The 144,179-nt window shown below is 38.1% G+C and overlaps 1 non-coding gene across 1 annotated transcript; it reads left to right on the plus strand.

The window, feature by feature from the left end:
- Positions 1 to 52,527: 52,527 nt before the first annotated feature.
- On the plus strand, positions 52,528 to 52,656 carry LOC132528296 (small nucleolar RNA SNORA70). The gene has a single exon (XR_009543177.1). It is a non-coding gene; the product is annotated as a small nucleolar RNA SNORA70 (small nucleolar RNA).
- Positions 52,657 to 144,179: the final 91,523 nt, after the last annotated feature.

Consider the following 144,179-nt stretch of genomic DNA (forward strand, 5'->3'; position numbering starts at 1 on the left):
TGAAGTAATAAGCATTCCACTCAATTTTGGAAAATTTTGAGCTGTTGTAGTCTAATTCAGTTTTAAGGAAAGTAAGTTTGGGATTTCAAAACTTCCCTGTAATGGCCATTGATATTCTAAATTGCCTTTGGTCAGGTCTGTTCATTTAGTTAGAAATGTGCCTGAGGAAGGACTGTGGTTTTTAAACATAAAATTGTCCAGAGCAGCTGTATGTGTGTGTGTGTGAAGATTTAGATAACCAGGGTCCCATTTCTCAGAGGTTTTTCTCTGGAGTAAAAGAACAATTTTCAAACAACTCAAACAGCTCAAGCAACTCAATTCAAACTGCTTGTAGGCTAATCCCAGCTGGTTCTAAGGGGACAGCTTGGTCCTGGAGGAGCCACACCAAAGCCTTTTTTAGCCAGTTTCCCAAGAATATCCCTTCCAGAGGAATAGGCTGAAGGCTGAAAAACTGGCAGCTTCAGAGATGCAACCTCTGTTTCTGAAAAAATGGGCTGAAGACATTTTCAGCCAGCTTTGATTAAAACAGTCTAATCTCAAAATCAGACCAAAGTGTCAATTGAGTATTCACATACAGAACAAGGCCTTACTCAGAAGGACAAAGCCTTTAAGCAGATCCGGAATAAAACCTGGAGAGCTTCAAATGCAAAGAGAGTGTGATCTTGGATTCAGGAGAAAGAGGTACCTTCAAACTCCAAGGCTGGCGAGAAAAGCAGTGAGCTCAAGGAACTCAATTTGTGGGTAAAGCATTTGTTTGCTCACCAGCCCTGGAGCCTTCGGGGATCTTCTCTGGTTCCTGTAAGGGCCACCAAAATGTTGACCTGAAATAAATAGACTGCCAGATATTTCTCTAGCAAATGTGAGTTTATTTGGGATCAGTAGAGAATTACAGTTTGGAGTCTGCAACTATGGCGAGATATGTGCAAGTCCCTGCATGGCAAGGGACGGAGAACACTTTTATAGGGAGACAAAGGAAGTTGGGAGGGTTTTAAAAAACAGAGTCCATGGTTTTTCGTTGGCTGAGTCCTTGCCAGGAAAGAAGAGGAGCCTTTCTTCTTCCTGTTGGGTTCTGCTGTCATCACAGGGCATGAAAGCGCACCCTTCTGGTCTCCAGACTCTACTTAATTGAGGTTTCTGTTTATTAATTTTTTACAGTCCTGAATGTACTTATCTCCTTGTGGCATTCATTGTAAATCACACACACAGGCTTGTGGAGAAGAAGGAGTCCTATGCTAACCTCCAATAAAAGGCATTTGGCATGACAGTCAAGCACATGGGCAAAAGGCCAGAATGCCCAGGCTGTCAGCCCCACCAGTTACCAGCTGTGTGGCCATGGACACGTTATTAAACCTTCCTCAGCCTCAATTTTTCCCTTTTCTAAAATGGGGATAATAATAGTACCTACCTCATAGGATTGTTAGGATGATTATGATTATGTGAGTTAATAAATGTAAATAAAGCATTTAGAATGGTCTAGAAGAGAAGAGACGGTGGCTGCAGAAAGAGACAGAGAGGCAGACTTCTGTTTGTGTAAAGGTTAGTCCTGTAGCACCTTAGATTTTTAGAATTGCAAAGTGGTGAGAGAGCAGAAATCAGATTGCCAGGGGTGAGAGGAAATGGGGGGGGATAAGGAGTGAATGCAATTTTGGGAAAGGCAGAAGTGATCTGGACTCCTTTCTTAAAATTTCAGGGTTTCAAGAAAGATAGGGAGATAGTTATAGCTTCCGGAAACAGTACTATTCAGAGAAGGTTAGGACAGAAGAGGCCAGCTTGTTTGAAGGCGGAGGGTGGGTGAACAACCAAACAGAGGGAGATTTAAGAGGTTAGAAAAAAAGAATGAGTTTTAAATAATGATTTAAAAAAGATTTTTAGTTGCTTTTGTCTGAGAGGAATACATTTTCCTCTGCCTTTCTAGGTTCTTCTGACTATTCTAAGAATTAAATTGACATGAGACAGGTTAGCAGGAGAAAGGCAAACAAAAGTTTAATGACGTGGGTACATGGGAGACACCCAGGAAAACTTAGTAATTCACCAAAATGGCCAAAGCCCTCACCTTAAATACCCTCTTCAGCTAAAGACAAAAGAGGATGTTGTGGGTAGTGGTTTGGGACTTTAAAGGGGAGGAAGGCAATTCACATGGAGATGGAAAAGCAAATGTTTGGTAAAAAAATGTTTTCTGGGCCATGCAAAGACAATGGGACACAGAGTGGACTCTGCTCTTTAGGCCCTGCTGAGTTTCCTCCTCCCCACGGAGCCCATATTCTTTGCAGATACCTCTGGTGGTAGCTGTATTTAGGGAACAGGCCCTTTATCTAAATTCTTCAGGCAGCTAAGGGGAGTGTGAAAAGAAAGGCTTTCTGTGTAGTTTGTTTCCTAAAACTAATCAGCCTAAAATAATACTTATGCCAAAGAGACACATTTTGGGGTGGCAGATTTTGCTCCCCTACACTTTGTTTTCTGTTCAAAATTTTCAATATATATATTCTCAAACATACACAAGAGTAGAGTCAATCTATAATTCCCCAGGTACCCATCATCCAGCTTTGACAACTGTCAACATTTACAAAAATTTGTTTCATCTATTCCCCCCACACTGGAAAAAAAGTCGCCAAAGTCTTTTGAAACACATTGCAAGTAACATGTATCATTTCACTCATAATAATTTTGTATGTGTCTCTAAACTAATAAGGACCTTTGTTTTCACACCCATAACGCTATTATCAGACCTAAAAATTAACATCAATTTCTCACTGTCATCTAATACCCAGCCCCTATTTAATTGTCGTCAGTTGTCTCCAAGTGTCTTTTTATATACACCTTGTTTGCATCGGCATCAATGTAAGGTCTCTCCATTGCATTGGTAATTATTTCTTTTAAGCCTCTTTCAATTTCTAACATTCTTTCCCCCATAATCCTTTTCTCCCATGCGGTTTAAAAATGTGGAGCCATTTATATTGTAGAATGTCTCATATTCTGCATTTGACTGATTATTTTCTTCTTGTGTCATTTAGTTTGTTGAAAGGCGATACATGATGGTTGAGATTCTGAGATGAATCATTTTTCTCCCTCTAAGGTGGAAGAAAGAGAAAAAAAAAAGATTGAGATGAAGAGGAGAAAGCTGTGCATTTTGTGTTAAAGGGCTTCAGTCACGTTGGTAAAATGGAATGTGAACTTATTGTTAAGATAAAGATATGAGGGACTGTGGCTAGCAGTTTGAGGGCAAAAGTTTTGGAATAGAGTTTGAGGAATGTGACTGGGGATCAAATTGAGATGTAGTAAAGGCTTACCAAGGAATGATTAGAACTAAACTGGGGTTGATTAGCATTGCTTTATGTGAAAACAATCCACTTTTTTTTCTTGCCTTTATCCATTGCTGGCCAGTGACCTCCAGGTGTAGGATTTACTCAGGGTGGATAAGTGCCAAGGTGCGTACAGTTGAAGAATTGGAAACAGATTTGTAGGAATCAAGTGTGCAGCTGAACAAAAGGCTGAACTGGTTGAGCTAGGACGGATTTTGTGCTAATGATGTTGATAGATTATGACGAAGAAGGGATAATGGGCCAAAGAACTCAGTGGAAGACATGTAAAGATAAGAAATACGGTGGTTAGAAGGAGGGCTCACAGTCAGGGGAATATCTTCAAATGCCAGTGAAGTGCTGCAGCTCTGGGTAATTGATTTGAAACTGGAAGAAGAGAGTGTGAGCGGTCACAGGGTCTTCATCTCACTCCCACTTTGCTACTACTTCGCTGTGTGACCCAGGGACGGAAAATCCATACCACAAAAGGTTGTGGGGAGAATGAATGAGCTATTGTATGTATATAAAGCTTGGGGGGCTTAATAGGCTCTTACAAAACATCTATTGCTAGAATTGAGGTGGTCAAGGAAACATGAGGTCAGTGTGTCTTGCATACTAAAGAGATAAGCTGTTTGCTTAAGGATTTTGTCCATTAGAAAGTCATCAGTATTTTGTAGAGAAAGCCCATAAAAAATAATGAAGAACTCTAAATAATAATCATCAGTGCCAAATCAGGCAATTGGAGATACAATAAAGCTTAAAAAAAAAAGACTATTGTTTTCACACCTATCTTCAAACATACATACAGTGTGCCCATCCACACTGCATTCATACCTACAAACTCTCCATGTATTAGTGTGTTCCAGACAGATGATCATAATTTTGTAATCTCCTCCGATTTATGGCAATGCAATAAAAAATTAGGTATTCTGGCTGGGTGAACCAGATATTCATGAGTCTAATCAAGGCTGTTTTTAAGTAAAACACATTGAACCAAGCCTGTTTTCAGATTCCATTCTCCTATCTTTCACTATTCATAATCTAGCAGAAAATTCAGAAGAGCCTCTTTGAGGTAAAATGTCATTGAATACCCAGTCTATATGGGAGGCCAGAAGGAGTGCTATTTAAAATCACCTCTGATTAAGGTAAATAATGAACAGATCATCTCACAGAAAAGCTCATTTCTGGCTAATTCCTAGTTCTTAGGAAAGGGTTAATAGGGAAGGGTGAGGCAAATCCAACCATTTCCAGCTCAAGCATTTTTTTAAACATTGAAAGACTGATCTGCAAGTTTATGAATACAAATGTACCAGACAGTCATCTCCTAAGCTTCACAAATGGCCTTGGCTGCCACTAAGTGGGTGGGAAATGAATGGGGAAGAATGAGAAGGGTGCTGCTTTGTTTGTGTGGTACACAGTATTACCCTGATGAAAAATGCTGGCAAGCTTCCGCCTTTCAAGATGCTTGTGAGACTCTCCTGCCTGTGTTTTATCTTTGGGTGTTACCATGGCTACTGATGAAAGAAATGAAAACTCAAAGGTGGAGGGAAGTAGACAGATTAGTGGGTGGAAGAAACAGGGAAAACAATCTCACCAGCCAAGCATCTGGGAAGATTTATTGTTGAAGGTCTTGATTGCAGATCCCACTGCATATACTGTATATTCAAACATCCACTCTGAAGCCAATTATCTTTTTGAATAAAGCTCCGTAAAGGACTACACTAGAAATCAATTGACTTGCTCTTGTGCAACTTCCTTTTATTTCGTACTGGGGACTGTAAGAAAGTAAGGAATTTACCTTCGAACCTCAGCTCTGCACTTTCCAGCTATTTGGCTTTGGCCAAGGTATTTAACTTCTTGGAATTCCAGTTTACCTGTAAAATGCGTGTAACATACTAAACTCTTTGTGTTTTTAGAGACTAACGTGTGTACTATGATTGGTAAGGCCCACTTTGGGTTAGTTTTTATTCTGTTCCTTATAGAGTAAGAACTGGTTGTGACAACACAATCCGCTTGTCTGTTTTTTCCCAGTCTTCCTTCAGAGAAGTGCATATGTGGAATCTGTTTCACTAAAGTGATGTATTGGGTTGGCCAAAAAGTTCATTCGGGTTTTTCGTAACATCTTATGGAAAAACCCGAACTTTTTGGCCAACCCAGTATTATGGCTGATAAAAGCTAGTGAGTGAACAAACTATACCCCCAGCTTATCCATGGACAATTCTTACCCTCTGGCCAGGCCTAGCTGAGGAGCAAGGCATACTCTATCACCGCTGGCTGCAACATCCCTGCCTTAAAAAGTTGGGTATAAAGAACAGTTTTATAAATGGAGACATCTTTCCTTAGAACATATTTCCTGTTTCAATGCTCTATTTTCTTCTTTGATTAAAAGGAAATTGACAGTGGTATTTAACCTAGTTTCCCTTTAGCTGGTTCTGTCAAGTGGTTAGTTAATTTTATTAGCGACTTAAGTACATTAGGAAAATTATTTCTGTTTAAACTTATTGAAATAATTCCTTCATAGGGTGAAGGTTGCCTTTGAAATATAATGCTCAGCTTCCCCCATCTCAATTTTTTTAGGTTATAAATATGTGTTTTCATATACAGTACTAAGTTTTCATAAGGTACACAAACGAGCAGTGTCTAATACTTTGAGCATCTTGTTAAATTAGACACAGAATATAGTCCTCTGTATGGGGGATAGTTGTCCCTTATTTTAAACCTTGATAGTTATAGGTATCTTACACTTGTGGGCAAGTAATGTAAAATATTCTGGAGAGTAAGAAGAATGCATTCCATCTACATATGTTTTCCCCTTATATATGGTAGAAGTTGCTCTTCCCTTTTAATACCATCTACATAATTGCTGAATCTTACAGCTTATGACAGTGTTTTTTTAGATTTTGGGATGCAACCCATTAATGAGCCATGGAATCAATTTGGTGATTACAAGGACTATTTTTAAAAAGTGAAATGGAACAGGATAGAAAATATCAGAGTGCATTATATGTGCGAAGGTTAAGTACAAGTACTTCTTGACATTTTGCTTTGGTTATGTATTTACACTCTCACATGTGAATTGAGGTAAAAAAATTGATAGCCATTGACTACAGGGCTGTAGTCCAAGGCAAGTGGGGCTGAATAATGGAACCAGGCAAGGTTAGGATTTTATAACAAAATTTTCATCTCACTTAATGGTGTGAGAATCTGTGATACCCATAAAGTACAGCTATTCTCTTAGCATTGGAATATTTCTCAGAACTTTCCACATTCCTGTTGAATATGCTACCATTTGACTAGTCACTAAGTTTCAAAACATTAGGGTCCTTTTTTTCTCATCTCTCTGTCTCTCATTCTTGACCTCAAATCTGGGTAGTGATGATTCTACCCTACATTATCCATTACAGCTTTCCCCTGCTCTCTCCTTATTGCCCCACCCTGGTTTCTTACCACCTCCAAACTAATTTATGCTGCCCAATAAATTATCCTAAAATATGATTCCAAATGATCACTTCTATACTCAAAAACTTTCAGAGCTCTCCTGATACCTAGTCAATTCCAAACTCGTTTGCTGCTATTTAAGGGCCTCATGATCTAACACTAGCTTACCTTTCTAGTCTTCCTGAACTCCGGCCAACTGGAACTTCTTGTTGTTCTTCTATATATGTCCTACCCTCATCGGTATAACTTTTTTCACATGGTTATCTCTTCCTGGGCACATATTTTTCTTCTGTCATTTCCCCTTTTTACTCCCAATTCCTTATCTCTTAGTCAGGTTTATGCCCAAATGTTGCTTTTTTCTTGACTTGTTTCTCCAGGTTGAGCGCATCCTTCCCACCTTTAAACTCTTGTTGCATTTTACCTGTATCAGTCTTAGGATGTGTTTAGGATACTTTGACTTCAGTTATTCATATACGTGACTGCTCTGCCTTTAGAGGAAATCATTTTCTACCCCCCACCCCACACCTCCTATTTATCACAGGGTCTTACAAGTAGTAGTCACTTAATCCATACTTGCTGAGTAAGCTGTAAAATGACACCTTTCAAGAGTGTGTCTGTGGTCTAAAAGGGTTAAATCAGCTCCTAAAATTATCTCAGATAGTCCCAGAAATTGTTCCTTATAGTGTAAGAAGAATAATAAAAATCTGGGAAGAATTATTAATCCTTTTACCTGCTTTCAGACATCTCAAAACACTGGAAAAGGCTTGACATAGTGGTCCTTCCCAACCCATTCACTCGTATCATTAGCAGTCGGTCAGTGACACGACATCCTTAGGCATCATGATAATGTACAACCAGCCCAGCCAACAGCAGTGCCTGCTGCAAGATTTTAGTGTTGTTTCTGGTTTGAACCTTCTGTGTTTTGACTTTTTTGTTTTCAAAGTGTTGTTCCTGGATTGGCAGCATCAACATTACCTGGGAACTTGTTAGAAATGAAAATTCTCTGCCCAGTCCCAGACCTATTGATCACACGATCTGGCATGAGGCACAGAAATCTGTGTTTTGGCAAGTCCACCAAGGAATTCTGATGCATGCTAAACTTTGAGAACTTCTGATTTAGACCTCTTTCTTTTTCACACACCACCCTCTCCCCACTCTCTCTATACCATGTATTAGTTCTCAACACCATCACAACCTTGAAAAGAGCCCCGAGTCAACCATCTCTATGGGTGGTTATGCCTCAGTAAAAACAAAACAAAACAAAACAAAAACAAAAAATCCCCACCAACAACAGTATTGTAGCTATACTAAGAATAAGAAGAACCAAAATTTATGAACTAAAATTAGACAATAGCTAATTAACCTATTCTATCATCCATCAGAATTTTTAAAGTTACCAGAAAGCCTCTTCAAAATCTTCCTTATTAATGATCCTTCTTAAACCTTGCTTTCTTTATGCAATGCCATTCAAGATAAATTACTTCTTACTCAACATTTAAAAACATTTATTCCCTAGTTGTGTGACAGGATTCTGTTTTCCATTGCTAGTTTACAGAGTATCAGCAGCATTTTAAATTGGGCAGGCTTTTGTAGACTTGCTTAGGGGTCTAATTTGCAATTAATATCATTGTTACTACAGGGAAATGTAGTCTCAGTTCCAAAATCCAACTCACAAAGCATTGGAATGTGGCAGATTGGTGCATTGGTAACTTCCTGTGCTGGAAAGATATTGTGCCTTATGAAGTTCTTCAGTTCCTATTTCAGATATGAAAAATTGGCACCAAAGTATAAGTCTTTCACTGAGAATCTTGAGGAAGCATGGGTAGAGTTGAGTGAGGAATAGCCTATGACAGAATTTTTTTCCTTAGCGGCAGAGAGATGCTCACTAATTCTTGAATCCTTCCTCTGGAGGAATTTCACTCTTGGAGTTTCCCCCTTTATATAAATATAAATAAATAAATATATATATATCTAAAATATATTTATATATATTTTAGATATTATAAATATATATATTTTAACATTTTTATTGGAGTATAATTGCTTTACAATGGTGTGTTAGTTTCTGCCTTATAACAAAGTGAATCAGCTATACATCTACATATATCCCCATATCTCCTCCCTCTTGCGTTTCCTTCCCATCCTCCCTATCCCACCCCTCTAGGAGGTCACAAAGCACCGAGCTGATCTCCCTGTGCTATGAGGCTGCTTCCCACTAGGTAGCTGTTTTACATTTGATAGTATATATAAGAACATGCCACTCTCTCACTTCTTCCCAGCTTACCCTTCCCCCTCCCCATGTCCTCAAGTCCATTTTCTACCTCTGCATCTTTACTCCTATCTTGCCCCTAGGGTCTTCAGAACCATTTATGTTTTAGATTCCATGTATATATATTAGCATATGGTATTTGTTTTTCTCTTTCTGACTGACTTCACTCTGTATGACAGACTCTAGGTCCAGCCACCTCACTCCAAATAACTCAATTTCATTTCTTTTTATGGCTGAGTAATATTCCATTGTATATATGTGCTATATCTTCTTTATCCATTCATCTGTCGATGAACACTTAGGATGCTTCCATGTCCTGCCTATTGTAAATAGTGCTGCAATGCACATTGTAGTACATGACTCTTTTTGAATTCTGGTTTCCTCAGGGTATATGCCCAGTAGTGGGATTGCTGGGTCATATGGTAGTTCTATTTGTAGTTTTTTAAGGAACCTCCATACTGTTCTCCATAGTGGCTATATCAATTTACATTCCCACCAACAGTGCAAGAGGGTTCTCTTTTCTCCACACCCTTTCCAGCATTTATTGTTTTCAGACTTTTTGATGATGACCATTCTGACCGGTGTGAGGTGATACCTCATTGTAGTTTTGATTTGCATTACTCTAATGATTAGTGATGTTGAGCATCCTTTCATGTGTTTATTGGCAATCTGTGTATCTTCTTTGGAGAAATGTCTATTTAGGTCGTCTGCCCATTTTTGGATTGGGTTGTTTTTTTTTTTGATATTGAGCTGCATGAGCTGCTTATAAATTTTGGAGATTAATCCTTTGTCAGTTGCTTCACTTGCAAATATTTTCTCTCATTCTGGGGGTTGTCTTTTCGTCTTGTTTATGGTTTCCATTGCTGTGCAAAAGCTTTTAAGTTTCATTAGGTCCCATTTGTTTATTTTTGTGTTTATTTCCATTTCTCTAGGAGGTGGGTCAAAAAGGATCTTGCTGTAATTTATGTCATAGAGTGTTCTGCCTATGTTTTCCTCTAAGAGTTTTATAGTGTCTGGCCTTACATTTAGGTCTTTAATCCACTTTGAGTTTATTTTTGTGTGTGGTGTTAGGGAGTGTTCTATTTTCATTCTTTTACATGTAGCTGTCCAGTTTTCCCAGCACCACTTATTGAAGAGGCTGTCTTTTCTCCATTTTATATCCTTGCCTCCTTTGTCATAGATTAGTTGACCATAGGTGCATGCGTTTATCTCTGGGCTTTCTATCCTGTTCCATTGATCAATGTTTCTGTTTTTGTGCCAGTACCATACTGTCTTGATTACTGTAGCTTTGTAGTATAGCCTGAAGTCTGGGAGCCTGATTCCTCCAACTCCGTTTTTCTTTCTCAAGATTGCTTTGGCTATTCGGGGTCTTTTGTGTTTCCATACAAATTGTGAAATTTTTTGTTCTAGTTCTGGGAAAAATACCATTGGTAGTTTGATAGGCATTGCATTGAATCTGTAGATTGCTTTGGGTAGTATAGTCATTTTCACAATGTTGATTCTTCCAATCCAAGAATATGGTATATCTCTCCATCTGTTTGTATCATCTTTAATTTCTTTCATCAGTGTCTTATACTTTTCTGCACACAGGTCTTTTGTCTCCTTAGGTAGGTTTAGTCATAGCTATTTTATTCTTTTTGTTGCAGTGATAAATGGGAGTGTTTCCTTAATTTCTCTTTCAGATTTTTCATCATTAGTGTATAGGAATGCAAGAGATTTCTGTGCATTAATTTTGTATCCTGCTAGTTTACCAAATTTATTAATTAGTTCTAGTAGTTTTCTGGTAGGATCTTTAGTTTTCTGGTAGCATCTTTAGACATGTATAGTATCATGTCATCTGCAAACAGTGACAACTTTACTTCTTCTTTTCCGATTTGGATTCCTTTAATTTCTTTTTCTTCTCCGATTGCCATGGCTAAAACTTCCGAAACTTGTTGAATAATAGTGGTGAGAGTGGACAACCTTGTCTTGTTCCTGATCTTAGAGGAAATGGTTTCAGTTTTTCACCATTGAGAACGATGTTGGCTGTGGGTTTGTCACATATGGCCTTTATTATGTTGAGGTAAGTTCCCTCTGCGCCTACTTTCTGGAGGGTTTTTATACTAAATGGGTGTTGAATTTTGTCAAAAGCTTTTTCTGCATCTATTGAGATGATCATATGGTTTTTCTCCTTCAGTTGGTTAATATGGTTTATCACATTGATTGATTTGCGTATATTGAAGTATCCTTGTATTTCTTGATCATGGTGTATGATCCTTTTAATGTGCTGTTGGATTCTGTTTGCTAGTATTTTGTTGAGGATTTTTGCATGTATGTTCATCAGTGATATGGGCCTGTAGTTTTCTTTCTTTGTGACGTCTTTGTCTGGTTTTGGTATCAGGGTGATGATGGCCTCGTAGAATGAGTTTGGGTGTGTTCCTCCCTCTGCTATATTTTGGAAGAGTTTGAGAAGGATAGATGTTAGCTCTTCTCTAAATGTTTGATAGAATTCGCCTGTGAAGCCATCTGGTCCTGGGCTTTTGTTTGTTGGAAAATTTTTAATACAGTCTCAATTTCAGTGCTTGTGATTGGTCTGTTTACATTTTCTATTTCTCCCTGGTTCAGTCTCGGAAGGTTGTGCTTTTCTGAGAATTTGTCCATTTCTTCCAGGTTGTCCATTTTATTGGCATATAGTTGCTTGTAGTAATCTCTCATAATCCTTTGTATTTCTGCAGTGTCAGTTTTTATTTCTCCTTTTTCATTTCTAATTCTATTGATTGGAGTCTTCTCCCTTTTTTTCTCAATGAGTCTGGCTAATGGTTTATCAATTTTGTTTATCCTCTCAAAGAACCAGCTTGTAATTTTATTGATCTTTGCTATCGTTTCCTTCATTTCTTCTTCATTTATTTCTGACCTGATCTTTATAATTGCTTTCCTTCTGCTAACTTTGGGTTTTTTTGTTCTTCTTCCTCTAATTGCTAGGTGTAAGGTTATGTTGTTTATTTGAGATGTTTCTTGTTTCTTGAGGTAGGATTGTATTGCTATAAGCTTCCCTCTTAGAACTGCTTTTGCTGCATCCCATAGATTTTGGGTCATCGTGTTCTCATTGTCATTTGTTTCTAGGTATTTTTGATTTCCTCTTTGACTTCTTCATTGATCTTTGGTTATTTAGTAGCGTATTGTTTAGCCTCCACGTGTTTTTATTTTTTACATGTTTTTTCATGTAATTCATATCTAGTCTCCTAGCATTGTGGTCAGGAAAGATACTTGATACGATTTCAATTTTCTTAAATTTACCAAGGCTTGATTTGTGACCCAAGATATGATCTGTCCTGGAAAATGTTCCATGAGCACTTGAGACGAAAGTGTAATCTGTTGTTTTTGGATGAAATGTCTGATAAATATCAATGAAGTCCATCTTGTTTAATGTGTCATTTAAAGCTTGTGTCTCCTTGTTTATTTTCAGTTGGGATGATCTGTCCATTGGTGAAAGTGGGGTGTTAAAGTCCCCTAGTATGGTTGTGTTACTGTCGATTTCCCCCTTTATGGGTGTTAGCATTTGCTTTATGTATTGAGGTGCTCCTATGTTTGGTGCATAAATATTTACAATTGTTAAATCTTCTTCTTGGGTTGATCCCTTGATCATTATGTAGTGTCCTTCTTTGTCTCTTGTTAACAGTCTTTATGTTAAAGTCTATTTTGTCTGATATGAGAATTGCTACTCCAGTGTTCTTTTGATTTCCATTTGCATGGAATATCTTTTTCCATCCCCTCACTTTCAGTCTTTATGTGTCCCTCAGTCTGAAGTGGGTCTCTTGGAGACAGCATATATATGGTCTTTTTTTTTTTTATCCATTCAACCAGTCTATGTCTTTTGGTTGGAGCATTTAATCCATTTACTTTTAAGGTAGTTATCGATATGTATGTTCCTATTACCATTTTCTTAATTGTTTCGGTTTGTTATTGTAGGTCTTTTCCTTCTCTTGTCTTTCCTACCTAGAGAAGTTCCTTTAGCATTTGTTGTAAAGCTAGTTTGGTGGTGCTGAATCCTCTTAGCTTTTGCTTCTCTTTAAGGTTTTAATTTCTCCGTCGAATCTGAATGAGATCCTTGCTGGGTAGAGTAATCTTGGTTGTAGGTTTTCCGCTTTCATCACTTTAAATATGTCCTGCCACTCCCTTCTGGCTTGCAGAGTTTCTGCTGAAGATCAGCTGTTAACCTTATGGGGATTCCCTTGTGTGTTATTTGTTGCTTTTCCCCTGCTGCTTTCAACATATTTTCTTTATATTTAATTTTTGGATGGTTTGATTAATATGTGTCTTGGTGTGTTTCTCCTTGGATTTATCCTGTATGGGACTCTCTGCACTTCCTGGACCTGACTGAGTTTTCCTTTCCCATATTAGGGAAGTTTTCAACTATAATCTCTTCAAATATTTTCTCAGTCCCTTTCTTTTTTTCTTCTTCTGGAACCCCTATAATTCGAATGTTGGTGCGTTTAATGTTGTCCCAGATGTCTCTGAGACTGTCCTCAGTTCTTTTCATTCTTTTTTCTTTATTCTTCTCTGAGGTAGTTATTTCTGCTATTTTATCTTCCAGGTCACTTATCCGTTCTTCTGCCTCAGTTATTCTGCTATTCACTCCTTCTAGAGAATTTTTAATTTCATTTATTGTGTTGTTCATCATTGTTTCTTTGCTCTTTAGTTCTTCTAGGTCCTTGTTAAATGTTTCTTGTATTTTCTCCATTCTATTTCCAAGATTTTGGATCATCTTTGCTATCATTACTCTGAATTCTTTTTCAGGCAGACTGCCTATTTCCTCTTCATTTGTTTTGTCTGGTGGGTTTTTACCTTGCTCCTTCATCTGCTGTGTGTTTCTCTGTCTTCTCATTTTGCTTAACTTACTGTGTTTGAGATCTCCTTTTTGCAGCCTGCAGGTTTGTAGTTCCCGTTGTTTTTGGTGTCTGTCCCCAGTGGCTAAGGTTGGTTCAGTGGGCTGTGTAGGCTTCCTGGTGGAGGGGACTAGTGCCTGTGTTCTGGTGGATGAGGCTGGATCTTGTCTTTCTTGGGCAGGACTGTGTCCGGTGGTGTGTTTTGTGGTGTCTGTGACCTTATTATGATTTAGCAGCCTCTCTGCTAATGGGTGGGGTGATGTTCCTGTCTTGCTAGTTGTTTGGCATAGTGTGTCCAGCACTGTAGCTTGCTGGTCATTAGTGGAACTGGTTCTTAGTGTTGAGATGGAGATATCTGGGAGAATTTTCACCATTTGATATTATGTGGAGCCGGGAGGTGTCAGGTGGACCAATGTCCTGTACTCGGCTCTCCCATCTCAGCTGCACAGGCTTGACACCTGGCCAGAGCACGAAGACTCTGTCAGGCACACGGCTCAGAAGAAAAGGAGGAAAAAAAGAAAGAAAGAAAAAAATAAAGTAAAAGAAATTTTAAAAAGTTATTAAAATAAAAAAATTATTAAACAGAAAAAAATTAAAAATTAATAAAAAAAGAAAAAAAAGAAATAAAGAATGAAAGAAGAGGGCAACCAAACCCCCAAACAAGTCCACGAATGACAACAAGTGCTAAAAACTGTACTAAAAAAAAGAAAAATCAGACAGAGAGAATCCTAGGACAAATGGTAGAAGCAAAGCTATACAAACAAAATGAGACAAAGAAGCATACATATACACACTTACAAAAAGAGAACGACGAAAACAAAATATATCTTTTGGGAAGTCTGATGTCTTCTTCCAGCGTTCAGTAGGTGTTCTGTAGTAGTTGTTCCACCTGTAGATGTATTTCTGATGTATTTGTGGTGAGGAAGGTGATCTCCATCTCTTACTCCTCCGCCATCTTGAAGGTTTCTTCCCCCTTTATATTTCATCTTTTAATTTTATTTGTCAGGGTTGCTGACAGGGGTGATATTTTCAGGTCGTTTTACTTACTTTCACCTGAGGTTTTTAAAAGAGGGATAAAATGGGAAGGAAGTGGACATCAGAGGTAGAAGATGTGTTACCTTAGAGTCTTTGTACCTGTTCCCCCTGCTGGGAAGTCTTTTCCCTTGTCTTTTCTTGGCTGGGTCCTATTTCATCATTTTAGAGCCAGATTAAAAGTTGTCCTGTAGAAATGTCTTCCCTAACTACTTTATCTCAACTAGCTCTCACTTCCCATTTTATTTTCCTCATAACATTTATCTCTATCAAATAATTGTATTTGCTAACTTGTTTATTGTTTCTCTTCTACACTATAATGTAAACTTTATGAGCACAAGAACCTTGTCTATGTCATTTTCTGCCGCTTTTCTAGCATTTAGAATATGCCAGACCCATAGTAGATGATCAATAAGTATTTTTTAATGAATGGAATATAGAGTTGAGAAGAAATAGGAGGTTGTGTCCTGGAAGGGGCACTTTCTGACCTCAGAGACTTTAGGAAGGCAGTTCCATCACAGAGAAGTAACTTGGAGAACTGGCTTGAATTCTGTCTTGACATTGCTTTGCACTTTTGAACTTGTTTCCTTATCTGAGGATAATTATAGCTACTTTGCAAGGTTGTTTCCAGACTAGAAATAGCATATATAAGATGTTTAGTACAGTGCTAATATCAGCTACTAGTTGTTTGGCCTGAGGCGTCTAGCACTGGAGCTTGCAGGCGGCTGGGTGGAGCCGGGTCTTGGTGCCAGCTGATTAAGACCTCCCAGAGAGCTCACACCAATTAATAATATTCCTTGGGAGCTGAAGTTCTCTGTTAGTCCAGTGGCTTGGACTCAGCGTTCCCACCACAGGGACTCAAGCCTGAGCCCCGGCCTGTGAGGAGCTGCGAACTCCACGTCCTCCTACTCTGCCATCTTGACTCCCACACACACACTTTTAAACAAAAGACTGTAAATAATTCTTTTCTTTTTTCTATTCTCTTTTCTTTATTCATTTCTAAATCCATATCATGTTGGTGACTACTTGGTTTATCCACACAAGATGCAAACTGCAGAGACCTGCTCTTGCCTTTTTTGGTGTGTGCTCAGTCCAGCTTCACTTGCTCTTAGGGTACGGTGTGCAGAGACCTTGCACTTGGCAATTCAGACCAGAGTTCCTAGTGTGAAATGGCTGTGCCGACACCTCCAGCTATTGGCATTAAATGTTTGTTTCTTATTTCTTCTAAGACACAAACAAGTTGGACAAAGATGGCATTATCTGAATTTTTATCTTGAGGGTTGTAGGTGACATTCATTTATCATTCTGGTCCCATTTTTTAAAGAAATTTATTCGAAAATATCTCTTAACATGTGGTCTAGAAGTTGGTGATAGGATGTCAGAGTACTATAGTCTTACCCTATTCCCTTTACTATATCCAAACCAGGTTTGGGTATTCCAGAAGGCCTGTAAAAGTTCTGTTTTGTTTTATTTTTTAATGCAAAAGCTCTGCTTGAGTTAGATATAAATTTCATGACATGCATATACTGTATCTGGGCAACAAAAATGTTCCCCCATAGAACTGGTAATAGTCATGGCTCTAGAATTTCATTTTTAGGAGGAGTTTGGAACAATAATATGGTTGAAATTGAGGGCTAGGGGATTGTTTTGAAGTTCCATTTGCATAAGAAGCACATCATTTTTGTACTAAGATCTTCTTGATTGAGGGTAACAAGTCAAGAGTTGATAGATACTATGAGGGTAGATTAAAACCACCTGCTAAGCAACCCTTTGTCTCTACTCCTAGGAGTAGTCAGATCAACTTATTTGTTGCCTGTAAGAGAGCATGTGTTCTAATTACTCAAACAGAATAAGATATACAAGATCTTAAGTTCTCCATAATGCAGCTTAAATGCTACAGAGAGCAAGCATATAAAATGCTCCTAACTTAAATGCAACATTGGAATGCAGAATCACCGAGTGTGATTTTTCTTACTTAGGCAAATTTTATGATCTAGCCTAAGGAACAAGGGAAACCCCAAAGGCCTAACCTTTCTTTTTTCTTGTTTTTTTTTGGCTGTGCAGCGTGGCATGTGGGATCTTAGTTCCCTGACCGGGGATCAAACCCATGCCTCCTGTGGTGGAAGTGTGGAGTCTTAACCACTGGATGGTCAGGGAAATCTCAAGGCCTAATCTTTCTTTATGTTGATTTTGAAGATCTCATTCAAATGATCATAGTATTCAACTTATATATTGCTAAAATGGGAAAAAAATAGAACTTGCTTAACAACCTAAAATATATGTACATGTAAATAACTTCTTAATTTTAACTTTCTTGTAAATCAGTGAAGGTAAATAATGTTTGCTAGAGCAGAGTAGGTAAATCAAAACAATGCTGTCATGACAACAATCAGAAAAGTTGGGTAATATGTAAAAAAAAAAAATCTTCTAAAAAGGCACTGGAAGATTACCAAAGAGATATCAAGGCAAGATCTTGGAAGACAGAAATGCAGAGAAGTGAATCTAGTATTTTGGGCTCTTTTTAGTCTTGGGATATTTGCTAATCCAGAAGATTTAAGTGAAAGTCTGAGAAACACTTTTTTATAGCTTCATGGGGCTAACAGAATGTAACTTTTAGTTAAGAGCTTACAAAGAGCATTCTGGCAAACTCCCTATGGTTTGGAGTGGGAGCCTGATGGATCTGCCCCTTGGATTGAAAGAAAATCAGAGGTCAAACAGCTTTTGCATGTGCTGCAACCCAACTTCGAGTCACATAGGTGGTCCAGGAAAAATCACAGTCTTTAAAATTGTGATAAAGGCGATCCCAGCCTGCTAACACCCATAGGAATCTGGTAAGAGGAAATAAAAAACTTCTTAGGGAGGAACTTTGTATCCTTCTAATTATCAAAAGCAGAGTTATTTCTACAGGTAAATTTAAAACCACAATGACAAGCACTCAATAAAAAATAAAGAGCTATACAAGGAGATAAGACAATGTAATCCTTCAGACACAATAGACTATAGAAACAGACCCAGAGGTGTTGCAGATATCTGCATTAGAAGAGTCAACTATTAAAAACTTAACATATCAAATGTGTGAGATCTAATTAAATAAGTTCTTAGATATATATATGAAGCATAAATACACTTTTTAATAAAATAAAGGGCTTAGAATTAGAGAGCTAAGCATCTCTTTCAAAAAGCTAGAAAACAGGATTGTGACGAGTTGCAGCGGGAATAGGGGAGGATGGGGGGTGACAGCTGCTTCTTCTACATGCTAGGGAATGTAACTGAACCTGGATCCAAGGCAGGCTCTCCATATCAACCAGGCCTGGAGGACAAGACGCGGCTGGAGGACTGAGCAGACTGCAGAAGGCTGGCCACCTTGTGCCTTTGGATTGGAGACTTTAACCCATTTACATGTAAGCCATGTGGCTGACAGGGTCTTGGTGCTCCGGCCGGGTGTCAGGCCTGAGTCTCTGACGTGGGAGACCCGAGTTTAGGACATTGGACCACCAGAGACCTCCCGGCCCCAAGTAATATCACTCAGTGAGAGCTCTCCCAGGGATCTCCATCTCAATGCTAAGACCCAGCTCCACTAAACGACCAGCAAGCTCCAGTGCTGGACACCCCATGCCAAACAACTAGCAAGACAGGAATACAACCACACCCAATAGCAGAGGGGCTGCCTAAAATCATAATAAGTTCAAAGACACCCCAAGACGCACCACCGGACGTGGTCCTGCCCACCAGAAGGACAAGATCCAGCCTCATCCATCAGAACACAGGCACCAGTCCCCTCCACCAGGAAGCCTACACAAACCAATGAACCAACCTTACGTACTGGGGGCAGACACCAAAAACAATGAGAACTATGAACCAGCAGTCTGCGAAAAGGAGACCCCAGACACAGTAACTTAAGCACAATGAGAAGACAGAGAAATACACAGCAGCTGAAGGAGCAAAGTAGAAACCCACCAGACCAAACAAATGAAGAGGAAATAGGCAGTCTGCCTGAAAAAGAATTCAGAGTAATGATAAGATGATCCAAAATCTTGGAAATAGAATGGAGAAAATACAAGAAACATTTAACAAGGACCTAGAAGAACTAAACAAACACTGATGAACAACACAATAAATGAAATTAAAAATTCTCTAGAAGGAGTCAATAGCAGAATAACTGAGGCAGAAGAACGGATAAGTGACCTGGAAGACAAAATAGTGGAAATAACTACCGCAGAGCAGAATAAAGAAAAAGAATGAAAAGAATTGAGGACAGTCTCAGAGACCTCTGGGACAAAATTAAATGCACCAACATTCGAATTATAGGGGTCCCAGAAGAAGAAGAGAAAAAGAAAGGGACTGAGAAAATATTTGAAGACATTATAGTTGAAAACTTCCCTAATATGGGAAAGGAAATAGTTAATCAAGTCCAGGAAGCACAGAGAGTCCCATACAGGATAAATCCAAGGAGAAACAGGCCAAGACACATATTAATCAAGCTATCAAAAATTAAATACAAAGAAAAATACTAAAAGCTGCAAGGGAAAAACAACAAATAACATACAAGGGAATCCCCATAAGGTTAACAGCTGATCTTTCAGCAGAAACTCTGCAAGCCAGAAGGGAGTGGCAGGACATATTTAAAGTGATGAAAGCAGAAAACCTACAACCAAGATTACTCTGCCCAACAAGGATCTCATTCAGATTCGATGGAGAAATTAAAACCTTTACAGACAAGCAAAAGCTAAGAGAAGTCAGCACCACCAAACCAGCTTTGCAACAAATGCTAAAAGAACTTCTCTAGGCAGGAAACACAAGAGAAGGAAAATACCTACAATAACAAACTCAAAACAATTAAGAAAATGGTAATAGGAGCATACATATCGATAACTACCTTAAATGTAAATGGATTAAATGCTCCAACCAAAAGATATAGATTGGCTGAATGGTTACAAAAATAAGACCCATATATATGCTGTCTAAAAGAGACCCACTTGAGACCTAGGGACACATGCAGACTGAAAGTGAGAGGATGGAAAAGATATTCCATGCAAATGGTAATCAAAAGAACACTGGAGTAGCAATTCTCATATCAGACAAAATAGACTTTAAAATAAAGACTATTAGAAGAGAGAAAGAAGGACACTACATAATGATCAAGGGATCGATCCAAGAAGAAGATATAACAATTGTAAATATTTATGCACCCAACATAGGAGCACCTCAACACATAAGGCACATACTAACAACCATAAAAGGGGAGATCAACAGTAACACAGTAATAGTCGGGGGCTTTAACACCCCACTTTCACCAATGGACCGATCATCCAAAATTAAAATAAATAAGGAGACACAAGCTATAAATAATGCATTAAACAAGATGGACTTAATTAATATTTATCGGACATTCCATCCCAAAACAACAGAATACACTTTCTTCTCAAGTGCTCATGGAACATTCTGCAGGATAGATCATATCTTGGGTCACCAATCAAGCCTTAGTAAAATTAAGAAAATTGGAGTCATATCAAGTATCATTTCTGACCTCAATGCTATGGGACTAGATATCAATTACAGGAAAAATTCTGTAAAAAAATACAAACACATGGCGGCTAAACAATACGTTACTAAATAACCAATACGTAACTAAATAACTAAGTAAAGAAATAAGCAATATGTTACTAAATAACCAAGGGTTCAGTGAAGAAGTCAAAGAGGAAATCACAAAATACCTAGAAACAAATGACAATGAAAACACGATGACCCAAAACCTATGGGATGCAGCAAAAGCAGTTCTAAGAGGGAAGTTCATAGCGATACAATCCTACCTCAAGAAACAAGAAACATCTCAAATAAACAACCTGACCTTACCCCTAAAGCAATTAGAGGAAGAAGAACAAAAAACCCCCAGAGTTAGCAGAAGGAAAGCAATTATAAAGATCAGATCAGAAATAAATGAAAAAGAAATGAAGGAAACAATAGCAAAGATCAATAAAACTAAAGGCTGGTTCTTTGAATAGATAAACAAAATTGAAAACCATTAACCAGACTCATCAAGAAAAAAAGGGAGAAGACTCCAATCAACAGAATTAGAAATGAAAAAGAAGTAACAACTGACACTGCAGAAATACAAAGGATCATGAGAGATTACTACTAGCAACCATATGCCAATAAAATGGACAACCTGGAAGAAATGTACAAATTCTTAGAAAAGTGAAACCTTCCGAGACTGAACCAGGGAGAAATAGAAAATATAAACTGACCAGTCACAAGCACTGAACTTGAAACTGTGATTAAAAATCTTCCCATAAACAAAAGCCCAGGACCAGATGGCTTCACAGGCAAATTCTATCAAACATTTAGAGAAGAGCTAACACCTATCCTTCTCAAACTCTTCCAAAATACAGCAGAGGGAGGAACATTCCCAAACTCATTCTATGAGACCACCAACACCCTGATACCAAAACCAGAGAAAGATGTCACAAAGAAAGAAAACTACAGGCCAGTATCACTGATGAACATACATGCAAAAATCCTCAAGAAAATACTAGCAAAGAGAATGCAACAGCACATTAAAAGGATCATACACCATGATCAAGTGGGGTTTATCCCAGAAATGCAAGGATACTTCAATATACACAAATCAATCAATGTTATAAACCATATTAACCAACTGAAGGAGAAAAACCATATGATCATCTCAATAGATGCAGAAAAAGCTTTTGACAAAATTCAACACCCATTTAGTATAAAAACCCTCCAGAAAGTAGGCGTAGAGGGAACTTACCTCAATATAATAAAGGCCATATGTGACAAACCCACTGCCAACATCGTTCCTGAATGGTGAAAAACTGAAACTGTTATCTCTAAGATCAGGAACAAAACAGCGTTGTCCACTGTCACCACTCTTATTCAACATAGTTTTGGAAGTTTTAGGCACAGCAGTTAGAGAAGAAAAAGAAATAAAAGGAATACAAATTGGAAAAGAAGAAGTAAAACTGTCACTGTTTGCTGATGACATGATACATAGATGGCATGATACATAGAGAATCCTAAAGATGATACCAGAAAACTGCTAGAGCTAATCAATGAATTTGGTAAAGTAGCAGGATACAAAATTAATACACAGAAATTTTTTGCATTCCTACACACTAGTGATGAAAAATCTGAAAGAGAAATTAAGGAAACACTCCCATTTACCATTGCAATAAAAAGAATAAAAAACCTAGGAATAAACCTATCTAAGGAGACAAAAGGACCTATATGCAGAAAACTATAAGACACTGATGAAAGAAATTAAAGATGATACAAACAGATGGAGAGATATACTGTCTTCTTGGATTGGAAGAATCAACACTGTGAAAATGACTATACTACCCAAAGAAGTATACAGATTCAGTGCAATCCCTATCAAACCACCAATGGCATTTTTCACAGAACTAGGATAAAAGAATTTCACAATTTGTATAGAAACACAGAAGACCCCAAATAGCCAAAGCAATCTTGAGAAAGCACAATGGAGCTGGAGGAATCAGGCTTCCAGACTTCAGACTATACTACAAAGCTACAGTAATCAAGACAGTATGGTACTGGCACAAAAACAGAAACATTGATCAATGGAACAGGATAGAAAGCCCAGAGATAAACGCATGCACCTATGGTCAACTAATCTATGACAAAGGAGGCAAGGATATAAAATGGAGAAAAGACAGCCTCTTCAATAAGTGGTGCTGGGAAAACTGGACAGCTACATGTAAAAGAATGAAAATAGAACACTCCCTAACACCACACACAAAAATAAACTCAAAGTGGATTAAAGACCTAAATGTAAGGCCAGACACTATAAAACTCTTAGAGGAAAACATAGGGAGAACAGTCTATGACATAAATTACAGCAAGAGCCTTTTTGACCCACCTCTCAGAGAAATCGAAATAAAAACTAAACAAATGGGACCTAATGAAACTTAGAAGCTTTTGCACAGCAAAGGAAACCTTAAACAAGATGAAAAGACAACCCTCAGAATGGGAGAGAAGATTTGCAAACGAAGCAACTGACAAAGGATTATTTTCCAAAATATACAAGCAGCTCATGCAACTCAATATCAAAAATCAAATAACCCAATCCAAAAATGAGCAGAAGACCTAAATAGACATTTCTCCAAAGAAGGTATACAGATTACCAATAAACACATGAAAGGATGCTCAACATCACTAATCATTAGAGAAATGCAAGTCAAAACTTCAACGAGGTATCACCTCACACTGGTCAGCATGGCCATCATTCAAAAATTTACAAACAATAAATGCTGGAGAGGTTGTGGAGAAAAGGGAACCCTCTTGCACTGTTGGTGGGAGTATAAATTGATACAGCCACTATGGAGAACCCTATGGAGGTTCCTTAAAAAACTAAAAATAGAACTACTGTATGAGTCAGATATCCCACTACTGGGCATATACCCTGAGGAAACCAGAATTCGAAAAGAGTCATGTACTACAATGTGCATTGCAGCACTATTTACAATAGCCAGGACATGGAAGCATCCTAAATGTGCATTGACAGATGAATGGATAAAGAAGATGTGACACATATATTCAGGGGAATATTGCTCAGCCATAAAAAGAAACGAAATTGAATTATTTGTAGTGAGGTGGATGGACATAGAGTCTGTCACACACAGTGAAGTAAGTCAGAAAGAGAAAAACAAATACCATATGCTAACACATATATATGGAATATAGGAGGAAAATATGGTTCTGAAGAATCTAGGAGCAGCACAGAAATAAAGACACAGATGTAGAGAATGGAGTTGAGGACGCGGGGATGGGGAAGGGGAAGTTGGGACGAAGTGAGAGAGTGGTATGGACATATATACACTACCAAATGTAAAATCGATTGCTAGTGGGAAGAAGCTGCATAGCACAGGGAGATCAGCTCGGTGCTTTCTGTCTACCTAGAGGGTTGGGATAGGGAGGGTGGAAGGGAGATGCAAGAGGGAGGGCATATGGGGATATATGTATACGTAAAGCTGATTCACTTTGTTATACAGCAGATACTAACACACCATTGTAAGACAATTATAATCCAATAAAGATGTTAAAAAAAGTTAGAAAATATAGGAAAATAAACTCAACAAAAGTTGATGGAAGGAAATAAAATTGTAACAGTAGAAATTTAAAATGTGTAATACACACTAGAGATGATCAACAAGGCCAAAACTGGTTGTTTGATGGGACTAATAAAATTGATAAACTTCTAGTGAGACTGAGTTTAAAAAAAAGAGGAGAGAAAGGACACAGTAGAAATAACAAAGGGGACATTAGTACAAATCTTGATGTAATGATGATGTGAAGGTATGATCAATAACACATTATTTGTGCCAGTAAATTAAAAAATTTAAATCACATGGGCAAATACCTAGGGAATTTCAACTTTATAAAATATAAAGAAGCTGTGGAAAATTTGAAGTCTTCTAACTATTCAAGATATTGAATGTACAATTAAAAATGTTTCTACAAGGAATATTTTAGGTACTCATTGCTTTAAACATGAATTCTGTCAAATATTAACAGAAAATCCAGCAGAAATAAAGAAAAAGAGAAGCAGTCTCCAACTCATGAGAATGAATGAATCCAGCATCACTTTATCAATAAAACCGAGTAAGGGTATTATAAGAAAGGAATACTACTAGCAAACTTCACAAATATGGATGGAAATATCCTGAATAACACAGAGAACACCAAATATGATATAAAAATGATAATATATTATATAAAATAAAAGATGATAGTACATTAAGCTAAGCTTGTTTTATTCCCGGAATCCAAGGTTCATTTAATATTATTAACTCAGTGTAACTCACCGTATTAATAAAATAAAAGAAAAAACGTGCAGTTTATTAAATAGATGCAGAAAAGTGTATAATTAAATCCTGTTTGTGATAAATGTCTTGGCAATGTATCAATAAAGGGAAAGCTTTAATCTGATGAAGCGTGCCTAACAAGCCCTACAGCAAACATCATAATGGCAAGCTGTTGAAAACATTTCTTTGAATATGAAGCATAAGAAGATACCAGATATCACCACCTCTATTCAACATTTTACCTCAGAACATAGCTAGTGAAATAAATCATGAAAAAGAAATAGAAGTTGTAGGGATTAGGAAGGAAACTTTCTATATTGCAAAGAAGTAAAATAGTACCTTAAATTCTAAAAATAGCATAGTCCAGTGTAGATCGACAGTAACAGCGTTTGGGAAACTCTTCTCTACAAGTTACTCTGGGTTTCAGGCATCTTCCATCATAAGGATCTACCACCTTAAAGGGCCCATCTTTCTCTGCATGTACCTGACAGATGGAGAAAGAGAGTAGGATCACAGCTGGGAGGTCTTCATGGGCCAGATCTGAAATTGACCACATTCCATCGACTAGAAAACAATGACATCTAATTATAAGTGGGGAGGCTGGTAAATTTTGCCTAATTCTTTGGCCAGGAGGGAAAAAGCAGTTTTTACTGTGACTTCTGTTGGTAGTTTTATTATTAGATATATTACTTGTGGATATCAGGGAAAAAAAGTATTGCCCCTGTATGCTCAGAAGAAACAGAAACTTTATCCAGCTGACTATGTCTGTATCAATTCTTCCATAAGACTCTGGTTCTAATTCCAACAGTAGCTGAGTTTTCATGAGAAGATGAATTAATTTGTAGGCCAAGTTGTCTATTTTGGAAAGAAATGAAAGCTACTTTTGTGTGACAGTTACCGTGTATAGATTTTGTTTGTTGGACATTATTTCCACAGTGGCAAAGACATAGATAAATGTGTTGCTTTGTTTTGTTTTGTTTTGTTTTTTAATGTATTGAGAGCACATTTGCAGAGTGAAACCATATGCTATCTGTTCTTACCTCTGCTACTGAATGAATTAGCTTGTGACAGTGTTTCCTGAGCTAATGAGGCAAACATTTTCTTGGATGCAGCTGAAGAAGAAATCCTTATTACTGTCACTTCAAGGATAGGGAGAGCAGTGAGCATAACATTATCAAAATTTGCTTAAGCAACCAACATACTTAGGGAGATAAGTTTTTCAAGAATAACCATATTGAACAGTGAGGATGTAGAATTGTCACTTTGTGGTAGTAACTAGAAAAATTCATGATCAATTTAAAAAGCCTTATTATAACGAGAGGGAGAGAGACTTCCCTGGTGGCGCAGGGGTTAAGAATCCACCTGCCAGTGCAGGGGACATGGGTTCGAGCCCTGGTCCAGGAAGATCCCACATGCCTGGAGCAACTAATCCCATGCGCCACAACTAGTGAGCCTGCAGTCTAGAGCCCGCAAGCCACAACTAGTGAGCCTATGCGCCGAGAGCCCGTGCTCCCCAACGAGAAGCCACTGCAGTGAAGAGTAGGCCCTGCTCGCCACAACTAGAGAACGCCCGTGTGCAGCAACAAAGATCCAATTCAGCCAAAAATAAATAAATAAATAAATTTTAAAAAAATTTAAAAAAAGAAAGAATGCGAGGGAGAGAAGAAAATGATAAGATGTAGCACAATGAGAGAATCTATATAAAGCTTTGGAAGTAGGAGTTTATTTGTTTAATAGAATATTAGAGATTTTGGACCTATTATTTAATCTCTGGGTGTAGCTTATTTTTCTCATATTTGAAATGAAGGTGTTGGATGAAAAAAATCTATGTAATCCTTTCTAGTTTTAGCATTGCCTGATTCTAGGTCAGTGTTCCAGTTAGTAAAGTGACTCAGGAACAAAAATACATGGGATGTTGTGTTACTTATGAATAGATTGGTTCATTAAGGCTATAAGATTGGGGGATGGTAACTTATCACATCTACAAATCCTCTATTTGGTAATGAATCAGAATGTGGCAGTTTGCTCTGCTGGCACAGAGGTAAGAGTTCAGGGCCACGAAGCAACTGGTCAATACCTTAGAGAGAGGAAAAATCTCAGCGATGAGGGAAATATAGAAAAGGAGACCCCAAATCTGTTTACAACTTCCCTTTAAGTAGTCAACCAACTTTTAAGGTGCACTTGTAAGATGTGAGTCTCAAAGAGACCCAGCAGAAAATAGCAGCTAGGAGTCAGAAGATCTGAGTAGAGATTTGAGCAATAATTAGGTACTGAGAAAAAAATAGATTCAAGTTTGTGTCCCTCAAGATAAACATCTTGGTAAATCTTCTGGGCTTAATATTGGGACTACGGAGGCTCTAGAAGTAATAGCCACACTCCAAAAGCAAAGTGAATGTTTTAGGAGTGAGTGTTGCACTCCAGTAGTAAGGGGAAACTAAAGTAGCCCAGTGGTAATATAACCTAAAACAAAGGCTTGGCAGAATCAAACGATCTGCTCCTGTGCTACCTTCCTGTAAAACAAAATGAAACAGAACCAACTAGAACAAACAACAGCAAACAAGTGAATGAACAAAAACCCAACATATAAATGCAAAATTTTAACCCTTTTTGGAAGATTATATAACATCATCCAGATCCTGCACAGTATTTTATCCACAAGGTCAAGCAGCCAATACAAATTTATGAGGCATGTTAAAGTAACAGCCGGTGGCAGGGGAGGTGGGAAGGAAGGGGTGGAAAACAGATAACAGAAAAGACATATGGGTGGTAAAGTTATTGGAGGTATCAGATATGGTTAAAATAACTGAGTAATATGTTTAAGAATATGGAGGAAAAGATGAACAAAATAGATAAAAATATGGAGAATTTCAATAGAGAATTGGAATCCATTAAGAGAATCAATTAAATATTCCAGAACTGAAAAATAAAATATTTGTAGTTAAGAATTCGTCTGATGGGTGTAACAACAGACTGGAAACAGCAGAAGATAAGATTAGTGAATTGGAAGGTATGTTCCATCTAAACCCTAGTAGGTGTTTCTTTGTGGAAATTTACAAGCTAGTTCTGAAATATTTATGGAAATAGAAAGGCCATGGATAGCCATGACAATTTTGGAAGGACACCTCTAACAGACAGCAAAACTTATTACAAAGCTAGAGTAATTATTATTGTATATTGGTATAAAGAGAGATCTATATGTAATGGACACTTGATTTACTATAAAAGTGGCACTTCAGAGGAATGGGTAGAGGATGATCTTTCCATTGGATAGTGCCAGGCCAATTTGAAATTCACATGGAAAAGAAATGAAACTTTATCCTTAATGACATCATGGCAAAATCTAATACCATGTGGAAGGCATATGTAAATGTGAAATATAAAATAATAAAGAATTTAGAAAAAGAATAAGAGATTATTTTTATTACTTTGGGATAGACAAAGTTTTCTTAAACAGGAAACAAAATCACTAAAGAGAAAGATACATTAAAATTAAGAACTTCTTTTCACCAAAAGACACCATTAAGGGAGTGAAAAGGCAAGTCACAGACTGGGAGAAGAGATTTATGATACGAACAGGTGCAAAAGGTTTATATCAGAATACATAGAAAACTCCTACAAATCCATAAGGCAAGGTAATTGAAGAAAAAAATGTTTAGAGACTTGAACCAACACTTTACAAAGAGGCTGTCCAAAAGCCAAACAAACCTTTGTGCTCAACCGCAAATGAGAACGTGAATTAAATGTAAATTAAAGCTGGCAGAATACCATTGTTTATCCACTATAATGGTTATAATTTAGGAGTGTCACTTCTAAATATTGATACGAATGTAGAGTAATTGGAAGCCTCATCACTGTAGGTGAAATAAAATTGTGAAGTTACTTTGGATGAATCTTTGGTATCATACACGTTGAACATAAATATGCCCTATGACTCAGAAATTTTACTCCTGGCTTAGGATAATGGCAGTGTAGTAATATATAAGCACCCAGATATAAGACAGGAAGACGACCACAATTACAAGGATCACAAGTAACATTTGAAATCCACTCTACATTCAGGTCTTTAGTTCCCATATACCTAACCAAGAGATTAGACCTCATAATTTAGTTTGGTCACCCAAAGAGCTCAGCTGACTAACTGATTATCCCATTTTTCTTGAAGTGCTTCCCCAGGTATGAGTTACCTTCCAAACTCCATTTTGCTTAATGACTACATAATTAAAGGCAATTTTATTGTCTAGGAATATTCTAGCTCAGGTATTTATGTTGATTTTTTTTTTTGGTCTCTAAAATTTGAACTGTTTTGTTTGTTACTTGGGGCATAGTGAGAGATTAATTGCAGATCATATATCTTAATGTAGAGTTGGAATCTTTACAGGAACTGATGAAATTTGGTGTCTTGGATCCCTGTGGTGAGTAACTATATCAGACTTTTAATAATTCATTTTGAATACTTGAAAAGGCTGGATAAATGTGTCAAAGTCTAGGACACACTTCGGGTAAGAATGGGAAGGCTCTGTGATCGCACAAGAAGAATAATCATAAGGGTGCACATTGAGCAGACTGAGAGGTTGTTAGGAATCACTATTACATTTTAATTGGTTTCACCCTTGGTATAATTAAACATAAACATAATGTAATGGTTTCTGAATATATAGATTTTATGAGAAAATAATTGGATCATAGTTTGTATTATTAGTTCTGTGTCCCTTTCTACCCCTGACATTCTTTGAGTTTCTTTGAGATTCTATGACAAATGAATAGAAGCAGCTAATTATTGAGACTTAGGTCCAGTTAAGGCATGTTGATGTATTAAGGTTCATCCTAATAGTGGGACTTAGGGTCAAATGGCAAACTCAACAGTTGGAAAGATTGTCATCCATTCAGTTGTTTGATAATGGCAAATTAAGGAGTTTTAAAAGACAGAAAGGAAGTCTATCTAGAGAAGGGCAAAAAGGATTAGCCATTTTAATAATCCAGTAACTCAAACAAACCCAACGGAGAGAACATGGCCATCAGTGTCAGAAAAAGAGACAAAACGTAAGACTGGATATAAGTCCATTGACTTATTATGGATCTTGCTGCAAAAGTCTTAGAAAGAAGTAATGTACAGCTGATATCTTTATGATCTCCAGATTCTTGGGTTAGATGTCTACCTCCAGAAGCCTTTCACTTCTATTGGCTTTTTAGTAAGCTGAAGTGTTAGATCTTAAGTATACTTGTATTTCCAGTTGCAGGATCCTTAGCACATTTACCCATGGTGTATACCTTGGAATTCAAGAGCCACATTTGTGTTTATAAATATTCTGTATGGTCCTTTCCTAAGTGATGCTAAGTCTGCCCTTTATTGGTGTCTTTCCAATACATTCAATCTCCTGGAAGTATATCATGTATGTGTATGTCTAATGGGGTCTTTTTTTTTGAAATGTAACTTGTACTTTGCAAGCATATGTCTGTGTATATGACATTAATTTCAACAGTATGTGATATAATCATAATGTGACAATGTATAGTCTGTCAGTGGGTAAATATATTCAACATTCATAGGTTTTCTTGCAACAAATTTATAAGAACTCAAATGAGAATTTGTGAGAATTTATTTTATGTAAATTGTATATCATTAGGACTATGGGTAGAATTTAGGCTAAGTAGCTTAAATTTATCTGAAAATTTGGATTGTTTTGATTTAAAATACTATTAGTTTATTCCTTCCTTCCAGACCTTTTGGGGTGATATTCTGTTTTAGTATTCTGTTTGTAACTGCTTCAGTAGTTCATTTATAAGGTGGATTTCTCTATCACTAGTGAGCATTGAAAGTTCTCCCAAGTTATGAAAACATAATTCATAATCATTCTGTAAAAGTTAGAATATTAACCAATCTCACCAGACTATTTTAAGCTATTTCTAAGACATATATACATATATGTATTTTAAATAACCACAATAATTTGTTAATGGATACAGTGAGTAAAAGATATAAATTGTGACATCAAAAACATAATATGCAGGGATGGGAGTATATAAATGAAAAGCTTTTGTATACATTCAAAGTTAAAGTTATTAGCTTAAAATAGACTATTATAAATATAAGTTGATTTACATAAGCTGCATGGTAACTACAAAGCAAAAACCTATAGTAGATACACAAAAGAGAAAGAAATCTACACATGCCATTACAGAAAATCATCAAATCACAAAGTTAGAGAACAAGAGAAGAAGAAAGGAAAAAATAAATTACATATCTGCCAGAAAACAGTTAATAAAATGGGAATAGTATATCCATATCTATCGATAATTACTTTGAATGTAAATGTACAAAATTCTGTGATCAAAGTGGCTGAATGGATAAAAAACAAAACAAAACAAAAAACAAGACCCAACTGCATGCTGCATACAAGAGACTCACTTTAGCTTCAGCTTTAAGGAAATGGATAGACTGAAAGTACAGGGATGGAAAAAGATATACCAGGCAAATGGAAGGCAAAAGAAAGCAGGTGTAGCCAGTTATGTCAGACAAAGCAGACTTTTATCAAAGACAGTACAAAGCAGTGAAGAAGGTCATTATATAATGATAAAGAGATCAATTCATCAGGAGAAGACAACCTTTGTTAAAATTTGTGCACCCAGCATAGGCGCATCTATAGGCATATCTAAATATATAAAGCAAATGTTAACAGACCTGAAGGGAGAAATGGACAGCAACATAATAGTAGGTGATTTCAAAACTCCACTCTAAACCATGGATAGATCATCCAGATAGAAAATCAATAAGAAAACATTGGACTTAAACTACACATTTTCCAGATGTACTTAACAGACATTTAACTCTAGTTTCATTTGAAATCTAGAAAACTTTGTATTTCTAGTTATCTTTGTACTTGTACTTCTTTTAAATATTAAAAAAAATCCCTTTTTCCCTGCTTCATTTAACCCTTTATAAAAATAATAATTGTAAAATTCTATTTTGTCAGAACATATATTACTTATATTACTCTATCACTCTTGTTTCTATCTTTATTATTAGATCTACTATTAAATCTATATGGTCTTTTTACCAATGTAATTAATTTATATACATTGTTTTATTTGTAGAAGTGTTTTAGGCTATGAATTTCCCTCTGATCATTGCTTTAAATGTAATCAGAGTCTGATATATAGAATATTCATTATTCTCATTCTTTAAAAATTTGGAGACTTTGGACTAGGTTTCTTCAGGCATTTTTTGGTTGGATGAAACTCATCTGTAAGAAGGGCTCATGGGTATTGCATTTTCTGAGTTCTTTCAAATGTAAATTCTAATTCTGTAGTCTTGATACTTAAAAGATAGCATGGTTGAATACAAAATTATTGGTTCAAACTTTCTTTTCTTGATCTTCTTATAAAGGTTACTTTATTCTGTCCTTGCTTTGCATATTGATTTTGGGAAATATGAAGCTAGTCAAATTCTCTTGCCCTTGTAAATTATTTTTTTCTGGAGGCCCTGAGGATTTTTTAATTTCTAAATTTGAATAGTTTTACTAGGATAAATTTTAGAATTAATCTTTCTAGGTCAAATTTCTCAGAACTTAGTTAGCTCTTATAATATGTAGATTCAGGTCTTCTTTTATTTTTGGAAGGTTTTCTTGAATTATAGTAAAAAAATAATAGTTCTGTTTTACTGTATGGTTTTCCTTCTTTAGGATCTCCACTTATACCTATGTTGACTTTTCATTGCCAATTTTTAAACTTTAGCCAATTTCTGCCTGACTCCTTTTACTTCTTTTTTTAAAACTTTCAAATTCTCTTTGTTGTTTTCTTAGTTTTCTTTAATGCTTCTCATTAAATTTTCATTCAAATCCGTTTTGAGTATGACATAGGCACCATATAATTGAACTTACTTTATGATATGGTATTACCTTCTATTGCTTTCCTGAAATCAGCTAACTCTTGTTTCATTTCTTCTTGTTTTAGTCTCCATTTTCGTTCTTAGATTTTGGGTTTTTAATTTTATGTGTCTTTTTATATATCCAATAGTTTGAGGATAAATAATTCAGTTTTGCTTGTTATGTTACACTTTTCTTCAAATTCATGATCATTTATTTGGGAGAATTTTATTAGCTGAAATTTTAAATTTAAATTGCTGTTTTCTTTTTATAGTAGCTTTGTATAGAAGAAAACTGCACATATCTATATATTTGTTTGCTTGACTTGACAAATTATATTTAGCTTTTTTCCCAGATTTCTTGTCCAAGTTTGCCATCTTCTGTCAGAGTAGAAGATTGCAGTTTCTTTAATAGGTGGCTTGGGGGCATGGCTGGGAGGGGCTGTAGGGTGAAGAGTTGTGTGTAAGATTTCTTCTTTTAAAATATTGTCTGGAAGGATCCTAAAGTAACTGTCTTCTTTTTTTTTTTTTTCCCCTGTCAGTCTCCGATGGGCATGTCTTTCCTTCCCTTTTATTGTTTTCTTCTAGAATGTTTCTTTTCAAGATTATCTCCTTAAGCACTGTATCCAATTTTAAGTCCTTTCCCTGTAGTTAGGACTGTGATCTTCCAGTAGTCTTTATCAGTATTTTATCACTTAGGATGATTTTAGCTTAATTAATCGCCTCTTCTATGCTCTGCATACTTTTTCTCAATATTATTCTCTCTCTCCTTCTGCTGCCCCCGAACTCCCAGTTTTCTGAATAGGTGGGAGTTTTAGAGAAAACTTTGCTGGAAATTGGTATTTATTTTTCTAAATACAGACAATTTAAATTTATAGTGATTTTTATCTTTTATATATGCTGAAAGTGTGATAATTGTAAGGATTTATTTGTGTTTGTTGATATGTGTAGTTTTCTTAGAGGATGTGTGGTAGGATTCATATTTAGGTAGCTGTGATTACCTTGACTTCCAGAACCAGCACTCTTAACCACTGTGTCCCTCATTGATGTTGTCCCTTTGGATTTTCCCTGCAGTTTCTCCTTTGATAGGCTCTGAGATAATTTTTTTGAGCTCTGTTTATGAAACTGGAGAAATTACTCAGATGCCAAGTTGTATTTGCTTTCCCCATCATCTCCTTTCAGGGATATATACAAATTTGCTTCCTTTGTAAGCTTCAGACAAAACACTGCACCAAAACATACAAGCACAGCACAACAAAGCAGACAACAACAATTAAAGAAACCCCTCCAATTCAAAAGCCACATGCAGTCTCACCCACAAGTTCAAAAATACTCAGATACCTGTGGATGCTAGTTTAGGCTGATGCTGGGCCCCATGCAGTATAGAACATGGACCTCACCCTGACTGTGTGACAGACTCTGCTAGGATGTGTGGGGATCAGTGAAAGTCTCATAGAGAAGGTGACATTTGACATCAAACTTAAAAAATAAGCTGGATTTTTTCAAAGTAAACAGGAGAGGGAGAGGAAAAGTCCTTTAAAGCAGAAGTATCACTTGATCAAAATCATGAAGGTATTAAACGCCTGAGCTGTTTGCACAGGTAATCTTAAGTGGCTTTAACACATGTGGTTGAGAGTGTGGTGGCAAGGTGTGGGTCTGGGGGAAAGAAGTGATGCAAGATGGGGCTGAGACAGTGGCTGGAGTCAAATTTGAAAGGCTTTGCTTGCCTGCCACGCCACTCATTCACAAAGAACAGTATGATCCAGATTGCCTTTTTTACTAAGAAAAATGAAGAAAATTAAACACCTGCTGGTAAAACTAACTGATCGATCGTTAGGAAGATACATTTGTCACCTGTAATGCAAACTGGTTTTCGGGGGAAAACCAAAACTGTATCAAATAAGTTTATTTTAAGAACTAAGTAAACAATTTTTATAGTCAGTGGCTGTTAGTTCATTGTTTTCAAAAGCTGGTTGATAAAGTTCAAGAATTTATTTTAAATATTGGTTTAAGGATATTGGAATGACCAGACACCTGAGTAGAGGAGCTTCCTCATTTCAACAACAATCCTCCAGTGAATGGTTCTGCACGTTCTCCAGTGTTGACCTCTTCAACTTTGTTTCAATGCCTAGCATGATGTAGACACTAAAAGAATGCTAAACATGTGTTGAAAAAAAGAGACAAAAAAGAGAAAGAAAGAAAAGAGGGAAGACCTTCTCTTGGTAGAGCAAGATAAGTTGATTGTTCAATCCATGGTTCAATCTCCAATCACATGGAGATATTTGCTTAAGATCTTTCCAGTGTTCATACTTAAGAACATACCATAGGTGGTTTACTTCAGTGAGGCAACATTCCTCTACCTCCAACTAAAATGTAAACACTCCTGAGAGCTGTGAAGCCTTATCAACCAATAAAATTTAGAGATAATTAGTAGATAGATAATAACAAAATGGGGCATGGCATAGGTGCCAAAGGCTACCTTCAGATCCTCTACCTCAAGGATGGGACATTTCATTCCACAAGGGCACTGAAGAGGGAGGCCAAAAGGATCAAGGGCAGACATTTGTGTGTTTTTCTTAGCATTTGTCCATATTGGGCATGGTTAAAATAATGCGCCTTGTTCAAGCTCTGAAATAACCTCAAAAACAATTTAAAAAGATAAAAGTCCTGTGCTCAATTCTTTCTAGAGTATACTCTGGGAAAAAGGTTAGAAATAAGGGAAAGTTTGTCAGGATACCCAGAGTTAAATGACGACCTTATTCAAAGAGGGTTAAGAAATAGTCTTTTTTTTTTTTTTTTGCTATACGCCGGCCTCTCACTGTTGTGGCCTCTCCCATTGCGGAGCACAGGCTCCGGACCCACAGGCCCAGTGGCCATGGCTCACGGGCCCAGCCACTCTGCGGCACGTGGGATCTTCCTGGACCGGGGCACAAACCCGTGTCCCCTGCATCGGCAGGCGGACTCTCAACCACTGCGCCACCAGGGAAGCCCAAGAAATAGTTTTGATGCTTACTAGCTACCCATAAACATGAAACTTGGGGTTTATATTTGAAACAGAACAAGTCAGGCCCTACTAAGAAGAAGGCAATAATTAACTTGGTGTTTGACATATTTTTCCAAACTTAGTCCATACAAATACCCCTTGTTTCAATTTTATTAGATGTTAAGACTATTCCTGAAAATGCAAAGTTCAATCTCTCCAAAGTAGGATGATATGTGATTTTTAAATATTGGACCATACGGAATTTTGTCTAGTTAACTGTGTGTGTCTGGAAGCAGAGTAGCTCTGTGAAGGGATGTTACCCATAGCTGATAGACATAGAATTCAGAACTGTGGCCTGAACATCAGAGCACATGTGAGTAAATTGTGGAGGGGATTGGTAGTGGTGGTAGTCCGTGGCCAGCAACTTTCTTAGTGCTGCTGTAAAAGCACCATTGCCGGGCTACACGCTGAGAAAAAAACCCCAATATATGTACTGCATTTAGTTGTTGATTGGGAGAGGCCCGTAACTCCTCTGTCTATCCCTTTCCCAGCCCCACTCCTGGTACCCCTTCCTAAGGTAGAGAAGTAGGATGTAGCCTGGTGATGTTCAGTAAAAATTCATTGTGTTCTTTACTACTTAAGATCAGATAGTACAAATTGTCACTTCAGTTCTTGACTAAAGCAGATTGATTGGGGGGGATGAGGGACACCTAGGGCACAAAAAAGATATAGGGGTTGTGTTGTTTCCTTCCAAATTCCCTTTTCAGTTATTCATAAAGGATGACAAAAACGATATTCCAAATGAATTTTACATAATTTAAAATATTATGAAGCAATCAACAAAATAGTCACCAAATAACTCTGGTTGATGGTGATGCAGCATTCCATTTGTGTGTGTGTGTTTGTGTGTGTGTGTGTGTGTGTGTGTGTGTGTGTGAGAGAGAGAGAGAGAGTGAGAGAGAGAGAGAGGGAGGGAGGGAGAGAGAAAGAGGCAAGAGATGTATATCTGGGCTATAAGGATAATGTTTGCCACTCAGAAATTGAAGGCTGCTCTTATGTTGCCTGCACTGCAGATTTGGCACTTAACAGTGTTCCAACACTTTGGCTGCTTGCAACTGTTCATTCACTTCAGAGATAAAATCCCATCAGGTTCAAACCTACTTTCCCCTTTGACCACCATGGAGGAGCTTTTTAGCTTCTTCATAGACTGTTTTATTGCTCTGGATAGTCTCTTTAATGGGATGTAACCCAGTTTTCGTGACATTATTTTGTTCCGTTTACTCAGAAAATCATGGTATGGTTTGTGTTCTCTTTCTCTCCTTTTCCTTTCCTTATCTCTCCCAATGCAGGGAAAAATTATGATATTATAGAATTAATGGGCACTGAAAAGTTGGAGAGACTGAGATCATAAGTTACTAAACTGATTTTCTTGCCCAAATGGTATAATTTAGTGATACTTTTTATAAATGTGATTCAAGCTGTGGCTTTTCTGAAAGATCAGAAGTCACATTATAAAAAAAAGGAGGGGAGGATCATAACTTCATAACTACGAATCAGCAAGATGACCCTACTTTCACTGGTAAGATATATATAATTTCAGTGACTCTAAATCTTGAGAGAGATTTATTTATAAAATACCTAGCTGGAAAACAAAACAAAAGATGAACCCAGGACGTTAAACAAACGAGACATTTACCTAAGTCTGTCTTTGAATGTCAAAAACAATAGGAGGGCTCCCCTGGTGGCGCAGTGGTTGGGAGTCCGCCTGCCGATGCAGGGGACACAGGTTTGTGCCCCGGTCCAGGAAGATCCCACATGCCGAGGAGCGGCTGGGCCCGTGAGCCATGGCCGCTGAGCCTGCGCATCCGGAGCCTGTACTCCGCAACAGGAGAGGCCACAACAGTGAGAGGCCCTCGTACCACAAACAACAACAACAACAAAAAAAACAATAGGAAATCTCTGTAACATAGGTGTGTGTGTTCTGACTGGAATACTGGGCTTTGAGTTGGAAATATCTGATTTGACTGTGTGACCTTTAGATGTGGAATGTAACCTCTTTTGGTTTTAACGTTAATTGGCTTTATGTTAATTTGGTCAAAAATCAATCATGTTGTTGTAAAAAAAAACTTTAAAGTGATAAATGACAAGTTTATGTTACATTTTTGAAGTTAAGCAAGGTAAGAGTTGGCTGCTTTGGATTTGCAAGGCGGTCTTATATCTGAGTGGGCCCCTGCTAATATCCCAGAACATATCTCTTTTTCAAAAGACCTGGGTTTAAAAACTGGCCAACTTTGTATTTAAGTAAATTACCTAATTTCTCTGAATCTCTGTATTGTTATCTGTAAAAAAAAAAATAGGGCTTCCCTGGTGGCGCAGTGGTTGAGAGTCCGCCTGCCGATGCAGGGGACGCAGGTTCGTGCCCCGGTCCGGGAACATCCCACATGCCGTGGAGCGGCTGGGCCTGTGAGCCATGGCCGCTGAGCCTGTGCGTCTGGAGCCTGTGCTCCGCAACGGGAGAGGCCACAACAGTGAGAGGCCCGCGTACCGCAAAAAAAAAAAAAGAAAATAATTGGCACTACTGCTGCCCATAACAATGTTACTCTCATGGTCACTACGTGGATTTGCAGTTAGACAGTTGAGCTTAGCATAAAATTAGATTCTGGTTTTGAACACATTGCTATACATATTTAGGTTTCAGTGTTATCAACTACAAAATTAAGTATTAAGTGCGTGGTGCCTAAGACCAGTTTGGCATAAACATTTGTGTGATATGGCTTCCTGTGCAGACTTCTATAGCCCTTTTCTCAGTGAGCTGTTTTGAGAAAACCTTTTACTTCTGATGAAAGCTTCCAGTGCCCGTTCATGCATCTGTAAGAAAAAAGCAGGCCAGACACTCTTATTATTCACACTGCAGGAAACCCTGAGAAGAGCTCAATGAAAGGAATGGCAGCCTAAAATTAAAGATCCATTTGTTGTGCATGGTGTGTGTTTCTAACATGTGGTTCTTTCCCCCCTGCTATCAGTAAACTCGATGACTAATAGTGTATCCAGTTGCACAAATATAGAGAGAAAAGTTGGAATTAGTGTAAAACAAGATGGTAAAAAAACCATTCATAAATCCAGAGATTCTATAAATAATGAAGATGCTGCAATAGTTTGTAAAGGAGGTTACTCTGCTCTTTCCAGGTACCATCTTTTGAGCTACTACTGGGCTTACTGATGTTTTGTTTGAGACTGTTAATACCAGTGTCAAAAATAATCCTAAATAGCTCTTCAGACTCTGGTTTTAGCTTTTTGATTTATCTTCCTTTTTTTTGTATGGGTAGTCAGTGTTTGGGTTGTGTGAACAAACAATGAGGGAAAATCCTGAACAGCTAAATCTTTTAATATTAAAACCTGTATGTTCTGCACTTTACAGTTTGCTAACACTTTTGAGTGCCAGTCTTTCTGTAGGACACAGTAATAGATTTATTTATTTTTTTATGGATGGCAAAATGAAAAATGGGAGAATTCAGGTGACTTTTTAAAATTATGTTGCAAAAAATAAGACAATAATAATAACAGTAATAAAGTACATTAACTGAGTGCTTCCTTGTGTGTTAGATGTTCTTCTAAGCCCTTAATCCTCACAATACTTAATCCTCACCACAACCTGTAAGTGTTCATCAGAAGCAATAGGTGAGAACTGGGGCACTCCAAACACAGGGAGAAGAGTGTGAAAAGAGCCTTTAAACAAGCAGGCAGGTGCTGAGAATGAGAATAGTGTTCAAAGTGGAGGAGGGATGAGGCTGAAACAGAAGCAGGAGCAGATCATGGAGGGTCTCATATGCCTACTGCAGAGTTTGGATTTTATCTTCTACAACAGGGATAGACAAATGCTTTTTGTAAAGAGCCGGATGGTAAATGTTTTTGGCTTTGTTGGCCACTTGGTCTTTGTTGCAACTTCTCAGCTTTGCTGCGGTAGCACAAAAGCAGCCACAGACAATACGTAAATGTGGGCATGGCTGTGTTCCAATAAAACTTTATTTACAAAAACAGGTGGCAAGTGAGCAGAATTTGGACAATGGGCTATTATTTGCTGACTCTTATTCTAGAAAATGGTGAACCATTAAACTTTGAAGGCAAATAGAGCATGAGACATGCATTGCTTCTTCCAAAAGGTCTTCCTCACCTGATGATTAAATTGAGGCATATAGCAATTATTTTCCCCACTCTGTCAAGGAAGAATGATTCCATGGGAATAATTAGGGCACTTTCTCTAGAGAGAGTGAACATAGGTCCCTGGCTTACCTGGGATAGGCTGCTTTATATCTGTTGCTCAACATTATAACTAATAGCATCCCTTTCATCCTCACAAGTTTCCCTATTGGGATAAGTTATATATGGCCGTCTTATTTTAAAGCTAAAAATGGGTTCATTTTAGAACTTCCACATAGGGATAGGCAACAGTCCTAATCTTTTGTAGATGGTGTGATGGGTTGAGAACACCACCATCTGGAGTGGAATCCTGCCTTTGCTCCTTATTAGCCATGTGGACTTGGGCTAATTGTCCATTTTCTCCAAGTTAAGATTTCTTTCCTTGAAAGTTGAGAGTAATAGGTCCTTCCTATATAATAAGGGCTATGTGAGTATAATACAATAATGTTTGTAAAAGTTCACGGGGAAAATTGTCAAGTGTTATCCAAGTGGAAATGAAGAAGAATTGCAAGGTGGTAGGGCTTTGTACCCAGATGGAAAGGACTTAACCCAGCTTCCACGATTATCATTTATGGGGCCTTGAAGAATTCATTACTTCTCTTTGAGTCTCAGAGCTTCTTTGGGGCTAATAACACCACCTCTTCAGAATTGTAATTGTTAAAGATAATGTGTGTAAACTGTCAAGCACAGTGCCTGATCCATAGTTAGCATTTAGTAAAAAATACAGTTATTATTTTTTTGAACAATCACATGCCATGTCAAAGCTTCTATTCATCTTTACTTTGACACATGCCTCAGATTATTTACCTCCATTCACCTCCTGTAGTGTCAAAATTCTGGTTTTTTTGTGTGTTTTTTTTAACAGTTTTTAAGCCATATCCACTCAGCAGTGTTCCAAAATTGTAATGAAGATATTGGTGTTGATGAACATGATGATGATGATGATGATGATGATAGTAACTTATTGAACAGTTTTTAGGTTATAGGCATCTCTAGATGAAGCATATTTCCTGTGTGGTCTAATATGGTTAATGCTAACTTCATCTGACTTTCGAGACTCTAATGCACTTTTGAATCCTTGATTTCTGGGACCATTCTTGGGTCATGGCAGAGCTCCCTGTGATGTTTCTTCAATAGGAAAGGCCAGATGAGATCACAGCCTGAGGAAGGAGGGCTGTGAACACCATGTTATTTCTCTCCTAATGCTTTTCCTATACCTTTCTATCACGTTTGCTTGAATACCTGAAAATAATTGGTTGAAACTGCTACTCACTTTTAGCTTTCTATCCACATTTGACAAATATGTTGCTCCATGTAACATGCATTATAAATGGCTTGAATCTAATAAGTAGTTCTTTTTGGACATGAAATCTGTTTTTCCTTCTTCCTTCCTTGAGAGGGAAATTACAATCTTCCAAGACTCTCCTTCTATTTCTATAGAATGTGGGTGCTAATTTGAACGCAGTCTCATAAAATGGAAGCAAACAGGCTAATTAGAAATATTTATGGGCCTGTTAGTGAATATATGTGTAATTGAAATAAAAAGGCTCTCCCTGAAGGGGAAAACATTACTTTGGTTGTAGGAATAATTAGCTTGTGCTGTTACATTGAAAGAGGATAAAACCCTTTCCCTCCTGATCAGATCCATTTTTACTTCATCAGACCAAGGTGTCTCCAGAAGGACTCATTAGTATTTTTATTATTAAATTTTAATTTTTAAAATCAAAGCTACACTTGCACATTTCTTATTCCCCTGAGATAATCACTTTCAACTCTTAGTTGATTATTTTGGTACTTATCACCGTATCTCTAATAATAGGTTTATATTACTCTTTTAAAATAAGTTCTTTAAGTTTTTTAAATCAAAGCTGCATACATATGTACAGTTAAAAGAGTCAACTATTTCTACATTGCCTGTTAGTAAAACCAGCATATCCATGGCACACCTTCTGTTTCTCACCTTCCTAGAGGACATCACTTTTTGCATTTACTATCATAATTCTATTTAACATGATATTATTACTACTTCTTGACTTTTAGCTTTGAAAATGATCTATTGACTTTGCACTCTGGAAGATGAGAATTTAGTTTTCTAAATTCCAGTCCCATTCTGTACATGTATCCTTCCTATTTTCCATCCCCCCAATATAGTTTAATCATAATTTTGGATAGATCAACATTCTATATTTACATTATCATGACTATATTAAAACTATTCATGCCTGAGACATGTAACATACTTTGATTATTTTTGCTATCCTGCATAACATTTAAAAAATAGTTTTAGATTATCTTTTAAAAATATATTTGCCGATTTTCTTTGGACTCCGCACTAATTCCATCCCAAACTCTGCCACACCAGTATGTAAATCTATGCTGTATATGTTTTTTCACATCTGGTATTTTTCAGTTTGCTTCTGGAACAAACATCTCCTAGAGCCCTCGGGTACCTACTCATCTGGATTAATTACTATTTCTAGTGTCATCCAGAAATTTTACTTTACCTCCCTCATTTTCACCTTTGACTTTCTCATGTATTGAATTCCCTGTTCCCTGGATCTAAGATCTTCCTCTTTATTGATTTATTCCCTCATTTTAACTGGGTATAGCCTCCAGTAGCTTCCTGAAAAAAGTAGAAAACTGTATGAAAGATGCTTTATTTTATATCTTGCATGACTGAAAATGTCTTTATTTTATTGTTGCACTTAATAAAAATATTGGCCAGGTTAGAATTCTCAGTTGGATATAATTTCCTTCACAACTTTAGACAAAAATTTATTATGAAAATTTCTGAACATATGAAAAAGCAGAGTTCAGGGAAATTCCATGTACTCATCAAAAAACTAACAGCTTCAGCAGTTGTCAACATGTTGCCTACTTGTTCCATTCATCTCTCCACCTACTTTTTTGTTTGTTTTGCTGGAGTATTTTAAAACAAGTCCCAGACATTGTCTCATTTCACCTCTAACTGATTCAAAATGAATCTTCAAAATAAGATAAAGGGCATTTCCTTACAATGTCATTATCACACTTAACAAAATTACCAGTAATTCCTTTATATCACACTAAAACAATCTATAATCAATGTTTTCTTGTTGTCTATAAATACCTTTTATAGATGCTTTGTTTGAATCAAGATCCAAAATATTTCTCATTGTATTTGGTGGTTATATTTTTGAAGTCTCTGTTGATCCCCAAAGTCTCCTCTTCTACCATATCCCTCCCTTTTCCTCCCACCCTCCCATACCATTGACTTTTATTAAAATAACAAGAATGTCCCATGTTCTGGATTTGGTTGATTGCCTTCTTGTAGTAGGTTTCTCTATTTCTTATATTTCTTATAGACCAGAAGTTAGGTTTAAATCCTTGATTAGATTCTGGATCAATTATTTTTCCAACAGTGTTCCAAAAGTGATAAGAGTTTGCCACTTTTAGTTATTCTAAGGCGGAGCAGTGACTGAAGTAGTGAAAGTACCCTCTCTTCTTTGTAAAGTTCTTCATAATTTTTCACCTAGAGGTTTTAATATCCATTATTGATGATTGTCTAAATCAGTATTCTCATTATAGAAGTTGTAAGGTGGTGATTTTTCTAATTCTATTGTTCCTACTCCTATATTAGTTGAAAATCTGATTGGTGAACTCTTCCTCATTCAGGAGGGCTATACAGTTCATACCAGAAGAATAAGATAATCGTTTCCACTTAATTACTACAGATTTTTCTCAATTTACAATGGGGTTATGTCCTGATAAACCCATTGTACTTGGAAAACGTCATATGTCTAAATGTACTTACTACAACTAAGGTACTAAAGATCATAGCATAGCACAGCCTACCTGAAAGATGCTCAAAAGACTTACATTAATCTACAGTTGGGCAAGGCCTATTTTTATAATAAAATATTGTATTTCTCATGTAAATTATTGAATACTGTACTGAAAGTGAAAAACAGAATGGTTGTAAGTGTATTGGTTATATACCCTCATGATCACGTGGTTGACTTTGGGCTGACTCCTGCTGACCAGCCTCGTGAGAGAGTATTGTACCACATATTGCCAGCCTAGGACAAGGTCAAAATAAAAAATTTGAAGTACGGTTTCTACTGAATGCTTACTGCTTTCACACCAGTGTAAAGTCAAGAAATTGTAAATCGAACCATCTTTAGTTGAGAACCATCTGTAGTTTTCACAGTTATGAGTGGTGCTTTGGAAACCTCTTCTGTTATCAAATGTTATCTCTCTCCTTTTATTTGAGTATCATTATGAAATAATGAAATTTTTATAGCTAATTGGTTAGCAATTGCAGTCATTATGTGTATGATGCTTTAAATGGCCTTATTGACTAGTAGAAGACCCTTTCCCAAAGAAACTTAAAGCCTTCTTAAAACTGCTGATTTATACATAATTTTAATGAAAACTACTTCTTTTCACTCTGAAAGTTTGTAGAATCATTTTTTCTTGTTCCCAGTGTTCTGAAATTTCATATGATGTAACTATTTTCATCCATATTCCTCAACTGCTTGTTTCCTTAGTTAGTTCTTTCAGTCTGAAAATGTATGCCTTCCCTTTCACTTTGGTGATGATTTCCCCTCCATCTTCTCTGTCTCTCCTTCTAGTAATTTTATTATTTAGATGTTTAATCCTTTACTTTTCTTATTTTTCCTCTCCTATCTTTTTCAGTCTTTGTCTTTTTGCTTTACTTTCTGGGAATTTTCCTCAAAGCAATCTCTTCTACTGGAATTTTCTTTTATTGGGATTTTCTATTTTTATGTCATTAATTTTAATTTCAAAAATCATATGTTCTTTGAATACCCCTTTTATGGATCGTTTTACTCTTTCATGGGTACAATATCTTCTTTACCTCTCTGAGGGATTAATAAGAGGGTTTTTGAAAAAATGTATTTTTCCTGTGTAAGGTTAGGTACTTAACACAAGACGTACCTCACATTTTTTAAAAAATTTTATCTATTTTTCTTTTTTGGCCACACTGTGCGGCATGTGGGATCTTAGTTCCCTGACCAGGGATCAAACCCATGCCCCCTGCACTGGAAGCACAGAGCCCTAACCACTGGACCACCAGGGAATTCCCAGACCTACCTCACTTTTGATAGCAGCTTCAAATTTGAGTGTTCACAAGGCCAGCCTCAGGTTTGATACTCTGCTAGAAGGACTCACAGAACTCACTGAAAGCTATTGTACTCACAGTTACAGTTTATTACAGTGAAAGGATACAGAATGTAGTCAGCCAAGGGAAGAGATACATGGGACAGAGTCCCAGCCAGTTGAGAGCATGAGGTGCTGTCACAGTCAAGGGTACAAGTAGGCATAGATAGGAGAGCTCATGGACACTTTGCTCCCACTATATTCTCAAGTTCCCTTAACAGGGACCTGGGGACCTATCTTTTGTATTTTTCTGTTGGTTCTGGGAAAGGGAGCCCTGTGATGTAACTGTTTTAGTTCAATTAAATACTCAATCTTGTTCTGTATTTACTGACAGGGAGGCCACAGTTGCTGTGGCAATGGTCAGATGTGGCCAGAGCCCTTGAGTGTAAGGTAGGGGTATAGAAAGGAGGAGGGGTTTGAAGATGCTGAGGAGGCCAAAAGCAGAGGCACTTTTTTTAAAGCAACAATGTTTTGCCATCACCTCTATCTATTTCCAGAACCTTTTCATCATCCGCCAAAGACACTCTGTACCCATTCGGCAATAACCCTCCCATATTGTCCTTCCCCCAATCCCTGTTAACTTCTTTCTGTCTCTATGAATTTGTCTGTTCTAGATACCGTATATAAGTGGAGTCATACAATATTTGTCCTTTCATGTCTGGCTTCTTTCACTTAGCATAACGTTTTTAAGGTTTATCTGTGTTGTACCATGTATCAGAATTTTATTCCTTTTTAATGGGTGAATACTATTCCATTGTATAGATATACCACATTTTGTTTATCCATTCATCTGTTGATGAACACCTGGGTCGTTTCCACCTCTTGACTGTTGTTAATAATGCTGCTATAAAAATTGGGGTACAAATATCTATCTGAGTTCCTGCTTTCAAATTTTTTGAGTATAAACCTGGGAACAAAATGGCTGGGTCATCTGGAAATTCTATGTCTTGAGAAACAGAGAAGAGCTTTTGAGAATGAAGTTTATCTTTTTCTCATTGGGACACTAAAACGATGAGATTTTGTGAAGTTGTCTTGGCAGGCATTCCTCAGCTTTCAAAAAGTTTCTTTTTGAACACATGGCTATTGTTAGGTTTTGGTGAAATGGCATTATTTATATAGAATATAATTGGAATTGACAAGAAGGTCTCAGCTGAGCAAGGTCTGTCATAATGACCTTTATTTAAGATGGTGAGAAAAGGTACCGGGACACAGGCTGAGAGGGGCTGCCATTGTATTTCCTGGTCCCACCTGGTATTTGCCTTTCATGCCTGGTTATTTACTGCCATGTTGTTCAGGAGCAGAAGAATGTGCTCGTCATCTGGAAATCTTGTGGTATATCTTTTTTTATTCCTGCACTCTTTGAGCATTATCTTAATTTTCTGACTCAGTTTTTTCCACACTATTTCTGAGCCATGATTCTGTTGATTTGGTGGTGGGAACAACTATAATTACTATTCTCTTTGGAACAGAGTGTGATGGCTGCATTGATGGCCATGGAATGGAGACCTTCTTTATCAAGATGCTGTCAACTATGGCTGACATAATTTAGCGATCAACTTAAGTTAGTTGGTATTGCCTTAGAACTAGAGTTGCCAGATAAAATACAGGATTTTAAAAATATTTATATTTAGATAAACAGTGAATACTTCTTTTAGTATGAGTATGTCCCAAGTATTGCAAGGGACACACTTATACTAAAAACTTATTCATTGTTTGTCTGAAATTCATATTTAACTATGCATTCTGTGCTTTTATTTGTTAAAAATCTGGCAGCCTTCCTCAGAACACCAAATGCTTGTGAGACCCTTTCTTTTCTTCAGAGCATTGTTCAGTGAATGCACTGCCTGTCTGTGTGGCTTTGTTCCATGCATGATGCAGCTGGCTCCTGTCTCTCACACCAGTGCCCTGCAGGATACAGACGGCAAGTGTATCTAGTGATGAGCCATGGTGGATAACACTGGCAAGTCAAGGATGCAATTGCCTGTATATTCTCCGTGAGGCTGGAATGCGTATTAGACAGGGAGGTGATTTTCAGATTTGGGAAAAGCATGCCTGAATGGAATGTCTCAGCTGAAGTCCTGAATGAATGGAGACTATGCTTGTCTTGCCCTTGGATGGGTGGGGAATTGGGAGATGGGGATGGAGTGCAAGGAGGGAAGCAGGAGTCAGACCAACCACCTTTTTCACATTTGTGTTCAAAAGGACTGTAAGCCCAGGCATTAGCTGATAATGAGCCATTGCCTTTAGTTCTACTGCTCAGCTCCAAGTCAGAAAGGACTGCCACCCAAAGTTGAGTCCTTTTACCTTTAAGCCTTCTGCTCTCTAGTGAAATTTTCTCCTGCTGTTCTTTCTGCTCCAAGCTTTCGTATACCTGAATCTTCTCCTGTTTTTATATTTTAAGCTTGACGACTATAACCACTACAGCTGCTAGTGAAGTTAGGCAAATTTTCTATCTGTGTCCAGATTGGCTTTGAAATGAGGTTTGATAAATTAAATTATGGTCATCCATAGAGGAGTGGATGAGAAATAATGATTTGGATTCATGTCATAATGTCATGCAGCACAGAGCTCTCTGGATCATTTTTCTTTCCTTCTTTCTTTCTTTCTTTCTCTCTCTCTCTTTTTTCCAGATGAAAGAATTCTTTATCTCTTTTCCCCACCCAAGCTACCACAAGCCAATGTCCAGTATATCACAGGAAAGAGTTACTTTTTTAAACCAGGGGGGTGCTGTAAAAGGCATTTGAGGGCCTCATCTAGATAGTTTTTCAGCTTATTTTCCTTTTGACAGCTTTAAACAGCCTTTTAAAATTGCCAGGAGAGTAGATTCATATTTTTATCATTCCACCTGCATAGCATTTTAGACACATTTATATTCCTGAAAGCATAATAATACATAACATTTAGCATTTAATTTATGACTCCTGCCACATCTGGTAAAAAACTCCTTCTGAAGCAATAAATCAACTTCTTCATGTCAAATTGCCATTCATTCTTTGACCTCTTCCATAATTTATGGTTTGTGAGTGCAAAATGGGAGAAGCAGCTTAAATCAAGTGGATTTTAATTAACAATCTTAGAAAATTCAGAAGAATATTTGCAGTTTATTCATGAGGGGAGAGGACTTGGTTGCTAGAAAGAAGAAAAAAAAAGCAGCTCATTTCCATGGGTACAAATTGAAATCTATTCTGGGTGCTTCGAAACCACAACATGAAGATTTTTCTCTGCTTTGAGTTAGAAAGACAGTGATTCTGATAGAAAAAGCTGTCCAAGCTCCCAGGGCAGAATCCATTTTCTAGGAGAGATTTTGAGGGGAAAGAGTAGGGGGAGACATATAACCATCTTCTGCTTATGCAGCCTTTAACAGAGTTGCCTGGCTGCTGACACAGTGCCTTTCATGTCAAACAATTTTATTTCTAAGCTTTTCACACTGTGTCCTAAGTAGCTTCTATTAGCATTGTCCTGTCCGTTTCCTTGGCAACAGAGCTGGTCAATTTAGACACCATTAAAGAGCTGCGGAAAAAGCAACAGCCAGCAGTGTGATGGGCAAAATTACAGAGAACAAGCTGAATACAATCCTTGCTGGAGGAGATGCTTTTTCTTCCAGGGCCCATTTTATTGTAATTAAAATTGAAAAGCTCTTTTTAAACGGGGCCCTAGAGTAAGCACAAACCAGAGACATCTACTGTACAACCATTGCAGCTGCATTCCTTAATGTTATCTCTTTAACCTTAATGGATTACTTGCACTTTTTTAAATAAACAAGGAGGGAAAACCTAGGGGCAATATGGTAGCTTCTTGTTATCCATCTTTAGAGTCAATATAGGATAGAGAGAGACAACTCTTTTCATATCTGAAGTCATGTTTAAACGGAGCACGAGATCCTCCAGCTGTACATACAATGATTCCAGTTTATCTTGCATGAGAAAATAAACTTTTATTTCAGATATCACAGGTAGTCTCATTTGCTGTTTATCTCACTTCATTAGTTGTGGTGACTTTATGTAGCCATTTTCCTCCAATAACTACATGGGCCATTTTGAACATGGAATCAACTAGAACTTTGAAATTTTTGGGACTGAGTTTTATGTTGGTAGTTGGCTTTGCACTTACCGTTTCACTCACAGCTTTTTGTATGTAGGATAGGATGGGACATAATTTGAGGTAGGGGAGATCTTTTCTCCCAGTACAGAATATGTTAAAAATTCCTTGTCCTCTGGGATGAAAGTAAGTTAATTTATATATTGTGTATATTTGAAAATGAGACAAGAAGATTGATTACTTCTATAGGGACTTGAAGGTAGCTTCAGTATCATTTTCACTTTAAGAAGTTGGACAGAGAGTTTGTATTTAGGAATTGGGAAATTTTGATACTATTGTCTATACTATGGTGGGTGCACTGGGATACTTCAGTGTTTGCATCTTTTATGCTTTTAAGTTAGTCTCATCTAAATGGAACCTTGTAAGGCAGTGGATGCCTGTTCATAGAAAATATCAAAGCAGAGACAATGCTTACTGTTGGAGACATCTTAAGTGGGAATCATGCCTCAGTAGAATGCTCAATTTGATGACTTCTAAAATCCATTCTTACACTGATATTTCATGATCTTGTCCCTGAAGATAGACAAAATGTATGTTCCGCAAAGTAGCCCAGTAATTAGTGGGAGAAAATGACCCCTGCACTTCATTTTCTACAGTTATCTGGGAATATGCTTCATCTCTTTCTATAGGGCTCCTCTGTTTTTGGGGGGGGGGCAGGGTAATACAGAAATGTTCATTTCCAAGCCTTTTGGATTCCTCTCTAACCTGGTCAACAAATATAATACAGGACTCTGTGTTCGTGAAAGTTCTTGATCAAATGTTACTAGGGTCATAAAGTTTCTGAGATTTCTCTGTGTTTTTTTTTCATTCAGTTAGAATCAGCCTGAATCACCGTTTCCTGTTGAAAGGGTTACTAGAGCCTTAAAATCGTTCCAATCAGGATCTCCATGGCTAGATAACAAAGATGCCAATTAATGTTGGTTGTAAAGGGGAACAGCAGGGCCCACCAGTCATTTTCCCATATGGCACACAAGAACAATTAGATACATAGGCTGACATTTCATCTTTGGAATTTACATAATGTATACTACGGTGATTGATAGGAAAGAGGTCCATAGACGTGACAGACTGACAGAGGATAAGGGCAGAAGCCGACCATCTTTTTCATTATGATGACTATTTTAACGAACAGACCAACTCATTTCTGCAGTCTGTTAAATCATTTGACAGTATAAACATCTGGAGAATAGCCCTGGGAATTGGGTTTGTCAGGTGAGGGCTCTTTGGCTGGCAGGGAGGGGTTGTGGGATTCTTCTGGGGCTGCTGATTCGGGGGAGAACCACTAGCTGCCCATCACAGGAGACCCTGCCTTTCTTGACACCAGGGGCTCAGGGTGTGGAAAAAAATTTGTTCCACCAAGACAGTCTCCAGCGGAAAGTACTTTTCTGTCCTTTTACATTCTTTCAGAATTCTCTCCAATGTCAAGTCTCTCTTAGTTTCCTGAGCTCTGAACCTGATTCATTGAATAACTTTGAGCAAATGACGACCTCTCCTAACCTCCTGTTTTCTCATCTGTGAAATGAGGATTCCCTCTGACACCCAGTTCCCTCTCCCGGTAGAATAACTCTTTCTGAAAAGCATTTTGATCTCCATAGGGAAAGGTGTCATACAGCAGCACAGAATTATATTTGACTCTGTACCACCCACAAGTTCAATGTGTGTGGTCCCAGCCTGGCTGATAAGCAAGCTAAGTGTTTCTTGGTGTGTGTAGGTAATAACACCTGAGAGAGGAAGCCACTTAAATTTCAGAGTTTGAAGCATTAGATACCATTTTTTTCATGCCCTTGTCCCACTAGAACAGGGTGTGTAGCTTTGGCACTATTGACATTTGGGGATGAATAATTCTTTGCTGTGAGGAGCTGTCCTGTACATTGTAGACTATTTACGAGATACCAGTATCACCTTCCCCTCCTTCCCTGAGTTGTAACAAGCAAAAATGTCTCCAGACATTGCCATATATCCTCTAGGGTGCAAAATTGCCCAGTTGAGAAACTCTCCTCTCAAATGTGCTTGGGTAGTCATCCCAGCAACTTGAGATGGGGGTTGTGCTTGAATCTGGCCTAGGCTGGTGCTTATATAAACTAGCTGGTAGCTTCCAAGGTGTGAAGCAAATTCAAGAAAGCAAAAAAAAAAGTCCCATTTTTAATATTTGAGTACAGCTAGTTACATGATAGTCTGCTGGCATTTTCCCCCACTGGATTGCTGCTGCCTCTCATAGTGATAGAACAAACAAGGGATGATGGCCTCTGCACCCTGAGCTTTTCTTAGTTGAAGACTAAGGGAGTCGTTGGGTCTATTTAAAGTCTATGGATTGAAAAGCAGACACCCAGCCTGCTGTACGAGATACAGTCTCCTCTACTAATGATGTTATTTATATGTTTTCTTGGAAAAGCTTCCTGCTTCACAGTTGCAGCCCATTAGCTGGTTTTGTATCCAACAAGCATACCCATTGGTTCTTCGTATATGCAGGATGTGATAGAAAAAGTTTGCACTGTGCTGGGCTGGCATAGTCTATAAACATGATGTAATCACTGTTCCATAAAACAATCAGGAAGGACCCTGACTGAAATAACTAAGAGATGAAATACTACATCTACCACAGGAGGCCAGAGAACAGAAAGGTATTTGGAGATTTGGTTAATTATTCTGTCTGCCACTTGAAAATGCTGGGTATATTTTTTGAAAAGCAAAATTAAACGTTATTGGAAGAGGATCTTTTTTCCTGAAAGAAACCAAGTGTTTAAGAATTTAAAATCCTTTTTGTTTTCTCAAAGAAAATGCCACTGTCACAAACCTGTGTCCATTGACTGCAATTTTCTGTAGTGTAATTTATCAGACACCTTACCTAACTGGAATTTAACTGACAGCTTCACCTTTCCAGGAAACGAATATGAAATCAGGAGGTTAAAAAAATTCTCTTGGCAATCAGAAGAGATCTCCAAAAACCCATGCGTTAAGGTTTCTGTGTTAATTGATCAATTAAATCATTAATTTCTTCACATCCATTTCAACACATCCATTCAGTGACGACCCGTTCCCAGGCAAGAGGAAGCTCAGTTCTGGGAAGGAGGCTCCATGCTGTCTAGGCTGAGAGTCTAAAGTCTCAACATCAGGAGTGCTGTCTAGAGGGGGAGTGTGGGCTCCAGGTGGGCATATTCTCTTGGCCCTTTGGACTCTGTGGCCTAAAGGGGGAGGGGCACTGCTGAAAGAGGGACAGAGTAAAGCCCTTTAAAGGCCAAGACCAGAGAGGAGGGACTCTTTTACCTACTTGTCTTAACAGTCAACCCAGTGCCAGAATGTGGTTGAAATGAGACAGATGTAGTTGGCATGAGTTAAACATACACAAACCACTGAGAAGAGTACCTGGCACATGTAGACACTCTATAGGTGTTAGCTATCTATACTGTTATGAGTGCTGGGAAAACCAACCCAAGTTTTGGCTCTTGGTATGTTTTGGGTACACTTCAAAAAACAGAGATCACTTGAAAAAAGAAAAAAAAAAAAATTCTACCCTGTTGGGGGTCTGGTGTGTAATGGCTACAAACAGCAACCTCCTCAGTAGTGTATGCAGCCTGTTGCCTTTATGGGTTGCCCTTAGGGACCTTGGAGACAGCCCTTTCCAGTGGATATTCATGTATGGCCTCACGCTGTCCCCAGTGTAGGCTCCAGACAGGTATGCACGGTGCGTTTGGAAAGCCCTAGGGCACAGTGGCCAGAGTCCACATTGGCCAAGGTGTAGTGTCCATCCACACCAAGCTACAGAACAAGGAGCATGGTGATTGAGGCCCTACACAAGGGCTAAGTTCAAGTTCCCTGGCCACAGGAAGATCCACATCTCTAAGAAATGGGAATTTACTGAATGTAATGTGGATGAATTTGAAAACATGGTGGCAGAAAGGCGGCTCATCCCAGATGGCTATGGGGTCAAATACATTCCTAATTGTGACCCCCTGGACAGATGTTGGGCCCTGCACTCATGAGAGCTTTGGTGATGTCCCCTCCTTACTCATGTCCACCAATAAATCCTACTCTGCTGTTAAATAAATAATGTTTTATTTAAACAAATAAAATTTCCAGCACTGCTATCTTCAGAGGGCATTTAAATGGTGCTGCGAACTTGGAGGTTTGGGCTTACAGGTTTGGTGGCACACTGAGGAATTGTTGAGGGCTTATAATCACACCTGTGGTCTGGATTAGTGCTTCTGTCAATCAATTCATGGTGGCCAACACCTTATACTGGGTCTTGTTTTACCATCTTATAAATATTCAGGTTGGTCAAGGGAAGACACTGTTGACAGTATGGACAAAACAGTCTGAAGTCACCAGTACTGCTGGAAGAACTACTCAAACTATATCCTGTAAGTGGTTGATCAGTTTTTTCCCTTTCAGGATTGACTATGATATTGACCTTATAGCTCTGTTGTTTGGTCAGGTGCTCACTGATCTATCATTCAGACTTCACTTTCAGAGGAATGGTTGGCTTGCCTATTTTTAAAATGTGTAATAAATTAAAAGAAATTCTGGCTATATGAGTTACTGATTCTATTATTCTTAGTAATCTGCTTTGGGAATCCTTTAAGAATATTGCTGGGCTAGCTGTGTCAAAGCACAGATGATAAATTGGCTTGTAAAACTTTAAAAGTGATGTGGTAACTTTTTTCCCTCTTGATCACCTTTGCATCATTGAATTCCACATGAATCCAGAGTGGGACTGACTGTGGATTTTTCTGAGTTAACAAATCAAGGTGTCAAGTCAGGCTGGCTTATTACTTCTGAATGCCAGCATTTCTGTCCAAAAGTCCGAAAATAGCAAGGGGCTCCAGAATGAATCATCTCAATTCATTTTAGGCTTTCAGTTTCCACTGAGTAATTTTTACAATTCACTTCATCTAGCTGGGGAGAAGCCTAACCAGCGGGACTGTGACAAATCAGGGCCGGAAACTTGATAATGAAAAGGAGGACTTGGTACTATCAAACTTTAAACGTTTGGGCAAAACGTGCTGCCATTCACACAGTAAGAGGCTGGATGTAAGTCCGAGAGAGTGGTCCAAAGCTAGTTAAAAGCTGCAGGATTTATTTTATGCCATGTTGATCATTTCAGGTTATCAGAATTAGTTCTCTAGAAAGATAACTGTGTAGCAGCATAAAATACATTCAAAACATGAGCATATTACTTTCTGAAATAATAAGGTCATCTGGTAGGGAAACACTTGTTTCTTTTCCTCCTGTCCTTGGTTCATTCCTCTTTAAACTGGCTCTGCCTTTCTCCTTCCTCACTAATAAATCTCTTTGTTTCCTACAGAGGAGAATACATAAATCCTTCCTTTCTCCTCACAGAAAAGCCTGTTATTTATGTGTATGTTTTCTACTCACTCTCATTTGTGATGAATTTGTGATTAGAAAGAACCCGACATTGCCCTGTTCTGTCAATCAACTGAAGGGGAGCTGGGAGTTCACTCATGTAAACATGCAGGAGAATGGCCACATATTTTTAATATCTGCATTTTATAGGAATATTAATAGGATGATCACTCTCAGTAGGTTCTCGAGAAAATAAGTCACTTAAAAAAACCCCCTCATATCATACAGTGGTCTCTTGAGATTAGATATTAAACTGAGGCTTGTGACTTAGTATCAAGATTGAATCAGAAAAAAAATTTAAGTGGGTAGAGTTTTTCTTTGGAGAGATGATCTCCTTTGGGGGCATGTGGTAGGGTCTAGTTTTCTTTCTTTTAAAAAAATATTTATTTATTTATTTGGCTGTGCCAGGTCTTAGTTGCGGCACGCAGGACTTTGATGCTGCATGAGGGATCTTTAGTTGTGGCATGCAAACTCTTAGTTGTGGCATGTGGGATCTAGTTCCCTGACCAGGGATCGGACCTGGGCCCCCTGCATTGGGAGTGTGGATCTTAGCCACTGGACCACCAGAGAAGTCCCAGGTCTAGTTTTCTTGTTCTGACCAGGATCCTCAGAAATATCCCAGGCTCCTGAATCTTTCCTGTTCCCTCTATTCCCCCTCTTGAACACGTGTCCATCTTCTTATCTATTCCCTCAGTACTGTTCTTTGTTTTTTCAAGGTGACAGCCATCTGAACTGAGAAATTATGCTGACAGAATTTAGATCTATGACATCTCATAAGGAATTCTAAGCTCACCCTTTCATTTTACAGAAGTGGGAATTGGTTCCAAATGTAGTCAAAGATTGCGCGCAAGATTTCACTACGACTTAGAGAAAGTCCTGGCATGGTAGTGGGGGTCTAGGTCTGGGGTCTTTGCATGGCAACTTCAACCTTTCTGATTTACCAGTGGCTGCTAGTCCCAGTCCCAAGGTCATTTTGATTAAAATGGCAATTCCAGAGAACACAGTGCAAGAAGCTGAAGAAATGACTCTAATGGTAAGAACTCGAGAGACAGTAGCAGGCTGGTGTGGGTGCTCTTTTAGGAAAGAACAGATAATTTGGAGACCAGTCTTTTGGATGCCTTCAAATCCACACTGTTTGGTGATGCTGAGATCTGCCTAACAATGAAGGCTGGCCACATGTAGATGCTTCTTAGTTGTTGCCATTTGTCTCCAATAAGCTTTGTGGGATCTGTCTACCCAGCTTTCTTCCAGTTAAATAATTACAGTCTTTCCCTTGATTTCCAGGTAACTAAAATTGAATAAGGCAACATTTTCTTTCCAGATTTTCTTGGTTCCTCAAAGTACTTTTTTAATTAAAAATACTTATTCTTCGTAGAAAATTTGAAAAATACCAGAAGAGTTGAAAGAAAAAAGAAAAAGTCATCACTTACTTTCTTGTTGAAGCCAATCACTGTTAACACTGGTATTTTGCCTTTCTGTTTTAATCTCATTCCTTTTTCAAGGTAAAGACTAATGGTAATATTTTTCTTTCTTTCTCTTTTCTTGACCACTTGTTTTGAAAAGTAATATATGCCCTTTAAAGAAAAATTGGAGAATGACGGCAACTATAAAGAAGAACATGGATCATTATTAAGCTTGCATCCAGAGCTAGCCTGAGTGACACGTTTCATTACAGCCTTTTAACAAAACAAAATAAAAAAATCCATATTTCCCCATTTCACTTCTTAACCATAAATTAACCAGTATAAAGGTAAAAGGAGTTACTGATGTTTTTCGCTGGGGTAAGATGAAGACCTTTCAATTAGTTGCTAAAATCTGTTTGAATTTGGGGCAAAGATGGATACAGGTGAGCTCTTGTTTCAAACGAAGACCTCAGGCCAGACTTTCTCCTACATACTAGTTCACATTTTAAAGCCTATGACGGAACATTCCGAACTCAGCAGAGTTGCATTCTAAAATGTCAAGAATAATTGTAACTTCTTTCAGCTAGATCTTTTTTTTGTCCTTTTCAGAATGCCTAGAGACATGGCAAGCAGAACTTGTGGTCATAGGTGGGACTCTTGGTGATATATAACATGAAGGGATCTCTCATAGAAAGGATGCTCATAGCTTAAGTGCACTCCAGGGACTGTAGCTCATTACTGCTAGCTGTCTCTGAGTGAGCACACTTTATTGTTAATGCCAGAACACCAATGTCTTATGTGTTCCCTCACTTTTCCTCTGCCTACGTCTCTTCCTTCCAACCAAAGGGACAAAGTACAGTCTGAGAACACAGACTCTCTGATGGGGCCAGACTGATTGGCTCACTCTTCTCCAAATGTACCTTTTGCTCAGCTTGTGCCTCCAAACTGCAGTACCCTTGTTTATCTAATGGAATCATTTACAGCCTTCAAGACTATGTGAAACCCTTCTTGCTCATGCCCCACATAGGGGGTGCTCTTTCCGAGCTCCAGTGGCAATTGCTATCTCTATGTTTGGCCCTGATTTTTACTGGGGGAAATGAAGCTTAGGATATGTAGGCATTACTCTTATACCTGTCCCTTCTCCGTGGAACATCATAGATCCTGTGCATATTTTCCCCACCTTCCTAAATTCCCAAAGACTGCTTTGCAGTGGAGAGGAATGTCTATTTTATTCTCTTCCTACTCAGTATCATAGGGACGCCTGCAAAATTTAACCCAACTCAGTGACAATCAAAACTCCCCTTCCTCTATAAGTAGCTCTCTGGTTGCATCTTTCAGGCTGCAGAAATGAAGAAATGCTCATCCAAATATCAGAGAGACCCCTGGTTGGGCACAGCCAGATACGTCTCCCCTGGATGGGATGTCATAGGCTTTCGAATTGTTTCCAAGTTAGGGGAAGGAGTGAGTCCTCTCTGAATCATGCTAGGATAATAATAACCTGTCCCAAATGTTCTGAACAGTGAGAGTATGGACTCAGTGGGGGCAATCCATCACCATGAAAATGTGTATCTTTTCCCATCATTCCCCTGACAGCCCCACCTCCTCTACAGAGTTGACTTTCTCTTTGGTGAAGAAAGAAAAACACTGTGGTCAAGTGTCAGTGACAGATAAAGTGGAGGTCAACATTTTCTGACATTTGCTGCCAGGATCACCAGACGAGTGACTTAGTCTAAGTCAACGGTGAATATTCCCTTATTGTTAAGAAAGGATTGATGGGTCCCAGTACATTTGACATATAGTGTCTTTGACACACATCTCTCCTCCCCAAGAGTCAGTGACATGAGCAGCCCTGGCTTTGGATGGTTGACTTTCAACTGATCTTGCATTTCACCTTTAATATGTTTTTTTTCAAGTCTTAGTTACTTATCTATTTCTCCATCTATTTTTAAATGCACTACTGGATTTATATAAATTCACCCCCAAAATTAAAGTATAGTAAACAAGTAGGCTTGATCTGAGTGCTTTTTAGAATTGTTTTCTTATTAAAAGAAGTTGAGGCAGGAGCCTTAATTTCTAGTTTCACAGAACAGTAAATTCTTCGCTCAGGCCCTCTGTGACTTGGCTCCCCTGACTCATAAATGAAACAGATGATGCCTGAAGAATTTATCAAGAGGAATAAAACTGACTTCTGTTAGTTGTTCCCTGTCACCTGTGGCCTACGTTGGATTGGGGACCAGCTGGTAAAACCAGCTCCCTATCTGTTCATAGGTGTTTCATTTAACTTTGTTTTGTATTTTCTAGACACAATTCTCTGATATGAGTGAAAGATCCGTCCTTTTGAGTTCTTTAGTTTTATTTCAGTTGTGTGTTGAATTGTAAATCTCTGTTTTTATAAATGCAATGAGATGGGCAGGGAGAGTATCCACACAACACATGCCAGAATGTGTTGTTAGTTTATTGCCATGTGTCTGAGGACCTAGAAACAAATTGATGTTTAGGATCACAGAGAGCTAGCCAGAGAGGTGAGCAGTAGTTGAATCGTTATGATCAATCCGAAATGGACAATCTGATCAAGGGGATAATCTGTTTAATGTAGATGCTAAGCAGCTGTCTTGCCTTTGCAACAGCAGGATGCAAAGGTAATTGTTTAGGATTTAGGTAATTATTTCCACTATTCAACTTCACCTTTCCTGGGACAGTGCATAAGATGGTCACCTCCTCTTTAAAAAATAAATTCTAAATGTTAGTAACTCAAGTCTGTGTGACTAATCTAAAGAGGTTTAAAAAGGGAATTCATTGACCATTACTGTCAAGGATCCTGATACAAGGTGATTGTTTCCCTATTCATAGCAGAGATTAACACTGAATTTTGCGAGGTTTCTTTTTTAATATAACAGCTTTATTGATATATATTTTAAATACTATACAGTTCACCCACTTTAAGTGTACAATTCAGTTGCTTTTAGTATATTTGCAGAGTTGTGGAACCATCACCACCATAGATTTTAGAATGTTTTCTTCACCCTGAAAAGTAACCCTGTGTCCATTAGCAGTTACTCTCCATTTGCCCCATTCTACCACCACCCCAGCCCCTGGCAACACTCATCTGCTTTCTGTCTCTATGGATTTGCCTATTCTGGACATCTGTAATAAATGGAATCATATAGAATGTGATCTTTTGTGACTTTTTTCACATGGTATAATGTTTTCAAGGTTCACCTATTTTGTAGCACGTATTTATACCTTTTACTTAATTTTCACTGGATCATCTTAAATATTCACATTAAATTTTTAGTTCCATACAATCTCATATAAATAATCCTGTCTATACTAGCCTTCTCTAAGATTTTTTAGCTCTTTTTAAAAATGCTTGAAAACATTATTTATCTTGAAAATTTTGAAAGCAAGATTAAAAAGAAATCGTAACTGATTCCAGAGTTACCCTTAGATATTCAATATGAAAATAATAATTAAAAATTTTTTTGTGGATTTATTCCCCCATTGTCATTTTTTCCTCTTGCATGTCTATATATTCTTTTTAAGGTTAAAATTTGAGTTAGAAACACTTAACTTCCCAGAGGAGTGTTTATATGCTTTGGTTACTTTAGAAGCATCACTGGTTTAGGTAAAATTGAATAGTTTTCCAAATTTGGATAGGTTACCTTAACAGAGCAGACTCCTGGAACCATTTAAAACCTATTCATTTGAAAGTTTTGGGGGGCTCTCTTTTCAAAGAAAGAAAGACAGATATGCCAAAAGCATAGTTTGGAGCTAAGAATAATTTCCTCTTCTAGTGGCAGATCTCTTTTTGTGGATTCCTTGACTTCTTCCCTCACCTGGAGGATGGCTGTGGTGCACAAAGGACTTGATAATTTTGATGACCTCAGACCTTGAAGAAAGACCTAAATTGTTTGGGTGTATTGGTACACTTACCAATTTTGGAAGACTGTTATGTCACTTTTCAACAGTGCGATTAAATGACTGTAGATAACAAATAACCAACATACTAATGCTGATAGTGTATGAGAACAAATGCAATCTGTTTATTTGTAGTTGCATCCACTTTTATCTGTGTTCTTCCCAGGCACATACCTGAGACAAATAATGAATAGGTAGAACTTTCTAGAAGAGAATAAAGGCTCTTTAGCCACACCTAATCACAGCTAAATCTAAAATTAGAGCTGTGAAGAGCAGGCCAATTAAATGGAAATCACAGAAATAGAAAGGAAATTTCTGATCTTAAAGCCAGGTAAGCTCAAATGGGGCTTTCTTTGAGCTTATTACAGGATGTAGAACTGTAATTAAAATAAGGACCCAACATATTAGGACCAGTCCTTAATTACATTAGCATTAAAGAAGTAATTAATGGGAATATGTGCAAACTATGCAAGTCATCTTGTATGTAGTGATTTGCGGGACTGTTTAATGCATGGTGAGCCAGAGTTCATGGATCCACAGAAGGCTAAATTATATTGCTTGATATAAAATCTAATTGGGCAGTTTTAAAGTTTATGACCTTCAGCACAATATGCTTCTAGGAAATGAAAGTGGAGTGTTCTGTTACTCAAGAGTCATTTTATAGGATACCTGGTATATCCTCCATATATTTATAGTAACTTTCCTTCTTATATTAGTCTTCTTTTCCTTTAATACAGAATATAGAAAGAATAAATTAATCATTGCCATTGTTTTTTGAACTCTACAATTAACAGTTAGGTTTAGTATAAAGAGTACACAATGAACAAATGCATTTTTGGTATGAAATCTTAGAAGTGTCAGTTGTATTTATTTTGGAACCAAAGGATTTGCACAGTGGACAGTATTTCTTTTTTCATATTGTTATTATATCAAAGGCTTTTGATATTAAGAAATGAAGATTTTGTTTATTGTCTTCTTTGTTAATAGCCTACATTTAAGAAAAGAGATATAATTGGAATCTTGGACTAAAGAGGAATGCTGATTGAGGGTTTGGTTTTGGTGCATGTTTTATTTTGCTACACATCAGTAACCTTTGCAAAAATATTCTCCTGGCAGTGACAACATTAAATCTCAAGCAGCATATGATGCAATTTGTGTCAACTGCCTCACTCCAGATGCTGTGCTAAGGCAACATTGCCCTAAGTGCTTTGAGCAATCATCCTTAACTGGAAAGGCTATGCTAACCATACTGTAAAATGAGTTGGTTCAAAATGAGCAGGCTGAAATAAGAGATGATTTAGTTCCATGATCCACTTGGAACCCGGGGTATATTCAAAATCAGCTGTGGACTGCTGGATGTTATTAGGAGCATGCAGCTTGCTAGGTTAAACTTTAAAGTCATATTTTTACAAATAAGCCTGCTGGGAGTGGACTGCCATTAGTGGCTCAGTGATGCTACAAATGGCTTTTCAATTGCGAGTCACTTCCTATGCTGTTTCCAAAATACTGTAAAAAGGCATAAAGAGCAGGAAGAGAGGGGTGACTTTTATCTCCTTTAAAGAGTATTATATCGTATAAGACAAAGTTTTGGGACTTTGCTTTGAAGCATCTCCAGTCTGTAGGCCTCCCGAGAAGGCAGCCCCGTCTTATCATAACTGCTAGGACAGTCTTCTGGAATTCGCTAGTGATTGAACTGAAATTTGGTTCCTGTGCTTTTTTTAGTTGTATAGTCTGACTCTGTGATACATTTCTGAGTGTCCTTTCTTTATCTATGTTGTATTAGATGCTAATGGGATGGGGGGAGAAATTTAAAAAACCATGGTCATTGTCCTCCGGAAACTTATAGTGTGGTTCTCTTAGTCAAGAGACACTGAGGCCCAATGTCTTCAAATTATACTGGATTTTTTCCTTACCTGCTGCATAGTTGTTTACCCAGAACTATAGTGGGTGGAAGAGAAAAGGCAAATTGGGAGTCCAGAGTTTGCAGTCAAGGTGGAACAAAGGACAGAACCTATCTTTTCACTTTCTGTCATCTGCTACCATAAGTTCTGGTTGAGTCTATGAAAATAATGATTATTGTTGTAGTTCCTACAAAGTAAAGTGTGAATGGATTAATCAGTAACACCTCTATGGCTGTGGCGGATTGATGTTTCTTGGTGTTACACAGGAATTGTCAAATTTTTCATGTTTCTGCCAAATGTTTTTGCTGGGTGAGAATTAATTTCTAGCTTGGATGCCAGTTAGGGAGTTATTCTTTTTACTAAAGTGGATGAAATATATCTTCCCTTTAATTAGATTATTCATACATGTTTATTGTGCATCTATTAGCTGTTGGGCTGCCTGGTAAACTAGATGAAACAGTCCCTTCTCTTGGAGCTTATGATCTGAACTTGCTTGATGACAAAGAACAAGGATGTAAAATAAAATTAGGGGGAAACCATTCCCAGTTATTAAGTAAAATGGTGGGTAGCCTACTTTGCAGAGCATGTGGGAATGGATATATATATATCATTAGTACTGCATATTCAGATAAACTGGAAGGGATTTGATGCTTGATGGGGTTTTCCTTAAAAAGCATATTACATTTCATTTATATTGTATATTATTATGGTATAAAACAAAACTAAAAATGCTAATTATTGAAATTGTGTAAAATTTCCAAATAATTTCTGCTCAAAAATTTTAATGATAAATTTGAGCTTGCTTCTCTGAATATTACCACTTCATATCAGGTTTTATGTTAACTGAAGGTTTAACTCCTTCAGTGTTCCCTGTCCACAATGGTAGCGGTGCGATCTCAGCTGGCTACAGAGCTGCATATCCATATGGTTATCTTGTCCAGAGCCAGAACGCTGTGGGGTGAGTAGCATGTCTGGGATGGCTCTCGTTGTATGTTGCCTGCAAGGACTGTCGTCTGACCATCAGTCCTTTTGCATTCGGGATGTCGTCTGAGAATCCCAGACAAGGCTTCCCACAGCTACAGGGGAGTTGGTCTGGGGGCTTCCACCAACCCAGGCCCTGGCAGGCTGCCCTGAGAGCTGATGAAAGCAGTATGTCTCATTTAATTCTAATGCATTCTCAGCTCATCAGTAAAACAGTACTTGGAAAGCTCTGCTCTGCGCAGGGACTTTTGAACATTTAAAATCATGACCCACAGATCTACTCAGGACCTACTTACCCACCAGCACACGTGCCTGAAACAAATGTTTTAGAAATTATATTTACTCTTACATTATGTAATGCCTTCTAATATTTTCCATTCAATTCTATTTCAGATTTTAAAACACCAGTTGTGATACACTAAATCTATTTTGCTATTTACTGAAAGGTCATGATAGGCAGTGTGAGAAACACTGCACTAAACTAGTAATGAAAGATGGATTCTTACATGTGTGATTGCAAGGGTATTTACCAAAACAATGGCTACAAAGTCATGGTTGATTTTTTTACTCCTTCTCTTTGGGCTTTCAGGTATCATACACACCTTCTAACGTAAACAGTTATTTGACAATCAGTGCACTTCATTCAGTGTGTCAATTAATTTTCTTTCTCTGTTCAGTGAGTTTAAACTTTATTCCTGATTTTTTTCCTCTCTTGAAAATTCTTCAAATGTTGGCTAATTCCATAAAATTATTTTTTTCCAATAATGCTTTAATATTTGTTTGCTATTTTTTCATTCCAATGACATAAAACAGAATTAACAGGGAAACTTACCTTTCAGCAACAAAATAGGGTTTACCTGAACAAAGGCCAAATGTGAGCTGGTGATCATTTTGCCCATTTTACTGGATGGTATTCCAGAGAAAGACAGCATGGAAGAAATTAAATCCACATGCTATTAAAAGTAGAAAGCTTTTGTCTTTATGGAGTAAAACAAAGGATCCATTTGGAGTTAGTTATCTTTAATCTGCAGTGAGTCTTGCCAAATAAGCTGTCCCCACAAAGAGTCTTGCCAAGAAGGACATAATGGTTAATGAAGCATGTTGGTTATTCCTCAGTATAGAAAAAAAATGATACTCTATGCCAAGCTGACCACTTTTTTCTTTTGCCTTTCGATTTGGAAAAAGCTAAATTAAAATTTCTAGTGGTCAGTAGTCATAGCATATTACTAAGCAAAATAATTAAGACACAAAACATCTATGTAATGATTACAATTTTGAAAAAAATGCAAATGAATAGAAAAGTAAGAAGAAAACACTTATCAAAATAATGACTGCAGTAAGAGTCATGGGTACTTCTTATTCTTTTTCTTTGGGCTTTCCAGTGTTTTCCACACCTTCTACCATAAACATTTAGTTATCCAATAATCAAAAGACTAAAACATTTAGTTATCTGATAATCAAAAGACTAGTTATCCGGGCTTCCCTGGTGGTGCAGTGGTTGAGAGTCCGCCTGCCAATGCAGGGGACACGGGTTCGTGCCCCGGTCCAGGAAAATCCCACATGCCGCGGAGCGGCTAGGCCCGTGAGCCATGGCCGCTGAGCCTGCGCGTCCCGAGCCTGTGCTCCGCAACGGGAGAGGCCACAGCAGTGAGAGGCCCGCGTACTGCAAAAAAAAAAAAAAAAAAAGGAAAAAGAAAAAGACTAGTTATCTGATAATCAAACTTTGGCTTTTTGACAAGCTTTGACAATAATTCGCTTATTTTTTTGAGAAGATCTAGTAAAATCACTAAAAGTATAGCATGAGATAAAACCTCACAAATAATTCTAGAAAAAGTTGGAAATATTTTTTTCTTTGCCTGTAAGCTGTAGTTAATAGTTTGAGATCGAAGGAAAGATGTGCTCCTATTTCTAATAGTTTCCACTGTTTAACCTGACACCACAGACTTATCTCTTCATAGTAATTTGAAGTCAGGATTTTGTTAACTTCTGCTTTTGAAAAATCACTAATTCTTTAGTTGAACAATAAATAAGGAGCTTGGATTGAAAGAAGTTAAGATTAATTTTTAAACACACCAAAATATATGTATTGAAGAGAGCTTTATACTCTAAGTAATTATTTGCATTGCTATTTTTCAAATCTGTAAATTCTATCTTAGATACTCCCCAAGAGCAAGTTCATGACCCACACTTACGCTCAAATGGTTTTATCAAGAGTCTATCGATTATTCTATCTATTGTAAAGATCGTTGACAAATTCAAAACAAATAAGTTTAAAATAATATGAGGGTAATGAAATGAGAGGATTATTATGCATGTATTAAATAATAGAAATATCTTTAATTACGTGTGTAACACTCAAGTTTACCACCCTAAAGGGATACAATATTCATGACAAAGTTTATGTTTTAAAATGTCGGTTAAAAAATTACTGCTTTATGCTTAAACTTCTTCACCTGTGTCTGTTCTGGGCAAAGCACGGCCTTGTGTGTCGTGGGACAAAATTTAGCTCCTGTTCCCAAGGAATTTATAATGTAGTTTAAGAAATTAATAATTGTTTGCACGAAAATCATGTTGCGTGCATTAAGTGCCAACAAGCACGGGGGCACGCGCGCGCGCTGTGGAGAACTGGGCGGAGCACCGCCGCGCCGGCGCCTCGAGGGGGAGACACAGCCACCGAGAAAATTAAAAAATAATAATAAGATTTGATGTGTGTGTGTGTGTGTGTGTGTGTGTGTGTGTGTGTGTGTGTTTGTGTATAAGGGTGAATCTTCCTTTTAGGCACGAGCCCTGTCTCCTTCTGGATCTTGAGGGAGCTGAACTGCTCTACGCCACAACTCTGGTGGCTGCCCTATTGTTCATCCCTGAATGTGAAGGAGGCGGCTAGGTCCCTCATTGATACATTCACATTCTTCCTACCAGTTCTTGCTAAACCAGTATAAGACATATTGGTGAAAAGAGGGAATTCCTAATGAGTTGTGAGAGAAATCTAAAAAACTTACAATCTTCCTTTTAGAAAGCCTGATTGATGTTGAGAAGGTGCGTATGAAAAGAGAGGAAGTCAGATACCGGAGACCTACAAACTTGAAGTGCTGTGCAGAGCAGGTCTGCTTGAGATTAGACTCTTTTCCCCTCCTGCTGTTCTAAAATAGTCATCCTCCAGGAAGAGTCCATGCCCTGGAGACATACCTGAATTCCTTCAAAGAAGGTTGGGCTTCAGAGGAGCTGAGATACTGTGGCTGAAACAGAAAGGCAACTGGCTAGAAGATAGCTTCTCATCCTTCCTTTAAATTGGAGAGTAGTGAACGTTTCAAGACACAAGGAGGTGGGGGTGATGGGTGAGACACAGAGAACCGTTGCTCTTTGCCAGATGACTCAGTGAGGTAGAATGATGTTACATGTGGGAAGTGAGTGATTGTATGACCCACCAACACCATTTATAGACCTCAGTTATGTCTGATGCTACTTTGATTTGTTGACTTTTTTGGTAAATAATTCCATTCCAAGTACTTACAAGGAGATCTTGTAGGACAAGGAGTCAGAATGACCTGAGTTCCCTTCTGGCTCTACCAGGTAATCTTAATAGGTCGCTTAATCTTTCTGAGCTTTAATTTCTCTTCATTTAAAAAGTAGAGATTACATTTGTCTTCTAAGGTCATTGTGATGGTTAGAAAAAATGTGTGCAAAATGCTCACTGGTGTGGATGGCACAAAGAAGCACACAACATCTGTTAGAAAATAACGACAATGAAGATGATGGTAATAATGCCATCAAGTGGGTCATGCAGGGCTGTTGATGATGTTCTATTTTTCTAGGGCTGCAGACTTTGAACTAGTGTTGTGTGCTCTCTCACAGAGAATCTCAGGTCCTGTAAGTTAGAGGTCCCTCAGTATCAGAGCCCCACCATGCACTCTCTCATCTGTGGCACATGGTGTGCATGTGGATTCTGAATAGCAGAACCATGGTGGGCATTCAGGAGTTGCTCACAGGAACCTTCCTGTCTCCTTCTACAATTAAGTTCTGGTTCAGCTGTTTAGAGGGCATGTGCCCACATATGGGAGGAAATATAAAAATGTCCTCTCACTCATCTAACTTCTATGAGGCATCTCCCACATTAACGGAGAAGTTAAGTTGTCGTATGTGGCTGCTACACAGGTGGCTGCCTCCCACACATACAGTTCAGAGCTGATGGAGGAGATTCTGTCCCACCTTTCACTGAAGTTGAGTCATCCTCTTACATTTATTCACACTCACAAATTTAGGGCCTCTGCAGGCTTTGCAAATTATTTCCCTTCACTTCAAAAACAACAATTTGAATTTCAGATACATTAAAAATTTACCTCTCAAGTGAGGGAATGCTACCACTGACAGAAGAACACATTCTTCCACCAGTTCCTGTTCTTTAGAAATGTTGAGGGCATCTGGGAAGGCAATGGATTAAAGTATTTCTTAAAAACTGAAACCAAAATAAAAATTGAATAGGCTGTGTAGGTATAACATACAAATCCAATGGGGTTTGCTGACATTTACAGATTAATGAAATTATATTATTTTTATATTTAAAAGAAATTTAGCCCATTTAATATGCACCAGGCAATGCTTGGTGAGCAGTTGGGAAGGAATAGGACTGAGGAGTTGGGAAGTGGGTATAATACCAGCAATTACTTTTGAGTCTAAACTGGCTAGTGTAGAGGCCTTTTTAAACAGTCAGTGCAGTGTCTCTTTTGTTTATTTATTTTAAAATTACATTTACATTTTGAATAAGGAAACATTTACATGGTTTAATATTCAAAAATTGTAAAAGTTATTCAGTAGAAACATTTCCCTCCTAACCCCTTTCCCCAGTCTCCCATGTTCTCTTTCTTGTATTTTTTCAGCTATGTTTTATATGTATATAAGAATATTTGTGTGTTGATGTGTATAATTTTGTTAGACATTGCCAAAGCACTCTCTAAAGCATGTACCAATTTACAATAGCACCCTTACCAAATTTATATTACCCTTTGGCTGGCCAGCATAGCATTCTGCCTTTGTTGTTCCCTTACTAGCCGGCCCCCACTTAACCCCCAGACAGCAGATCTTACCCAAGTCTTCCCTCTAGAAGTCCTATGCCTTTGCCTATATTTTTGCTCCTTTAGGATATTTTTACACAGTAGAAAAGTAGGGGTTTTCAAAATCAGAGCTACTTAAAAGTTCTAAACAGTACATAACATTTAAAAATCTGGGCTCTTAAGGCAAGTTGCATGGATTTAAATCCCAACTCCAGTACTTTTTATCTGTGTGAGCTTATGATAGTTACTTCACCTCTTTGAACCTCAATTTGCTCATGCAAAGTGGGGAAAATAACTTACCTTGCTGACATGGCGTTAGGAATAAATGAGATAATGTGTGTGAAGTGTCTGGAGCTTGGAAGGTGCATAAAAGGTGGTTTGTACTATTGTTAGTGCTATTATTAATAAAATCTGTGCCATTCAGAGAAGTATATGTATAAATAGACTTAGGCTAGATGTCAATGGCAACGAATGAAGTTCACATTTTAAAGGGAAACTTTTATTCTTGAATACAAAAAACCATATGATGAAGAATCAGGGTGGTAGAGTAAACAAAAAAACAAACACCGAATTTGGGGTCACTTTGTGTCTGTTGGTTGTGGAAAAGCCATCAGAAAAAGTTTTTTACCAAGCAAAGCTAAGTTTATTAGACTTATTTCAAGTCTAAAGTGGGATGCTACGCAAGATTGTTTCTTAGTTATGTCTCACTAGGAGCAAATCAGGGAAGGATATTTATAGGGATTTGGGGGCATGGGCTGGGTACTTTTACCAGTTGGGATTGGACAGAATTTATGACCTAAGACTTTGGATTGGTGGGCACAGTGAGGTAATGATCTTGAAGTCAGCATTAATATGTGGGATGCTAGTTTTGACAAGTTAGTTGGTTGACAGTCTTACCACTCAGGAATGAGTATTTCCTAGAACAAATACTGTTATTTTTCCCTGGACCAGTTATTGTTTAGGAAATTGGAAATAGGAAATTATTTAAGAAATTAGGACCTTTAGGAAATTGGAAAGAATGTTTGGTCCCAGAATGGTTTCACACAGGGACAGGAGAGTCTGCTTTGTCTTAGAATTGGTTAGCACAGAACTATGTTGATTTTGGTTCTAAATCCCAGCTTTGCTGCAAATGACATGTAACTTTGGGCAAGACACTCAATATGCCATGTACTTGTTCCCTCTTCAACTCCTGAAAAGTCTAGTGGAAGCTCTGTCTCCTGAGGAAGATGAGATTCAGGGCAGGGAGGCCAAATGCAGAGCATTCTGGAGGAAATGAGAAGAGTAAATAAGTCTGCATAACTTGAGTGGAGATCCAGAAATAGTGCTGCACATTAAAATGGAGATTCTGAAGGCAATAAAATGAAAAAGTGAGGAGTCCATTGGCAGTCGAAGTGCCAGAAAGAGGTTGGAGTCAGGTGAGAGAAACAGGGGAGAACAGTTCAGAACCAAAGACTGAATGGAGAGTTTACTGGACCAACCTTTTTTGTGCTGCCATTCTGATATTTTGGAGGTTGGTTTGGTGGTTAAAGGAGCCGTTCAGCCTGGATACAACCTCAGATGTCATTTCACTCAGCTGAACAATGGGTACAAAAAAACTTGACCTACCTAACTAACATGATTGAAGAGATCAAGTAAGGTAAGAAGTGGAACCTGCTTTATATATTATAATGTTCTGTCAACCTACGATGTGGATGCTAACATTTTAATTTTGCATCACCATTATAAAGGAGAGGTTTCAGAATTAGGGAATTCATTTTACATGCATCAGGCAACATTACACAGGTAGCTTCCTTTTCTCAGTATATGTAAGACCGATCCAGGTTGTAGGATAGTGTATAAGAATGGGGAGAGATAAAAATTCTTGGCTATACATCAGGTAATGCATGGTGGACAGAACAAGCAGGCAGTTGGCCAAAGCATTTCCTGCAATGGATACCACTTAATTTGGTTTAAATTTCACCCTCGTCCATCAGGGATAATAATACATTTCAATAAATTCTGATTCAACTAAGGTTTATTGAAAATCTGCTGTACGTGTTTGAGTATTGTGTTTTTTCACGTCCATTATCTCATTAGATTCTTACAACCGTATGTGAGGTAGGCATGATTGTCATTTTATGAAACAGTATCTTGAAGTGTTTGCTTTGACAGGGATATATCAGTTGTTAAGATTCACTGCCAGGAACTGTACGTGATGTTTTATTCTGTCTTAAAACATTTGTCTTGTATTATGTAGTCACAGGCTTAACGTCATGCCCTGGACTTGGTTCGTAGAGCAGCAAATGGCAGAACTGAACTGAGATCAACTATGGAGCATTTGACGATTTACTTTAAAATAATGATCTCAGACTCTAAAGGGAAATGGTCTCAGATACAAACAATTTTGCTTGGTGAAGGCCAAGGACAAGATAATGTTTATTCAGTTACTTTTAGTCCTCCAGAGTGTAAAGATAGATGATCAAGAGAAAGGAGAGAGGCATTCAGACAGGTCAGCATTCCTTAGATCCTGGCAAGGGTGTTTTTTGTTTGTTTTCTTTTTTTCCTCATATCTCCAGCAGTACTTAAATAAATAACCGTCTATTTAGCTAGTACTCTAAATTCAATAAAAAAGAGGTGAGTCACGTCGACAGAGCCTAATACAGGAATTTGGTTGTATTAATGGGTATCTAAAGGTGGCCAGTGTTGGGATGACTCAATACTATTGCTTTTTTGTATTCTAAAAGAGGAATAATGTTACACTCCTTGTTCCCCAACCCAGTGTGTGTGTGTGTGTGTGTGTGTGTGTGTGTGTGTGTAAAGAGAGAGAAAAAAACTTGTATGATTCTTCTTATCTATGGATAGGGCATTAGCCCAGTGTTTGTGAGAAGCAGCATTTTGGAAATGCACATGGTTAAGACTTTTAACTCCATGTTCTCTGAAAGTGAGTCCTACTAATTTGGCTACTATTAAGGACTGGTGCTTTGGACTTTGGTTGTATTTTATATATGAAGGGCAAACCTATCTGTGAGTTATCACATTGATTTGTATGTGTGTTTTCTATTTTCCCTTCTAAAGTTCCACTCTTACTAAATGGCACCTCAGTAGTGTTTCCCAAAGCATATTCCATGACCCCAACTAGATGCTGCATGGGAAAAGGGGGTCTGTCGTCAAATACCATTGAAAAATTGGGTTAAAGTTGAACAGATTTCTTACTGTGAAATTACTCAAAATGTATTTGTTTATTTGCAGTTTAAGTCTCCAAAAGAGGGCATTATGTGCAGTCTTTTTGACCTAAGAAATCTGTCCTTTGTTCTCCTAACAAAATTTCTTCAAGAGTCATTGTTTATGAGTCATCTCTTCAGAAAATGTTGCCGTAAAACAAAAGTCAGCTGAATAAATCCATTTGGGTGTTCTGTTTAATTTTGTAGAAAAAATAGCTTGTTTTCTTAACATTTGAAAAAAAATTATTGGTGACTTTTCATGCACTGTGCTACAGGCTTACATTTTATGTATTGTTTTTTCAAAGGCTATTGCTTCCTACATTCTGGAATTATCCTAAATTTCCTCCAGATGGAGGTGGTGCCTTGGTTATTTATTCATGATTGATGTTGTTATTATGAGAGAAAAGAAAGTATCACATATTTTTACCCAATGATTGTTTTTCCTATAAATAAGAATACTTTATTGAAATATGTTTGCTTATAAAACTTACATTAATGTAAGTATTATGCAAATAGATAATACATAGATTATGATATAACTACAGATCAACAACTACAAAAGGTAAATGCTTTTCATTAAAAAACTTAAGCTCTACTTTAACTCTGATTTTGGTTCCTAGGCTTAGGGGGTTGATTAGTTGTTTTCTCTGGGCCCTTCAGTGTTAATCCATATTTGATGAATTAATGATTGAATGCAAATGCTGACCACGTAAGAAATCTAGCCTGCGTCTGTCTCTCTTAGGTGAAAAGAGACCAATTAGGTTAGAAAAGAGAGTCTACAGATCGTAAGCGAGCACTGTGAATACATAACATATAAACACATTTGGAAGCTTGGATAAATGGGCATTTTTAAATGAAATATATACTCACCAAAACAAGCTCAAGAAGAGATAGAAAAATATGAATGAAAAAATCCACAGCAAAGAAATTAGTTTGCTAGTCAAAAATCTCCCCCATAAAAAAAAGAGTTCTGGTCCAGGAAGTTTTATAGGTGAATTTTGCTTGAGTTTTAAGAAATAGATATTTCCTGTTTTGAAAAAGGGAAGAGGGTGAAGATATACCTAATTTATTTTATTAGGTTAGTATAAATTTGATAACAAAAGTGATTAAGGACAATACATGAAAGTTATACCGCAATATTACTTACAAACGTATATGCAGAAATCTTAAATAAAATATTAGCTACAAAATATAGAAGTTTAAAAGAAATGAACAAAAAGTAAAATAGGATTTATACTAAAAATGGAAGTCTAGTTCACCTTCACAAAAATTTACTAATTTAATCCACCTGATTTACAGATTAAAGAAAAAAATACAGTAATTTTCTGTGGTTATAGAATAAGCAGTGATCAATGAAATTTAGCATGTATTTATGTTAAAAAATTTTGCATATTAGACTTACAAGGGGATATTCAGAAAACTATGGCAAAGTATTTAATGGAAAAACTTTAGAGGCATTCCAGGAGCACTGTAAATATTTCTGCCATAATATTGTGCTAGAGCAAAGTGTTAATCTACATTAACATTTTAGTCTCAGAATAAATAGAACAGATAGAGAGCCCTCAAATAGACCCAAGCCTGCATAGGACCATAGTCATTTCAACCAGTGGTTTTGAGGTGCTTGACTTTCCATAATAAAAAATAAAATAACATTTTCAAAATATTAGAATAAAATACAGTAAAATATTATGACTACAAGATAGGAAAGGATTTCTTTAACCAGATACCTTAAGAAGTTATAAAGAAAGAAAAAAATTTATGAAATTTATTTGTTCTAACTATACATTAAATAAATACATTAAAACCCCAAACAGTAACACTATCTTGATATTTTAATGTAAAATACATTAATATATAATATTTAATGTTATTTAAATATTTGTAAAATTTAATTTGTATAAGTTGATACTTTACAAAATTTATGGAAGTCCTAAATACACATTAAAAACTTTAATATATGTTAAAGTCTAAACATTCAAAATGTTAGAATAAAATATCACAAATATATTTACGGTCACAAGATAGCAAAGGATTTCTTAAACCAGATACCTCAAGAAGCTACAAAGAAAGATAAACTTTGATACATTTTATAAAGATTAAAAGCTTCAGCTCAAAAAATATACCACATTGTTAAAAGATGAGCAACAGAAGCTATCTGCAACATACACAACAGATCAGTAATCATGAGCCACAAAAATATAATTATGTGCTACAAATTTGAAAGAAAAATTTAAATAACTCAATAGAAAAGTGGACAAAATATATGAACAGGTAACCGTAGAAGAGGAAATTGAAAGAGACAACAAACAAATGAGAAGCTTGTTGACTTCACTAATAATCTATGAAAGAAAAGAACCAATGAGATTTTATTTTAAACCCAGTCAGAGCAACACATTATAGAAGTACAAAAATCAAGTGTTGGGGAATGTGTAGGAAACAGGAAGTCTCAAAAAATGCTAGTGATAGTGTAAACTGGAACGAGTACTTTGTAAAGCCTCATGACAATGTCTATTATAGTTGAAAATGCATATACACTATGACCTGACAATTCCATTTCTGGGTATATGTCCTAGAATATTCTAGGGTACAAACTGTGCAAATGACAGCATTATTTGTAAGAAGAAAAAAAATCTTCAAGTGCTCATCCATAGGGAAATGGAAAAATCAATTGTTTATTCAGGATATAATACAGCAAAGTGAATGAAATATATTAATGTATATGGATGGATTTCACAACACCTAAGGTCGAGTAAAAACAAGAGCAAATTGTATAAAGTTGCACAAAATATAACCTTTAGGTAAATTAAAGATGCAACACTATAATGTATGTATATATTATTTTCAAATGCATATTAATTACAAATACATAAAAATATAAAATGCATACTCAACAAATATAGGATAGTGATTGAGGCTGGGGATAGAGGGAGAAGTATAGGATTGAGGAGGTGTTCAGGGGAGAGTATTATAACGGCAGTATTTTTGATCTTTTATAAAAACAAAGATCTGGATTAACTCTGAGTGATGGGTACACATATACTTGTATTAGCTTTGCTAATATTCAGGAAAAAAATTTCAAAAAAGAATTACAAAGAGGAGACATTCACACAGCATGATTACACAGCTGGTTGAGCCTTTAAAAAAATACATTAAAAAAAAAATCACCTTCCACTACTTTACTTCCCACCCAGTTTTCGTGTATGTTAGCATCTAGGTCTTTTAAAGCCAGGACTGCAGCTTTTACTAATTGGGTAACAGTTGTTAGATTTACACATTCAACACTCCTTGACTGGTTCCCCAAATCAGTCTCCTGTTATCCTAACTGGAATATGGCTCCAGTTACCTTTCAAATGCTGTCTCTTTCCAAGCTTGCACATACCTCAACATGCTTTATCTTATGATCCAGGATTACCAGAACATAATTTTAGAAATATATTTCAAAAATGCATTAGATTTTTGAAAAAGAAACACAGTATTGTTTCTTTATGGAAGTACATATCAAAGGAACTATAAAAAGCTTTCTTTGAGTGATTCAAAACAAAGTTAGGAAATATTGCTTGGGTGTTGTGAAAAGGAAAAGGATTATTATTGATTGCTCAATGTGGTTGTTCAAATTTCCTGTGAGGCCAAAGAATGACATATCATAACTCTAAGAAATTTAACACGTATGAAGTGGCTTGGAAGTGTGCAGCTTTGAAGTGAAATAGACCAGTGTTTTTTTTTTTTTTTTTCTGGGCTGTATTTTATAAAATTCCAGAGTCTGAACAATTCTACTTTTCTCACTCCAAGGGATACACCTGTGTGGCAATCAGGGTTTCAGGAGAGAAAGGACTATTTCTGCATCAAGAGCTAGAACTCTCCCAATCCTGAATAAAACTTCTTTTCATCAGTTGTATTTCAATATCTGATCAGTGAATTTCTGAAGTGTGATTCCTTCTCTGTCTCATTTTATCCCAACCAGTTTTTATAGTTTGCCTAGCAGGTGCAAAGCATTGTGCATTGATATGGAGGTAAGAACTCTCATCTTCTGCATTTCAGAAATAAAAATTATAAAAGATTAGTTTTGAGGATGTTGTTAATGAATAGAAAGTAGTAAACCAACAAGACTTCAAAGTCTTGACTCTTCAATATATACCCATTAATCCAACTTAAGGAAATGGTACCAAAAAATATGGTAGCAAAAGAAAAAAGTAGCATTTGCTTCCTTAATATCTATTTTATGGGAATCTTCCCCAAACTTCCTTATGTGGAAAGCCATAGAATTATACAGGAAGAAGGTTTACAGAGTCCCATCAAACTTCTAAGTGTAATCCAGGGACTTTTAGTATCATATACCATTTCATTCTCCTGTAATGCTTTGTAAATGAAGCCCTCCATCCCGCTGGAAGGAACAAAGAGAGAAATGGAGTATCGGGGATTGTTGCCTAAGAAAGAACTGCAGAATTTGACTTTGGTTTTTCTTTTTTTAAAGGTAACACTTAGCCTTCTCTGATATTTTGTAACAGTAAAGCCCTAAGTTTTATATTAGGAAAGGACCTTCAGGTCTGTGCCACCTGGGGCTCCATCCATTCACTCCCTATTCTGATGAGAGACCGGGGCTCTCCTTACTGTGCTAAGCTAAACAAAAGGTGCTTCTCCCATCATCAACTATAGAAAAAACCGAGCCACATAAAAAAATCCCACTTGAATGAAAGCAACAATAAGCATTTGTGGTTTCTACTACTATAAGCCAACAGTAATTTACAATCATGCACATCCAAATCTAGGCCAGCAGTCCACTGGTGCCTGGCATACTTTTTCAAAAGACTGAAAAGCCTCATGAATGGAGAGGGCACAAACCCCAGTCTTTATTCTTGCTTTGGAACCTTTGTGGATTTCATTCAAACTGATAGTGCTTTTTGGAAATTTCTTTATGGTTTAATTTTCCTGAGTTTTTATTGATAAGGATAAACTATATGAAGAGCTATATTAGTGCAGAATATTTTTTCCAAAGAAGCATGTCAAAAGTCATTATGCAGGAGACAAAGAGAGAAGTGTCTGCAAAGTCTCTGTTTACTTCATAGTAGAAAGTGTTCTGTTACCATTCTAGGCCCAAAGACGCCCCCGCTCTGTTGCCATTTACAGCCTAGAGAAGCTGTGTAAGTCATGCAGCAAGACTAGCATCTGGAGGGGGTTGAATAGTGTCCTCCCAAAATTCATGTCTACACGGAAACTCAGAATGTGACCATATTTGGAAATAGAGTCTTTGGCAGATGTTAAGGATCTCAAGATGAAATCATCCTCAATTTAGAGTCCTTATAAGAAAACTGATGTCTTTATAAGAAGGAAAGAAGACACAGAGAAGGCAATGTGGAGATGCAGGCAGATAAGAATGATGCATCTTCAAGCCTAGGAATGCCAAGGATCCCTGGCAGCCGTCAGAAGCTAAGCAAGAGAGGCATAGGGCACTTTCTCCCTCAGAGCCTCCAGAAGGAACCAGTCTCTTGATTTGGGGCCTCTGGTCTCCTGAAATGTGAGAATAAATTTTTTCTTGTTTAAAATCACCCCGTCTGTGGCAATTTCTTATGGCAGCCCTAGAGAAAAAGTATAGCATCCTACATCCAGGCATGCTCTTCTAAGGAAATGTCTTGGCCTTCCTCCTTCCCTTTTTTTTTTTTTTTTTTGGCTGTAGTATTTAAGTGTTCTAGGATATACAAGGCTAGAATATCACAATATAGAAAAAAATCTTTATTTTAGCTTTAATTCTTTAAAGCTATAGCCACCAAATTTAAGAGGGTAGTGGAAAGATGGGTACATCAACCATCTAGTGCCATAGGATCCCGACAGCTCAAAGTTATACCCCCTGGGCTTTCCATTGAGAAAGCTCTTTACAGTGTCATACATCTTTAAAATTGGGTAATGGCTGTATTGCGTGCGCGTGTGCACACACACACACAGATGAAAAGAGAGTGAGGATTATTATTATTAAGCACTCAGTAAATAACTTTTAATTTTGGTGTTGCTATTGTCAGTTGGCCTGTATTATCTAGGTGGGCCCAATGTGTTCCTTAAAAGTGGAGGAGGGAAGCAGAAGAGAAGAATCAGTCAGAGGAAGATGACTACAGAAGGAAGGCACAGAAAGATGTGCTGTTTATAGTATTAAGATGGAGGAAGGGGCCATGAGGCAAGGAATGTGGGTGGCCCCCAGAAGCTGGAAAAGGCAAGGAAACAGACCTACAGAGTCTCCCAAAAGGAACACAGTTCTTCCAATATCTTGATTTTAGCGGGTTGAACCATTTTCGACTTTTTATTATTAGAACTGTAAGGTAAGCAATTTATAATAGAAAATTACTATAGGGAAGAAAGAAAATAAACATATAAATAAATTGATAGATAATAAATGAAATAGGATTAGTTTAGCTTCTATAAATTCTAAGAAGAGGATAAAATAAGTAAGATAATGTGGTAAGAGTTTTACTTGCTCCCTGAAGTCTTCCTTCACTCCTTGCTTTCTCCACTCCAGGGAAAGTACAATTCCTGTGCAAAGGCTTCCATTGCACTTTGTGGTCCTCTGTTATTACGCTCAGCATACTGTTTTGTGTTGGTCTCTAAATAACCTGTGAGTTTCTGAAGATGGGGACTCTATCTTCCATATCTCTATCTTCCTGGGTTGCTCTACACATTGCTGATGCTCAGCACCCGGTCACTGAGTGAACTAGGAATCCAAAGAGAGCTTCTTAAGGAATCCGAATATGTGATCAAGGAAGAAACACGTCAGACAATCTCTGAGCAATATTTATTCTCTTCTTTCTGTGTCTTTGAAGGGAAGGAGGACTTTGGATGATGAATGAATGGAGAAAGCAGGTGTAGCACATGATTCCAGCAATTCAAGGAATAGTATCTCCAAAGACATCTCTTATGGGTTTGAAAAGAGAGTTGAGTATGAGTTTGCCTGTGATCAATTTTGTTCAGTTAGTCACCTTTTGCTCCCATTACACAGAGAACTACATGATGTCAGGGACTGGTATTCATTCTTGTTTCCTTGGTAGAGTGCCACTTTTGTGTTCGAATGATGGACCAGTTCAGCTCCTTTAGTATGCCAATGAGGAAACTGAGGCTTGGTGAGGGTTAAGTAACTTGTGGCAGGGCCAGTATCAGAACTCAGATATCCTGAATCCAGACCACCATTTTTTTCATGGATACTAAGTAATAATTTAAAAATGAAACAAATTCTTAAACTTCTCAATAATTATTGGTTTGGCCAAAAAGTTCGTTCGGGTTTTTCTCTAAGCTGTTATGGAAAAACCCAAACAAATTTTTTGGCCAACCCAATAATTATAGTTGCCAACCCAGTACTTGTAGTTGTCCACTGACTGTCCCTGTGTGGTTAGTAAGGTCTAATAACTTAAGCTTCAGTGTCATCAAAGTGTGCCTCACATTGCTTAACTGTTGGTATATCATAAACCACCGACTTCATGCACTTACCTAGGATGGCTGGTCATGAACGGATGCTGGTGTCAGCATCAGTGACCTCTGTGACTTTTTTTTTTTTTTTTTTTTTTTGCGGTACGCGGGCCTCTCACTGTTGTGGCCTCTCCCGTTGTGGAGCACAGGCTCCGGACGCGCAGGCCCAGCGGCCATGGCTCACGGGCCCAGCTGCTCCGCGGCATGTGGGATCCTCCCGGACCGGGGCACAAACCCACGTCCCCTGCATCGGCAGGCAGACTCTCAACCACTGCGCCACCAGGGAAGCCCTGTGACTTTTTTTTTTTAATGGCTTTTTAAGAAACAGCTAATCCTGGATATGGAATTAGCTTCTTAATTCACTGAAATGAAATAAAAGTCCTAATAACTTCATGAGGAAGGAGAAGGAAGGTTGCCACACACTTGCATTATATCAGGCTCAGTGTCAGGGATAAAGTCGCAGAATAGGTATAACTAATAATTTGTGGGATTCTTGTTGTTGAGACAGCCAGCCCTCTTTTCCAGGAAGATGCAGAAGCTTCAGTTTCCTCTCCTTGATGAACACAGATGTACTTCCTCAATTCCCAGTTCACCATGGAATCATCAGAGTAAACCTACTGCCCAACTGCTCCACCCCATCCAGTAGAAGAGCTATGAACTGGACTTGACTGGATTCTGTTTGATTTAGAAAGAAATTATTTATTTGAGTGAGCAGAAAACTATGGGAGCTGTCAAGTTGCCTTCAAAAACCAAACATTTTTGAAGGCTGGGATGGGATAAAAGTAAAACTATTTGAGTTCAGGTCATTTAATAAATAAGTTCTATTGATGTTCTTTGGAAGGACATCATTACCCTGTCTCTGGCTGTCATAAGGGAGGTGACTGTACACCATGAAGAGTTGGGTAATGTGCATTTTAATTTCAAATTTATTGAGTTACTGAACCTCTTGTTTTTAATCTGCTTTTCTGTTTATCAAATGCACATCTAATATGTTTCTTAGTTTCATCATCTGAAAAATTAGGCTAATAATAGGTCTTACTTCACAGTCTTATTATAAGGATTAATGCGTTAATGTATGAAAGTGCTTAGGATAATGCCTGATATGTGTCATCATCATCATCATGATCCTTCAATATCTAGCTCAGATCCCTTTTACTTGGCTAGCCTTTCTAAACACCGTAGTGGGAAATAATATTTCTCTACTTCAACTACTATGGTATGTATTGTTTGTGCTTATTTGGGTTAGTGTTGTTTGGTATTTTTATCATGTGCACGGTATTTCGTTCAACAGCTATTAATTGAGCACCTACTGTGAGCCAAACACTATGCTAATCTTGATGAACAAACCATGTGATCCCTGTTCTCATAGAGTTTTCAGTTTAGTGGCTTAATTTACTTCTGGACAGACTGTGCTAATGTTAATCTCACCTGTTAGCACTAACCTACTCAAAAGGTAATGCAAATTTCTTTGGTACAGTCTAGGGTGGGGAAGGGGGCAGGTCAAAAATGGCAGCTTTTTCTTTGTGGTCCCATTAGTTGGGTGGTCTTTTACATAGCTGCATCACCTGAGGACAGTTGTGTGTTTTTTGTGATGTCTGTTGGGACACCCCACTCTTCTGGTGAGGGAAAGCATGAACTTCCTGATGTTTTGGGGTTGAGGACTCCAGAAGCAAGCATTCAGTGACTTGTGTAGCTCATCTCCCTCTCCTGCCCCAGGGATTCCCACCTTTTGATTTCATCCTTGGTCTGACTATCTAGCCAGGCAGGTGGCAGTCCAGTATCTTGAGCACTTGGCTAGCAATTCCTGATCTACACAATTGAACACATCTTTGACTTGGGTTGACAGTAAATATTTATTTCTGATCATAGCAGTCTTTGATAGCATTAGAGTTGTTTAACTGGGCTGTGGAGAGGATTTGTTTGTGTGTAAAAGAACCTTAGCTTCTCAATACAGTTTTCTGTGAAATCTCCAGTTGCAAAGACCACATGTGTAGACTTAATAATCTTATTTTTCTCTTGGCAATTCCATTAAGGCCTGGCTCAAATATTACTTTGGATGCTTTTTGTACCATACTACTCTTCTCTTTCAGTAGAACTACTTGCTATCTTTTTGCGGTGCTACTTACCTGATTGTACTAAAATTTCACTCTTTAATTTAGAGTGAAAAAATATTCTTTCCTTGACTGTGGGGACTGACAGGATCTATTGCCTAATTTACTACTCCACCCTTGTCTCATAGTTCTCTCCCCATTGCTCACTAAGTCCCAGCCTTGCTGCCTTCTTCCATAGTTTCCACCAGAGGAAGCTCTTCCATCCATAAGGCCGTTTGCCCTGGTCTTTCCCTGTGCCTGGAATACATTTTCTCTTGGCACTATCTCATCCTTGAAGCATCAGCTTCCCTAACTCCATTATATAAAACAGGCTTTTGTCCATTACAAAATCTTGCCTATTTTTCATAATATTTAATTATGATCTTTGTTTGATGAATGTGCCTCTCAATTAGCATACAGTTCCATAAGGATATGGACTCTTTCTTGTTTCCTATTATATTCCCAACACAGTACATGGCACACGTAAGCAATCAAGAACTTGTGATGTTGTTGACAAGTAGAGAATATGGGATATGGATCAAATATTTCTACTAATACATGGTTGTCAACTGTGCTACATGCTTTAAAGCAAAAATCTCAGAGCTTTGAGGACATATAACAGAGAATTAGGGATGGCTTCCCTGAGAAAGCAATGTTTATTCTGACACCTGAAGAATGAGTAATGTGTACCACAGTAAAGGCAGAGAGCACTTTTCAAGTGAGAGGGAGGAGCATGTGCTCAAGCCCTGGGATAGGCAGTACCATGATTCATTCAGCGACCTAAAAGAAGCCCAATGTGTTGGCATTCAGGGCACCAGCAGAAGACAGCCAACAAAGGAGAAGGACAGACTACATATATTACTGGGATTTAATCCAGGATCCCATAAAGCACTTAATTGTCATTCTCCTTAAACGTGGGACAATTCCTCATTCTATTTGTTTTTTAATATCTTTATTGGAGTATAATTGCTTTACAATGTTCTGTTAGTTTCTGCTGTATAACAAAGTGGATCAGCTATATGTATATGTATATCCCCATATCCCCTCCCTCTTGTGTCACCCTCCTACCCTCCCTATCCCACCCCTCTAAGTGGTCACAAAGCACAGAGTTGATCTCCCTGTGCTATGAAGCTGCTTCCCATTAGCTATCTATTTTACATTTGGTAGCATATATAAGTCCATGCCACTCTCTCACTTTGTCCCAGCTTACCCTTTCCCCCTCCCGTATCCTCAAGTCCACTCTCTACGTCTGCATCTTTACTCCTGTCCTGCCCCTAGGTTCATCAGAACCATTTTTCTTTTCTTTTTTAGATTCCATATACATGTGTTAGCATATGGTATTTGTTTATCTCTTTCTGACTTCCTTCACTCTGTATGACAGACTCTAAGTCCATCCACCTCACTACAAATAACTCAATTTCATTTCTTTTATGGCTGAGTAATATTCCATTGTATATATGTGCCACATCTTTATACATTCATATGTCAATGGACACTGAGGCTGCTTCCATGTCCTTGCTACTGTAAATAGTGCTGCAATACACATTGTGGTACATGACTCTTTTTGAATTATGGTTTTCTCAGGGTATATGCCCAGTAGTGGGATTGCTGGGTCATATGGTAGTTCTCTTTTTAGTTTTTTAAGGACTCCATACTGTTCTCCATAGTGGCTGTATCAGTTTACATTCCCACCAACAGTGCAAGAGGGTTCCTTTTCCTCCAGACCCTCTCCAGCATTTATTGTTTGTAGATTTTTGATGATGGCCATTCTCACTGGTGTGAGGTGATACCTCATTGTAGTTTTGATTTGGATTTCTCTAATGATTAGTGATGTTGAGCATTCTTTCATGCGTTTGTTGGCAATCTCTATATCTTCTTTGGAGAAATGTCTATATAGGTCGTCTGCCCATTTTTGGATTGGGTTGTTTGTTTTTTTGATATTGAGCTGCATGAGCTGCTTGTAAATTTTGGAGATTAATCCTTTGTCAGTTGCTTCGTTTGCAAACATTTTCTCCCTTTCTGAGGGTTGTCTTTTCATCTTGTTTATGTTTTCCATTGCTGTGCAAAAGCTTTGAAGTTTCATTAGGTCCCATTTGTTTATTTTTGCTTTTATTTCCATTTCTCTAGGAGGTGGGTCAAAAACGATCTTGCTGTGTTGTATGTCATAGAGTGTTCTTCCTATGTTTTCCTCTAAGAGTTCTATAGTGTCTGGCCTTACATTTAGGTCTTTAATCCATTTTGAGTTTATTTTTGTGTATGGTGTTAGGGAGTGTTCTGATTTTGTTCTTTTACATGTAGCTGTCCAGTGTTGCCAGCACCACTTACTGAAGAGGTTGTCTTTTCTCCATTGTATATCCTTGCCTCCTTTATCAAAAATAAGGTGACCGTATGTGCATTGGTTTATCTCTGGGTTTTCTATCCTGTTCCATTGATCTATATTTCTGTTTTTGTGCCAGTACCATACTGTCTTGATTACTGTAGCTTTGTAGTATAGTCTGAAGTCTGGGAGCCTGATTCCTCCAGCTCTGTTTTTCTTTCTCAAGATTTCTTTGGTTATTTGGGGCCTTTTGTGTTTCCATACAAATTATGAAAATTTCTTTCTAGTTCTGTGAAAAATGCCATTTGTAGTTTAATAGGGATTTCATTGAATCTGTAGATTACTTTGGGTAATACAGTCATTTTCACAATGCTGATTCAGATGCTTTCCTTTTAAGTCATGCATTGCATTTTATTTGTGAGTTTGTAGTTCTTTGAACATGTTCTTGGTGATTTAAAGATTTAAGAAGAATGGGGGAAAATCCAATAGGTTTAGGTACCAGTAGTAAGTAGGGACATGCAACTGATTTTTTTTTATTTCAGTAGTAGTGAGACTTAAGCATTTTGTAAGAAAGTTTGCTCTAGAAGCTAGTCCCTAGTGATTTGAAAGCAGAAGGTATTAAAATTCACCAAGTAAAGCCTTGTTACACATTTATTTTAAAACTTGTTTCACTTGGTCATTGCTATGAAGGTCAGATTAACTATAGTGAAGAAATGCATTCTAACAAGGTAAAGTGGAATTGCATGCTCCTGTTGCCATTTTGAATTTGTACTTTACTTCTTAACATTCAGTATGATAGAATTTCATTAAACTGTGAAACTGGCTTTAATGAGGTCACCTGGTTTATACCAGGCTTTTGCATGGCATTTATTGATTTGATTGACTTTAGAAATTATACTCTGTATAATATTTTAAATGAAAGGTAGAAGTGGTAAGAAATGTCCTCATTTGTCATCTTGAACATGGAGTTTCAAGAGTTTAAAAAGCCCTCTATCGCATTTTTATTTTAGACAATTTTTCTCTTTATTTAACATACTCTATCAAGTACTCATGAAAATTTTATTTATTTATTTATTTTTTAATTTTTAGTTTTGAAAATTTTTAAGATCTTTGTTGGAGCATAATTGCTTTACAATGGTGTGTTAGTTTCTGCTGTATCACAAAGTGAATCAGCTATACATATCTCATGAACATTTTTAAACGTAAATTCTTTCAGTTATTTCATGGTGTTATTTTATTATACAAATTGTATTTTTTAAAAGTGCTGATAGTGATCAGAGTGTAGTTAATGTAATTATAAAATTCTTATGAAAATTTTCCTAATAACTACTGACTGTTACTGATATCTAAGTTTGGATTAACACCAAAATAGAGAATGTTGAAAAAATACTTTTATTATGAGCTTTATTTCCCGACCTGTTACTTATCTCCCTCCCCTGTGTTCCTTTTTTATTTAGGTATGACAAATCGTTTGGCACATAAATCTTGGAGGGTAGGGTAGAGTATTATTTAACCCCCAAAGCATACTAATAGATAAAAAAATCTGTTTATTAAGTACAATGACTGACTCAGAATTGACTAGGATTGATTAAAAAAATATGTATGTAACTGCAAATCATTTTCTTGCCCAGGAGATTATGTCCATAGTAGCCAACTTTTTAGAACCGAATGACAATATTTATGACTGACTTAGAAATATGGCTTTTGAATCTGGAGAGCAAGATCAGTGCTTTTCAATGAACTAAATATCGTAGGTGTACACAATGGCTGACTCATGGCGGGTGCCTAATAGGTAATCAGCTCTCGCTACTTTTGCTATAGGTGTAGCTCTCAATATGTAGTCCCCAGACCAGCAGCTTAAGCATCATCTGGGAACTTGTTAGAAATGCAAAGTCTCAGGCTCCACCCTAGATTTACTAAATTAGGTGCTCTGGAGCTAGGGTCCAGCAATCCAAGTTTTAACAAGCCTTCCAGAAAATTATGATGCATGCTAAATTTGGAGAATATCTGCTCTAGATATTTAAATGTATCGAGCTTTCAGTAATTTTCTAGGATATATGTTAAGAAAAATGAAGCTGAATTCTGCTTATTTTCTCTTTAACACTTTACTAACACAGCTAACATTTGCTGAGTTCTTAACAATGTATCTGCATTGTGCCTGCCTTTTAAGAGATTATCTCATTTAATCATTACATGATATACTATTATTATGGTCATTTTAGAGATGGGAAAACAGACTTTAAGAAGTTAAATAGGTGCTGAAGTTCACATAGGTGGTAAAGGATGCTGGGATTGAAATCTATGTTGTCTGATAGTTGATCTTCATCATTACTCTATAAAGCTCTTCATTATTGGAGGTGATTGGTTCAAGATGGTGGAGTAGAAGGACGTGCTCTCACTGCCTATTGCGAGAACACCAGAATTACAACCAACTGCTGAACAGTCAGGAAGACACTGGAACTCACCAAAAAATATACCCTACATCTAAAGACAAAGGAGAAGCCACAATGAGATGGTAGGAGGGGCACAATCACAATAAAATCAAATCCCATAACTGCTGGGTGGGTGACTCACAAACTGGAGAACACTTATACCACAGAAGTCCTCCCACTGGAGTGAAGGTTCTGAGCCCCACGTCAGGCTTCCCAACCTGGGAGTCCAGCAACGGAGGGAGGAATTCCTAGAGAATCAGACTTTGAAGGCTAGCGGGATTTGATTGCAGGACTTCAACAGGACTGGGGGAAACAGAGACTCCACTCTTGGAGGGCACACACAAAGTAGTGTGCACATCGGGACACGGGGGAAGGAACGTTGACCCCATAGGAGACTGAACCAGACCTACCTGCGAGTGTTGAAGGGTCTCCTGCAGAGGCGGGGGATGGCTCTGTCTCACTATGAGGACAAGGAAACTGGCAGCAGAAGTTCTGGGAAGTACTCCTTGACGTGAGCCCTCCCAGAGTCCGCCATTAGCCCCACCAAAGAGCCCAGGTAGGCTCCAGTTTTGGGTCACCTCAGGCCAAACAACCAACATGGAGGGAACCCAGCCCCACCCATCAGCAAACAAGTGGATTAAAGTTTTACTGAGCTCTGCCCACCAAAGCAACAGCCAGCTCTACCCACCACCGGTCTCTCCCATCATGAAACTTGCACAAGCCTCTTAGATAGCCTCATCCACTAGAGGGAAGATAGCAGAAGCAAGAAGTAAATTCCTGCAACCTGTGGAACAAAAACCACATTCACAGACAGATAGACAAGATGAAAAGGCAGAAGGCTATGTACCAGATAAAGGAACAAAATAAAACCCCAGAAAAATAACTAAATGAAGTGGAGATAGGCAACCTTCCAGAAAAAGACTTAAGAATAATGATAGTGAAGATGATCTAGGACCTTGGAAAAAGAATGGAGGCAAAGATCGAGAAGATGCAAGAAATGTTTAACAAAGATCTAGAAGAATTAAAGAACAAACAAACAGAGATGAAAAACACAATAACTGAAGTGAAAGATACACTAGAAGGAATCAATAGCAGAAGAACTGAGGCAGAAGAACGGATAAGTGACCTGGAAGACAGAATGGTGGAATTCACTGCTTCAGAACAGAATAAATAAAAAAGTATGAAAAGAAATGAAGACAGCCTAAGAGATCTCTAGGACAACATTAAATGCAACAATATTCACATTATAGGGGTCCCAGCAGGAGAAGAGAGAGAGAAAAGACCTGAGAAAATGTTTGAAGAGATTATAGTCGAAAACTTCCCTAACATGGAAAAGGAAATAGCCACCCAAGTCCAGGAAGTGCATAGAGTCCCATACAGGATAAACCCAAGGAGGAACATGCCGAGAAACATAGTAATCAAATTGGCAAAAATTAAAGAAAAAGAAAAATTACTGAAAGCAGCAAGGGAAAAATGAAAAATAATATACAAGGGAGCTCCCATAAGGTTAACAGCTGATTTCTCAGCAGAAACTCTACAAGCCAGAAGGGACTGGCATGATATACTTAAAGTGATGAAAGGGAAGAACCTACAACCAAGATTACTCTACCCAGCAAGGATCTCATTCAGATTCGATGGAGAAATTAAAAGCTTTACAGACAAGCAAAAGCTAACAGAATTCAGCGCCACCAAACCAGCTCTACAACAAATGCTAAAGGAACTTCTCTAAGTGGGAAACACAAGAGAAAAAAGGACCTACAAAAACAAACCCAAAACAATTAAGAAAATGGTCATAGGAACATACGTATCGATAATTACCTTAAACGTGAATGGATTAAATGCTCCCACCAAAAGACACAGGCTTGCTGAATGGATACAAACACAAGACCCATCTATATTCTGTCTACAAGAGACCCACTTCAGACCTAGGGACGCATTCAGACTGAAAGTGAGGGGATGGAAAAAGATATTCCATGCAAATGGAAATCAAAAGAAAGCTGGCATAGCAATACTCATATCAGATAAAATAGACTTTAAAATAAAGAATGTTACAAGAGGCAAGGAAGGACACTACATAGTGATCAAGGGATCAATCCAAAAAGAAGATATAACAATTATAAATATATATGTACCCAACATGGGAGCACCTCAATACATAAAGCAACTGCTAACAGCTATAAAAGAGGAAATCGACAGTAACACAATAGTAGTGGGGGACTTTAACACCTCACTTACACCAATGGACAGATCATCCAAACAGAAGATTAATAAGGAAACACAGGCTTTAAATGACACAATAGACCAGATAGATTTAATTGATATTTATAGGACATTCCATCCAAAAACAGCAGATTATACTTTCTTCTCTAGTGCGCATGGAACATTCTCCAGGACAGATCACATCTTGGGTCACAAATCAAGCCTCAGTAAATTTAAGAAAATTGAAATCATATCAAGCATCTTTTCTGATCCAAATGCTATGAGATTAGAAATCAGTCACAGGGAAGAAAACGTAAAAGACACAAACACATAGAGGCTAAACAATACGGTACTAAATAACCACGAGATCACTGAAGAAACCGAAGAGGAAATCAAAAAATACCTAGAGAGGAATGATAATGAAAACACGTCGATCCAAAACCTATGGGTTGCAGCAAAAGCAGTTCTAAGAGGGAAGTTTATAGCTCTACAGGCCTACCTCAAGAAACAAGAAAAATCACAAATAAACAATCTAACCTTGCACCTAAAGGAACTGGAGAAAGAAAAACACACAAAACCCAAAGTTAGCAGAAGGAAAGAAATCATAAAGATCAGAGCAGAAATAAATAGAAACTAAGAAAACAATAGCAAAGATCAATAAAACTAAAATATGGTTCTTTGAGAAGATAAACAAAATTGATAAACCGTTAGCCAGACTCATCAAGAAAAAGAGGGAGAGGACTCAAATCAATAAAATTAGAAGTGAAAAAGAAGTTACAGCAGACACCACAGAAATACAAAGCGCCCTAAGAGACTACTACAAGCGACTCTGCCAATAAAATGGACAACCTGGAAGAAATGGATACATTCTTAGAAAGGCATAAACTTCCAAGACTGAACCAGGAAGAAATAGAAAATATGAACAGACCAATCACAAGTAATGAAATTGAAACTGTGGTTAAAAATCTTCCAACAAACAAAAGCCCAGGACCAGATGGCTTCACAGGTGAATTTATCAAACATTTAAAGAAGAGCTAACACCCATCCTTCTCAAACTCCTGCAAAAAATTGCAGAGGAAGAAACACTCCAAAATTCATTCTATGAGGCCACCATCACCCTGATACGAATACCAGATAAAGATACTACAAAAAAAGAAAATTACAGACCAATATCACTGATGAATATAGATGCAAAAATCCTCAACAAAATTCTAGCAAATAGAATCCAACAACACATTAAAAGGATCATACACCATGACCAAGTGGGATTTATCCCAGGGATTCAAGGATTCTTTAATATACACAAATCAATCAGTGTGATATACCATATTAACAAATTGAAGAATAAAAACCATACGATCATCTCAATAGATGCAGAAAAAGTTTTTGACAAAATTCAACACTCGTTTATGATAAATACTCTCCAGAAAGTGGGCATAGAGGAAACGTACCTCAACATAATAAAGGCCATATATGACAAACCCCAGCAAACATCATTCTCAATGGTGAAAAATTGAAAGCATTTCCTCTAAGATCATGAACAAGACAAGGATGTCCACTCTCACCACTATTATTCAACATAGTGTTGGAAGTCCTAGCCACGGCAATCAGAGAAGAAAAAGAAATAAAAGGAATACAAATTGGAAAACAAGAAATAAAACTGTCCGTGTTTGCAGATGGCATGATACTATACATAGAGAATCCTAAAGATGCCCCCAGAAAACTACTAGAGCTAATCAATGAATTTGGTAAAGTTGCAGGATGCAAAATTAATGCACAGAAATCTCTTGCATTCCTATACACTAATGATGAAAAATGTGAAAGAGAATTAAGGAAACACTCCCCTTTACCACTGCAGCAAAAAGAATAAAATACCTAGGAATAAACCTACCTAGGCAGACAAAAGACCTGTATGCAGAAAACTATAAGACACTGTTGAAAGAAAATAAAGATGATACCAACAGATGGAGACATATACCATGTTCTTGGATTGGAAGAATCAATATTGTGAAAATGACTATACTACCCAAAGCAATCTACAGAGTCAATGCAATCCCTATCAAATTACCAATGGCATGTTTTACAGAACTAGAACAAAAAAATCTTAAAATTCTTATGGAGATGCCAAAGCCCCTGAATAGCCAAAGCAGTCTTTATGGAAAATAACGGAGCTGGAGGAATGAGACTCCCTGACTTCAGACTATACTACAAAGCTACAGTAATCAAGACAATATGGTACTGGCACAAAAACGGAATTATAAATCAATGGAACAGGATAGAAAGCCCAGAGATAAACCCATGCACCTATGGTCAACTAATCAGTGACAAAGGAGGCAAGGATATACAATGGAGAAAAGACAGTCTCTTCAATAAGTGGTGCTGGGAAAACTGGATAGCTACATGTAAAAGAATGAAATTAGAACACTTCCTAACACCATACACAAAAATAAACTCAAAATGGATTACAGACCTAAATTGAAGACTTGACACTATAAAACTCGTAGAGGAAACAGAGGCAGAACACTTTATGACATAAATCAAAGCAAGATCTTTTTTGACCCACCTCCTAGGGTAATGGAAATAAACACAAAAATAAACAAATGGGACCTAATGAAGCTTAAACGCTTTTGCACAGCAAAGGAAACTACAAACAAGACACAAAGACAACCCTCAGAATGGGAGAAAATATTTGCAAACGAATCAATGGACAAAGCATTAATCTCCAAAATATATAAACAGCTCATGCTGCTCAGTATTCAAAAAAAAAAACAACCCAGTCAAAAAATAGGCAGAAGACCTAAATAGACATTTCTCCAAGGAGGACATACAGATGGCTAAAATGCACTTGAAAAGCTGCTCCACATCCCTAATCATTAGAGAAATGCAAATGAAAACTACAATGAGGTATCACCTCACACCAGTTAGAATGGGCATCAGCAGAAAATCTACAAACAACAAATGCTGGAGAGGGTCTGGAGAAAAGGGAACCCTCTTGTACTGTTGGTGGGAATGTAAATTGATACAGCCAGTATGGAGAACTGTATGGAGGTTTCTTAAAAAACTAAAAATAGAATTACCATATGACCCAGCAATCCCACTCCTGGGCATATACCAAGAGAAAACCATAATTCAAAAAGACACATGCACCCCAATGTTCATTGCAGCACTATTTACAATAGCCAGGTCATGGAAGCAACCTAAATGCCCATCGACAGATGAATGTATAAAGAAGATGTGGTACATATGTATATACAATGGAATATTACTCAGCCATAAAAAGGAATGAAATTGGGTCATTTTAGAGATGTGGATGAATCTAGAGAGTGTCATACCCAATGAAGTAAGTCTGAAAGAGAAAAACAAATATCGCATATTAACGCACATATGTGGAACCTAGAAAAATGGTACAGATGAACTGGTTTGCAGGGCAGAAATTGAAACACAGATGTAGAGAACAAACGTATGGACACCAAAGAGGGAAAGCAGTGGCGGGTGGGGGTGTGTGTGATGAATTGGGAGATTGGGATTGACATATATACACTGATGTGTATAAAATGCTTGACTAATAAGAACCTGCTGTATTAAAAAAAATGCTCTTTGTTATTGAATGATTATAGCATAGCTAAAACTACTAAGAAAACCTGTGCTGATACATCTATTAGATTCCCCCTTACACTTGATCTGTCCAACCACAATCTAAAATGAAAGATGACATTCTGGAACTGCATTCGTTTTAGTTTCCATTTGTGCTAGCAGTAGTAATTCAAATTGACATGCCCGCAAAAGTTGGAACTGGTAATAATCTTAAAAATGTACCAGCCAATGGAATTTTGCTTTGGCTCCATGCTCAGAACAAATGTGCATGGAATACAGATATTTTACTTCTTAGAGAACAGTAGCATGTGTTGACTTAGCAGATTAGTAGAACATAAAACAGAGAGGAGAAAACGGTGATTCAGGGAAACCTGGGAGCTTGGAAATGGGGGCAAATAAGAGAGCAAATAATGCCAATACATACTCCAGGGAATAAGAATACCAAGTACAGCATCCTTGTTAGAATGGTGGCATTCATGACCGGAGTTTCCAATTGTAAAGCCCCAAGTGAGACGTATCAGTAAACATTCTGACCACTAGACCCTGGATTTTATTTAATGGCTCAAATGTGAAAAAACTATGGAGTGAGAGGCTTCAGCTGATAGCGAAGAGTGCCATAAGGAAAACAGATGATTGGAAGGTTAATATCGAGTCAGGCAATGTCTCTGCCATTCACCTCTCTTTTTTTCTTTACCTTCCCTCATCCTTCATATTTTAGAATCAACTCTCCTCAACTTATTTATGTGTCCTTGGAATTTCTGTACAACGTTGAGTTTGTCCTCTGTTTGTCACTTGTCAGTGACGGGCAATAATGTTGGAATTCAGATGGGGAAAACTACCCAGTTATATTTGGGGGCACTTCAGGTCTGCAATAAGCAGCAGAGTTTGGCTGTTACCATTCTGTAATGAAGCTGTCCTCTGCCATCAGTGGCTTGGTTTGTGGAATCTCATCAGATATCCCTAGTAGGTCAACTCCTCAACTGCATATTTACAGAACAGGACCTTACACGGCACAAGACAAGGCTTTGAATAGTTGAGTGTAATCTTCTTTTTAATGTTATGTTTTCCCTAGGATAATACCTAATTGCTTTGTAAATGGTCCTGGTTTTTGCCTTTAACAATCTTGCGTGGAAGGCAATTAAGGATTTTTTTTTTAATGTGTAAAATACTTTCTTGGGTCTGTTTCTTTCAACTTGTATTTATGCTGCCTGTTTATAAAACCTGTATAGCTTGCAGTTATTATTCCTTGTAATCTTCTAAGCTATGTCCTTCATTCTTTAAGATTTTCGTTCTCTCTGATGAAGAGGTGAATTATTGGGTGACCACATCATCTGTACTTACATGGCTTGCTATCAAGGTGGAAAAGGGACTCGCTCACTTTTAATATACTTGATGTGACTCTCAGATGCTCAGATCTCTGTTTCTAAGATTGAACAGCAGCCTTGGGTAGAGAATTTGGGAGCTGTGAAGGCAAGTTCTTCTTGGGAAGACAAGCAAGATGCCGAAGTGACCTTCCTAGAAGCTATTAAATCTTAATTGCTGCTCGAATTTCAGAACTGGGGTTATTCCTTAAATGCAGAGTGCACCTTTCCTGTCAGCAGCATGGCAATCTGTAGTGGAGGAGTGGGCTCTGCACATCAAATCTATAGGCAGAATTGTTTTGCTCTTCAGCGACCGAAGCCATTAGACCTCAGTCCTTTCTCTCTCCCTTCCAGGGCACTGTCCCTGTTTTTTCACAGTTACTCTATTAGTCCTCACTGCTAGAAGACCGAGTCCTTCCTAGCTCTTTATAGTCATGAATCTTAATTATTCTGCCCACATTGGCGTGTCTGTCTGCCTATGAGCCTATCTTTTATTATTTGAAAAGTTCATGAAAAGGGGATTTGGAGTTCTTACATTTGTAATTAAAAAAAAATCTCTGAGGTTATGCAAGTTTTATTACTTTGGCCTTCAGAAAAATGTAATTGTTATGTGAAACAATATTTATCCTCTTTCCATCACTATTTTTTGATGACTGAATGGCACTATGGATATTTGTGACCTTCAAAGATAAGAATGTAATTGTTACCTATGCATAAACTGCATTATAAGGGATTTGGTTTCTTTGGTTGTTTGGTTTTTTTTTTTTGTTTTATTTTAAATATTGCTTTCATTTGAATAGAAAGGCAAAGCAACTTTGATGATTTATTGCAAAACTATTCTGGATTTAAATACCTTGTTTTGGGTCCCTATGCTGAAACCTGTATCCTTTTCCCCATTAATTTATGGTTAAGGTGATTTTGGCTGAATACATCAGTGTACTTCCACTTGACAGCAGGATGCTTGGGGAAATTCAGGGGCTTGCAAACTGCAAGATTTGGACTCTTGACCAGGCTGTGCCTTAGCCAGCTGCTGGACCATGTCCAGTCACGTAACTTCTAGGGACCTCTGTTGTCTCAGTCATACATTGAAGAAATCCTATAAGGTGCTTTTAAAGTTGTGTTTCAGTTCTCAAGTCTTGATTTCTTGTTTCACATATACAGTGATCATAGAAGTGCTAATAGGACATAAACTAATAAAGAACCTTTTGAGTGGCATGGTGTTCTTGTAATGGCTGAGCAGTTTGCAGAGTTCACTAATTAAGCACACTCATCCCTTCACGATGCCCAGGCTAGGTCAGCTCGTTCTTAAAGTGTGAGGCAAACGAACTTGAGGTGATTTACAGTATTTCCGTGGTTAAATAAATGAGATGAATTGCCAGAAGGGCTCATCTTTTCTGGCAAGGTCCTTGAAGTAGGAAATCAGTATTCATCAATATATCATCAGTAATTTCTCCAGAAAGGGAATGAGTATTGCAAATACTTAGAAGTTATCTTTCTAATCTTTTCATCATTTATGTTGTTTATTAAGAAAATAATACTCATTGTAGATTTATGTGTCTCATCTTATTATGTAGATTTATGTATCTCATCTTCGGATTATGTTATTAAAATTTTTCAAAAATATTTCTTCTTTGAGCCTCATTGTACATATGTTAAAATGTATATTTCAGGTCTGTTTTAGTCCATTTTTTAGATGTTTTTCTTCATACTCAATGGCTTGGATTCACTGAGTACTTTCTACCTGCCAGTTACTTTAAATGTGTGATCTCTTTCATATTCATAATAATGTTATGAAGTAGGTATTATGATTATTGCCATTTTACAGACCTGGCAACTAAGTGTTAAAAAACTTAAGTAACTTGCCTAAAGCCACCCAGCTAGTAAGTGGGGAAGCCAGGATCCACACGCAGGGTATCTGAATCTAGATCATAGGTCCTTAGCAACTACTCTAAGCAATGACTGTATAGTATTCAGGCCATTGTCTATGTAAGTTGTGTTATAGAGACTCCTCATTCTTACTGTTTTTATATGGAATATAAAAGCATATTTAAGAAATGTTAATTAAGGCATAATTAAGAACATGGCCATGTGACCTTCTATATAAGTCATTTCACTTCTCTGAGCCTTGAATTTCTCATCTGTACAATGGGTAGTTTGTTAACAATTCTTAATTCAAACGACTGTAGTGAAGATTGAAATAAGGAATGTGAGAATGCCTTAGAAACCAACAGCAAAGCACATTGCCTTACAAGCAGGGATTCTAAGCAAGTGACGTGTTTTTTTGTTTTTTTGCGGTACGCGGGCTTCTCACTGCTGCGGCCTCTCCGGCCTCTCACTGCTACGGCCTCTCCCGTTGCGGAGCACAGGCTCCGGACGTGCAGGCTCAGCGGCCATGGATCACGGGCCCAGCCGCTCCGTGGCATGTGGGATCTTCCTGGACTGGGGCACGAACCTGTGTCCCCTGCATTGGCAGGTGGACTCTCAACCACTGCGCCACCAGGGAAGCCCTAAGCAAGTGGCTTTTAAATGATCCTGAACTTTGAGGTATTTTGGCAAGAAACACCCTGACAGCTAAAATCAGTTTTCCCTCTTGAATAAATCATAAGTAAGATCTTCCCTTGACTGCCAGATTTCAATTTGAAAATATATCTTTGAAACTGTAAAGACTTTTTCAAAAGGAATTTGAACAAGGAATGAACTGAATGTGTCACAGCATTCAAGCACGCATTCAATGGATAATAAATGTATCCTTAGTGTGATAAGTACCCAAGATGCTCAGGCACTGGCATATGCTGGGACCACCACAACAAAGAGGGGTCTCAACTCTGACAAAGCTCTCCATGACCATTTGTCAGAAAGGTTGGCTAAGAGGTCCACCAATAAATGTGAGGGAAGTCAGTCAGTTTATCTTATCATTTTAGAGATGAGAAAATTGAGGCCTAGAGGTATGAAGAGACTGACCAAGGTTGACCCAACTGGCCAGTGACAGAAATAGAACTAAAACCAGCCCCATAACCGCATGCTCCTTTTTAGTATCAAATAAATGGTACCTGCACATGACTGATGAATTAGATGGAGAAGCCAGTGCCTTTGTGCTTGGAAGGTATTAGGTGGATGTTTGTGTACAAGGTGCAGCAGATTTTCCCTTCCATCCTAATTTGCGCAGAAACATTTCTGGCTTTCTTGGGGGTGGCAAGCCTGTGTTTGGTTCACTCCCTGATCATTATGCTACAGCACTGTTCCCCTGATCTCAAATTCACTTTCTGTATTTCTTGGCCACCGGGCACATTATTTGACATTTATTTATACTTATCTGCGTTTTCCATCTTCTAAGCCCACATATATAACACATGATAATGTAAATCCTTGGCCGCTGCTTGGCATTTGGGTACCTTATTATTTACTGTGCTGTGCCTCCCTCCCTGTTTAATGTAATCTGCAGATCTTGTCCGCAGTACCGAGTCATTTGTATACATAACTAAAATATGCTGTCCCGTCCAATACTGATCCTTGTCATATGTCTTTCTAGTAATTTTTTTCCCAGACGGTGAATGTTTTGCTTTCATTTATTCATTTCACTCCTTGGAAAAAGATGGGGCCGAATAGGCTCAGCGACACTGCAGAAGCCTAACCCTGTTCTTTAAAGTTCTAAAAAATCACAACATCCTTAGCCTTGACTCATTTTTCTGACTGATTTCTTTACAACTTTTTTTTTTTTTTTTTTTTTTCGGTACGCGGGCCTCTCACCGTTGTGGCCTCTCCCGTTGCGGAGCACAGGCTCTAGACGCGCAGACTCAGCGGCCATGGCTCACGGACCCAGCCGCTCCGTGGCATGTGGGATCTTCCCAGACCGGGGCACGAACCCGTGTCCCCTGCATCGGCAGGCGGACTCTCAACCACTGCGCCACCAGGGAAGGCCCTGACTGATTTCTGACATGTTTCTTTTTAATGAAAAGTTCTGACTATTATTTGCGGTAAACGTATACTAATGGCCCACTAATGATGGGGAATCATTTCTCCCATTTAGAGGCTTTACAGTTGGAGATAAGATTTGAGTTTATTAGCACCATGTGCCAGGGCGCTCATTGTTTTCCTGTCTGGTGTCATACAGGAACTGTTTCTGGATGAAGGCTATTGCACCAGACAACTAATACTAAGATTTTAATGGCTCTGAAGCTGTTACCTAGGGTCCTGATTGCATAGGGACCTGAAGTGAGTTAACTCTCACAGACATCTGGCGAATTGCTTCCCATACAGCCTTTGCATGGCTGGGAAATTCTCTGATGTTTGAAACTTTCTGCTACTTAAATAAGGAGTATTTAACGGTGTGAACCAACAAAGCTGTCCTCATTTTTAAGGAAAATTGTCCATGTGGAGTTGTTTGTAAGCACCCCTGGCACCCACAGTGCATTCCCAAACTTCTTAAACTTCTCTCACCAGCTTAGATGTATAACAGGTCTCACATATCTGCCATTTCTTAATTAGATGAGGTTTTAACATGCATGGGCCTTTGGGATAGTAATAGATTGATTTAAATGAACACTGATGTATATAAGAACTAATTTCTAAAGTGGAGGGCTGTCAGGGAGGGTTGAGGGGAGAAGGATGCTGCGCAGAGAGAAGAAAGCCAGTGGGGTGAGGCGGGAGGGAGCAGAATGTAGTATGTGGTAGTTTTCCTAATTGCAGGTTTCCTGATCAGGGAACTTTGAGGCTCTAAAAGCTGCTGCGTCGTTGCACTGTGTTGCTTGAGATTTAACCCTCTACATTTGCAGAATTTACCCACACTCAAGGTTATAAGGTCAGCCAGCCTACTGAGAGCAAATTTCTCCAGAGGTTCTGACCTGCAAGGGGCAAGTGTGAAACGCAGGGACTGAAGATTAAAAGATAGATGAGGTTCCATTTCTCCTCAGCAACTCCCCTTTTCTCTCTCTGAGAAGTGAAAAGCCATGCAATGTGTCTCTGGATATCTGGGGACAAGAGATGTTTATTTTTTAGTCAACACAGGCTCTGTGATCCTTTTAGAAATTTTAACCTTGGTTTTCTGTCAATGCCAATGTCTCTACCTAGGGGGCTATCACCCTATGACATATTTAAGGTAGTACGTTTTCTCTGGAGACTAACTCAGTTCATTTCCAGAATTTCTCCTGGAAGTGCCACAGCCCTAAAGAGATAAGACAGCTAAGAAATCAAGCATTTCCCCAATTAGACAATAGCCTTAAAACCATGGTTTATTTGACTAGTTAAATTTTTTCCTCATGAGTATTGGTCTTAATCAGAGCTGTTGTTCAGCTGGTATGTATCCAAATAGCTGAACCAGTAGTTAAAAATATTGTCGGCTCACATCATCTTTTTCTTCTTTACTTTTAAATTTACATACACTGAAATTCATTCCCTTTGATGTAAGTCTGTGAGTTTTGACAAATACACACAGTTGTGTAACTATCACCATAACCAAGATAAAGCATACTAATAGTTCCATTAGCCTAAAAAAAGCTCTTATGTTGCCCTTTTGTAGTTGTACTCTCCCCTGACCCTTAAACCCTTGGTACAATTCCTTTGTCAGATATATAATTTGCAAATATTTCCTCCCAGTCTGTGACTTTACAAAAAATTCTTTCACAGAACAAAAATTTTGAGTTTTGATGAAATCAGTTTATCAATTTTTTCTTTCATAGATCACGCTTTCAGTGTCAAATATGAGATCTTTTATTAACCCAGGGTTATAAAGATTTTCTCTCATAATTTCTTCTAAAAGATTTATGATTTCAAGACTTTACATTTAGAACTATAATCTATTTTTAAATTAAGTTTTGTAAACTAGGTGAGGCATAGGTTGGGATTCTTGTTTTGAAAATGGATGTCCAGTTATTCTAATGGCATTTGTTAAAAACACTATTCTCTCTCCATTTAATTGCCTTTGCACCTGGGTCAGAAATCGATTGACCATCATTTTGAGTTTCTTGGTCTAGACTCTATCCCATTGATTTATTTCTCTCTTCTTTCACCAAAAACTAAACTGTTTTGATTACTGTAGCTTTATAGTAAGTCTTGGGGTAGGATATTATGAGTATTCTAATTTGTTCATCTTTTTGAAATTGTTTTTGGTATTTGAGTTCCTTTGGAATCAATTTGCCAATATCTGCAAAATTTGCTGATTTAGGTTGAGATTGCATTAGATCTATACACTGAGTGGTAGCCGTTGACATCTTAATAATATTTTAATAATAATATTTTCCAATCTATCAATATGATCCCTCCTTTTATTTAGATCTTCTTTCATTTGTTTCATCAGCATTTGATAGTTTTCAGCATATAGATCCTGTGCATATTTTGTTGGATTTATACCTAAGCTTCATTTTTGGAGTGCTATTTTAAGTGTTTTTTTTAAAATTCATATTCCAGTTATTTATTACTGATATATATGATATGGTAAACTTTTGTTTATTGACCTGGTATCCTGCAACCTTTCTAAACTCACTAATTTGATCAGGGAGCTATATTGTATCTTTTACATACACAATTATGTTTGTGAGTACAGGGTTTTATTTCTTTCCAATCTGTATGCCTTTTATTTCTTTTTACTATTTTATTGTATTGGCTAGGACTTACAGTATGATGTTGAATAGCAGTGGTGAGAGATGACATCCTTGCCTTTTCCCAAATCTTTGGTGGAAATCATTGAGTATGCTGTTAGCTGTATTTTTTCTTTTCTTTTTTTTTTGGTATATCCTTTTTTAAGTTCTCTTTTATTTCTAGTTTCGTGATGGTGTTTATCATAAAGGGATGTTGAATTTTATCAAATGCTTTTTATGCATCTGTTGAGATGTTAATACAGTTTTTCTCAGTCTGCTAATATAGTGAGTTACACTGACTGATTTTTGAATGTTGAATCAGACTTTTCTTCCTTAGATGAATTGCACTTGGTTGTGATGTGATCCGTTTTTATATAATGCTGGATTTTGATTTGCTAATATTTTCTTGAGGATTATTGTCTCTAGATTCACAAGGGATATTGCTCTAGAGTTTTCTTATAATGTGTTTGTCTGCGTTTGGTACTAGAGTAATGCGAGTCTCATAAAATCAGTTGGGAAAAGTTGTTCCTCTTATATTTTCTGGAAGAGATTGTAGAATTCTTATAATTTTTTCATTAAATGTTCAGTTTTCTCCCCTTCACGTAAAGCATGGAAACCTTACTACATACGTTCCAACTTAGCTTTACTTGCTTGAAAGGAATTGTTGCCTTTGATGTTTTTTCCCTTTCCAGTCCATCTGAGCTAGAGCATGGCCATGCCTACAATCCAGTTTTGAGCATGCAGAAATGGACAACAGTCTGGAATAGTGAAGAAATGAGAAGGAAGAAATCTATATCCTTGAATGACCATCGGGAGTGGAGCCACCCTACCAACTAAGACTCTTCATCTTTATATGAGTAAGGAAAAAAATTCTATTTCTTAAGCCACTACATTTTGGGGTCTTTTTGTTAAAGTGGTTTAGCCCTTACCCTATTTACCCCAACTGAAAAGAAGGTCCTTTTGTTTCAACATTATTGAGATTCATCTGCAAGAAGTCTAATAGGATCAAACACTAGAGGAGGCTATGAATACTGTTAATTTCTGTGATGTGAAAGGTTATACAATGGAGTGAAGGGCACACCCTCACTTTTCCTGGAGCAGCAGCCTATGCTTCCTTCATATTGAAATTTCTTGCATCATCTCCCTCTCTTGGACCAATTTAGAGATCTGGATTGCTTGGACTACATTTTTCCAACTATTGGCAATGAGCAGAAAGGAACGTATTATTTGGGCATATTTGATAGGGACTAAGAGGACATCTAAAACCCTTTGGTAGGATTCTTTCACAGTGTCCTGAAATTTCTACTTCATTACAATTAGAGGAATTAAAGTATGAACAAACACAGAGAAGGCAGTCTTCCCTGATTTGGGACAGATCCTAAAACATGGTACCTGCAAAAAGCTTAGTTAGAGTATGTGGACATTTTGAAAGATTAGAGAATGTATGCTTTTGTGTCTTGGGCTTGAATAGTTTGAATACCAAGAGACCATAACTAATAAATAAATTCATTTGACTCCAATAGACTTGAATTCCTGGATACATGGGAGTGGACCAGTTGTAGGAGGAACTGCTCTCATTTGGATTGCTAATAATAGTGGGCAGTTAAAAAACCCAGCAATTCACACACACTCTAAACCCCAAACCAGGATTTTTTTAACCATGCGGAGTTTCATTACCAGAAAATGTAAATGAATTGCTCCTGTCATTCTTCTTCTCTTCTTTCTCTTCTTGCTCCCTCTAAATCCACCATGGCACTGGTACTACCCCTTTGGCAAACAAAGCCTTAGGGCATTTTGTAATACTGGGGAGATAAGTACATTCTATAACTTGGCTATTTCACAAATAACTAGATGTGTGCACATATGTTTCAGAATACATATACATGTACATCAGTCTTGATAGCATCATTGTTGTAGTGGCCCCAAATTGAAAACAATCCAAATGTCCATCAACAGTAGAATGGGTAAAAAGTTATATTATATTCTCACAGAAATATAGAGCAATGAAAATGAATAAATCTCTGGTACACACAACAACTTGGATTTATCTTGCAAATATAATGTGGATCAAAAGGAACAGGACTTAAAAGAGTAATACAGTAATATTTCATTCATATGAAGGTCCCAAACTCAGCCACACTATGTCATTTAGGATGCATTCATGAATGGGTAGTACGACTATAAAGAAAAGCAAGGAAGTGATTGTCTTCTAAATATAGTGATTATCTCTGATGGGGATGGAGGAATTTGTAATTGGAAAGGGACAAAGATGGGGCTTCTGGGGGTGCTGCCAATGTTCTATTTCTTGACTTTTTGCAGTTTCTGGTGTATTACTTGTCTATTGCTGTATAACAAATTATTTCAAAACTTAGTGATTTAAAACAACACAAATTTATTAGCTAACAGCTTGTGTGGGTCAGAAATACAGGCACAACTTAATTAGGTCCTCGGCTTCAGGTTTTCCACAGGCTGAAATCACAGTGTTGGCTGGGGCTGCAGCCATCTATCTCAAGGTTCAACTAGGGTAAGATCTTCTTCCAAGTTCACTTAGTGATAATTGAGAAAATTCAGTTCCTTGGTGGCTGTTGATCTATGCCACTCTCAGATGGTCCTGTCCATCAAAGCAAACGTGCAAAAAGAGACACAGAATATTAGCAGGATGGAAGTTATAGTTATTTATAACCTAACTTCAGAATTGATATCCTATTACTTTTGCTATGATATATTTATTAGAAGCAAGTCACTAGATCCACCTCACACCCAAGGTAAGGGGATTACTCAAGAGTGTGGGTACCAGGAGATGGGGATCACTGGGAACCATTTTAAAAGCTGTCGGTCACACTGGGTGCTGGCTTTATAATTACTTGTGAAATGGTACTTTCATGTTTCATGCACTTTGCTGTTGGCTTGTTTTATTTCATAATACTGATGTTAAAGGAAATCTCAGAAACAAGCAGCTACAGAAACTCAAGTGGCTCCTTTCTTGTGAATATATCCTCTCCTATCCCCAAGTGGCACAAGTGGTGTCTAGCACATACAGACACTAAAAATTATTTGCTAAATAAGTGAGTGAGCTAAATTTTAGAACCCATGGGAGTAGATAACAATTTTTATTGAATGAATCACAGAACAGTTCCAGTGAGTATAAAATTTAAAAGATAAGGACATAGAAAGTATACTTGACTGTGGTAAAATTCTCTACAAAGAGACAAGAAATGTATGTTAAATATTAAGGGAAAAAAGTTACATAGAAGAAAAGAGTAAATAAAGACTATATACAGAAAACGATTTAGGATGGTTGGAACTGGGATACCACTTTGGGGACATATCTTGCAATCTAATTTTAAGTAACTCCTGAAAAGGTGTCTTCCTTTAACATTGGATCATTAATTCATGATCTAGCTTACTTTACCCCTGAAGACTTAGTTCTGGGAGATATTTACAGGCCTCAGAAAGTTGGCTTCAAACTGTTTGATTCCACCATCACAGACTTGAGTATGTGCATATTTGCCCATCTGTATCCTTTTTAGAATGCATCTTTCAGTAGAATGTGAAATTCAACTGAACAATTCAAGTTTACTATATTATGGCCATGATATAAAGGGCTTAGAAGTTAAACTGAGTTGGGATGACTTGGGAGGGGCAGGTGGTAGAAAGGGAATTAGAAGTATCCATGGGTCACCTACAAAATTGAGTACTTTTTACTGTCCTGGTCTCAGTGATGAGCCCTGAAAGGATGATGTTTCAGGGGTCCTGTCCACTGGGCTTTGCTTCTCAGAGACTTGAAATGTATCCTTTGCGAAGGAGCAGCTGGAGACCAGGGAAGGTCATGTATACATGTTCAACATCAAAGAATTAGGGCTCTGGCCTGGGCTTTAGAGATCACTGAATGTGATCATGCCATTTACAGAGGCAGTCGGAGTCCCAGGAAGTCATGACCAGTTGAAGCAAATGGCCAATTAGTATTTTTCTTTATTAAGCTGTGATGTGTCACATGAGTTTTAATACTTCATTTTACTTAAGAAACAAGTTATTTGATGTAGATATTAAATTTGATATAGATATTGTTTAAATATCTCCCTTAGGTCCTGAAATGAACTACATTAGTTTGATTGATGTAATGAGTTTGGAGAAAATACTTAATTGTTTTAAATACCCACAGTTTTAGTGAAGGTGTGAAAGGATATCATTCTAAATTGGGATTGAAATGAATAATGTCAATATTTTACACAGCAGATTCAGTCATTTTGGTCTCTTCTACATCTTGACCTTCAGAAGCCTCCTTTCTTCTCTTGTGGAATCTGGTCTCAGTGAAAATTCCTTAGTTCTGAATGCAAATTGAAGAACCTACCCACTCCAAACTACTTTTCTTTTTCTCACATGTCTTGTGTTGTGAATCCAAATTCTGTATGAAAAGATTAGCTTCCCAACAGCTGTTGGTCTTCTATCCATATTATGTACCCTGATCTATAGCTCCTTTCTGAAATTCTTGTGTTTACTGTCCTGCCCGCAAAGCAGTGCATTTTAGCTTTTTCACACTCAGATCAAAATACTGAGTAGAGAAATTGCTCCCATGTGCATAACTGTGGGAATTGGCTTCTAATAGGAAAACTCAATCAAAGAGAGAGGGCTTTATTCACTGAGCCTTAGGATTTCTGGCAACACAATAAAAACCTCCAAAGGAAAAACAGGCAATGATATAATCCATATTTCACTTGCCAAAGTGAGTACTATTACTGTTCTGCTATGAAATGTTACTCTTGTGTAGGTTCTTACCCTTTTGTTGGAGGAGAGGAGAAAGTGAATATGAGTTTACTCAAGATTACAGATAACTCCTTTCTCTCTCTACTTAGACTTTGCATCTCTCGACCTAGTCAATAATAATAACATGATAATGATAATAGAATTTGAATTTTGACCATATTTCAGCACCTTCATCATTATCTCATTATTCCATACAATAAACACCTCCCTCACACACCTCTGTTTCCTATAGCACTCTGGCTTCCTGTTCCACCCTTTATTCCTCCCTACCAAGGTGGAACTATTTGTGTAAGTAGTGAGCAGCAGTTATTGGCACACATTTTGCTATTTGGTGGATTTAATTTCCCAAACATCACTCTGTATCTCCCTCTACCACAGATTAGAGTGAAGCAAGTACGAATGAGTTTGTTCCCCAGACAGGGTCCCCTTGGGGCAGGCTGATACGAGACTCAGACTTCCTCGGGAAATGAGAAGGACAGGGATAAACAGGTCCCCTGGTCTCTCACATATTGCAACTGCCTTCCTCTTTTGTCTGATTTCTCATTTTACTCACAATACGGGCTGTTATTTACTAAGCCTTCTTGTAGCTCAATTGTTTGTACCTTTTGGGAACCTTTAGGAATTGAGATAGACTGGGATTTAGGGAGTACAGTACAACTTAAAGATTGAGATTTTTGTGGGGACCAGACTATGTGAAGTTAAATCTTGATGGTTTGCAGTATAGCTGGTTTTGCATCCATCCTTGGCCGTTTTTTTTAAAGTTTTTAACATCTTTATTGGAGTATAATTGCTTTACAATGTTCTGTTAGTTTCTGCTTTATAACAAAGTGAATCAACTATACATATACATATATCCCCATATCCCCTCCCTCTTGCGTCTCCCTCACACCCTCCCTATCCCACCCATCTAGGTGGTCAGAAAGCACCAAGCTGATCTCCCTGTGCTATGAGGCTGCTTCCCACTAGCTATCTATTTTATGTTTAGTAGTGTATACATGTCCATGCCTCTCTCTTGCTTTGTCACAGCTTACCCTTCCCCCTCCGCGTGTCCTCAAGTCCATTTTCTATGTCTGCATCTTTATTCCTGTCCTGCCCCTAGGTTCTCCATAACCATTTGTTTTGTTGTTGTTAGATTCCATATATATGTGTTAGCATACGGTATTTGTTTTTCTCCTTCTGACTTACTTCAGTCTGTGTGCCAGACTCTAGGTCCATCCACCTCACAACAAATAACTCAATTTCGTTTCTTTTTATGGCTGAGTAATATTCCATTGTATATATGTGCCACATCTTCTTTATCCATTCATCAGTTGATGGGCACTTAGGTTGCTTCCATGTCCTGGCTATTGTAAATAGAGCTGCAATGAACATTGTAGTACATGACTCTTTTTGAATTACGGTTTTCTCAGGGTATATGCCCAGTAGTGGGATTGCTGGGTCGTATGGTAGTTCTATTTTTAGTTTTTTAAGGAACCTCCATATTGTTATCCATAGTGGCTGTATCAGTTTACATTCCCACCAACAGTGCAGGAGGGTTCATTTTCCTCCAGACCCTCTCCGGCATTTATTGTTTGTAGATTTTTTGATGATGGCCATGCTGACTGCTGTGAGGTGATACCTCATTGTAATTTTGATTTGCATCTCTCTAGTGATTAGTGATGTTGAGCATGCCTTCATATGTTTGTTAGCAATCTATATATCTTGTTTGGAGAAATGTCTATTTAAGTCTTCTGCCCATTTTTGTATAGGGTTGTTTGTTTTTTTTGATAATGAGCTGCATGAGCTGCTTGTAAATTTTGGAGATTAATCCTTTGTCAGTTGCTTCATTTGCAAATATTATCTCCCATTCTGAGGGTTGTCTTTTCGTCTTGTTTATGGTTTCCTTTGCTGTGCAAAACCGTTTAAGTTTCATTAGGTCCCATTTGTTTATTTTTGCTTTTATTTCCATTTCTCTAGGAGGTGGGTCAGAAAGGATCTTGCTGTGATTTATGTCATAAAGTGTTCTTCCTATGTTTTCCTCTAAGAGTTTTAGAGTGTCTGGCCTTACATTTAGGTCTTTAATCCATTTTGAGTTTATTTTTGTGTATGGCGTTAGGGAGTTTTCTAATTGCATTCTTTTACATGTAGCTGTCCAGTTTTCCCTGAACCACTTATTGAAGAGACTGTCTTTTCTCCATTATATATTCTTCCCTCCTTTATCAAAAATAATGTGACCATATGTGCATGGGTTTATCTCTGGGCTTTCTATCCTGTTCCACTGATCTATATTTCTGTTTCTGTGCCAGTACCATACTGTCTTGATTACTGTAGCTTTGTAGCATAGTCTGAAGTTCGGGAGCCTGATTCCTCCAGCTCTGTTTTTCTCTCTCAAGATTGCTTTGGCTATTCGGGGTCTTTTGTGTTTCCATACAAATTGTGAAATTTTTTGTTCTAGTTCTGTGAAAAATGCCATAGGTAGTTGGATAATGATTGCATTGAATCTGTAGATTGCTTTGGGTAGTATAGTCATTTTCCCAATGTTGATTCTTCCAATCCAAGAACATGGTATATCTCTCCATCTGTTTGTATCATCTTTTATTTCTTTCATCAGTGTCTTATAGTTTTCTGCACACAGGTCTTTTGTCTCCTTAGGTAACTTTATCCTAGGTATTTTATTCTTTTTGTTGCAGTGGTAAATGGAAGTGTTTCCTTAATTTCTCTTTCAGATTTTTCATCATTAGTGTATAGGAATGCAAGAGATTTCTGTGCATTAATTGTGTATCCTGCTAATGTACCAAATGCATTGATTAGCTCTATTAGTTTTCTGGTAGCCTCTTTAGGATTCTCTGTGTATAGCATCGCGTCATCTGCAAACAGTGACAGCTTTACTTCTTCTTTTCCAATTTGTATTCCTTTTATTTCTTTTCCTTCTCTGACTGCTGTGGCTAAAACTTCCAAAACTATGTTGAATAATAGTGGTGAGAGTGGGCAACCTTGTCTTGTTCCTGATCTTAGTGGAAATGGTTTCAGTTTTTCACCATTGAGAATGATGTTGGCTTTGGGTGTGCCATATATGGTCTTTATTATGTTGAGGTAAGTTCCCTCTATTCCCACTTTCTGGAGAGTTTCTATCATAAATGGGTGTTGAATTTTGTCAAAAGCTTTTTCTGCATCTATTGAGATGATCATATGGTTTCTCTCCTTCAATTTGTTAACATGGTTTATGACATTGATTGATTTGCATATATTGAAGAATCTTTGCATTCCTGAGATAAACCCCACTTGATCATGGTGTATGATCCTTTTAATGTGCTCTTGGATTCTGTTTGCTAGTATTTTGTTGAGGGTTTTTGCATCTATGTTCATCAGTGATATTGGCCTGTAGTTTTCTTTCTTTGTGACATCTTTGTCTGGTTTTGGTATCAGGGTGATGGTGGCCTCCTAGAATGAATTTGGTAGTGTTCCTCCCTCTGCTATATTTTGGAAGAGTTTGAGAAGGATAGGTGTTAGCTCTTCTCTAAATGTTTGATAGAATTCGCCTGTGAAGCCATCTGGTCCTGAGCTTTTGTTTGTGGGAACATTTTTAATCACAGTCTCAGTTTCAGTGCTTGTGATTGGTCTGTTTATATTTTCTATTTCTTCCTGGTTCAGTCTCAGAAGGTTGTGCTTTTCTAAGAATGTGTCCATTTCTTCAAGGTTGTCCATTTTATTGGCATAGAGTTGCTTGTAGTAATCTCTCATGATCCTTTTATTGCTGCAGTGTCAGTTGTTACCTCTACATTTTCATTTCTAGTTATATTTATTTGAGTGTTCTCCCTTTTTTTCTTGATGAGTCTGGCTACTGGTTTATCAATTTTGTTTATCTTCTCAAAGAACCAGCTTTTAGTTTTATTGACTTTTCCTATCATTTCCTTCATTTCTTTTTGATTTATTTCTGATCTGATCTTTATGATTTCTTTCCTTCTGCTAACTTTGGGGTTTTTTTTGTTCTTCTTCCTCTAATTGCTTTAGGTGTAAGGTTAGTTTGTTTATTTGAGATGTTTTTTGTTTCTTGAGGTAGGATTGTATTGCTATGAAGTTCCCTCTTAGAACTGCTTTTGCTGCATCCCATAGGTTTTGGGTCATCGTGTTTTTATTGTCATTTGTTTCTAGGTATTTTTTGATTTCCTCTTTGATTTCTTCAGTGATCTCTTGGTTATTTAGTAGTGTATTCTTTAGCTTCCATGTGTTTGTATTTTTTATACTTCTTTTCTTGTAATTCATATCTAGTCTCATAGCATTGTGGTTGGTAAAGATAATTGACATGATTTCAATTTTCTTAAATTTACCACAGCTTGATTTGTGACCCAAGATATGATCTATCCTGGAGAATGTTCCATGAGCACTTGAGAAGAAACTGTATTCTGTTGTTTTTGGATGGAATGTCCTATAAATGTCTATTAAGTCCATCTTGTTTAATGTGTCATTTAAAGCTTGTGTTTCCTTATTTATTTTCATTTTGGTTGACTGTCCTTTAGTGAAAGTGGGTGTTAAAGTTCCCTACTATTATTGTGTTACTGTCGATTTCCCCTTTTATCGCTGTTAGTATTTGCCTTATGTATTGAGGTGCTCCTATGTTGGTTGCATAAATATTTATAATTGTTATATCTTCTTCTTGGATTGATTTCTTGATTATTATGTAGTGTCATTCTTTGTCTCTTGTAATTGTCTTTATTTTAAAGTGTATTTTGTCTGATATGACAATTGCTACTGATTTCCATTGCAAATGATTTCCATTTGCATGGAATATCTTTTTCCATCCCCTCACTTTCAGTCTGTATGTGTCCCTAGGTCTGCTGTGAGTCTGTTGTAGACAGCCTATATATGGGTCTTGTTTTTGTATCCGTTCAGCCAGTATGTGTCTTTAGGTGGGAACATTTAATCCATTTATATTTAAGGGAGCTATTGATATGTATGTTCGTATTACCATTTTCTTAATTCTTTTGTGTTTGTTGTAGGTCTTTTCCTTCTCTTGTGTTTCCTGCCTAGAGAAGTTCCTTTAGCATTTGTTGTAAAGCTGGTTTGGTGGTGTTGAATTTTCTTAGCTTTTGCTGTCTGTAAAAGTTTTAATTTCTCTGTTGAATCTGTATGAGATCTTTGCTGGGTAGAGTAATGTTTGTTGTAGTTTTTTCTCTTTCATCATTTAAATATGTCCTGCCACTCCTTTCTGACTTGCAGAGTTTCTGCTGAAAGATCAGCGGTTAACCTTATGGGGATTCCCTTGTATGTTATTTATTGTTTTTCCCTTGCTGCTTTTAAAATTTTTTCTTTGTATTTAATTTTTGATAGTTTGATTAATATGTGTCTTGGCGTGTTTCTCCTTGGATTTATCCTGTGTGCGACTCTCTGTGCTTCCTGGACTTGATTGATTATTTCCTTACCCATATTAGGGAATTTTCCAACTATAATCTCTTTAAATATTTTCTCAGTTCCTTTCTTTTTCTATTCTTCTTCTGGGACCCCTAGAATTCGAATGTTGGTGCGTTTAATGTTGTCCCAGGGTTCTCTAAGACTGTCCTCAATTGTTTTCTTTCTTTTTTCTTTATTCTGTTCTGCAGTAGTTAATACACTATTTTATATTCCAGGTCACTTATCTGTTCTTCTGCCTCAGTAATTCTGCTATTGATTCCTTGTAGAGAATTTTTAATTTCATTTATTGTGTTGTTCATCATTGTTTGTTTGCTCTTTAGTTCTTCTAGTTCCTTGTTAAACATTTCTTGTATTTTCTCCGTTCTATTTCGAAGGTTTTGGATCATCTTTACTATCATTACTCTGAATTCTTTTTCTGGTAGGCTGCCTATTTCCTCTTCATTTGTTTGGTCTGGTGGGTTTTTACCTTGCTCTTCCATCTGCTGTGTGTTTCTCTGTCTTCTCATTTTGCTTAACTTGCTGTGTTTGGGGTCTCCTTTTCGCAGGCTACATGTTCGCAGTTCCCGTTGTTTTTGGTGTCTGCCCCCAGTAGCTAAGGTTTTTTCAGTGGTTGTGTAGGCTTCCTGGTGGAGGGGACTAGAACCTGTGTTCTGGTGAATGAGGCTGGATCTTGTCTTTTTGTTGGGAAAGTCCACGTCTGGTGGTGTGTTTTGAGGTGTCTGTGGCCTTACTATGATTTTAGGCAGCCTCTCTGCTAATGGATGGGGTTGTGTTCCTGTCTTGCTAGTTGTTTGGCATGGGGTGTCCAGCACTGTAGCTTGCTGGTCGTTGAGTGGAACTGGGTCTTGGCGTTGAGATGGAGATCTCTGGGAGGTTTTCGCCGTTTGATATTACGTGTTCAGCTTTGGATTTGGCCCCGCCGCTGCATATAGGTCGCCTGAGGGTGTCTGTTCCGACTCAGACACGATGGGGTTAAAGGAGCAGCTGATTAGGGAGCTCTGGCTCACTGAGGCCGGGGGTGGGGTGGGGTGGGAGGAGAGTACGAAATGTGGGGCGAGCCTGCGGCAGCAGACGCCAACAGGACATTGCACCATCCTGAGGCGCTATGTGTTCTCCCGGGGAAGTTGTCCCTGGGTCACGGGACCCTGGCAGTGGCTGGTTGTACATGCTCCCGGGAGGGGAGGTGTGGATAGTGACCTGTGCTCGCACACAGGCTTTTTGGTGGCGGCAGCAGCAGCCTTAGCGTCTCATGCCCGTCTCTGGGGTCCCTGCTGGTAGCCGTGGCTCTCGCCCATCTCTGGAGCTCGTTTAGACGATGCTCTGAATCCCCTCTCCTCGCACACCCCACAACAATGGTCTCTTGCCTCTTCGGCAGCTGCACACTTTTCCCGGACGCCCTCCCGGCTAGCTGTGGCGCACTAGCCCCCTTCAGGCTGTGTTCACGCCGCCAACCCCAGTCCTCTCCCTGCGCTCCAACTGAAGCCCGAGCCTCAGCTCCCAGCCCCGCCCGCCCCAGCGGGTGAGCAGACAAGGCTCTCGGACTGGTGAGTGCTGGTCGGCACCCATCCTCTGTGCGGGAATCTCCCCACTTTGCCCTCCGCACCCCTGTTGCTGTGCTCTTCTCCATGGCTCCGAAGCTTCCCCTCCGTCACACCCCGTCTCCGCCCGCAAAGGGGCTTCCTAGTGTGTGGAAACTTTTCCTCCTTCACAGCTCCCTCCCACTGGTGCAGGTCCTGTCCCTATTCTTGTGTCTCTGTTTTTTCTTTTATTGCCTTCTGGGAAGTTTGAGGTCTTCTGCCAGCGTTCAGTGGGTGTTCTGTCGTTGTTCCACATGTAGATTTATTTCTGATGTATTTGTGGGGAAGAAGGTGATCTCCACATCTTACTCCTCTGCCATTTTGAAGGTCTCATCCTTGGCCTTTTATAGTTACAGCCTGACTGGAAGATTGAACGTCTCAGGCCATGATGTATTTTCCTTGGGTGATGACTGCAGCTTAGGACTGCTGAGTTCACAGGTGGGTGTCTGTTTTTATATGGGCCTTGATTGAGTTCTCACGGACCTGAGCCTACGCAGAGTTCGGGTGGTGGTGGTTGTGGAAGCCTTCTGTAAGCACAGGGGCCTCGGCGACCATCATGGCTAGGTTGTGTGACAGTAGACAGGATTCGTTTGAACAGCTGATTCCTTTGACATTCTTAGAAATTACTGACTTTTTTCACTATGGGGAGATCCCGCAGAACAGATTTGAGGAGACTGTATTAGGAAAGCAATGGCTGGGGAAGAGATCCAATTCAAATAAAAGGAAGAAAGGCACCACAGAGGGTGCTAGCCCTAGATGTGTTAGGAAGGAAAGTATTCAGTTTAAGGCGTAGTTTGTACATTCTGTTTAGCCTTTCTGAAAAGAATAGGGGACCAGCGTTGTACACTGAAAGACTGCAGATGAAGCTGTAGCAAAAGCAAATGCTATTCAGGGTAGGGATTTTCCAAAGCTAGGGAAAACCTTGAGCAGAATGAGCCAGAAGTATTAGTCCTGACTGTTAGCCCCAGGGGAACACAATAAAGAAAGTCAGAAGTTTACTTAGGATAATTCTCCAGAAAATAATAAGTGCAGGGAGGGAGGCGACCTCACAGGCTAACACTAAGTCATAGTAAAGAGCGGTTCAAGTTAGTCTTAGTAAGGTGCTGTGAGACACAACTGAAAACGGGCTGCTATGGCAGATTGCGCAGCCTGGGTCACTAGACAGAGCCAACCTGCATGCAGTACTGGTGTGCCAGAATATGGAGCTCAGAAGCAAAGGAAAAATTAAGAAGGTTTAAATATGCGACTCTGGGAAGACACACTAAATAAGGTCGTATGACTGGGGTTGCTAGCTACTGAAATTTCTAAAAACTTCTAATAATGGTTGAATGTCTCAAACTCCCCTAAGACAGAAGACAGTATGCATAGGGAGATTTTTATACCTCAGATGGAGAATTTAAAAATGTCAAAATTAGTGTCTTGATGAGTAATTTAAGTGGCAGAGTAGAAGACCCTAGCCTTGGTCACGCCACAATGATCAACAATTAGACATCTAGCCATGAATAAAAGCAGCTCTGGGAGAGCTTTGGAGTCCACTTAAGAAGCATCAGCAACACATTGGGACCAAAAAAAACTGAGAATAACCACACTAAAAGGGAAGGAAGAACAGCTTCATCTTGCCTGCATCATCCCATTCCCCAAACCAGCACTGCTCGGTGCCGAAAAGGAACTCTAGCTAGAAAGAGTTCCCATCTCCAGGGGAGAAAGCAGGGTAAGCCAGCAGCTTCCCCAACCTTTCAGCAAACTGCAGGAAGGATCTGCTTCATTTTCACGCCACCCAGAGACTGGCCACATGGAGACTTGCAGAGATAGGTAAGAACAAGGAAGAAAAGCAGGAGCTACCAGTAACAGCCACACAGCAAGAGTGGCCTCAGTTCCCAGTGACCTGCTCTGCAGACGAGCCCAGTAGCTTTTGACACTGGAGAAACCAAGGGCCAGCACAGCCAGCAGGGACCTGCTGCAGACTTCACCAGCCTTCACACGGCAGCTATTCACATTGGCTGATGTCAGTTGCCCGAGTGCCTCCCCACGTCCTCCCACGTGACTCCTGCTGCGGCCCAGGAACCACCCCAGCAGCCAGCTCAGGTCTCTGTGGCTGTGCAAGTGCAAGAAGCCAGCCTAGACCTCCATAGCTGACTTCATCAACATGTGTGCGCTCGGGGTGAACCCCTCCGGTTGTCCACCTGCACGCCCCGGCCCAGCCCCACACACCAGCCTCCAGTGCCACGCACAGGCTTAGAGGAGACTGTGTCGTGGGAGACCGTGTTCACAGTCAGGGCCTCCACCCTGCTCGTGGGCCCAGATGAGCCCATGTCTTCTGTCGCTGGCTTGCACCACTGTGCTCACCTGTAGCTAGCCTCTCCTGTGCACCTGCATGCCCCTGACCTGAGCCTTGTCATGGGCCTCCACTGCCATGTTCCCGAAGGGAGACCCAGTAGCCACGGTGGTGCAAACTGACAGCCAGGGTCCCCATAGCTACCAGTGGGCATTCAGCTGGTTCTGGCACTTGTTGCCTTTCCTGGCTCCCACCACCACCTGTGTGATCAGCTGGCCCCTGCCGCTACAAGGCGCCTGCTGCTGGCCCCCCATGGCTAAGCATGTACTCCTAGAAGTGTACATGACCTTGTTTGCCAGTTGGTGAGGTTACAAAGGAAGATGAAGACATAGCAGAGATAAAGAAGAAACTGGATGGTTGATATGGAACTGAAGTAGAAGAATGAGTTGGTGGTAATTCCAAGATTTTGAAAGGTAGGGGCATTGTTTGGGGGGAACTTTTTAGATAGTGGAGGAGTTTGTGTGTCTGATGAATTATTTATAATAAGGGTTTGAGGCAAATAAAAGTCCTGTAGGCATCTGATGATACAGAACAGATGATTGAGAGAGCACAAAAGAACAAACAGGGAGATTTGGGGCTTTGGGATTCAATTTAGCCAATACCACTGGATATTATTTCAGAAAAAAAGTGTTTTTTTGTTTTTTTTAATTGTGCTGAAGACTGAGGCTTTGGGAGTCTCGAGTATGCTGCCTGTCATTCAGTGGAAGAAGGTTAAAGGGCCAGAAAAGTCATTTTTGCAAATTGTGGGACAGGAATCAGATGACTGTAGAGTATCACAGAAACCAAAGGAAGAGAGTATTTCTTGAGGAGTATTCAATAGTGTAATTTCTGTAATCAGTATTCTTTTAGCATCAAGAGTAAGACTTGGCTTGACATGTGCACAGCCTGTGCAGCTGTGGTTCAGGAAATAGCAATCACTGGACTGAAGGGGCAGAGGTAGGGATGCATATCTAGAGGTGACATGGAGGAGGAGAAAGAGAATTCACATTGATGCCACACTGAAAGCGAGAGCCACAGAGTTGGGGAACAGGGCCCAGGAAGTAAAGACAAGAAAAGCTACAAAGGAAAATTTTCTGAATATTTTTTTCCTCTCTTTCTGGCTCTTTTCTCTTTCCTTGATTTGGATCACCACTTCTCCAACTGGCAAGGTAACTCTCACTTATTCCAGACCAGGCAAAACTTCTGCGTTTCTCTGAAGCCTTCTCCTGTCGCTGCAAACAGAACTAATATTGTCTTTTTTTTTGTAATTCTGTCATATTTGCTATAAATCTTGTTACCAACTGCAACAACATTATATTAAGAATGTTTGCATGTCTGCTCTCCCAATAAACATGGCTTGTCTCTTTGGGCACTAAGGCCTTAGTCCAAGTACAAGGTGAAAAGATGGTCTGAGAAACGGGCTGACTGACTTCTGTAGGCATATATACCTAGGCTGTGAACTGCCCGCACAAGCTCTACTAACTCATAATCAGTGAAATTTGGCATCTGAGGCTCCTCCTTTTAGTACAGTTTTCCAGCAGTGCTTCTCAAATTATAATGAGAATCTTGCTAAATGAAGATTCTGATTCAGTGGGCCTGGGGTGGCATGCTGAGATCCTGTATTGATTGTTAGCATGTGCCCAGGTGATGTGAGTGCTGTTGGGCTGAGAACTACCTGAGCACCAGGCTCCAGGCCAGACTGAGTAGCTGTGGTGCAGTGGCTCTGTCCCGATTCGGAGTATCTGAACCACGCTTACATTTGTTGCAGAGTAATAGGAGATCTGACTGTATGATTTGGGAACTAGAACTTTAAGCCCTTCTTTTACTACTGGCTTGTTAATTAATATTTGACATCTTGTTTATTTTAGAATCTTTTTGGTTAAGACATGATGAATCCAGTAACTCCATATTAGGATATCAGTACTCTTGGAATGGTGGGTATCATAGTCACTAGAAAGTAACCATTGAGTTGCTTGTGACATTCAGTGGTAGATAATATGGCCCTGAGAAAATAGTAGACAAGCTCCTCCAATTTTAATGGAAAAAAGAAGAGATTTTCAGGAAGTCTCATATTCTGCTGGTGAAAGTATAAATTGAAAGAACCATTTTGGAAACTGTTTGACAGTATTTACTAAGGATGAACATAAGTATATGTTATGACCCAAATTTTTAGAATATATTAATATATTTTAGTAAACATAGTTAACAAATACATATAAAACTAAATATATATATATATGTTTACTAAAAGACATGAATTAGAGTGTCCACAGCAGGGCAAGTCATAATAACCCCAAGCTGGAAGCTCTCCACGTGTCCATCTGGATGAATAAATTGTAGCATATTCTCCCAATGAGATGTGTGTTTATAAAAATGAAAATAAATGATCTGCAGTCATGCAACAACATAAATGAATGTCACTAACAAAATGTTGAACTCAAGAAGCCGGACACAAAAGAGTTCATGCTATATGATTCCATTCATACAAAGTACAAAAGAGCAATCTATGTTGTTAGAAGCCAGAATACTGTTTACCATTGGTGAGTTGTATTTTCTGGAAGAAAGTACAAAAGGAGCTTCTGGGATAATAGGATTCTGCTTCACAATCTAAGTGCTCATTGTAGGGGAGTGTCTGGTTTGGGAAAATTCATTGAGCTAACTGTGCAGTTTTCTGTATGAGTGTTGTACTATCATAAAAGATTAAGGAATGCACATACAAAAAGAGTGGTCAGGGTGGGACCTAGGGTTGCTGGGGGAGATGGGATTATGCAAAAAGGAAGTAACTGTGGGATATACCCAAGATACATTTTGGGCCAATTATGTATATAGCAAACTCTATTTTCTGGGGGTGATTTTATGGGCATATCGGTCTATGTTATATGACCTTTATTCTCTGACATGATTCAAATATAATATTCAAGATATCCTGGTTTTCATCTTTACAAAAGATTTGGTGCAACTTAAATGAAGTGTGGGTCAACTACCTGGTGACCAGGTCCTTTGAGAAAAGTCAAGTGACACAATTTAGAGCTAAACATCAATAACAATTACTATTGATAATTTTGTAATGATTAGAAAAGCCATCTGCACTGCCCAATATCCCAAATAATTATCAACTTTACATTTTTGTGCACTATGTTCTGTTCTTGATTCTTACTAATTAACTATGCATGACCTTGAGCAAGTCATAAAATCTCTCCGGACAACTCAAACCCCAAACTTGATTACCTTGACTTTTTGTTACAGTTAAAGCACTTGTTACTATCTGAGATTATCTTTTTTTCTTCTTCTTCTTGTTTATTTATTTTCAGATTCCCTCCGTCTCAAAAGTTCCTTAACTGTTTTATTCATTGCTGTTTTTCTAGTGCTAGAACAGTGCATGGCACGTGGTGGAAAAATAATTTATTTAATGAATGAAAAAGCTGGACTAGATTACCAGGCTCTTTCTAGCTGTAGTTTTCTGGAACTCTAACATTGCACAAGTGACTTTTCAGGTCCAGAAGGGACTCATGAGTTATGAAATTTCTGATTCCAGAATCGGAATAAAGATAAAGTATAAGACAGTGGTTCTCAAAGCATGGAACACCTGGGGGTTCCAACAGCTCTTTTAGGAGTCCATGAGGTCAAAACTATTATTATAATAATGCTAAGACATTATTTGTAGTTATGACTCATTATCTCATGAGTATACAGTGGAGATTTCCAGAGGCCACTTGACATATGATACTGTAACAGACTGAATATAGAAGCATATATTAGAATCCTGCTATCTTCTATTATGCTAAATATTAAAGAGATTTGCAAAAATGTAAATTATTGCCACTCTTCTTGCTATTTTTTGTTTAGGAAAATAATATAATGATTTTTTCTTAAATATACTTTTTTAACATGTGAGTTTAGTGTTGTTATTTTTAAATGAATTAAAAACTAAATATATTAAAATGCTGTAATTTCTAATGTTAAATGTAAACTGATATAACCCACATAAACTGAAGCTCTTTGCAGGTCCTCAATAATTTTTGAGAGTTTAAATGTAGCCTGAGACAAAAAGTTTGAACACAGGGCTTCCCTGGTGGCGCAGTGGTTGAGAGTCCATCTGCTGATGCAGGGAACACGGGTTCGTGCCCCGGTCCGGAAGGATCCCACATGCTGTGGAGCGGCTAGGCCCATTAGCCATGGCTGCTGAGCCTGCGCGTCCGGAGCCTGTGCTCCGCAACGGGAGCCTGTGCTCCACAACAGTGAGAGACCCGTGTACCACAAAAAAAAAATTTGAACACAGCTGATGTAGGGAGCCATTCACAGGAAAGAATAGGAAAGGTTGGATGGCCCGGGATAGGCTGACAAGCTGGGAATAATTCTTTCTGACTTACCCTTTCCTCCTCCGGGCTGTGACCCTGCTCTGTAGTCTGCCCCGTTAACAATGCATCCTACCCAATTCTGTTTTCTAGAAATCTCCATCTCTGTAGTTCTCTTCCTGTATGTCAGTTGCTGAGATAGCAACAGTATGAATAGAAAATTATTCCATTTCTGTTTAGCAAACGTCCACAGAACCTATGTATCAAATGTCACTGTTTGGCCAGGAGAGTTTCTCTTGCCTGGCTTTCACATTGCTTTCCATTTTCCAGGGCTGAGAGTTGTATTTTCTCTGGTGAGTTGACTCCAACAGTTTAGCTACTTTTTATCTAGTGCAATTCAGCACATTTCAGTAGTGCCAGGGCAGCATTTTTTCATCTGTCCACACCATTTCTTACTCTGAGCAAGGAGCCCCAGGAAAGGATAAACACAGTTGGCGGAACAGCTGCTCCCAATGATTTTAGTTGGACATGTGTGTCTGCCATCCACTTCAGAGCCACGGTCCCTGAGGAGGTGCTGGCTCTGTTCAGATGAATGCAAGGCTGGAGGAGAACCAGGATTTTAAAAAAGAAAGTCACCCCAATTCCTCCTTCTTCTTTTCCTGCTATTCTTATTCACTAACATAATGTTTCACTCTTAAGATGCACATATGTTTAGGAATTTTTAAAATGAGAATTGGATACTAAAACTAAAATTATTTTGTGATCCTGGATTTTTGGGTCACACTGAAAAATGAAGGGCTGCCCCCATAGGGTCTCACCCTGTTGGTGCACAATGAATGAGGCCAGCTGGGACCAAGTTCATGTTGCATATTGACGACAGGTTTATCTTTACACAACCTGTTGCCTTATAAAGTTTCAGTTGATTTTGAAGACAACTCTGTGAAGTCACTTAACAATCATATTTTCTTTTCCTCAGTGCTATAGGTTGACACCGTAGAAATAGTATGGGGTCTAGAGGTTAGGAACCTTGATTAAAGTCTTATGTTGGTTATGTGCTAGTGACTTTGGACAAGCCACTTAACAGTTTTGAGTCTCTCCCTCTCTCTTTTTTTTTCCCTCAGTAGCAAACCTGGGATAATACTTTCTATCTCATAGAATGATTGTAAATTGTATTAGATATATTTGAAATAATTTCTCAATGATAAAGCATTCATGGGCTTAAAATTTTTTAAAGTCATATTACTGTCATTTGTGAGTTTTGATTTAGCCACTGCTATTACTGTTAACTCTACATGATAAATTTCATTTTTATTCTGAGGTTAATAGCTTTCAAGTTTTCCACATCTGCCTGCTCTTGAAGTGAAAATTAGCAAGTATCATCATTCCTTCTAGAAGCTCAAGTGAACTCCAACACTCTAAAATTAAGTTTATAATTTTCAAAATTCCCCTAAGGGGCTTCCCTGGTGGCACAGTGGTTGAGAGTCCGCCTGCCGATGCAGGGGACACGGGTTCGTGCCCCGGTCTGGGAAGATCCCACATGCTGCGGAGTGGCTGGGCCTGTGAGCCATGGCCGCTGAGCCTGCACGTCCGGAGCCTGTGCTCTGCAACGGGAAAGGCCACAACAGTGAGAGGCCCGCGTACCGCAGGGGAAAAAAAAAAAAAATTCCCCTAAGAAGTCGAATGGTAGAAAATCTCACTTTTTTGGTGTTTTGTGTCTTCCCTACTAAGGGAAGACACAAAAGAGAGAAGAGTCAAGGCTCTTGCTCTGAGGAGTGCAGTATGTCAGTTTGAGTCCTTCTCACATGGTTCCTCCTTTTCCAAACAGCTCCACACACAATGGCAGATTGGCTTCTGTTGTCTTAAATATTGCTTTTGTGATTTTGTTCAGCTAGAAATGTGATAGCATAACAGTTAAAGAGAAGGATTTTGGAGTTTGATGTACCCGAGTTTGAGTTACAGTTTGGTCCTTCATCAGCGCTATGACCTTGGTCAAGTTGTGTAACCTAAATGTATTAGGTTCCTATCGCTGCTGTAACAAACAGCAAACATTTAGTGGCTTAAAACAACACAGATTTATTATCTCACAGTTTTGTAGGTAGGGACTGGTTCCTCCAGCTCATCTGGTTTCTCTGCTCCAGGTCTAACAAGTTTAAAATCAAAGTGCCGGCTGGACTCTTATGGCAGGTTCTGGGAAGAATCAGGTTCCAAGCTCATTCAGACTGTTGGCAGAATCTTGTTCCTTGTGGCTGTAAGACTGAGGTCCTATTTCCTTGTTGGCCGTCAGCTGGGTGTGCCCTTAAACTCCTAGAGGGCTCTCTGTGGTCCTTGCTTATCAGCCCCTACACCTCAAAGCCAGCAGTGGTGCATCACATCTTTCTCAGGCTTGTAATCTCTTTGACTTCCTCTTCTGCTATGACTTTTCTCTTTCTAGTCAGAGAAAATTGCCTGCTTTTAAGGACTCAGATGATTAGATTGGGCTCCCCTGGATAATCCAGGATAATCTCTCTATTTTGAGGTCTATAACCTTAATTACATTTGCATGGTAAATGTAATTACAAAGTACATTACCATGTAATGTAAAATAATCACAAATGCCAGGGATTAGGATGTGGACATCTTTGGGGCCTGCTGTTCCATTTGCCACACTGATTTTTTGTACAGGCACACCTTGAGATATTATGGGTTCAGTTCTAGACCACTGCAATAAAGTGAATATTGCAATAAAGAAAGTCACATGAATTTCTTTGGTGTCCCAGTGCATGTAAAAGTTATGTTTACACTATACTATAGACTATTAAGTGTGCAATAGCATTGTTTAAAAAAAAAACCATGTATTGAATACATACCTTAATTAAAAAATTATTATTGCTGAAACATGCTAACCATCATCTGAGGCTTTAGTAAATTGTAGTAGTAACATCAAAGATCACTAACCACAGATCACCATAATAAATATAATAATAAGAAAAAGTTTGAAATATTGCAAGAATTACCAAAATGTGACACAGAGACATGAAGTGAACAAATGCTGTTGGAAAAATGGCATCGATAAACTTGCTCAATGCAGGGTTGTCACAAACCTTCAACTGGTAAAAAACACAATGTCTGTGAAGCACTATAAAGCAAAGCACAATAAAACAAGGTATGCCTGTATATAAAATCTTGATATTCATGCCTTCCCCACAGGGCAATTGTGAGGATTAAGTGGAAGAAGTTTTGTAAAGTCCAGTGTGCTAGTAAATCTCATTGGCTTTCTAAAAGCTGCCATGTCACATTTAAATCTTGATCATAATATTCTCTATAATCTAATAGTGTATTAGTGATCCTATCCATTTCTTCTCTCCAATCTGCCACACCAGTCTCTTCTGATCTCGTAAGGCAGGTTTTCTCTTAAGAGTCTTGTGACTATTCTCTTTTCTTTAATTTCACTCATGCTTTGCCTTGTGTGGAAGGCACTCTCCCTCTTTTCTTCTATGTCCTAAAACCTTCAGCTCAAACCCCACCTATTTTCTTGGAGTCTACCGTGATTATCCCAAATCATGCTGTTCTGTCTCTGCTAAATACGTAGAATGCTTCCATTATGGATCACACCATTCTGTTTTAGATCTGGAAGAGTTTGTTCCCTCTCCTTTCCCTGCCATTAATTCTCAGTGTGTCTGACCTGCTCTTAAGGGCTCATCATAATGCCATGTTTCCCACCTATCAGTGGTGTTTGGAGTGACCACTTCAGGTGCAAGAATACAACATTAGACAACAAAAATTCACATAGTTAGAAAGTGATTCTCTTTTCTGTTCTCTTTCAATTCTTCTGAATGTGTAAAAGATTGTTTCAATTTGGTCTTCAACACTTCTCTAATACTTGTTTTCTCTTTAAGACAAAGAAAAAGAGAGCTTTTTGGAGGCAATAATGGTTAGCTAAATGTAATAATTATTTTGTTTATATCATATATTTATATATTAATGTACTTATGTTACTTAACATATGTACACAATTAATTGTATATAGCTAATTGTACAATGTATAATACATGTAATATATATTTTATATCAAATTATATTGAAATCGCTCTCTATATATACTGTACAGTTGATACTGTTCAGGTGATGATACAGGAAAATTCCTGGAAGTGGTAAATGAATGACTGATCAAAGTTGAGTGCATTGACTATTGTAGAAAGTTGGATCTGAGTTCTGTCACTTATGTGTACTTAGGCCAGAGACTGGACTTCTTTGAGCTTTGGTTTCCTCACCTGTCAAATGAGACTATTACTACCTGTTTCATAGGGTAGTTGTGAAGTTAGAAAGAGGTAAATTATGTAAGGCATTTGTCACAGTGGCCAGGACATCGTGACTTCTCAGCAACGCCAGCCATTATACCTCTTCCTGATTGGTGTTCTTCCTGAGGCCGATGTTTACATACTGTTCATTCTAGGTCAGATTGTCCTTGAGACGAAGGTATTCAAATATATCTCTAATTTCCCATTTCCCAAACATGCATTTTCATGTGTATTCTTTTTCTTCCCATCTTGTAATTGAAAACAAGGAAGATATTGCTGGAAACAGTCTTATAACACTTCTTTTTGTTGGTTGTTGTGTCTTCATAGTGATCTCAGGATAGGATATAACATTTTTCACTGAGATTGGAAATGTATTAAAATGTTTGCATAATAAATATCTGCTTGGATCTGAGCATTCCTTCTCAGATGCTTTCTTGAAACAAATGATACTCAACATGAAAGCCCTTGTAGTGAAAGATAGAGCCCTATCTGGTTATTAGAGGTCACAGCCCACACCGGGGTCTGTCTGACACCTCAGGTGCATTGACTACGTAGAGAGCAGAGATGAGTGTGAGATAGTCCCTGGGGAAGTGAAGCAAGGTTGCCTGTGCACTGTTTTGTGGTTCTGCTTTTGCTAACTGGTAACATATAAATGTCTTATTCATGAATGCCATCATTTAACTTCTGTAAGTGATTTTTGGAAAAAAAAAATCTTTTACAACTCAGAGAAAAAGAAGAAATTGTTGCCTTCACATTTCGTTCTGATATCTAGTCTGTTGGGTTTAGGAAGACCTGACCTCTGACCACAGGTAGTGTACCCGACCTCCGGTAGTGTACTTGATATTCAAGGCCCTCCCCTCCCCTCCCCCAAAAAACACCTCAAACAAAACACAACAAAACAAAGAAGCCCAAAAGGGCAAGAAAAATTCTCTTTAAATGGTCTGCTATGGTCTTCTAATTTCAATGATTAGAAATCCAAGAATATTTAGTAAAACCATTGTTTTCTGTTAAAATACAATAAAAAGAGCTTATATTTTGGGGTCAGATTTACCTGGGTTGGAATCCCAGCAGTAGCATTGGATCTTGAGTGGTCTCCTCACCTCTGTGAGGCTCAGCTTCTTCAACTGTGAAAAGAATGAATAGTCCCTGCATTGCAGTACCTATTTATACTCTTTTAAAGCATTAAACGAGATTCTGTGATAGAGTACCTAGCACAGCGTACCTAGTGCGTATTAGGCCCTCGGTAATTAACAGTTACCACTGCTGCTGTCTTGAAGGGGATTGGCTCAGTTACTATTACATTTTGTATATCAGTATGTCAAACTTTTCCATGGTGGTGGTTGAGGAGAGTGCTTTAAAGCCAGAAAAATGAAAGTTTGGTTAGAGAATGAAAGAAAAATCTCTAAGACAAGGGATACTCCTTAAGGGAAGGCTTCAAGGTGGACTGTAAGGGTCACTGGTAGAGAACACTTTGTCCCCCTATAAATTTGGTTTGATCTAGCTTGGGGCAGGGTCGCAGAAAAAGTCCCAGGTCAGGGAATATCTGGCCATTATACTTATCTGCATCTGAAGCAACATGTGAAGAGGAGGATGGAGAGACTAGGAGGGGAGGAAGATCAGGGATATTCATTTTTCTTACTGATGTGCCATCTTTGTAAATCAACTCAGTAGTTCTTTTCCTCCTAGATTTAAAATGTCAATATATTAATGCTGTTATCAAAGGGCAGATTAAACCACTGTTGGCAGAGGTGGCAGTCTAAAGGGAGATAAGTCTTCAGCTGTAAATATTCTATCCTGGCAAAGGAAAAAAAGGTTAATATCTGAACTTTCTCAATAACTTCTGTAATTTTTAAGATTATAGTTCATCATTCAAGCAAAAACTGTGTTTGAACCTACTTATAATTCTCTAACAATTAAATCATTCCTACTGAAAATTTCTATAATTTTTCATTGAAGAATATTTACTTATAAATTGATAATATGTTTAATATTATACATGCTCCTGAATAATATAATAATATACATAAAATGTAAATATATATAAAATTCAGGAGCAGATATATAACTTATGCTCAGCTGAGGTCTTATACTATATAAATCCTATGTAAGAAGATATTATGGCAACTTAGGTGATAAATTATTTCTGGTTTTGATCAAAGTATATTTCCCGAAGGAATAGATTTTTGGAGATCAGAATAATGACATAATCGAAAAATAGAAATCTCCAATATTCTTTACTTGCTATTGCCTTTTCTCCAAATGTGTTTAGTGTCATGTGCTTCCCAGAATGTGCCTAATCGAATCTTTCATGTCACTGTTAAGTATGATGCTGTCTATTATCACAAGGTTGCTTCTAAAGGAGAAGACTCTGAAACAGTGCTTCCAAATTTCAATTGACTGAACACAAAACAGTTTTGATGTACTACTTGATATGCCCATAATCAAAGTGAGATATCTATTCAACATATTATCCATTCTTATTTTGGAGGGTAACATCCATAGTCTGATAGCACACCTGGAACCTCCATCCATCACAGCCCTTGCCACACTATACAGAAATTTTGCTTGGAGGTGCAGCCTCCTTATCTTTTATCTCCTTAGTCTAAATATATAGCACAGAAAAGGCATGTAGTCAAGGCTCCATGAATGTTTGGGACATGTTGGGTATATAATTCCTGTGGGACATCCAAGAGAATCTATCCAGTAGGCAGTATGATATATAGGTTGGAGCCCAAGAGAAGATTAATTTCGAAATCATCAGGCAAAAGTTTGTATCTGAAGCCATGTGTGTGCCTGCAAATATCAACTGAGAATTGTTAGGGTGGAAAAAGTCAAAGGAAAAGATGGAATCCTGAGGGACATGAAGGTGTAAGGAATGGGCAAAATAAATTAGTTCGGCAAAGCTGACCAAGTGGAGAAGCCGAAAAAGAAGGGGTGAGATGGCGAGAATGCAATGTCCTGAAAATCATGGGAAGAAAGCTTTTAAGGAAGGAAGGAATGTTCATAATTGTCAAGTGCCACAGATAAATAAAAAAAGAACCGCAAATCGCTTATTATATTTATCAACAAGAAAGTGTGTGTGTGTGTGTGTATGAGAGAGAGAGAGAGGCAGAGGGAGAGAGAATCTGGTGGCTGTGTGATCTAGTGGGATGATGTGGTAAAAGCCATACTGTAGTAGATTGAGGAACTAATGGCAAGTGAGAAGTGGAGACAATTATTTCAAGAAGCTTAATTTTGAGAAAGGAGATAAGATTGGGGTTGTAACTGGAGGGAGAATGAGGTAGAGGGAAGTACCTGATCACAACTTTATGGTTTGGTAAGAAACCACTTAGAAATGGAGAGGTCAATGGTGTAGAAAAATAACAGAGTAGATTGATGGGCTTAGCTCTATGAGAATCTAAGAAAGAATGGAAAGTAGAGGAGAGATGGAGATGTTGGCCTAGTACAGGTAGAATTTGGGGGGGACAGCACACTTCTTTCATTGTCACAGGAGGAGGGGAGGAAAGGATGAGTTTATAGGAAGGCTTGGTGTCAGAATTTGAGGGAATTCATATCTGATTATTTTTTATTTTCTTTATGAACTAGGAAGTTAGGTCATCTACTGGGAGTATAAGACAGGAGTTATGGGATAAGAGGTTTGGTAAAAACATGGAAGGTATAGATAGGCTTCTGTGCAGAAGAGGGAGCTGACCAAGGAAATCTAAGATTGCCAAGAAACATTGATGACCAGCTGGAGTTGGAAACTGAATTTGTAGAAGCAATGAAGAGCTTGGCTCTACATGTTTTTTCTCTAGCAGCACCCAGCAGTTTGGTACAGAAGTGGAAAGAATAAATAGCTGGATTGATCGAGGTTTAGAATTTGCTAGAAAGGTGCGGTAAAAAAGTATAACTGAACAATAAAGTTAAAGGAAGTGTGTCAGTAAAGTTCTATCTATCTTGTATAGTGCTTCTATAGCTGAGGCATCATTTGATAGAACTTTTGAGTTTATAAAATGTTTTCCACATTTATTATATTTCTTCTCTGGACAAGAAGCCTGTCTCCATAAAAGCCCCATTTTGCATTTGGAGGAGTGGACTTGGGAAAGTTAAGTATGTTGTTCAATATGCCATCTATGTCTGGTGAAGTTGGTACTGGAGCTCAGATCTTCTGGCACCAAATCTATCTTCTTTCTACCAGATCTCATTTTCTCCATGCATAAAAAAGAAATTAGAAGTAAATCCTAATAGAATTCAATTTAATTAAAGTTCATTTCTTTTCTACCTCATCATGGACAATTGAGAGAACGGGATCGGGGACCAGATTGCTTGGATTCAAATTCTGACTCTGCCTCTTGTTAGCTGTGTAAACCTTGGTCAAATTACTCTACCTCTTTGTTTCACATTTCTTATTGGTAATATGTGGATAATAATATTTCTTTTGTCATATAACTGTTGTAAAGCATGAATGAGTTAATACAAGCAAAACAGAACAATACATGGTACTTTTCAAGTATTTATTTCAAGTATTCAATAAATGTTAGCTATTATTATTGATGAATTCTTGGCAACCTCCATGAATTCAGTCTCCCAGTAAGCTTGTCTCAGGTAGATGGCTGTTTGTTTCTTGAACCTCAGGTTAATTTCCTTAATCGTCCACTTCCCTTATTTTATTGCAACTGAGATAGGTGATCACCCAACATTCCATCTATTCATCCACATTTCCCAGCTATCTTGCAGGCAGTTGGGGCTACATGGCTAGATTTGTCCAATGAGTGAGAGCTGGGCGTGATGTCTTTCACTCCTGGATCAAAAGATAGAAGAACTGCTGCTCAATCCTCCATTTCTCTTTTGTTTCCTGCCATAGCAACAGAAGAAGCCATGTATTCTATACAGAAAAGCTAGAGAATGGGACACCACCATTAATCCAAGATCTCTGAGTTACTGCATGAAAGACTGTTGCTCTGGAGAGCTCCCTAGCACTACAGTAGACCTCTTGTGCATGAGAAATAAATCCTTGTTATGTTTAAGCTACTGAGGTTTTGGGGTTGTTGATTATTGTGGCATAATTTAATCTAATAGGATTAATACACCTCTGTTCTTGCTTGAGTCAAATTGAAAGAAAAATACTTAGTTCACTGTTAATGACAAAATTCAGGGGTGAATTGTTATATAAGATAACAGTGTAGCAATATGTTGTCAAGGAATGCTTGTGGTGCTTGATAATAAGTCAGTGCTACGGTATTATACATGCAGTCCTTTCTAGAGGCAAAATTCAGTCCTCTACTCTTTTATTTAAAATTTCTAAAAGGTGAAGAGAAGTTTAAAATTTTCTTTGAGGAGCTTCAACCATCCACTGAGGTTATTGGCAAAAGTACTTGAAGTGGATAACATAGTAATAGTTGTTCATAGACAGTGTCTGAACACGACCTTGACTTTGAATAAGAAAATCGAAGAACCATTGACTCTCAGAGCAGAAGGAGGTTTTATAGGTGTCTACCAAATCATGTTTTTTCTCTTCTAAAGGGTCATCCACCCTTGGACATATCACCTGGTGGATCACTGCAGATGGCACTATTTTTAAGACAGTTCTGCTTTGAAGGGAGGGACCATTAAATGTTTTCTTCTGGTAGATCTGGCTCCATGTTTCTTTAACTTAACCTTTTCTTTTATGTTCTCTTTTCTTCTTTCTTCCCTCCTTCCCTCCCTCCCTCCCTTCCTCCCTTCCTTCCTACCTTCCTTCCTTCCTTCCTTCCCTTCTCTCTCTCCCTCTGTCTGTCTGTCTTTTTTTTTTTAAGGCTTTTCTTTTAGGTTTCTGTACTATGTTCCCTTTTAACCAGACAGAGTGTCTGACCATGGTAGGCCTGGCTTCATGTGGCTGCCCATGCTTTTTGCTCAAGGTATACTAAAAATTCCCACGAGAATGGTGCAGTTACACACATTCATGCTTTTCAAGTGCTTAAACATTTTTGCGTTCGGAAGCAGAGAGACCCCTGAGGTCTGGGTGACAAAAACCACACAGATGAAGAGAAACAAAGATAGGGCTATTGGGGAGAACTTAGATAAAAGGACCCTTCTGCTCTACATGCCTGACTGGATTCAGTCATTTCAGTGGCATAGCTGGGACGAGGCTGGGTTTTGTCCCTACAGAATCATAGGGAGTGACACACATTCCAGGGGGCACCAGTCAAGGACAGCAGGCAACGGTGAAGGAGAAATGATCTATGTGTAGAGTGAGGGTGTAGGATTACAATTTTTTAATCATACTTTGTAAAAAATGTACTAGTTGTATTAATGGTTATAAGATGTTTCTGTGGGAAAAAAACATATTTCTATAAAAAATGTTTTTAAGCAATACTATTTATGTATGCTGGCTATTTTTTATTAGCTTTTGAAATGTGGTATCATTAGTTCTCATATCCAGGATGATTTGGAGTGCTTTATTAGTGAGCTTTTATTATTACTAGGTGACATGCTAGTAAAATTGTCATGCTTTCTTGAAATCTGGATAAAAATAAATTTTAAATTCCTAAATTCAGACCAGTTCTCTTAGGTAAATCACAAATGCATAGATTTAAGTGGATCTTTATTCTTGTGCTTAATAATTGAAGTTGGGAAAACTAGTTCTTTTAATGATTTTCTTTTGCTTAAATCTAAGAATGCTTATTAGGGACTTGGTGCAGTTGTTCCCTTTATTCTTTTCTTATTGAGCTATCAAACAGTTTTGCCAAAGGCTTCTCTGTTTCCCTTGCTACTGTTTTTTTCCTTATGAATTATGGTGGAATTCAACTGGGTCCGGTGCTTTGTCGAATTGAATAGTTTTAATTGCCTTATTTGCAATGGGAAAATCTTTTAATATTTCACTTTGCCCCTCAAGAAATTATATTTTCATCCATGTGACACATTTCTCTCTCCTTCATTAATGAAAAGCAAAATAAAGCTACATGCTTAGACCTTCATTTATAGATCTTGTCATCCCCTCCCACCCATCTCTTTAATTGTGATTGAAAAAAAGAAATAGAGATTTAACTCAATGAATCCATTTTATGTTTCCTCTTTTGGTAGATAATCTTCATTATATTTCTCTAACCAGTGTCTTTCTGCACTGAGAAAAGAGGTGACTGGTTAAATCACTATCTAGTAGCTTCTTTTCGTGGCCTCAGAAACCTTTTCTGCTCACTTGTCAGGGTCTACATCACCCTCCTGTGGTCTGGCTAGGGGCCATCCTTCACTTGCTTTTGCATAAACCAGCCTACAAGAAGAAAGTCCTTAAGACCAGAAATATCGTGAGGGCAAACGTGCTAGGCTTTGCTGACCGCTGGAATAAGAGGATGGAGAATTTTCTGTTTCCATTATCCACGCTCTGTTGATTTCCTTTGAATATTGCTCCTTGCCATCCGATATCCCTGCCATCATACAGTTATGTTTCACTTTTTGTTGCTGTAACTGGCTTCAAATAAAATTTGCTCTTTGAAATATGCTTTTCAGTCTTCATGCACAAATCTTATTTTGGTTTAAATCATGAATTTTCCCCACCAAAGAATCTTGCTTATGTTTCATGTGACTGAATGAAAAAAATTCTCATCGTACAACTATGCCCAAAGCATTCTCTTTTCTTCCCCCTTTTTAATCGTTTCTTTTTCATTTTTTATTTGAAAACTTCAAATGTACACAAAGAGTGGAAAGGAAAAGTATAATGATCCCTCATTACCCATCATCCAGTGGCAAAAATTATCAATATGTTGCCAAACTTGATTCATCTATACCTCCCACTTTCCATTCTATGCTGGTTATTTGTATTTAACAGCTTTATTGAAGTATAAGGTTCATAGAATTCACCCATCGTAAGAGTACAAGATGATGATTTTTAGTAAATTTATACAGATGTTCAAAAATTACCACAATCTTGTTTTAAAACATTTTTTACTACCCCAATAAGTCCCCATGGACCCCCTCCTCCCCACTCCCATTGCCTGTTTATAGTCAATTCCTGCTCCCAACCTGAGCTCCAGGCAACCATTGATCTGCTTTGTATCTCCATAGACTGGCCTCTTCTGGATGTGTCATATATGGAAAATTATACTATATGTAATCTTTTGTTTCTTCCACTTAGCATACTATTTTTGAGGTTCATCCATGTTGTAGCATATATAAGTACTTCAATTATTTTTAAAACTGAAGAGTATTCCAGTATATAGATAGATGACATTTTGTGTATGTACTCATAAATTGATGCATATTTGAATGTAGGTTGGGGCTTTTGTGGTATAAAAATGCTATGAACATTCATTTAAAAGTTCTTTTGGGTTCATATTTTCATTTTTCTTGGGTAAATACATAGGTATGGAATTGCTGGGATATATGGTAGTTTGTTTTTTGTTTTTGTTTTTTTGCGGTACACGGACCTCTCACTGTTGTGGCCTCTCCTGTTGCGGAGCACAGGCTCCGGATGCGCAGCCTCAGCGGCCATGGCTCACGGGCCCAGCCGTTCCGCGGCATGTGGGATCTTCCCGGACCGGGGCACGAACCCGTGTCCCCTGCATCGGCAGGCGGGCTCTCAACCACTGTGCCACCAGGGAAGCCCTATGGTAGTTTTTTAAGAAACTGAAAACCTGTGTTCTGAAGCAGTTGCACCAGTTTACATCTCTACCAGCAATGTGTGAGTTCCAGTTTCTCCACATTCTCCCCAACACTTGCATTTCTCTCCATTTTATTATAGCCGTTCGACTGCATAGGAAGTGGTATCTCTTGTGGTTTTAATTTGCATATCCCTAATGACTAATGATGTGGAGCATCTTTTCATTTACCCATTAGCCCTTCATATATCTTCTCTAGTGAAAAGTCTATTCAAGTATTGTGTTCGTGTATTAACTGCGTTTATCTTATTATTGAGACACAAGAGTTTTGTTTGTTTTCATGTTCTAGACATAAATCCCTTATGAGATATATAACTTGCGAATTTTTCTCAATCCAATCTGTGGTTGTCCTTTCATTTGATTACTGATATATATTTTTTAACATCTTTATTGGAATATAATTGCTTTACAATGGTGTGTTAGTGTCTGATGTATAACAAAGTGAATCAGTCATACATAAACATATGTTCCCATATGTCTTCCCTCTTGCGTCTCCCTCCCTCCCACCCTCCCTATCCCACCCCTCCAGGCTGTCACAAAGCACCGAGCCAATATCCCTGTGCCATGTGGCTGCTTCCCACTAGCTATCTACCTTACTACGTTTGTTAGTGTGTATATGCCCATGGCTCTCTCTCGCCCTGTCACAGCTCACCCTTCCCCCTCCCCATAACCTCAAGTCCGTTCTCTAGGAGGTCTGCGTCTTTATTCCTGCTTTACCCCTAGGTTCTTCATGACATTTTTTTTCTTAAATTCCATATATATGTGTTAGCATACGGTATTTGTCTTTTTCTTTCTGACTTACTTCACTCTGTATGACAGACTCTAGGTCTATCTACCTCATTACAAATAGCTCAATTTCGTTTCTTTTTATGGCTGAGTAATATTCCATTGTATATATGTGCCACATCTTCTTTATCCATTCATCCGATGATGGGCACTTAGGTTGTTTCCATCTCCGGGCTATTGTAAATAGAGCTGCAATGAACATTTTGGTACATGACTCTTTTTGAATTTTGGTTTTCTCAGGGTATATGCCCAGTAGTGGGATTGCTGCGTCATATGGTAGTTCTATTTGTAGTTTTTTAAGGAACCTCCATACTGTTCTCCTGAACCAATTCACATTCCCACCAGCAGTGGAAGAGTGTTCCCTTTTCTCCACACCCTCTCCAGCATTTATTGTTTCTAGATTTTTTGATGATGGCCATTCTCACTGGTGTGAGATGATATCTCATTGTAGTTTTGAGTTGCATTTCTCTAATGATTAATGATGTTGAGCATTCTTTCATGTGTTTGTTGGCAGTCTGTATATCTTCTTTGGAGAAATGTCTATTTAGGTCTTCTGCCCATTTTTGGATTGGGTTGTTTGTTTTTAGATATTGAGCTGCATGAGCTGCTTGTATATTTTGAAGATTAATCCTTTGCCAGTTGCTTCGTTTGCAACTATTTTCTCCCATTCTGAGGGCTGTCTTTTCATCTTGTTTATGGTTTCGTTTGCTGTGCAAACGCTTTTAAGTTTCATTAGGTCCCATTTGTTTATTTTTGCTTTTACTTTCATTTCTCTAGGAGGCAGGTCAAAAAGGATCTTGCTGTGATTTGTATCATAGAGTGTTCTGCCTGTGTTTTCCTCTAAGAGTTTGATAGTGTCTGGCCTTACATTTAGGTCTTTAATCCATTTTGAGTTTATTTTTGTGTATAGTGTTAGGGAGTGTTCTAATTTCATTCTTTTACATGTAGCTGTCCAGTGTTCCCAGCACCACTTATTGAAGAGGCTGTTTTTTCTCCACTGTATACTCTTGCCTCCTCTATCAAAGATAAGGTGACAATATGTGCGTGGTTATACCTCTGGGCTTTCTGTCCTGTTCCATTGATCTGTATTTCTGTTTTTGTGCCAGTACCATACTCTCTTGATTACTGTAGCTTCATAGTATAGTCTGAAATCTGGGAGCCTGATGTGTCCAGCTGCATTGTTCTTTCTCAAGATTGCTTTGCCTATGTCTTTTGTGTTTCCATACAAATTGTGAAATTTTTTGTTCTAGTTCTGTGAAAAATGCCATTTGTAGTTTGATAGGGATTGCATTGAATCTGTAGATTGCTTTGGGTAGTATAGTCATTTTCACAATGTTGATTCTTCCAATCCAACAGCATAGTATATCTCTCCATCTGTTTGTATCATCTTTAATTTCTTTCATCAGTGTCTTATTGTTTTCTGCATACAGGTCTTTTGTCTCCTTAGATAGATTTATTCCTAGGTATTTTATTCTTTTTGTTGCAGTGTTAAATGGGAGTGTTTCCTTAATTTCTCTTTCAGGTTTTTCATCATTGCATAGGAATGCAAGAGATTTCTGTGCCTTAAGTTTGTATTCTGCTACTTTACCAAATTCATTGATTAGCTCTAGTAGTTTTCTGGTAGCATCTTTAGGATTCTCTATGTATAGTATCATGTCATCTACAAACAGTTTTACTTCATCTTTTCTTATTTGGATTCCTTTTATTTCTTTTTCTTCTCTGATTGCTGTGGCTAAAACTTCCAAAACTATGTTGAATAATAGTGGTGAGAGTGGGCAACCTTGTCTTGTTCCTGATCTTAGTGAAAATGGTTTCAGTTTTTCACCATTGAGAAGGATGTTGGCTGTGGGTTTGTCATATATAGCCTTTATCATGTTGAGGTAATTTCCTTCTATGCCTACTTTCTGGAGAGTTTTTATCATAAACGGGTGTTGAATTTTGTCAAAAGCTTTTTCTGCATCTATTGAGATGATCATATGGTTTTTATTCTTCAATTTGTTAATATGATGTATCACATTGATTGATTTGTGTATACTGAAGAATCCTTGCATTCCTGGGATAAACCCCACTTAATCATGGTGTATGATCCTTTGAATGTGCTGTTGGATTCTCTTTGCTTATATTTTGTTGAGGATTTTTGCATCTGTGTTCATCACTGATATTGGCCTGTAGTTTTTCTTTTCTGTGACATCTTTGTCTGATTTTGGTATCAGGGTGATGGTGGCCTCGTAGAATGAGTTTGGGAGTGTTCCTCCTTCTGCTATGTTTTGGAAGAGTTTGAGAGAGATAGATGTTGTCCGTTCTCTAAATGTTTGATAGAGTTCGCCTGTGAAGCCATCAGTTCCTGGGCTTTTGTTGGAAGATTTTTAATCATAGTTTCAATTTCAGTGCTTGTGATTGGTCTGTTTATATTTTCTATTTCTTCCTGGTTCTGTCTGGGAAAGTTGTTCTTTTCTAAGAATTTGTCCATTTCTTCAAGGTTGTCCATTTTATTGGCACATGGTTCCTTGTAGTAATCCTTTGTGTTTCTGCAGTGTCAGTTGTTACTTCTTTTTCATTTCTAATTCTGTTGGTTAGAGTCTTCTCCCTTTTTTTCTTTATGAGTCTGGCTTATGGTTTTTCAATTTTGCTTATCTTCTCAAAGAACCAGCTTTTAGTTTTATTGATCTTTGCTATCGTTTCCTTCATTTCTTTTTCATTTATTTCTCATCTGATCTTTATGATTTCTTTCCTTCTCTAACTCTGTTTTTTTGTTTGTTTTTCTTCCTCTGATTGCTTTAGATGTAAGGTTAGGTTGTTTACTTGAGATTTTTCTTGTTTCTTGAGGCAGTATTGTATTGCTATAAACTTCCCTCTTAGAACTGCCTTTGCTACATCACATAGGTTTTGGGTCATCGTGTTTCCATTGTCATTTGTTTCTAGGTATTTTTTGACTTCCTCTTTGATTTATTCAGTGATGTCTTGGTTTTTTAATAGTGTATTGTTTAGCCTCCATGTGTTTGTATTTTTTACAGTTTTTTTCCTGTAATTGATATCTAGTCTCATAGTGTTGTGTTTAGAAAAGGTACTTGGTCCAATTTCAATTTTCTTAAATTTACCACAGCTTGATTTGTGACCCAAGTTATGATCTATCCTGGAGAATGTTCCATGAGCACTTGAGAAGAAGGTGTATTCTGTTGTTTTTGGATGGAATGTCCTATAAATATCAATTAAGTCCATCTTGTTTAATGTATCATTTAAAGCTTGTGTTTTCTTACTCATTTTCATTTTGGTTGATCTGTCCTTCGGTGAAAGTGGGTGTTAACGTCCCCTACTATTATTGTGTTACTGTCGATTTCCCCTTTTATGGCTGTTAGCATTTGCCTTATGTATTGAGGTGCTCCTATGTTGGGTGCATAAATATTTACAATCGTTATATCTTCTTCTTGGATTGATCCCTTGATCATTATGTAGTGTCCTTCTTTGTCTCTTGTCATAGTCTTTATTTAAAGTCTATTTTGTCTGATATGGGAATTGCTACTCCAGCTTTCTTTTGATTTCCATTTGCATGGAATACCTTTTTCCATCCCCTCACTTTCAGTCTATATGTGTTCCTAGGTCTGAAGTGGGTCTCTTGTAGACAGCATATCTATGGGTCTTGTTTTGTATCCATTCAGCCAGTCTATGTCTTTTGGTGGGAGCATTTAATCCATTTACCTTTAAGGTAGATATCGATATGTATGTTCCTAGTACCATTTTCTTAAGTGTTTTGGGTTTGTTATGGTAGGTCTTTTCCTTCTGTTGTGTTTCCTGCCTAGAAAAGTTCCTTTAGCATTTGTTGTAAAGCTGGTCTGGTGGTGCTGAATTCTGTTAGCTTTTGCTTGTCTGTAAAGGTTTTGATTTCTCTGTCGAATCTGAATGAGATCCTTGCTGGGTAGAGTAATCTTGGTTGTAGGTTTTCCCCTTTCATCACTTTAAATATGTCTTGCCACTCCCTTCTGGCTTGCAGAGTTTCTGCTGAAAGATCAGCTGTTAACCTTATGGGGATTCCCTTGTATGTTATTTGTTGATCTTCCCTTGCTGCTTTTACTACTTTTTCTCTCTATTTAATTTTTGATAGTTTGATTAATATGTGTCTTGGCATGTTTCTCCTTGGATTTATACTGTGTGGGACTCTCTGGACTTGATTGACTGTTTCTTTTACCATATTAGGGAAGTTTTCAACTATAAGCTCTTTAAATATTTTCTCAGTCTCTTTCTTTTTCTCTTCTTCTGAGACCCCTATAATTCGAATGTTGGTGTGTTTAATGTCGTCCCAGAGGTCTCTTGAGACTGTCCTCAATTCTTTTCATTGTTTTTTCATTCTTCTGCTCTGCGGTATTTATTTCTCCTATTTTGTCTTCCAGGTCACTTATCCGTTCTTCTGCCTCAGTTTTTCTGCTATTGATTCCTTCTAGAGAATTTTAAATTTCATTTATTGTGTTGTTCATCATTGTTTGTTTGCTTTTTAGTTCTTCAAGATCCTTGTTAAACGTTTTTTTGTATTTTTTTCCATTCTGTTTCCAAGATTTTGGGTCATCTTTACTATCATTACTCTGGATTGTTTTTCAGGTAGACTGCCTATTTCCTCTTCATTTTTTTGGTCTGGTGGGTTTTTACCTTGCTCCTTCATCTGCTGCGTATTTCTCTGTCTTCTCATTTTGCTTAATTACTGTGTTTGGGATCTCCTTTACGCAGGCTGCAGGTTTGTAGTTCCTGTGGTTTTTGGTGTCTGCCCCCAGTGGGTAAGATTCAGTGGGTTGTGTAAGCTTCCTGGTGTAGGAGACTGATGCCTGTGTTCTGGTGGATGAGATTGGATCTTGCTTTCTGGTGGGTAGGACCACGTCCAGTGGTGTGCTTTGGGGTGTCTGTGACCTTATTATGATTTTAAGCAGCCTCTCTGATTTTTAGCAGCCTCTCTGTTCCTGTCTTGCCAGTTGTTTGGCATGGTGTGTCCAGCACTGGAGCTTGCTGGTCATTGAGTGGAGCTGGGTCTTAGTGTTGAGATGGATATCTCTGGGAGAGCTCTCGCAGATTAATATTATGTGGGGTCAGGAGCCTGTGGTGGTGCAATGTCCTGAACTTGGCTCTCTCACCTCAGAGGCTCAAGCCTGACGCCTGGCCGGAGCACCGAGACCCTGTGAGCCACACGGTTGCTTGAATGGCCCTTCAGATGTTCTCTTTATATGGTTAAGAGGGCAGTCTTCTGGAGGCACATGTCTCCTTTCTTTATGCATCAAGTCCAAAGTGATACAAGCAGCTCTGGAATTTACTGCCTTCTGCAGGATTCTTTTCCCTGTCTGCTTATAGCACTCCCAACACGCCCTTCTAATCAAAATGAAACAAAATAAAGCCATCCCATGTATATTAGTTTCCTAGGTCTGCCATAACAAAGTACCACAAATATGGTGGCTTAAAACAACAGAAATTTATTCTCTCACAGTTCTGGAGATCAGAAATCTGAATCAAAGTATCAGCAGGGCCATACTCCTTGTGTGAAGGATATAGGGAGGGGGCAGAAGGATCTAGGGAAGATTCCTTCTGGCTTCTGGTAACTCCAAGTGTTGTTTTCTTTGTGGCAGCCTGACTCCAATCTCTGCCTCTGTCTTCATAAGGACTCTCCCTTTGTCTCTGTGCCTCAAATCTCCTTCTGCTTTTCTCTTGTAAGGACATCTGCCATTGGATTTAGGGTCCACCCCAAATTCTGAATGATCACCACATCTCGAGAGCCTTAATTTAATGAAACTTGCAAAAACTCTTTTTCCAAATAAGGTCATATACACAGGCTTAAGGCATTAGGGTGTGGACATATCGTTTTGGGAAACACAGCTCCCCAGTACATCATGGCAACACCACATCCCATGTCATCACTACATCATGACAACTCATTATCTCCTTCACTTTCAATTTTTACATTTGATTTTCAACTTATTAGTTGAAAGTCTTAAAATTGAGGATATCAGCCACAAGAGTTGGGGTCAAGGCCTCAAATCTCTCATAATGAGATTTGGTCAAACCCTTTGGTGGGATTATTTATATCTGTGGTGAACTGAACTGAGTCCATCAAGGTCTCGGAGGACAGATTTGGACTAGAAATGCCTTCCTTGCATCCCTGGTATAAGTTTTTCCTTCATCTCACACCAACTCAGAGAATGGGAAAGGGAAGTTGGTTGAGACTTGAGAATGACCTTGTTAAGGTGATTGAAGTTTGAGTTGACTGAGTTTAAATCCTAAACAGACCGAATAATTTCCCCAAAGATTGTTTTCAGCTGAAAGATACTTAGTTAACTTGAAGTGGCAAGATGAAGTGTTTTCAGCTACTGAGAGGGACTGGAGGGAGGTTTGTGAGCAAGTTGAGTTCAGTAAGAAAATAACATTTCTGTACATCTGAGTGGGACACATGTTAGAGTGGCTAGAAGTACAGTATTTTATTTATTTTTTGTTACATTTTCAACTTTCTGTTGTCTGTTTTATTTTAACTCCCTATGCAACTATGGCTCATGTAAGGCTGATATTTACACAGAATTGCAAAAGTTGTAGGGATAGATGAGAACTTAAAGAAAAATGCCAGTAACTGTCAAAGTATAATTTTCAAAATATTTAAATCCTGACTTTCATACAGATACAGAGTAAACATATCAAAGATTTATTTAATTCATTTTCAAGGAAACCAGTATGATGATAAGCCTGATTCAGAAGATAAATAGAAGAAAAGTATTAGTGATTCCCTCAGGGAAGTTATACTGAGATAAACTTACTAAGTTGGGGCCTAAACTGGTTAATGTCTTACAGGAAGATAAAACCATAACCTTTGAGTTTATTTTTTCCTACTGGAAATAAATAATTTGTATTTCCATCAGACAAAAATCTATAACTTAATATGTAACTTCATAGAATATTGGCTCTAATAAATAATAAATGGCAAGTCAAACACTGCTATATCCCCTCATATAGTTAAAGAATCAGTGGGTAGATCTGTTAGTTCATGCTCCTGTATCACATTAAAAGAACATAAAATGCTCCCTTTGCCTTATTTTCAAGATTTTTTTTTTTTTTTTTTTTAATTTCTTAACAGATACTTCATTATGATCTTTAAAGCTAGGGCCTTATTTCATTGCTATATACTCTATTGGAATTCAGAGCAAAAAATAAAAACATAGTTGTAGATTTTGTTCTATTTAGGAGCAATGAGAGATAAGAAATTTAAGAGCAACAGAATATGCCACCCCCAAATATGCCACTTGGCATAGGATTATTTGAGCCAAAGATATTTGAGAAGAAGTAGATAGAAGAAAAGCTCTCTGCCCCCTCCCTATATGCCTAAAAGCAGGATTTGTAAAGGTATCCCTCTCACCCTTCTCTACCAGAAAGGACAGAAGTTAATCACCAGAGATAAGTCTAGATGCTTATCAGCCCACATACAGCACCAGAGGAATCTACATAACAAACCTTGCTAGTTAGCCCTTATCTACCATTACTTTCCCTATACATTTGCCTTCCCACAATTTGCCACCCCTGGAAGTTCAAAGTTCTTTTCCTTTATCTCATCACTTCTCTAAAAAATTTATTGTTACTTTGTTAAGATGCCCTACTTCTAAACACCCCTTTGAGCACAGCATTGAGTTCTCCCATGTGTGAGTGTGATGCCTATGTTAAAACTACAGAAAAACTTCTGTAGTTTTTCTCATGTTAAGCTGTCTTTCATCAGTGTAATTTATTGGGTCCTAGCTGGAGAACCTAGGAGGGTGGAGGGAAAAATAATTTTTTCCTCCCCTACAAAATCAAAGGAAAAAGTTTGGAGAAACTTAAATTAAAAATTACCTTTTGGTATCTCAAGTCATCAATTTTAGGGCTGAATCTTTCTAAAACAGAGTCCTCCCTTTGGATACTCCACCAAAAAAGGTGCTGTTGAACTTTGTACTTCTATGAGCTTTAGTTACGTACTTCAGATTTAGAAGCATTAGTTTGATCACAGTTCTCAAGGGCAGAAAGTATCTTAATCATTAGCGGTCAGCAAGCTGGTCCTATTAATGCTTCTACTAACTTCCTGGGTCCAGTATCTCAGTGGTTTTCAAACTTGGCTTCACATTAGCATCACTGTGGAGCTTCTAAACATCTGGATGCCCAGGTCTGACCAGTGAAGAACCTCTGTTTTGGGGATCCAGGCACTGGGGGGGTGGGGGGGAAGCCTCTCCAAATGATTCCAGGGCATTGCCAAGTTTGGAAACCACTTCTACATTTTAATGTTTTCTTATGCTTATGCCTTTCCCCCCCTACAAACAGCCATTAGAGAGATGTATCTGGCCAGTGTCAGAAAGAACCTTTGTTATAATGGTATCTCCAACCCTCCTTTCCAATTTCTTTTTCCTAGACTGAAAATAATGAAGAATCTGGAGAATACTTGGAGGCATTCTATGCTTACAGCGTTGCTGTTTATCGTGGCAGCCAGACCATTTCCTAGTAAATTTCTAGAGCTTTGCATAGGAAAAGACACTGCTGCTTTTACTTGGAAACCAGCAATCCCAGGAGACATCAGTCAGTTCAACACCAGGGCAAAAATCTAGGGTAGTGCTGTCCACTCCCTAAAAATCTTTGTTGTTGTGTGTTATGTGTGATATGACATTGAGATGTGCAGTACTTTTCTGAGTGTAACCCCTCCTTTCTTTCCAATTCAAACTGCTCACTGGAATGTAGTTTTCAAGGTATTGTTATAGGACAATCTTAAATCTATTCTTATTTAATTTTAAAAAAAGGGATTTCTCAAAATTTCAGACTTTAATATTAGTAATAGGTTACACGCAATGAAACTTACAGATGATTTGAGCCACACACACCAGCATCCCTGAGAAAAGCTGAGATATAGAAACACAGATGGAACACAAACTCTTTGCAGTTTTGGGACCTCTCTAATTAATCTGTTAGAATAGATTGTTCACTGAAGTTTGCCCTGACCTCCAAGAAAACCTCCTCCCCTCTACCAACCCTATGTCCATGCTGAAAAATTTCTAAAACAAACCCCAATTTTTATTCTTTCCAAGAGTTGAATAACCATTCAAAACTCAAAAGATACCTCATTTCTAGACTGGTTGTATAAATTATGACATAGCAATATGATGAAATTTTGTAGTACCATTAAAACAATACTCATGGAAGCAATGCAGGGGTGTGGAATAATGTCTGATAATAAATATGGGGGAAAAGCATAAATAAAAATAGGCCTATACAACTATTAAATATTTGTGTGCCAATGGGCGAGAATTAGAGGAAAACATACAACAGTGAAAATTATTCAGTTTTTAAATATTGAAACAGAAAACAGTATTTAAAATAAATCTACTACCCCTGCCCCCAGTGCATTTGTTCTAGAAATGTCATGATTCCAGGGTCCTAGACTTTGGCTGAGTGTCCATTTTCAGGGCTGGCTTAGTTTAAAGAGAAATTTTTTTCCCCTTGGGTTTTAAGATCTGAAAATACCTTTTTGGGGATGTTATGTCTCTTTGTATATAAATTATGATTCTAGAAATTATTAGAAAAAAATACAGGTATTTTTATCTTTGCCTTGAACTATTTTGTGGTATTATATATCCCCTATCTCATGTTTCTAATGACCACCCTCCCTTTTAGTAATATGGTGATTTCCTGCACCAAACTTCAAGGGGAAATAGTGAAAATTTCTATGTTCTCTTTCTGCTCCTTTGTTGCATAATGTCCATTAATTCAGTAGGGCTCAAGATAGCCAGTAAATGGCAGGCAGGGTTCAGCACTCTTAGCAGTAAAGATGTCAACCTTAAAAATATGTCAGCATTTCATGCTCCAGCAGGATTTTAAAAACCCGACTCATAGCCTCTTACCTTAGTAACCAGTGACATTAATAGAGACAGTCCTTTTGTTTGGATATTATATTATAAAGCTTTTCACTGGAATGGGCTGCCCACTTCATTGCATCTTCAGCCTTGGCTTTGAGCTTGGCCAACATCTACAATGACAACAGAAGATTTGTTTTGCCTTTGTTTATGTGATCAACTTGGCACCATCTGACAGCTAATTTCTCTTCCATTCTCTAGAGATTTAAGCTCTACCTTTTGTAGCTGGAGGTCAGTAATGTGTCTTGCACATAACCTTCCTAAGCCCCATTTTCTAGTAGGTCATAACTTCCCCATTCTCTGACCCAGTACGGCTGGATCAAGATATAAATTATATTTAAACAGGTGAGAAACCTACATGAGTAGGTAGCTAAGAGGTACAGGAGCAGAGATGAATGTTGGCCTTTCACATTTGAAAGATAACTCAGTTTGTATATTCCTGGGAGATCTCTCAGTCTGGATATTTGTGTTTAAGTCTGTAAGGCCAGTAATTCTTTGTTCATGATTTCTTGGCTTCCTGAGAAATCTGCTATCAGTTTCTCTTGATTTGAGCTACTTTGGTTGTGCTTTTGTTTTATGCTGGTCTCAGCCTATTGGTAACCAGTGTTGTGACTGCACTGGCCCTTGTGTTTCTTATTATGATTGCAAGATACCCTCAGCAATAACTGTCAGGAAACCGTTGAAAATACATATGTATTGCAGGTCCTGGAAATTACATGGATAGAAAGAGAGAGTGCACATGGGCCTGGGGTTTGCTTTCACTGGGGTAGAGGGTGGGGTCCTAGGTTTCACGGTCTCACTCTTTATTGGTGAATTTAAAACATAAGAGTGGGAAGAGAATAAACAAGTGGCCCAAATGGTTAGTTTTAGAAATCAACCAACATCTCTAAAACAAAAGAGCCCAGGGGTGGGAGTGGAAGGGGTTGGCTGGGCCTTTGTCTGCTCTGTGGCTGGCAACATGTTTATTCAAGACAGTAGGCTTTAAGTGGATGCCTCTGTAGTCAGGCACTTGCATTACAAAAAAGAGAAACCAACTGGCAGCGTTTACAGTACAGCTTTTCATCGTCAAAGTATTCCCACTCTAAATGTTTTCCTTCTCTCTAAACTCTTTTTCCTCCCTTTTTTAGTCTGAAACCCAAGGTCTTTTTTGTTTGTTTGTTTTATTTTTATGTTTTTCCCAAACCAGAGTCACTTAACCACTTTGGGGCATACAGAGATTCATTAGGAGACCAACAATTACCCCTTTTGTTTGGGGTTGGTTTATGGGGAAGAGAAGGGTCATGTAAGTAAGGCAAAGCCTCAGTGCAAAGCAGAAGAGATCTGGACTAATAAGAGGGTAAGAAAGAACCAATGTTAACAGAAAAAATTATTTCTAAATGCTGAAATTAACTGCAGGAGTTATGTAGTGGGATATACTATTGAAATCTGTACAAAGAACATGGAGATGAGATTGAGAGGCATATAACTAGGCTCCTGGGCTCACGGTAATGTCTCATAGACATATGACACGTTTGAGCTGTTATGCTCTATGAGTATTATAGACTCTAGATTGTTACAGTAATAAGAGGACTGGGAAAGGTTGGTGTATGAGCACAGAGGAAGGCATTGGACATATGTGGACCTGTACAGTCCCTGAGAAAATAGGCAGTTTGATGCTCTAGTACATATAGACAACTCTTTTGGAAATCTCAGGTGAATTACAGTGGTGAATACAGTTGCTTTGATGCATTTTAAATATGTTTTGAAGGTTTTGTTGTTTGGGAGTCCAAAGGGAGCTATGCGATCTGGAAAGTGATTAAAAACACCATTATATCAGAAGTCTTTCTATACCTTCTATACAGTTGGGAATGGATAGTGGGAGGGTGGAATACAAATTTGGTATTGCCATTATTTGTATGGTGGGCCTTTCCCACCACCAGAAGTTACCATATGACCCTTAATAACTTTGAATCCCAGTGTCCTGGAGATTTTAGATATATGAGGGAGAAAATTTATACTGTTGGAGAACTAATGTCCTTCCCTGTCCCTGAGATATCCCCAGATTGTCTGTAGGTGGGCATGAGGTCAAGATACTTTTTTTTTTTTTTTGGTTGAGTTGGGTCTTTGTTGCTGCGCTGGGCTTTCTCTAGTTGCGGTGAGTGGGGGCTACTCTTCTTTGCGGTTCGCAGGCTTCTTTTTGCAGTGGCTTCTCTTGTTGTGGAGCACGGGCTCTAGGCGTGCAGAAGATACTTTTATTTCTAACCCAGAAGAATCAGCATGCTGATTCTTTAAATATGGTTCATCATCAAATATGAAAATACTTGGCCTTCAAGTTAGGAGACTTAGATTCTAAGCTTGGTTTGGCCTTATATCCTTGGGCAAATCACTTCTGTTCTCCATGCCTCAGCTTTATTGGAACATAAAATAAGTGATAAATAAATTTGAAAAGCCTTTCCATTCCGCTATTCTGAGATTAACATTCAAGAACAAGATTAGGGGATATTGCCTTTTTGTGCCTGTAGGTTTTTTTTATCATCGCTGTCATTTTAAATTCTGGGTCTATTTCTTGCCAGATATCTCTTAAAGTGATGTTCCTGTTAACAAGTGGAGACCTCACTTCCCTTAAATAATTTGAATGGCCACTTACAAGCCACAATGTCTGTCCCTGGGAGCGTGACAGCTGGTGAAGCTAGGCTGGGGATAGTATATTTTTATTCTTCAACCATAATGTTTTCTTAATGATCTTAATGTTAATGGACCTGGGTGGGCTGCTTTATAGCTTTGCCCACATCTCACTTGGAGGTCTCTGAGTCACCCACGTTCATCTCACTTGTTACTTTATCTCAAGGGCCTGTACAGTGTCCCCAAGATGCCAAGGGTGTGTTACCTTACTCTTCGGTTTCTTTCCCTCCTCAGCTGATAGAGAGTGTCACCTGGGGTTACAATACACTGTTTAGACTGACCAAGCTCTGGTTACAACTTCTTCTTCCATTGTGATGCCATTGTGATGGAGATTGCCTTAGCAACGTGGAATCTTAAAAGCCCCTAAAAGGCAAAATGATAGTGAAAGATCCCCTGCTTTTACATGTAGCTATTACTACTGCTGATTTCTGTCTGGATTAAGTGCAAATGCCCAGGCATATGGAAACAGGCTTTAAAACTTTCATTTTAAACCTCCTGCCTCTTCATAACATCCTTATTACACTTGTAAAATCTTCATTAAGAAGCCTTCAAAGAATGGGGAAAAAAAGCAAGATATAAAAAGAAAACTTACAGAGAGAAAGAGATAGGTGTCTAAACAGAGAGAAAATTAGTGTGGTGAGCCACTGCTAGCTGACCGGCACCTAGCAGCTGGCTACTGGGACAATTTCTGCTTGTATTATTAATATCATTGGTATTATTATTAATATTTGTATTTTTATACAATAAGGCTCCAATGGATATT

This window comes from Lagenorhynchus albirostris, chromosome 10, assembly GCF_949774975.1.
Source record: "Lagenorhynchus albirostris chromosome 10, mLagAlb1.1, whole genome shotgun sequence".
Lineage (NCBI taxonomy): Eukaryota > Metazoa > Chordata > Mammalia > Artiodactyla > Delphinidae > Lagenorhynchus > Lagenorhynchus albirostris.